Source organism: Geotrypetes seraphini, chromosome 13 (genome assembly GCF_902459505.1).
Source record: "Geotrypetes seraphini chromosome 13, aGeoSer1.1, whole genome shotgun sequence".
NCBI lineage: Eukaryota > Metazoa > Chordata > Amphibia > Gymnophiona > Dermophiidae > Geotrypetes > Geotrypetes seraphini.
The window spans coordinates 39,169,576-39,283,371 of record NC_047096.1 but is presented as its reverse complement, the minus strand read 5'-3'; the positions used below and the strand labels follow the sequence as shown (position 1 = coordinate 39,283,371).

General features: G+C 43.3%; 1 protein-coding gene across 1 annotated transcript; it reads right to left on the bottom strand.

Moving 5' to 3' along the window:
• Positions 1–17,787: 17,787 nt before the first annotated feature.
• Positions 17,788–100,600, bottom strand: LOC117347065 (galactosylgalactosylxylosylprotein 3-beta-glucuronosyltransferase 1-like). The gene is made up of 6 exons (XM_033917399.1): positions 100,485–100,600; positions 100,213–100,373; positions 49,511–49,989; positions 44,335–44,631; positions 32,326–32,437; positions 17,788–17,826 (listed from the first exon to the last, which is right to left on the bottom strand). Exons 2-5 carry the CDS (start codon positions 100,322–100,324, stop codon positions 32,351–32,353), a joined length of 975 nt encoding a protein of 324 aa, XP_033773290.1. The 5' UTR covers positions 100,325–100,373; positions 100,485–100,600; the 3' UTR covers positions 17,788–17,826; positions 32,326–32,350.
• Between the last annotated feature and the right edge of the window lie 13,196 nt (positions 100,601–113,796).

The window sequence follows — 113,796 nt, the reverse complement described above, 5'->3', positions numbered from 1 at the left end:
TGTTCGCATTTTGCTAATGTCACCCCCAACATCTTGTACTCATGTTCCTTGTTTTTATTTCCTAGATGCATCAACTTGCATTTGCTTATGTTAAAGTTCATCTGCCACTTTGTTGCCCACGTTTCCAGCTGGTTCAGAAAGAAGTGGTAAAGAAATGCTGTTTTGCACTATGGAAGTTAAAGACCATTAAAAAATATTTTGATCCTTTATCTTTCAGGTTATTGGTACAGGCATTGATAAGGCATATAAAAACCGCAGCCTACCACCCTCAAGGGAATGGATTAGTGGAGAGATTTAATCAGTCCCTTAAGCTGATGCTCAAGAAGGTAGCACGGCAGGTAGATTATAAGGTCAAGGATGCTAAGGGGAGGGAACAAATTTACCACGTGAACCTCCTCAAGCCTTGGAGAGAGTGTCAGACCTTAGCCCTCATTGCTCAACGTTGTGAGGAGGACAAATTCGGACCTCAGGTCAGAGAGTTTAATCTGACGGAGCAGGTTAATATGGGGGAGGAACTTATTCCTTTGCAGAGGAAGGGAGTAGAAGGTTTACTGGAGGAGTTTGGGGATGTTTTCTCTCCCATCCCGGGTAATACTACTCTGATAAACCATGATATTCAGACTCTTCCAGGGCAGGTAGTAAGGGTTAAGCCCTATCAGCTGTCCGAGGAGAAGAGGGTTCTAGTTCAGGAATTGGTGGAAGAGATGTTAGCCCTGGGGTCATTGAACCTTCCCAGAGTCCTTGGGCAAGCCCTATCGTGATTGTGCCCAAGGCAGATGGGTCACCCAGGTTCTGCATCGACTTCTGCCAATTGAATGCTATCTCACAGTTCGATGCTTTTCCGATGCCCAGGGTGGAGGAATTGCTGGATAAGTTGGGGCAGGCGCAGTATCTTACCACCCTGGATCTCACAAAGGGGTATTGGCAGATCCCTTTGACACCCACTGCTAGACCTAAGACTGCTTTTGGTTCCCCTTTAGGCTTGTTCCAATTTACCAAAATGCCCTTCGGCTTGCATGGTGCTGCCGCTTATTGCCAACACTTGATGGATCAGGTCCTAAGGGGGCATCAGGAGTATGCGTCCACCTATTTGGATATTGTCATTCATTCCCAAACCTGGGCTCAGGATATAGAGCAAGTACGGGCGGTCTTACAAGCATTAAGGGAGACAGGTCTAACAATCAACCCCAAGAAATGCTTCGTGGGAAAAAAAGAAGTCAAGTATCTAGGATACTTGGTAGGAGGGGGGTGGTAAAGCCCTTGGTATATAAAATCCAGTGTATTCAAGAGTACCCAGAACCAGAGTCCAAGAAGCAATTACGGGGATTCCTGGGGTTGGTGGGGTACTATCGGCGGTTTATTCCTCATTTTGCCACCCATGCTGCCTCACTGACGGAAATGCTTAAGAAGAATAGGCCTGACAAATTACGTTGGGACCCCGAGGGTAGGAAGGCATTGGGAGATCTCAAGACCTGTCTGTGCTATGAACCAGTGTTGGCATCAGTGAATTTCCAATGTCCATTTGTCTTACAGACAGATGCCTCACAAACTGGTTTAGGCGCGGTTCTGAGTCAAGAGGTAGAGGGGCTAGAACATCCAGTTCTTTATCTCAGTAGGAAGTTGTATGATAATGAAAAGCATTATGCAACGGTAGAACTGGAATGTCTAGCTGCCAAGTGGGCCATGCTGAGCCTAGAACATTATCTGGAAGGACGAGAGTTTACATTGGTCACTGACCATGCTGCATTGAGCTGGCTTAATTCTATGAGGAATAATAATGTCCTGCTCACCAGGTGGTATCTGGCCCTGCAAACTTTCCGATATAAAACCATACATAGGCCTGGCCGTCTTCATACTAATGCTGACGCTTTATCCCGGGTTGGGGAAAAGGACCCGGAGAGGACTAGGCCCATCCCTAGCAGTCAGTTAAGGGGAGGGATATGTGGTATGCAGACTATGCCTGATAGGAATGTCCCTAGAGCAGTGCTCAAGTCAAGTTCAGGCTCCACGCAATTACCCTCTTTTAAAGCACAATGTCAGTCATTGAATGAATTTCCTTCTGTGTCCTGTAGAGGGAGTGGGAGAGCAGAACTGCAGGATTCCCATCCCCCATGGAAGCCTAGAGTAATTAACAGGAAATCACTTCCTCCTGAGGGTTTGGGGTGGGGCTGCAGATTCCTTAATCTGAGAACCCAGTTCCTGGATAGTCAGAAGCAGCAGGAACTTGGAGAGGAGAGGACACAGCGCTCAGGGCTGAGAGCTCTGAATGTTAGCCAAACTCCAGAGTTTATGGAGCTAATAGAGGCTGGTGAGGACATGTCTCTTGGTCTGTTGGAAGAGCCACAGGATATGGAGCTGGGAGACAATGCTGAGACAATTGCTGAATTGCCTATTGAAGCCCAGCCCATGGAGATATGCTGTGAGAGAGGCAAGTGACTGACTTTGTTATAATGATTTTTGAAAGTTTGTTTTTCTAATTACTTGCCTGTGCTGGATACCTTTAAACCAGCTGAAGAGTTGAAGAAGTTTTCTTTTGAACTGTGTTTTGGGAACTTGTTTTCTTGCTGGAAGTTTTGTTACTTTCCCTGGGGAGGGAAAAGTGAACAGTTTCCCTAGTCCCAGACAGTGGGGGGTTTTGCCCGTGTTACGTGGTGGGATTGAGGGCCGATATTGGCAGAATAAGACCACACGGTGCACGCTGTCTGTCCAGCACTCTGATGCTGGAGAAGTCAGTGCAGTTACACTGACTTGGGTAGGATTGAGGCAACCCGGAAACTTGTGTGTTTAGAGTTTTGAATTTTTTCTTTTCTTTTGTGATATCTGCTAATGGACTATGAATCAAAGTGGACTTTAGCAACAGATTTAGTTTTTGCCTGATGGACATTAAGTCTTAGTGATGTACTGAAACATCCTGACAAAGTTTCATGTTTAATTTTTACTTTGAAGAATAAAGCTCAAGTTTGTTTTTGAAAAGAACTTTCCTGGTACAGTGGTGTCCTTAGCTAAACGCTTGGCTGTTATTTTCCTTGTGCTGCCTGCGGCAGCTCACAAGAGATTTTCTTGTACCGGTGGCCCAAGACACCTTGCCCTGAGACTGCAGGTTACAAGATACAAGACCTATTTGGATAGGACTCTCGCATTTAAAGCAAATAAGCAGCAGTCCTGGTTGGGCAATTGCATTAGTGGAGCTATGCTGTCTTATGGTGTATTAAAAAAAAAAATTAAGTCAGCACTGTTTGATAAATTTATTTCTTAAACTATGAATACTGTTGTCATGATAATCTGATATTGAGTATATTTTAGAAAATTGTTGTATTTTAATTATTTGTAATTCGTTGATTATCCAGTCTTCTTCCTTGTAAACCACCAAGAAGTCAATTGATTATGGCGAATATAGAAGAATAAAGTTTGTTATGATATGTATGTATGTATGTAAGGAAGTACAACCAGAGACTCATGAAATCACCATACAACAAAGGTAGGAAAAATGATTTTATTTTCAATTTAGTGATCAAGATATGTCAGTTTTGAATATTTATATATTTTGCACTACATTTGTCTATTTTTCTATAGTTCTTACCGAGGTGATTGCATATTTTAAAGTCATCTGCCTTGTCCTCTTTGAAAAATAAAACAAATATAAATGATAATTAACATTTTCTCGCCTTTCAGGGAGTGGTGGAGACTGAACAAGATGGCTGCCTGAAGCGCTCCACAGGACACCACAGAAAAATTTTTACCTGCTCGATGGTTAAGAGGAAGGCTAAGACCCGGATCTATTCAGCTGAACCCAGGTCGGCTCAGCATTTGTCCGGTCCAATGGATGCTTTTGTGGAGTGGGGACTACCAGTTGTAATGGCTGAAAAGTCCTTAGATGGAGGCAGGAACCAAACGGAGGATTCCATGTCCTCCCTCAAGGCAATCAGCTTCTCCCTGGAAGAACGAAGAGCTCCGGATCAACCACTTTCCCTTCCTGCGTGTGACGATGCAGGGAAAGAGGAGAGCAGTACAGCTCAGCCTGCAGACCATGGAGAGATTTGGCTCTGAGGCACAGGCATCGCAGGCTGATTCATCAACTCAACTGCAATCTGGTGAAGCCTTGAAGACGACATGGGAAACGAAGGACCCACTTCATCTCAATTTGCAGCAAGGTACTGTGAAATTATCTGATTTAGAATTAATTTTAATGATTAAACCACCAGAGATTGACCTGGATTCTATTTGGGAAGCCATTTCCTCATTATAAGTATCTTTGGGCACCCAGATTCAAACTTTAACTTCCTAATGCGCTGGAGTACTTTCTGACTCTTCTAAATTAAAGGACAGAGTGGAAAAACTGGAAGTAAATCATACAGTTCAACAGACTAAAATTGAGGCACTGCAAAATCAATGTCAACTTTAAATTAGAAATATTGGAAAATCTATCTAGAAGACAAAACCTCAGACTAATCAATTTTCTTAAAGCAATTTCTATTACACCTCTTGATATATTCAAGAGATACCGTGTTTCCCTGAAAATAAGACCTACCCCCCCAAATAAACCTAGCAGGATTTTCAGGGTAGGTCTTAATATAAGCCCTAGTCCAGGGATTTGCGGCAGTTTCCCTTCCCTCTCTCCCATCAGAACCCTGTTGCGAGCCCTACTTACCTCCATAAGCAGCATCAGGCCTGCTCTACGAGGTTTGGGAGGGAGGGTAGGGAAGCTGGGCAAGGATCCTGCTACACGAGGGATGGGAGGAAGGGAAGCTGGGCAAGGATCCTGCTGCACGAGGGATGGGAGGGAGGGATGGATAGAAGCTGTGCAAGGGTCCTGCTGCACAAGGGATAGGAGGAAAGATGCTGCACATTGTGACCAGTCAGACTCTGTGTCTGACATGTTCCCAGCTAGAAACCCCAGGAGAGGGCAGAGACAGGGCTAGGAAAGCTGTTCCCAAGCCCCGCAGAGCCCAGCAGCCTAAGTTCCCTGAGTACACTAGGGAGGACTCCGCTGAAGATGAGGTCCTATCTATTCAGAAGCTGAAGACATGGAAACTCATCTCAGCTAGGTTAGCTCCCAAACTTGTGAATATTAGGTTTAGACATACTCCTGTGAGAAAACCCTGCAGTTACCAGAACATCCTCAGAGGGAGCCCAAGAGAGCCTCAGAGCAAAGCCAGCAGCTTTCTCTTCAGAATTGGAGAGAACAAGGAAGAGAAGGGGACCTTGTTCCTGTGTTCAGCAGCCAGCCAGACCAGAGCAACTGAATAGCCTGGAACCCATGGAAGTAGAGAATGTAGCCCCTTGCCAGGAAGCTGAGGCCTCACCTCAAGGGGAAGCAATGGAGGCCAGATATTTGCAGAACAGAAAGCAATGGAAATTGGTATTGCTTGCAAGGCTAGTAACTGAAAAAAACTGTGTTTTTTTGTTGAGAAGTTTTCCAAGCTAGTCATTGCTTTAAAGTGAACTGTTTTTGAATGCTGTTTTGAAGTTTTGTATGGACAATTACTAGGGCTTGTATAACAGCCTGCAGCTTAGTGAGAAAGAGTTTTTTTTTTCTTTCTCCTTGTTGCTACCTGGACCCATAGCACTACTGTGGCCCAATACAAGGCCCCAGGCGGGGGCAGGGCTCATTAGCTATAATGTTATAAAGGACTGTTGCTGGTGCTTTCTCAGTTTGTTTTGCTGGAGAAATGTTTTGGGGTTTATTTGAACTGCATTACTTTTGGTTTGAATGCAGTAATGTACAGGGACTGAGGACTGCTCTAATGTGGGAGAAGTAGGTCAAGATCTCGGGTGGGAATATTTGAAAATTTGTGTGAAGACAAACTTGGCAGGTCTCTTGCCCCAGCTCAGGAGCACCAAGCTGAGGGCCTCCTGAACTTTTTCTGTTTTGAATTTGTGTGTGTTTGGTGGAAATTATTACACTGTGCTTGGTGAGATTAACGCTCTCTAGAGTAAGGCCAAGGCCCAGGTGAGGCTTAGTTGCAGGAAGCTGTGCTGCACTTGCCATAGCACCGGGACTGTGTATATCTTGATTTGCTGACCAGGATTTTTGCTTTGAATTTTTCCTTTTTGTTTCTTGTCTGCCATTCTGATTTTGTTTTATGGAATAAAGAACCCTGGATAGGATTTTGACTAATTACCTGGTTTCCTCTTCACTGTTTTATTTGATATTTTGCCTGAGGCAACTGTCTCTTTATCGAGCAGCACACCAGTGTAGTTTTCCTGTGGTCCACTCGGGGCGCTATCAGTCTAGTCCAGGGCCCGGTGGCCACAACATGTGGGGTGAAGGAGAGGAAGGGAGAGATGATCATGTACATATCCCGAAAATAAGACCTAGTGCCTTTTTTGGGCCTAAAATTAATATAAGACACTGTTTATTTTTGGGGAAACATGGTATTTGTCTGAAGTTTTGAAGGTTGCAGAGTCTTCTTACCCACCAATATCTAAAATCTATTATATACCATTTGATAAGAAGAAATCAGAGAAGGGTCAGCAAGATTTCTCAATGGATAGTTTGTTTTGGGTTTTTAAAAAAAATCTTTATTCATTTTGAATCCATAAGTAAGTGCAACATATAATACAATCATATTACACTATAAAAGCACTTAAATACAATTAAAATTGTAGTCTATGACCCCCCCCCATAATTATATTCAAAAAGTACACTCAAATTAAGAAATTAAAAATATGTTCCAACCCACCCTGGACATGTATGGAGAGCACTCAGGATGAGCCGAAGGTTCTCTATTTTCTGACGCTGCAAGAATGTAGTGACTGTTCTAAACGAGCAAAGTCTTGCAATACGAGTACACATCATCACAACTGAGACAATGATTCTTTTCTCTCTGACGCTGCAGTAGTGTAGTAACTGTTCTAAATGAGCGAGGTCTTCCAATACGAGTACGTATAGTATTATGTATTAAAGTTTTGGGGTTGTGGAACGAATCGTCTGAGTTTCCATTATTTCCTATGGGAAAATTTGCTTTGATATACGAATGCTTTGGATTACAAGCATGCTTCTGGAACGAATTATGCTCGCAACCAAGGTTTTACTGTATAAAGATTGTTTCCTATTTTATTTTGTAATAATTATTTGTGGTGTTATAATTTCCATTGTACAGTTATTGTATTTATGATTTGTTATGATCATAAAAACTTGAAATTTAATAGAAATAATTACAAAAAAGATAATTAACATTTTCTCTGCATACATTGTGCTTTGTGTTTTTAAAAAAAAATTTTATGGTTACCATTATGAATTAATAAGATATTGTGTGTATATGAAAAATGAATGGAAGAAATTGTAAGTAGCATTGGGACGGGGCTAGGGCGGGATTGGGGGTGGGGCTGAAATTAGTAGATGTCCCCTATTGAGGGAAAAAATAAATGGTCACCTTAGGTATGTCTAACATTTAGGTGCCCACAATTTGACCAGCAATACAGCTGGTAAGTTACCTAAGTAAGTGGGAGCCCCACCCAGGGCCGCCATCAGGGCAGTACTACCAGTCCTGCATTCAGGGTCCTGGAGCTGACAGGGGGCCCGGGCTCCCCCAGGGTCCTAGGCAGTGTTCTAAGGCAGGGGCGCCTTTAGCTCGCCAAGGCAAAGTGAGTCGATCACCCAGGACTCACTTTGTCTTGGCGATCTAATCTATCGGGCCGATCAGGCTTCCTCTTCCCGACGTCAATTCTGCCGTCGGAGAGGAAGTTCGGGCCAGCCAATCGCTGCCTGGCTGGGCGGAACTTCCTCTCCGACGGCAGAATTGACGTCGGGGAGAGGAAGACTGATCGGCCCGAAGCAGGCAGAGCATGCGTCGGCGTCGGCTTTGGGGCCTGTTATCCATTGGTGGGTTCTGTTCCCCGATGGCAGCGGCAGTGGCAGTGGCTTGGGGAACGGCAGGGAGAAAGAAAGAAAGGGGGCAGGCAGGGAAACAGAAGGAAGGCAGGGAAACAGAAGGAAAGAAGAGAAACAGAAAAAAAGAAAGAAAGGTCAGGGAGAGAGGAAGAAAAAGTTGGGGCAGGGAATGAGGTGTGGAGGAGAGAAAGCATACAGGCTGATAGAAGGGAAGAAAGATTGGATGCACTGTCAGAAGAAGAAAGTGCAACCAGAGACTCATGAAATCACCAGACAAGGTAGGAAAAATGATTTTATTTTAAATTTAGCAAAGTGGAGGCAGTATTACCACGGTTTTCAAAGGAATTTGCCCAAATAACTTAATAGTTAACTGGGTAAATTCCCAGAGATGAAAACTTCCCTTCACTTACTATGCACAGTTCTGAATTTATATCTGCTGTCTATATTTTACAATAAGGTCCCCTTTTACTAAACAGCAATAGTGGTTTTTAGCGCAGGGAGCCTATGAGCGTCAAGAGCAGCGCTGGGCATTCAGCGCAGCTCCCTGCGCTAAAAACTGCTATTGTGGTTTAATAAAAAGGATGGAGGGTATATTTGTCTATTTTTGTATGGTTGTTACTGAGGTGACAATGCATAGAGTCATCTGCCTTGACCACTTTGAAAATAACCCAGAATAGGAATGATAATTAACATTTTCTCAGTGTATAGTGTGCTTTGTGTTTTTTAATTTTATTGTTGGTAGATCATTTTTACTTGGTCATTTTAAAGTAGCTCACAAGCTCAAAAAGTTTGGGCACCTCTGAGCTAGAGCGTTGAAACTGTGTATTTCTATTTTATCCCCCCTTTCACAAAACTGTGGAGCGTTTTTTAGCGCCAGCCGTGGTGGTAGCAGCTCTGATGCTCAGAATTCTATGAGCGTCAGGGCTGTTACCACTGTGGCTAAAATCCACACTACAGTTTTGTAAAAGAGTGAGGGGTTAGTTTGTGATGACATATTCCATACTAGGCGAAGGTGTTTTCTGTGTTCTGTGTGTTCGAAAGACATGGTTTTCTGTTAGGATTGACGGTGTAGGATTGATCTGTGCTGGTCTGGCTTGTTTAGTTTTACAATGGGTGTATTGATGTACTGCTCACTGCAATATGTAAGATGCTGCCTTTTCCTAGGTACTCATGTGTGACGTGTGGTTTGTTACTAAAAATCATGTTTTTCTTACAGATGGGGGGGGATGCCAAAAAATGATGGGCCCCGGGTGTTACATATGCTACGTACGCCACTGTATGTAAAGAAACCAGAAAGCTGGCGTAGCAAAAACTTTAAGTAAATTGTTATTCTTCTAAGTTTTGAGTATTTAACCCTCCCACAATCTCACGGGCACTCATTTCAAGTTTCAAGTTTATTGAGATTTTGATTTAAACGCAATATCAAATATTTTCAATGCGTATAACAAAAATAAATTTGGGGAAATAAATAAAACCATTTGAACAATAAACATACAAACATATCCATAGATGATTAAAATTACATAAGGAGTACAAGGATAAACTACATTTGTTTAAAAATGCGTTCTCCGCGCCTGCTCATAAATTTGTTGACTGGAAGGATCCAGCAATGTGGCAAGATGCCATTCAGGACAAAGACAGAGAAAGAATTGTGCAATTTGGATTAATGATGGAAGGTGATTTAAAGCAAATGGCACAGTCTATGAGTAAAGATCTTGACGGATGTTCTGTTTATGAATATTTCCTCTATGCCAAATCACCCAATGGACATGAGAAGATTTTACGGGACTGGCTTAGGTGGAGCATTAGCAGAAAAGTATGTGTGTATTCGGCCCATGGAAGAAGGGGGGAGGGGCGTCGGGGGGTGGGGGAAGGGGTGCGTGGGGGGCCCAATAGGATTTCTCAGTAAAGGGCCCAGAAATTTCTGATGGCGGCCCTGGCCCCACCTAAGTCCCATTCTTGCTCTTTCCCTTACAGATATGCGTTATGCAAATACATGGGTATTTGCAGAATAGTGCTTAGGAGCCCTCTTGGCACATTTGCATGTAAGTGCTAGTATTCTAGACATTTACCTGTGCAATGCATGCACAAAAATGGGCAACTAGGTTATGCAATTGCTTTTACAGGTGAAACAGTGGCCATTGTTGCAGTGGATGGAGATATTTGTAAAGAGACTTTCAGTATTAAAGATAATTTACAATAGAGTCATGCAGATAATATAGTGTTATATAAGCAAAAGGATGTACTGAAGCCAGAGGATTGGGGGAGGGGGGTTCCAGCAAGAACAATGGTGGCAATTACTGAGGTCTTTTTGCTCCATATATAAGTGTAAGTTTGATTTTTATTATTGAGAAGGTTATATAAGCTTTCTAGTACACTGCTTCTCAACTCGGTCCTCAGGGCTTACCCAGCCAGTCAGGGTTTCAGGATATCTACAACAAATATGCATGAGATAGATTTTCCTGAAATTAATGAGCAACAATTTTTAAAAAATCAGAATTTATTAATGTAGAAAAACCAAGTACATCATCTTAATGTATAGACTTTTCAACATAGTCACCACTTCTCTGTACACATTTTTCCCCATCGTTCTGCAAGCTTCAAAATTCCCTTGCAGCAGAACTCCATTCTAGCTGCCTGGATGTCCTCCACCGCCTCGTAGTGTTGGCCTTGCATCTGTTCCTTCACAAAACCAAAAAGATGGTAGTCAGAGGGTGCCAGTTCGGAACTGAAGGCAGGGTGCAGAAAATCATCTCCTTCATTTTGATATCTCTGAAGAAGGTCTTGAGTGATAACTTTTCTTTGAACTTTGTAGTTTTCGGTCAACAAGCCATGGGACCAGCAGCCACAAACTTTTTGACCGTTTAAGCTTTCAATCATTTCCTATGCTGCACTGTGTCCTATTCCAAGTTTTGCTGCGATTTCAATCACAGTGACATGTCTATCTTCTTTAATGATATAATGATATCATCAACCCTTTCCTTATTGCGTTCAATGCAGGCAGTGCGAGGGTGACCGCTATGAGGCTGATCTTAGATGCTTGTGTTTCCATCTTTGAAATGTTTCACCCATCTCCTAATACTGCTAGCACCCATACACACATCCCCATATGCATGCTAAAGTCTTTGGAGAATTTCTGCAGTGGGGATTTCCTCTTTAACAAGGAATTAAATGACATGTTGACAGAATGAAACATCAGTCCTTTCATTTTGTATCTACTGCCTATAGTCACCTGATAGAAGCTAATGATGTCACAATACCTCAACACGTAGTGTAAAGTCTGTATATTAAGATAATGTACTTGTTTTTCCTACATTAATGCATTCTGATTTTTTAAAAATTGATGCTCATTAATTTCAGAATGACCTTTGTATATTCTTTGTGAATATTCTGAAAACATTATAGGCTGAGTGTGACCTGAGGACTGGGTTGCGAAGCACCAGTCTACTGTATCCAGTTCAGTGATTCTCAAACCTGGCTGGCGGACAGGAAACAGAGGGTTGGAGTAAAGGGCCATTACTCAGACTGGCAATGGGTCACGAGCGGAGTTCCACAGGGGTCGGTGCTGGGACCGCTCCTGTTCAATATATTTATTAATGACCTGGAGGCGGGAACAAATTGCGAAGTTATTAAATTTGCGGATGACACCAAACTCTACCGCAGGGTTGAAAGATCTGCAAAGGGACCTAACGAAACTAGAAGAATGGGCCAAAATGAGCTTTAATGTAGGGAAATGCAAGGTCATGCATGTAGGGAAAAAGAACCCGATGTTCAGCTACAAAATGGGAGGATCACTGCTAGGGGTAAGTAACCTTGAAAGAGACCTGGGAGTGATGGTAGACACAACTTTGAAGGCGTCGGCACAGTGCGCCACAGCCTCAAGAAAAGCAAACAAAATGTTGGGTATCATTAAGAAGGGTATCACGACCAGGACGAAGGAGGTCATCCTGCCACTATATCGTGCAATGGTGCGACCACATCTGGAGTACTGTGTCCAGTACTGGTTGCCGTACCTCAAGAAGGACATGGCGGTACTTGAGGGAGTCCAGAGAAGAGCAACTAAACTGATAAGGGGTATGGAAAACCTCTCATATACTGACAGACTGAAAAAGCTGGGGCTGTTCTCCCTGGAAAAGCGGAGACTTAGAGGAGACATGATAGAAACCTTCAAGATCCTGAAGGGTATAGAAAAGGTAGACAGGGACAGATTTTTCAGATTATGGGGAACCACAGTACAAGGGGGCACTCGGAGAAATTAAAAGGGGACAGGTTTAGAACAAATGCCAGAAAGTTTTTTTTCACCCAGAGGGTGGTGGATACATGGAACGCGCTTCCGGAGGCTGTGATAGGCCGGAGCACGTTACAAGGCTTCAAAGAAGGTTTGGATAGGTTCCTAGAGGAGAAAGGAATTGAGGGGTACAGATAGGAGTAGAGGTAGGTTATAGGGATAGTCTGGGACCACTGCTCAGGCATTGGGCCTGATGGGCCACCGCGGGAGCGGACCGCTGGGTGAGTTGGACCTCTGGTCTGTCTCAGCGGAGGCAACTTCTTATGTTCTTAAACCTGTCCTGGGGGACCACCAACCATTCAGGTTATTAGGACATCCCCAATGAATATGCATGAGAGAAGGAGGGAGAGTGTGGCACAGTGGTTAAAACTATAGGCTAAGCACCCTGAGGTTGTAGGTTCAAACCCATGCTGCTCCTTGTGACCCTGGGCAAGTCACCTAATCCCCGCATTGGTCCACAGGGGTGGAGGTATAGTCAGACATAGGAGTCTGACTGGCAGTCCAAAGATTGGCTTTGCAGAAGCATTCCCAGCTCTGAAGCAGTGACATTTCTTAAATCCAGAAAAAGAGAGCAGAGCATACTTGGTCTTCAACCCCAATTTATTAGCAACCAATCAAAAAGTCCAATGTTTTATTGTGTCCATCGGACTTTTTGATTGGTTTCTAATAAATTGGGGTTGAAGACCAGGCACTCTGCTCTCTTTTTCTAGATTTGTGTTTAGCCATGCAGAGGCAATTGTCTCTCTCCTTGACTACATTGAAATTTCTCATCCTGCTACTGTGATAGAGCTGAAAGCAGGCTGCAGCACTGATCCTGTCAGGTCACAGTGATAGATTGTGAGTCCACCAGGACAGACAGGGAAAAAATTTATTGAGTACCTGAATAAATTTATGTAAACTATTCTGAGCTCCCTGAGGAGAACTGTATAGAAAATTGAATAAATAAACAAATGTGCATATATATAATGAAGGTGACAAACATGCAAATCTCTTTCATGTATATTCATTATTAATACCCTGAAAATCCAACTGGCTGATGCAGCGGCATACCAAGGACAGGACGGGAAGGGTGGTCTGCCCCGTGTGCTTGCCATGAAAGGGAGTTCCCAGCCTTGGAGTCATGGTCTGGGAACTTCCCCCTCTCACGGCCCAGCCTCAAAGCTCTGGGTGGTCCCCTTTCTCTTTGTGCCAGTCCGATGTCACGCTGAATCACTGCTGGCCTCGGCAGTGATTCATCAACATTGCCCACAGCTCCCCTTTCTGCTTTCCATCTGCCATGGTTCACCTGGGTGAAAACAGGAAGTTGCGTCATTGGAGACAGACCACGGAAGATGGAAAGCAGGAAGGGGAGCCACGGGAAACATTGCTGAATCACTGCCAAGGCCAGCAATTTTTTCAGCATGACAGAAGGTGAGGGCGACATTGGATAAGTGCGGAGAGAAGGGTGAGAACATACTGGATTGAGGAAGAAGCCTCCTGGACTTACTGTTGTTTGTTTAAGTACAAAAGGGGTATTAATTAAGAAGTGCCAGATTGGGTGTGGGGGAGAGCTTATGGGGCCAGAAACAAAGGTCAGAGAGAGAGAGAAATGATGGGCAATGAAGGGAGAGAAATTGGACCTGAGGTGGTGTGGAGGAAAAGGGAAAGAGAAACTTGAAGGGAGAACTGTTGGGAAGAGATAGGGAGAAATGGTGGACCTGGGGGAGGGAGGCAGGTAGGCAGGTGGAGAGATGTTGGAGTAGACAGTGGGAAAGAAATAGAAATGTTGGATATGGCAATGGAAGGGAAGGTACAGAGATAGAAAATGGACGGTGAGCACTGAGAAAGAAGAAAACATCAAATGGGCAGGGGACCCTGGAGAGCGAGTTAACAGAACACAAACATAAACCAGAGCCTGGGACCAACATGATTTAAATCAGTGTTCTTCAACCTTTTGACACCTATGGACTGGCGGAAATAAAATAATTATTTTGTGGACTGGAGCCAGTCTGCAGACCGGCAGTTGAAAAACACTGGGATAAGTCATGGGCCAGACCACGCCCAGCTCCACCCAATCTCCATTCCAGACTTCGTCCCCATAATAGTACTAATTGTAACACCATTTTTTCCATTTTTCATATATACACACACAATATAATTGTATTATCAACACATAATGGTAATCATTACATTAGTGACTTTTATTCCGCCATTACCTTGCGGTTCAAGGCGGATTACATAAGAGGTTATCTGGACATTTCCAGAAGAGTTACAGAGTTGAGCGGGTTACTTTGGGGGAATGAAATGCTTCCTGCTTCCTGATTCCTGTTGGATTTCTTGAAGAGCAGGGTTTTTATTTCTTTTCTGAAAGTTTTGTAGTCTGGTGTTGTCATCAGTAGATTGGAGAGTTGGTGGTCTAGTTTCGATGCCTGCGTGGCTAGTAGGTCATCGTACATTTTTTTGCATTTAACGCCTCTGATTGGAGGGTGCGTGAGTGATGTCTGGGTTCTCCTTTGCTTGGTTGTGGTAGTTTGGATAAGGCGGTTGTTCAAGTAGGCTAGGCTGTCTCCATTTATGGCTTTAAATAGTAGACAGTAAAATTTGAATAGTATTCTTGCTTGTATTGGGAGCCAGTGTGAGTCTTATGCTGTGGTGGTGTGGTCGTATTTCACCGAATAGATCAGTCTCAGAGCTGTGTTTTGTACAGTTTGTAGTTGTTTTATCATGACCGCGGGGCAGGGCAGATAGAGGATGTTGCAGTACTCTAGAAGTCCTAAGACTAGGGATTGGACCAAGAGCTGGAATTGTTTTCTGTCGAAGAACTTTCGGATTAGCTTTAAGTTTCGCATGACCACGAATGATTTCTGTATTGTTTTGTTGATTTGTGGTTGCATGGTCCAGCATCTGTCTATCATCACTCCCAGAAGTCTTAGGGTGGGTTGAATGGGGTATGTGATTGAGTTTATTACTACGTTTGTTATGGATGGGGTTTTATTTTTTTCATGAAGTATAAATTTTGTTTTGTCTGGGTTCAGTTTTAGTTTGTGGTCTTTCATCCATGTTGCCACTGTTTCTAGCGTTCTGTGTAGTGTATCTGTCATGGTGGGTGTTGGCTGATCAAAAGGAAGGAGAATGGTGATGTCATCTGCTATAGGAGGTTAAGCGTATTTTGTCTAGGCAGGTGCCGAGGGATGCAATGTAGAGATTGAAGAGTGTTGGGGATAATGGCAATCCTTGGGGTGCACCACAGGGTTGGACCATGGTTCTGATTTTTCTTTGTGTGACTTTACTCTGTAAGTCCTGGATTGTAGGAATCCTTGAAACCATTTGTGTACCTTACCTGTGAGTCCTATTGAATCTAGTATTTGTAGTAGGATGTCATGGTCTACCAGGTCAAATGCTGCAGTGAGATCTAGTTATATAATCAGCATTTTTTTTTGCCTGTGCTGAGCTGTTGTCTAGCTGTGTCCAGGAGGGAGCCTAGTAGTGTCTCTGTGCTGTAGTTGGTTCTGAACCCAGACTGTGTAGGGTGGAGTAAGTTGTGATTTTCTAGGTAGTTGTTGAGGTTGTTTAGCTACGAAACCTTCCATTAGCTTGACATATAATAGGATTGAGGCTATGGGTCTGTAGTTGGATGATAGATCTGTTGCTACTTTTGGGTCTTTTATGATCGGGGTGATGATGATGATTTTGCTGAGGTCTTGTGGGAAAAGGCCATCTGTGAGCAGGGATTGTATCCATTGTATGAGGAGTGTGCAGAATTTTGGGCTGGAGGCTTTTATCAGGTATGGAGAACAATGGTTGAGGTTGCAGGCTGCGTGGCTGTATTTTTTAAAGAGACTGTTTAGGTCAGACTATTGTATTGTAGCAAAGTCAGACCAGGTTCTGTCTGCCTAAGCTGATTCTTTTTCTATGGGGGCATTGTGATCTCATCTAGGTGGATTGGGTTTTTTGCGAAGGTTGTCCTGGCTGTTGTAATTTCGTTTTTAAAGTATTCAGCTAAAAGGGTTGCTGAAGGGGGTGGAATGTCATTATTGGCCAGGTAGGGTTTGGTGTCTGTGAGTTCTTTTAGTAATTGGAATAGTTTTTTTTGTGTCTTGAGCTTCTATGCCTATTTGGTTGGTGTAGTGTATCCTCATTTCTTTTAGTTTTTGCTTGTATTGGTTTAATTTTCTCCATGCTGTTTTTGTGTGTTCTTAGTTACTTTTTCTCCATTTTCTTTCTAGTCGTCTGCATTGTCTTTTGAGTAGGAGTATTTAGTTGTGCCCATGTGCCTAAGGCCCCACCCACAGGAGGGGCCTAAAGCTCCCGGGCCTATTCTGATTGGCCCAGGCGCCTCAGGCCCCACCTGTGGGCGGGATTTCTGCTGCCTGGGCCAATCCTGCCCGATTCTGGACCCGGCTGGCCTGCCGGAAGGGTGGGCTTGGCACCCGTCCATCTGGACAACTAAAAGGTACGGGGAAGGGGGGTGGGGGTGTCGTGGGGTCAGCCGGGGGGGCACAGGTTGACGGGGGGGGGGCGATCAGGGGTTCTGGGTGGAGGTCATTGGGGGAGGGGGGTTGTGTCGAGGGCAGGAGGGCCTGGGATCCCTCCTGCCCATATTGTAGTGGGGGGTGGGGGGTAGGGGGTCGCCGGGGCCAGGAGGGCTTGGGCTCCCTCCTGGCCCAATACAGTCGGGGGGGGGGGGGTCGCTGGGGCCAGGAGAGCTTGGGCTCTCTCCTGGCCCGTTGAGTCAGAGGGGGGTTGCCGGGGCAAGGAGGGCTTGGGCTCCCTCCTGGCCATATCGAGTCAGGGTGGGGGCACGATCATCGGGGCAAGAGGACTTGAGCTCCCTCTTGCCCCGATGTTGTTGGTGGGGGGGGGTCACGGTTCGACATGGCAGGAGGGCTTGGGCACTCTCCTGCCTGGATCGTTGTGGGGGGGGGGATTCTATAACCGGTGTTGTTTTTGACAGACACCGGTTACAGAATCCAGGTTTTAGGCGAAGGTCTGGCTCCTCCTTCGCCTAAAAGCCCTTCTGTTGGACGTTTGGGGCTTAGGCGTTTTTTTGGTTCATTATGGCCAAAAAGTGTAGACATCATGGGAGTGTACTTGCAGACGTAGTGGTGATCTGGGTGTTTAGTAGAGGCAGGTCATAATCAAAACAAGGACGTTTGTTTTGGTTATGGACATTTTCCCTGCTTCTGCTTTGAACGTTTAAGGACTTAGGCCAAAAAGGAACTTAGACGTTTTTTTTAATTATGCCCCTCTATTTGTAGTTAAAATAACTGGTATTGGGGAGATGTGGTTTGCTGCAGCCTTCCAGTTGGTTAGGAGCAGGATGATCAGTAAGATAGTTTGTGTTTGTTTTGTGGTAATGTTTTCATTGTGAAAGATAGGAGGTAATGGGATGGTGGGTGTGAGGTTGCAGGTGATTTTCTGGGGGTTAGGATGTTGCTTTCTCTCTTGGTGGTTGATGGTGGCAGATGATTGGATTTTGGTGTGATTGTGTGTGTGAATGGAGTTGAAGAAGACCCAGGTGATCTGGAGTTGGTTAGGTCAAGTCTGATTTGCGTCGTTGTGGATCAAAGTTGGGTCGAGGAAGGAAGGACAAAATGGGAGACTTCTTCCTCTGCCTGCTGAAGCGCTGGAACAGTTTTCTCTGTCCCTCAACTAGAGCTGAAGAGGAGTCGGGTGATCCGGGGCATCTCTGTTGAGCACACTGTATGCTTCTCATTATTCATTCCTACCAGAACAAAGATAACCCCATGCAAATACAGGACCAAAAACTAAAAGTACTAATATATGCAAACAAACCCTAAGATGCAAAACTCTGCATGCAGTACAACCCCTAGAGGAAAAGAAACAAATGCATTTCTTCCTGAACAGACAGCAGATGTAAATCAATCACTAAATTAAAAAATAAAATCATTCCCCCTACTGTTGTTGTCTCCCTCCCTCCATGCTGTGCCTTGCCTTCTGGCCTGTCCCCTAGTGTTATCTTTGGGCCGGCTCCCTCTTCCTCAGTGCTGCAGTATACAAAGCCATGGGCCTCTGCGCCTTATCTGGAAGCTTTCCCTCTGACGTTGCAAAGTCAGAGAGAAGGCTTCCAGTGCAGGCGCAGGACGTGCATAGGAGCCTCTACTCACGGCTTTGTGCATGGGAAGAGAGAGCCGGCCTGAAAACAACGCCGTATCGATTGCACCGTGGACCAGCGGCTGAAGAGCACTGTCTGGGGCCCAATGCACATGCCGGCCCTGCCTATTATGCGGACTGGCACTGGTCCATGGACCGGCGGTTGAAGAACACAGATCTAAATAATAAAATGACCAACAACAAAAGGTAGAAAAAATAATGTTATTTTCTATTTTGTGATTACAAGATGTCAGATTTGAAATATGTATCCTGCCAGAGCTGGTGTTATAAAACTATGTAGATAACCACCTTAAATAAACTTTTTTCGTTAGACCTCAGCGGTGTAACTGTGTGTATAGCAGACTCCACACAAAGATTGACAACACCAACCTCTTCATCGGTCCAATATTCTTTAAAGTGCTAGTGCAAGTGATAATGCATTTAAGGCTAATGCACTTTAAAGAATATTGGACCGATGAAGAGGTTGGTGATGTCAAGTTTCAAGTTTCATTATTTTTAATATACCGACCATCAGCATGTATCTGGCCGGTTTACAAAGCTAAAAAAATAAAATAAAAGGTAAAATAATAATTATGTAAGGGGGGAAGAGTGAACATTAAAAAGACAATTAACAAATACTAACATGAACTTGAGGGTAATAAGGGGAAGGGAGAGTCAATAATTACATTATTAAAAACAAAATTTAAAAGAAAAGGGAGGGGGATATAACATCAGGAATGGGGATCGCTACTTTACAAAGAGACTATGAAGATCTTTCTAATCGAAGCAGAAGATCCAACTTAAGAATTATTGGGCTACCTGAATCATCGAAGGGCTCTGATATGGTTGCCTTTCTTTCTGCTTTCCTACCTGCTACCCTGGGTCTCATCTTCTCACCTCCACTGGAAATAGAGCATGCTCACCGCGTGCCGTCTCACCTCTCTGCACATTCATCTTCTCCCAGGCCTATTGTGGCTAAACTCCTCAGATTTCAACACACATTACAGATCCTCACAACAGCTGCAAAATCTAAATCTCAACTCCTCCACCAAGGTAGAAAGTTCTTTATAGTTCCAGACCTGGCCAAATCCACGGCCTTGAAGAGAAAAGCATTTCTTTCCCATCGACAAGAGCTTAAAGATATAGGAGCCAAATATGGTCTTATGTACCCAGCAAGGATGAAAGTGACCTACAACAACCGCACATCTTCATATACTGACCCTAATGACTGTCGTCCGCACCCTTAGGCAAGAGGCCCAGGAACGCAGGGACGATAATTATGCTCTTGTGCCCTAAGGTAGGATACACAAGAAATGTCAGGATATACACTTAGTGGTTCAGGATTTTCACCAACACAAAAACCAGAGGAGTCAAGATGAAAATCCGGACTGGATTTATTCAATTCCACCATAGGAAGGGGCCAACACCCTTGGTCCCGAATCCTTCAAATAAATCAAGGAGCTTTTCCAAACAAGAAAGAAAACAGCATAATGTTCTTAGTCACATATTGCCAAAATCATAAATCCAAACAGCTCCAAAAGAAAGGCAAAGAAAAGACTCTGTACTCTGGAGTCCTAACTTTAAAGTACTTGGCTGCACTACGCAGGAAAATACAAACAGTCTTCTTGGTTTTTCCAAAACACAAAATTTGTCCAAAAAGGAGCAGTGTCCCAGCACTGCTCTATGTCAGCCGGTAGTAAGGCTGGCCAGGTGGTGTGCTCCACGTGCTGATATATGCTACATAAAAGAGCCCGCAATCCCACCTCAAACGTGGGGCAAAAATTCCCCCACCACACTGGCAAAACAAACACAAAGCCAGAAAGTTTCAAAACAATTCAGTATCCCAAAGTTCACTGAAATAGCTGTACCTCTTAGTCAGGTCGACCGGGAACTGCTTTGGCAACGGTTATGTCCATAGGCTGTCCTTCCAGGATTGGTTCCACTCCCAATTCCATAGCCTGGGGATCCTCAGAGCAACTGGGAGACAGCACTGCATCGGCTTCTCCAAGCTCCATGCCTTCCGGCCATTCAGGGTGCTGCAGAGCTCCTAGTCCTGAGCTAGCCAGAGGGAACTGTTCCTGGGACTGGTTTCCTCTCCTACAACCCTCCTTCTCCCTTACTAACTGCTCAGACTTTAGGTTCAGGAGTTTACAGCCCCGCCCAATCTCCCCAGCTGGAACACATTTCCGGTTGGAAGCCTTGGGCAGGAGAGGGGGAGGGGAAGCCTGTAATTCTACTCCCCGGCTCCCTCTTGTGGAATGGGAAAACATGTCAGGAAAAGAACCACCTTGAGGTTTAAACTGCTGAGACAGAGGGTCATATGTTCTAGCCCCTGGCTTAGGGCTAGGATCAACCCTAGCTGGCATAGCCTGCATATCACATACCCCCCCCCTTAAATGCCTGCTAGGGGAGGGCCTATGCCTAAGTGTGTCTTTCTCTCCAATTCGTGAGAGAGCGTCTGCATTGTTGTGTAACCGCCCTGGCCTATGTATGGTCTTATAACGGAAGGTTTGCAGAGCCAGATACCATCTAGTGAGCCTAGCATTGGTGTTCCGCATACGGTTAAGCCAACTCAAAGCGGCGTGATCCGTCACCAATGTGAACTCCTGCCCCTCTAAATAGTGTTCCAGACTCTGTATGGCCCATTTGGCCGCTAAGCATTCCAGTTCTACCGTCGCGTAGTGTTTCTCATTATCATGTAACTTTCGACTTAAATATAGAACTGGATGCTCTAGCCCTTCCACCTCTTGGCTCAATACCGCTCCCAGCCCGGTTTGAGAAGCATCCGTTTGTAGTATAAACGGTCTTTTAAAGTCGACCGAAGCTAAGATGGGCTCTGAACACAGCCAGGACTTTAGCTGTTCTACGGCTACCTGACCCTCCTCCTGCCACTGCAATTTGTCAGGTTTATTCTTTCTCAACATTTCTGTCAACGGAGTAGCCTTGGTGGCAAAATGAGGAATGAAACGTCGATAATATCCTATCAATCCAAGGAACCCCCTAAGCTGTTTTTTTGTTTCCGGTATCGGATATTCCCGAATGCATTGGACCTTATCCAGTAGGGGCTTCACTACGCCCCGCCCTACCTGGTACCCCAAATATTTGACCTCTCTTTTCCCGATACTGCATTTCTTTGGATTGACTGTAAGGCCGGCCTCCCTCAGCGCCTGGAGCACCGCCCGCACTTGTTTTATATGCTCTGCCCAATCCCGGGAATGAATGATAATGTCATCCAAATAGGCGGACGCATACTGCTGGTGCCCTCTCAGCACCTGTTCCATCAGGCGCTGGCATGAAGCCGCAGCATTATGGAGTCCAAAAGGCATTCTAGTGAATTGAAACAGCCCTTGAGGGGAAGTAAAAGCTGTTTTCGCTCGGGCAGCCTTCGTTAACGGGATCTGCCAGTACCCTTTGGTGAGATCTAACGTAGTCAGGTATTGGGCTTGTCCCAGTCTATCCAACAGCTCCTCCACCCGGGGCATGGGAAAAGCGTCAAACTGTGAGATAGTATTTAGCTGGCGAAAATCGATACAAAACCGGGGTGACCCGTCAGCCTTGGGAACAATTACGATCGGGCTGGCCCAGGGACTCTGTGATGGCTCTATGACTCCCAGTGCCAGCATCTCCTCCACTAATTCCTGCACTAACATCTTCTTCTCCTCCGACAGGCGATAGGGTTTAACCCTCACTATCTTCCCGGGTGGGGTTAAGATGTCGTGGGACGTGACTGTAGTGCTGCCCGGAATGGGAGAAAATACATCCCCGAATTCCCCTACTAGTCTTTCTATGTCCCCCTGTTGAGGTGGGGAAAGATCTTCGCCCATATTGACCGCCTCCTTTACGGTAAATTCCCTTATTTGAGGCCCGAACTCATCGTCCTCATACCTCTGAGCGATGAGTGCCAGTACCTGGCGATCCTTCCATGGCTTCAACAGGTTAATGTGATAGACTTGTTCCTTGCCCTTACCATCACGGACCTTATAGTCTACTTCATTAATCTGCTGGACCACTGTACCAGGCCCTTTCCACTGGGCGAGGAACTTGTGCGGATCAGTGGGCACTAACACCAAGACTTGCTCTCCGACTCTCAAATGCCTTTCCTGCACTTTCCTATCATAGTAAGCCTTCTGCTTACCCTGACTTTTCTCAATACCGGTGCGTCCCTTCTCTACCAGATCTCTAAATTTTTGCTTCAGGTCCTTTAAATAAGAAATGATGTTGGTCTTACATTCCGAAGGGGGGTCCCATTGGTCCTTCAAAATGTCGAGTAAACCCCTAGGTTTCCGCCCGAATAGCATTTCGAAAGGGCTGACCCCCAATGAGACCTGCACTTTCTCCCGACTTGCATACAGGACCCAAGGTATCATAAGATCCCAATCGGACAGTTCAGGCCCGGAGACCTTTTTAAGCATCAACTTAAGGGTCTGATTGAACCTTTCTACTAACCCGTTCCCCTGGGGGTGGTAGGCAGCCGTCTTTATATGGCGGATACCGAACCTCTGCCAGAAGGACTCCATCTCACGGGAAACGAAGTTACTACCTTGATCCGTGAGGACCTCCTTGGGAAACCCCACCGAGCAGAATAACTCCACTAATTCCCTAGTTATGTTGTGGGACGTGGTCCTCCTCATCGGAAAGGCCCACGGGAAACGAGTCGCGACGTCAATCACCACCAATATGTATTGATGGCCCCGAGGGGTTTTTTCCAGGGGGCCTACTATATCCATAGCCCACCTTCCTAGGGGTTCCTCCACCCAGGGAATAGGAATTAGGGGCGCCCTTAAAGGTTTCTGAATCGACAGCTTTTGGCACACCGGACAGGAGGCACAGAATTGAATTAACTCCTGCCGTAGCCCCGGCCAAAAAAACCTCTGTAGTACCTGTGTCTCCGTGGCATCTACCCCCTTATGACCGGCCAAAGGGTGGTCATGGGCCATCTGCAAGATTAATGTCCTGAAACCTTGCGGGACTACTAATTGTTCGCCCCGATCCCCCTTTCCACCCTCGGACTTAACCCGGTATAGTAATCCTCGCCTCACCTTCATATTGCCACCCCCCTTATGGGTAGTCCCTACCTGTTGCCAGGCGGCTCGTAAAGTGGGGTCTGCCTTCTGTTCTACCCGAAAGGAAGGGAAAGTTTGGATCACCTCTTCGGGTATAGAGGGTACTTCTCTTTGACGAGCAGTGTGGGTGAGGGCTTGCCTTCTTTGCCACTTTTGCCGTTTTACCTGCGCCTTAGATGGCCGTGGCCCTCGGGAGTTACCGGCCTGGAAGATTTCCCCCGTGAAGGGGAATGTCTGCCCTAAATTCTCCCCTGCCGCTCTGGCCTTCTGACTCTGGGCACGAGTACTCACTAGGGCCTGTTCTGTGTTCCACACGCCAGTCCAGCCCTCCCAGTCCCGGCCTAGGATCAAGTCATAAGGAGCCCCCGGGACCACCGCCACCAGAAGAGGGTCCTCCCGGGCTTCACACCGCACCTGAATCCAGTGCGTAGCATAGTCATGAATATCCCCGTGAACACACCGGATAGAGACCTTAGGTCCCTCTAAGCTCTCCTCTCCTCTACCTTTCCGGAGGGTGTCCCAGACTTGAGTTTTTATCATGGACTGGGAAGCCCCACTATCCAGAAAAGCGACCACCGGCTGTCCCTCTACCAGTACTCCTACCCGATATCCCCTCTGGGTATGGTCAGTGAGGCCGTGGTCTCCCAAGAGACCTATCTGCCCACCTTCCTTCCCACCCGAAGTGGTAAGCGTCGGTTTTACGTTACACTGATACTGCCGATGCCCCGCCTTCCCACATCCATAACAGGTGATGGGGCTCTTCCCGGGCATTGGAGTATCCGGTACCTTCCTCAGGGACATCGGGCTACTTTCCCAGGCTTTATTTAAAGGCCTCCCTTGCTCTCCCTGGCCCCTACGTGGCCCCCTGCTTCCCTGGGCCTCTCCCCCAGGTATAGAGGTGTGTAGGGAATCCAAATAAGCCTCAGCTAGGTCAATTACCTGAGACAACGATCGCTGGCCCTGTCTCTGGATCCAGGCCTTTAAACCCTTAGGTACCGCCTCAAGAAACTGCTCCTGCAGAATTTCGGTAAGTAAGGCCTGGGCGTCCCCGAGACAGGGTTGCAGCCATCTCTCAGCTAATTTCCGTAACCTATGAAAAAGAGCCTTGGGCCTTTCTTTTTCTCCCATTATGGAACCCCTAAATTGCTGGCGATAGTGTTCCCGGGTAAAGCCTAGGTAATCCAACACATGATTTTTTATGGCTCTATAGTTACTGGCCAGCTCAGGACTAAGAGTCTGATAGGCAGCCAAGGCTGCACCAGCCAGGCATGGTATCAGCCTCGTAGCCCATTGGTGCTCCGGCCAGCCTGCTGCCACAGCCATTCGTTCAAATGCATGTAAAAAATCATCGGGAGCATCTGTAGGCCCCATTTTACATACTTGCATGGAGTGGAGGCCTTGCGTTGCCATCGAAGCTCCCATAGTTGCGGGTGCTCCCGCTGCAGTCCCTCCAATAACTCCCTGGAATAGCTGTGCCATGGTCCTTGTTTGGTCCTCCATAGACTTGACCAACTCCTCATGTCGCCGTCCAGTCTCGGCTTGGCTCGCCCGCCAGAGGTCTTGGTTGCTTTGCAACACAACTTTTAAATCTTCCGTTTGCTTCTGCCTCTCCGAAGCCAAGAGGGTGAATAGTTGTTGCAGATCCATCGTGAGGCTGAAAAAGAAGCACAAAGAAAAGAAACCCAAGTGCGGAACCCCAGAACAGACTGGCCAATGTTGCAGTTCCCCCTCACCCTTGAGCTTAGGTACTCTTACCCGCAGTTTGGGTGAGTCTGCGCCTTTGGTTGTTAGGCCTCCTTGGCCTCCAGTCGTTCTCCGCACGGCTTGTTCCTCCGGACCTCAGGTCTGGTTCTTATCGGCCACCTTCCGGCACAGGTCCAGCACAGGTAAGTTCCGGTCCCCACAGCTTCGTCCTCCGACGGCTTCCCTCTGGGTGTCCGGCTCTCCGACCCGGAAGACTCGTCCCTTCCAGCAGCCCCCCGAAGAGTCTTCTTGAATAAACAACTCTTAATGCAGGAACAACAAAACAAACTAACAAAAAAAAAAAATTCAAAACGTTTTTTTTTTTTTTTTCCAATAGTCAAAGTTCACCAATATGTCCAGCAGGAGGCAGTAAAGATCCCACTCCTGATACCAAGTTGTCGTCCGCACCCTTAGGCAAGAGGCCCAGGAACGCAGGGACGATAATTATGCTCTTGTGCCCTAAGGTAGGATACACAAGAAATGTCAGGATATACACTTAGTGGTTCAGGATTTTCACCAACACAAAAACCAGAGGAGTCAAGATGAAAATCCGGACTGGATTTATTCAATTCCACCATAGGAAGGGGCCAACACCCTTGGTCCCGAATCCTTCAAATAAATCAAGGAGCTTTTCCAAACAAGAAAGAAAACAGCATAATGTTCTTAGTCACATATTGCCAAAATCATAAATCCAAACAGCTCCAAAAGAAAGGCAAAGAAAAGACTCTGTACTCTGGAGTCCTAACTTTAAAGTACTTGGCTGCACTACGCAGGAAAATACAAACAGTCTTCTTGGTTTTTCCAAAACACAAAATTTGTCCAAAAAGGAGCAGTGTCCCAGCACTGCTCTATGTCAGCCGGTAGTAAGGCTGGCCAGGTGGTGTGCTCCACGTGCTGATATATGCTACATAAAAGAGCCCGCAATCCCACCTCAAACGTGGGGCAAAAATTCCCCCACCACACTGGCAAAACAAACACAAAGCCAGAAAGTTTCAAAACAATTCAGTATCCCAAAGTTCACTGAAATAGCTGTACCTCTTAGTCAGGTCGACCGGGAACTGCTTTGGCAACGGTTATGTCCATAGGCTGTCCTTCCAGGATTGGTTCCACTCCCAATTCCATAGCCTGGGGATCCTCAGAGCAACTGGGAGACAGCACTGCATCGGCTTCTCCAAGCTCCATGCCTTCCGGCCATTCAGGGTGCTGCAGAGCTCCTAGTCCTGAGCTAGCCAGAGGGAACTGTTCCTGGGACTGGTTTCCTCTCCTACAACCCTCCTTCTCCCTTACTAACTGCTCAGACTTTAGGTTCAGGAGTTTACAGCCCCGCCCAATCTCCCCAGCTGGAACACATTTCCGGTTGGAAGCCTTGGGCAGGAGAGGGGGAGGGGAAGCCTGTAATTCTACTCCCCGGCTCCCTCTTGTGGAATGGGAAAACATGTCAGGAAAAGAACCACCTTGAGGTTTAAACTGCTGAGACAGAGGGTCATATGTTCTAGCCCCTGGCTTAGGGCTAGGATCAACCCTAGCTGGCATAGCCTGCATATCACATGACTTAGTGGCATTTCTGGAATCTTTAAAAATGCGCTGACATGAATTGCTGCAAACATACTCACTGGTTTCTCAGTTATATTGCAAATATTAATAAGCACACCAATTTTCAATTTATTGATATAGTATGGGTGTGGGGTTCTTTGCTAGCTTTCCCATTTGTGTTATATCTTTGTACTCACAGGAGCACCCATAAAAATTTTTAACTCTATGTATGAGAATGTGATCCTTTGTGATGACATTTTTTACTCTTTCTCTTCTACCTTTACGCTCTTTCTTTTACTTTCTGACAGGAGTGTCTTCCTCAAACATTCTCTTTACTATATACACACATTGAACATGTGCAAAATATACTGCAATATATTAATGTATTTAAAAGATTATGGCTGACTTGCATATTTTTTCTTTTAATGTAAATGGACTAAATCATCCCATTAAAAGGAAAAAGATAGCTAACTATATTTTTAATAAGCACCCTGATGTGGTTTTTTTTACAAGAGACTCACCTACCTCTCGCTGCTGCCTTAAAATTTCAATTAAAGGGATACTCCTCTCACTTTTATTCTCCTGCGACCCAACGTAAGAAAAATGGAGTCTCAATATTTTTTCAAGTCTCTCCTGTAATTCACTCTTCTACGACGGACAAGGATGGAAGATGGTGCTTGGTGCACGCTGCGTTGCACTCAGTGAACTTTGTGTTCCTTAACATTTATGCTCCAGTCCTAGATCACCCAGAATTTTTTCAAGATCTTCAGGTGGCGTTAGTAGAATACAGTTCTTGCTCTTTAATACTTGGAGGCGATTTCAATCAAATTCAAGATATTTATATTGATAGATCATCTTCTTGCAAACCCTCCAAATCCAAGTCATTCACAGCCTTACACGCCCTCAAAGATGCCTTCTCCCTTGCAGATCCATGGCGTTTGTTTAATCCAAAAGGTAGAGAATACTCTCACTTTTCACCACCTCATAATACCTACTCAAGAATAGACTTCTTTCTTATATCCTCCTCTCTCATTCAAGACCTGGCAAACAATGTTATTCACCCAATTTCTCTTACAGATCATGCGGCCACCTCCCTACACCTACTTATCTCTGCCCCTCGCAAAGAATCTTCTTCTTGGAAACTAAACAATGCTTTACTCTTAGACTCAGAAATAGCTGACAAAATTCAATCTTTCACTGCTGAATTCTTCGAACTTAACTCCAAAGATCCAGAAATTTGCCCATCCATTGTCTGGGAGGCTTATAAAGTCTCCCTTAGGGGTGAACTTATCAATCTTGCCTCTTGGAAAAAGAAACAATCCATGAAAAAAGAGAAAGAATTAGAATCTTCTATCAAAGAGTTAGAACTACAACATATGTCTGCCCACTTACATGATTCACCCATTTTTCAACGTATACAAAATCTTAAATACGAATTTAACACTTTAGTTTCCAGTACTGCTAGACGAGATATTTTTATCTCAACCTCTGGACATTATATGGGAGACAACCTTATGGGACGCCCTTTGGCTAGATATCTTAAAACTAAATCCAAACGTCTTCATATCACAGCCATTCAAAACCCATTGGGACAGATGGTTAAAACCCGGTCTCTGATCTCTTCTCAGTTTGAAAACTTCTATACTACTTTATATAAATCTGATTTTTCTGCTTCAGAATCGGGGATAGACTCTTTTCTTGCTTCTTTGATTCATCCGACCTTATCGGACTCTGTGAAATTAAAACTGGACTCTCCCATTACTGTATCTGAGATAGAAGCCGCAATATCATCTATACCTACCGGCAAAGCCCCAGGTCCTGACGGGTTTACCAATGAATTTTTTAAGCAGTTTCGTAATCTCCTGGCTCCTCATCTTCTTTCTTACTATGAATTCCTCCACTCTGATCCAGACAAACAATTCAACTTCACTGAGGCCACTATAGTAGTTATTCCCAAACCTGACAGAGACCCTACCTTGGTTAAAAACTTTCGCCCCATTTCTCTTCTTAATTTAGATTACAAGATCATGGCAAAACTTCTTGCACTGAGACTCAACAAAGTGATCCCCTCTCTTATTCACAAAGATCAAACGGGGTTTATTAAACAAAGGTTTATAGGAGACAATATATGCCTTTTTCATCATATTAATGCCCATGCTAAAACACTCTCAGATCCCGTAATCGGCTTGGCCATAGATGCCGAAAAGGCCTTTGACCGAGTTGAATGGCCTTTTCTATTCCAAATTTTAAAGTGGTACAACTTTGGCCCGTTTTATACAAATTGGATTAAAACTTTATATCATCAACCCACAGCTCGCATTTTAATTAATAACTCTCTCTCCAATAAATTCTCCCTACATAGAGGTACTCGCCAGGGCTGCCCTCTGTCGCCGCTGCTATTTAACTTAGCGTTGGAACCTCTCCTCTCTGCTATCCGACAATGCCCAACAATAACAGGAATTGAAACCACTTATTGTCATATCAAATTAGCAGCATACGCTGATGATGTCCTTCTCTTTATCCGAGATCCTGTTGCTTCCCTTCCCTCACTCGTTAATATTGTCTCTCATTACTCCAAGCTTTCTGGATACTTAGTTAACTGGGAAAAATCAGAAATTTTCCCTCTTAATGATCTTATTTACCCCTCAGACCTCGCCCAATTTCCCTTCACGTGGTTACACGGAGCTGTAAAATACTTGGGAGTGTTAATACATAAAGATCCGACTCAAACTCAAGATCTAAACATATCTAAAATTAAAAGCTTAGTTCTTAACACCCTGTCTCGTTGGTCTCCACTCTTTCTTTCATGGTGGGGCAGAATAGCTTCCATCAAAATGACCCTTACTCCTCAGATAAACTATACCTTCTCAATGCTTCCCTCCTTATGCAAGAAGAAATTTTTTCACTGGTTGAATAAGAAAATATCTGACTTTGTGTGGAATAACAAAAAACCTCGTATTGCTCTCGACAAGCTGAAAGCCTCTAAAATTAATGGGGGTCTGAATGTACCTGATTTTCATTTTTATTATATCGCATCATTGGCCAAACATGGAGCCTACTGGATTACTAACCCTAGTACCCAAGACTCACCAACCTGGTTTGACCTGGAACGATTTTTATGTGCACCATTACATGTTTCATGCTTGTTGACGGTGCCAGTACCCAAACTCTTGAGAAAATACTCCTTATTGAGTGCAACGCAGCATGCCCTTCATATACTAGACACAATCGCAGAGATTTCAATTAAAGACAGTCCACTCTTGTCCATTTGGAATAACCCCAAAATCCAAATCAATAGTAAATCTCTTTCATGGAAGAGGTGGCAGCGGGCTGGTTTGTGGTCTCTCCATCAGATAACCACTCTCACTTCGTTTGTTCCCTTTGTCACAATTTGCTCTACTTACTCGTTGTCTCCTTCTGCTTACTCACAGTGGCTTTCTCTTACTGAGATGTTATCTTCTATGTCTATACGCTTTGATTATATGACATCCACTCACACTTTGTATCACTGGTCCACATTGGCTATATCAAAAGGTAAAGCGATATCTCTCTTTTATAGTATTCTAAGAGATCACTCTTTTACATTTTCCTCTCATTCCATGAAACATTGGGAATCTATGCTGACAACCTCACTTTCTGATGTTGACTGGGAACTCTTTTGGTCCTCGACAAACCGACCTCTTTTATCATCCAGAGTCTCACAATCAATGTTCTTCATTATGTGTAATGCGGTATGGACACCTTTTCGGATGTGGAAAGCTAACCTAAAACAAGACTCTATATGTTGGAATTGTATGAAAGAAGCTGGGACTCTTGATCACATGCTTTTCCATTGTGCTCAAGTTCGTTCCTTTTGGACGTGCATTTGGGACACCATAAAGTCTATTACCAATTGTTCAGAAGAAATTTCCTTTGACATTATAATTCTCCGATCTCAACACCCTTGTTTTACACAGTCTAACTGTCCTCCTAAACTCATTGATGCAATGTTTGTGACTGCCCTTATGCACATCTTGAAAAATTGGAAGTCCTCTTCATTACTAAACTATACCTTCTGGTGGAATTCTTTGAGCATGTATCATAAATTTGAATCATATGCTTATGAAAAGAAAAATATAATTCGACTTTCCAAAAATTTGATACAATGTAAATCACCCTGAAAATTCCTGGACTCATATGTTCAATCTATTTCATAGACACTCTTCTCTTCTTCTTCTCCCTCTTCCTCTTCTTTTTCTTTACCCTCATCTTTTTTCCTCATTTTTTTTTTTTTTTTCTTCCTTCAATTTCTCTTTCCTCTTATCTTTTCTTTTAATATTTTTTCATGAACAGTCCTAGTACTTTAGATCTTTTAAAACGATTCAATTCTACATTGCACAATGTATTTGTTATACTAAATGTTTTGTTTTATATTTTGATACCATGTACTTGAACTGTTTCTTATATTTTTTCAAAAAAATCAATAAAAAATATTGAACTTAAAAAAAAAAAAAAAAAAAAGGAATGGGGATCGCTTCATAAAAGCGGTTGAGATGATTTTGCTAGCTTTAGGAGAGGAGGTATTTAAAAGTTGTGGTATGCATCTTGAAATAAGAATGTTTTTTGTTTAGTCTTGAATTTGTCGAGACGATTTTCATGACGGAGTTGAGGTGGCATGGCGTTCCATAAAGTTGGAGCAACTACGGAGAAGTTAGTTTTCCTAGTGTAGTAGAATTCTTTGATGGAAGGGATGGTCAGTAAGTTCTGATCTGCTGATCTAAGGGTCCGAGAAGGGCAGAGAGGGAAAAGATGGAAGACGTGAGAGTTTGATTTTAAAGACCAGCATTAAGGTTTTATAAGTGATACAGTGCATGATGGGTAACCAGTGGGTTTCTTTCAGAAGAGGAGTAACGTGATCATATTTCCCTACTTTATGGATAAGTTTGATTGCTGTATTTTGGATGAGCTGCAAATGACGTAGTTCTTTTTGGGGAAGTCCATTATATAGGGAATTACAGCAGTCTAGATGAGAGATGACCAGTGAGTGGATGAGGGTTATGATAGCATTAGTTTCGAGAACTGAAGTTAGGGAACGGGTAAGCCGAAGTTTGTAAAAGCAGGTTTTTAAAACGGAGCTTATCTGGTCATGAAAGGTTAAATCTTTTTGTCTATAGTTACTCAATCTGTGTGTGGAGTCTGCTATACACACAGTTACACCGCTGAGGTCTAACGAAAAAAGTTTATTTAAGGTGGTTATCTACATAGTTTTACAACAGAGATAAACCTTAAATTTAAAGATTTTTGAAGCCTTTTTGAATCTTTTGTGGTGACAAGAGCTGGTGTTAGACAGCGAGATTGAACTAGGACCTAACAGAGAGAAGAAAAGTCTTTTTTGTTTATTTTGTGTACATCACAGCACCAACTTGGGGGTGGAGAGGTTGTAACCCTATGTAATGTTATATTGTAACACTGTGAATGTTAAACTGCAACCCATTCTGATCTCTCTGTGGAGGATGGGGTATAAAAATAAATAATTAAATAAAATATTTTTTTTATATTGGGGGGGGGGGGGGTTAGAAAATGATCGGCCCCGGGTGTCACATACCCTAAGTATGCCATGGGGCTGATGATCTCCCAGGACACGTCTGAGAACTACTGATCTAGTTTGCTTTGAAATCTTCTGTTGGCATTATGCCAGGTTACAAATTGAATTTCTACTCAGTAGATTTGACAGCTAACAATCATTTTTTGAGGTTTAAGTGGCAGATTTGTTGCCGTATTAATATTTTTACCTGTTCCATTCACAAGATGTCTCAGTTAGATTTCCACACTAGGATCTGTGAAGCTTTCGTTACCCTCATTCACCAATATAGGTTTCTCTGTTCTGGTGTGCCAGACTAGAATCTGAAAGCACAACAGCAAGCAACATGAGTTACAGAATCCAGATATGGTGCTGCACTTTCTTTCCCACTCATTTCTCTATCCTATAAAGAAGATATGTCATTGTATGGCATGACAATGGTCATTACAGTGGTCCTTAAGAATTACTAAGCTGAGACTTTAGCAATGGTTTTGAGTGATTACTTTGAGTCATAGCCTCATGGCCATTGAGCTAAAGTGGTTCAGAAATAAAAAATGACATGGTGTAAAGATTGCTATTTAGTGATATATATATATATATATAAAAAATAGTACCTGAGATCGAGAGGAGGTTTTCATTATAGCAAAACATTTGCAATGTTTATTTAAGGAATAAGGATCCACTGCACCAGAGAATATAACACTGTAGTCTTGTTAGAGAGGATAAAATTCAGTGCTGTGATAACAACATGGTAATTAATGATGGAACCTGTCACCTTTGAGTATGTATTTGCAGACTTCTCTAGCCCTGACTTCTACCAGGCTAACACAGAGGCCAAATAAACTATTTAACCAGAGCAAAAGGAACTTTCTTTGAGTAAGGGCAGAACAGAGATGGTTTTGGTCACCATTGGGAAGGGAAAGCTAAGGGCTCCTTTTACTAAGCTGCTCTAGCATTTTTAGCGTTCGCAGCATTTTAGCACGCGCTAAACCCGTGCTACATGGCTAGAACTAGCATGCACGGCATTTTAGCGCGCATTAATGCCCTAACGCAGCTTAGTAAAAGAAGCCCTAAGTGTTTGTTCTATATTGCATGTGGTTTATGTGCTCACAAATTAGTTTGAACAAGGTTTTGACCTATGATAATTATTCCAGTGCAATAGGTGAGACATTCTAAAACAGTGTTTCTCAACTCAGTCATGAGTATGCATGAAAGAAATTTGCATACACTGCTTCCATTATATGCATATTTCTTTCGTGCATATTCATTGTGAATATCCTGAAAACCTGACTGGCAAGGGGTATTCCAGGACTGAGTTGAGAAACACTGTTCTAGACAGTAGGGTTATTTCTCCATAGCTGCGTGCTGCTACAGAAGGAATCCACTCCGGATTTTTCACTCGCCTTTGTTGTACTTCACTGGATCTCTACCTCCACCTTCAGTTCTTTCCTTTTGCACATGTGCCTGCAGGAGTGTTTGTTCTGCTGTCCCCATTTTATTATTTTAATTTGATGTAATTTCATCCCCTTTTCGTGTAATTCAGTGCTTGGAGCAAGTTTGAAGTTCTGCCTGCTTGAAAGATCACAGACTTCGGTCTGTAGCTGACAGGCCGATCCCTGTTAGCTGGATACCTGTTAGCTAGCCTGCATAGTTTTCTCTAGAGCTCAGGGCCATCCCTGAAGTGGTCTTACGTTCTCTTAATCAGGGGTCAAGCGCAGACTGTTAGGTGCCCTTAGGAGGCACGATGGGATCTCGCAGGGTGCCGGCTGTGTCATCGCGCCTCTGCCCGTCCCGGTGCACATCCATTGGTATGCATGGGTGGAGGTGTAGTCAGACATAGGAGTCTGACTGGCAGCCTGAATATCAGCTTTGCAGAAGTATTTCCAGGTTTGTGTTAGTGAAATTTCTCATCCAGCTACTGTGAGAGAGCTGAAAGCAGGCTGCAGCACTGCTCCTGACATGCACAGCGAATACACAGCCTGGCAGCTTGTAAGAGACATCAGGGAAGATTGGAAAAGTGGGGTTTGAAGGTTTCTGGATATTCCCTGTGTTTCCCCACCTGAAATATCCTAAAATTGCAGTTTTTACAGTTTGGAAAGTATGAAAAATATTGTGATTTTGGCATAAATTTTTATATGGTGGCCATCTTGGATCTTTTTTTCTAAAGTTTCCTGCTTCTTCAAAACTGCAAATTTTGCCTGGAAACATGCTGGAATGGAGTCCTTTGGCTCTTCTAATGTGGATTCTTGCCAGGATTGCGCAATTATAGTGCTTTTAGAGCATCCATGTGTCACATGGTGCAGTGAGGGGGGCTAAAGTGTCCAACTTAGCTTCTCCCCTACTGAAGCAGGTGACCAAATGCTCAGCTAGCTGATCGGGGTGGTTGTCTTTGCTTCTGTCAGCCAGACTGTGGACCCTCCTTAGTCAAATAAATGCAAATGCAAGTCATCTAAGAGTGACTTTCTGCCCCTAGAGCAGGACACTTTTTCTATATTTATGAAATTTTTGTGGTCAGAGTTTCAGACCAAGTGTTTATCCCCCTAAACAGTCTCAATCCACCTTCGCTGCATCTCATAGTGGCGTGGTGCCTCTTGGCTTGGCTTTGCCTCAGCCTGCTGCGGCTCTTGCACTACCTGATCTTGATCTGAGGGACCCGGATGCTGATGTTTCCCTTACTGATCCCTTGTTTGCAAGTACAGTGCTTCCCAGAGATAAGTTCTGTGTGCTGGATCTGCGCATCTCTCAAGGGTCTTGGATCCAGTGGATGATTCTACTGTCTTGAACTTATTTAAGTTTGTGGCCCTGCCCCTTCTAGATGCTTCCCTCTTGGACATGATGCTCAAGACTGTTTTTCTGCTCGCCAGTACTTTGACGCGTTGTGTGTCAGAACTGCAGGTGTTGTCTTTCAGTGATCCTTTCCTCCGTATTTCGGAGGTGGGGGTTACCCTTTGGTGGCTCAGGGCCACCATCAGGGCAGTACTACCAGTCCTGCATTCAGGGGCCCGGAGCTGACAGGGGGCCCGGACTTCCCCAGGGTCCTAGGCCACAGTTCTTCAACTGCCGGTCCGTGGACTGGTGACGGTCCGCAGGAAATTTTTGCCGGTCTGCGCAGGGCTAGCAAGATCAACAGCTGAAGTCTGCGCTGGGCCAGAGAGATCTTGGGGAGCCTCCGAGAGTGGCTTTCTCCCCTCTCTGCAGCTCTCCTTCACTTACCAGCACAGCGATTCACGAAGGCAGCCTCGGGGCTTTTGATGAGTCGCAGCTGCCTCTGATGATGCAACTTCCTCTTTCCTCAGAGGCGGCGCGACCCAACAAAGGACCTGAGACTGACTTCCTGAATCGCTGCGCTGGGAAGTAAGGAGAGCTGCTGGGAAGGGAAAAAGCCACTATTGGAGTCTGGGAAGCTGCTGGGCAAGGGGAAACAGGGACAGCTACTACTGGAGAGGGAGAAGGAAAGATGCTGCAGGGAGAGGAGGAGGGAAAGGAATCTGGGAAGCTGCTGGGCAAGGGAAAAAAATGGACAGCTGCTACTGGACATGGAGGGAAGGAGAAGGAGAGATGCTGCTGGGAGGGGAGGAGGGGAAAGAGTCTGGGAAGCTGCTGGGTAAGGGAAAAAAGGGGACAGCTGCTACTGGACCTGGAGGGAAGGAGAAGGAGAGATGCTGCTGGGAGGGGAGGAGGGAAAGGAGTCTGGGAAGCTGCTGGGCAAGGGAAAAAAAGGGACAGCTGCTACTGGACCTGGAGGGAAGCTTGTGGGCAAGGGAAAAAATAGGGACAGCTGCTACTGGAGAGGGAGAAGGAGAAATGCTGCTGGGAGGGGAGGAAGGGAAGAGAGTTACTGCTGGACAGGAGGAGGAGGAGGGAAGGGAGAATGAAAAAAGGAAGGAAACAGCTGGCAGAGAGATTAGAGGAGGGGAAGGGGAGACACAGGCATGAGAAAGTAGAGAGATTGATGATAGGAAGGGGTCAGCAGAAAAATAAGCAGAAAGGGACAACGATGATAGATCTGGTGTAGGAGAGATAAAAATGAAGAGAGCAGTGAAGCTGGAATGAATCATGTAAAAAGGAGAGAGGGGGCACAAACTGGATGGCAAGGGGAGAGGGGCATAGAAAGAAGACAGATACCATATGGAAGGGAGAGAGGACAGACAGTGGATGGAAATGGCAGATGCTGGATTGAAGAGACAGAGAGGGCAGGCGCTGGAAGGAAGAGAGTGAAAAGAAGATTGAAAGCAGAAACCAGAGACGACAAAAGGTAGAAAAAAATAATTTATTTCTATTTTGTGATTAGAATATATCAGATTTGAAATATATATCCTGCTAGAGCTGGTGTTAGACATAACTGGGGACTGCAAAACCCAGGCAGTGCTTCTTTAGCTTCCAGCTGGCTTACGGCGCTCTCTGACCAGGGGGCAGTTGCGCTAGTTGCACTGCCTTAAAACTATTTCTGTCATGTGTGACTGCAGTATTCTGTTAGCATGATATTTCTGTGTAGCATTCTGTAATAATTTGGCTTGTTCAGTTTTCTTGATAGTAGAGGGGATATATGTGAAGGGGAGGGAAGACAGGGGTTTTGTTGATCCTTGCTCTGAATTATTTGTATTTATAAAATGACAATTGTACAGAATATTGTTTCTTTTTATACTTTAATAAAATACATTCAATATAAAATCACAACTGAGGCTTGTGTGGATGGGATCAGATGATTTGTGGGGACTGAGCTCGCAGAGATGGGGCAGAAACGGGGTTTTAAAATTTTAGTCCTAGTAATTTGCCGGTCCACAAAATAATTCTTTTTTTTCTGCTGGTCCACGGGTGTAAAAAGGTTGAAGAACACTGTCCTAGGCCACCATAGCACAAATTCCTATATTATGCTTCTGCTGTGCACAACAATAAACAATAAACACTGCTGTCATACTTTTTTGTCCCCTGCTGATTTCCTGATAGCACCCCCCCCCGGACAAAAGTGGATCCGTCTACCTGGCCCGCGGCCCCAGCCGGCGATATACTAGGTGCGTGCCTCTCGACTCCTGACTCCTTCACCAAGGCCCGCCCTGTCTCCACTCTGATTGGCTTGGGCTTAGGGTGCCTAGCCAATCAGGAGACACATCACTTGCATGACACTGAATCTTCGAGAGCGGGTCGGCCGGATGACATCACCACGTCTCTAGGAGGACAGGACGAGAGGAGCAGCACAAGGAGCTGCAGAACTAGTAAGGCAGTGATCAATTTAAACATGCACCTTTCTTCCTCCATCCCATAACACACACAGCCTGGTGGTGATGATTATCAGATTGATTCATGAATATATAATGATGTTATGAGTGTGCACCTCTTCCTTCCCATCCTCCTCAGCATGTCACATACAGCATGTTACTTTACACAAAGTCTGTGTAATGTAACATGCTGTATGTGACATGCTGAGGAGGATGGGAAGGAAGAGGTGCACACTCATAACATCATTATATATTCATCCATAGCTGCATGTTAATGATGTGCTCATATGCACTTATTTATCATCATAACATATACATCATTATTAACATGCAGCTGTGGATGTGTAAGGACAGGCTGAGGAGGATGGATGGGAAGGAAGGAAGGTGCACATATCAACATATCGTACATTTTTAACATGCATGATGCAGCTATAGGCAAGCTGAGGAGGATGGAATCATACAGATGTGTATGTTCAGATATGCGCTCAGATGTGTAGTTTTTTCTGATATATTTATTAAGCTTACAGTATTTATAAAAACACATTTAATACTTGTTACAAAAAGTATTGTGCAATTGTGATCTACTTCTGGCCTACAAAGGTCAAAAGAAATCCTTAACTGAGATTTTACATTCAAAAGTGAATTATAGCTACTAGCACTATTATTTATTAGTTATTTATTATGCAGATGTTTGTTAGTTTGTTATTAGTTCAGTATTAGACATATGTTAGTTTAGAATAGATAGGTATAGATTAGTTTAGTTTAGGTTAGGGCCCTGCTGAAAGAGTCTACCTTGACGTGGTTGCAGGCTTACAAATCTTTTGGTCAAAGAGTGCGGCGACAGAGAAAAGTATGTGTGTATTCGGCCCATGGAAGAAGGGGGAGTCGGGGGGGGGGAAGGGGTGTGTGGGGGGCCCAATAGGATTGCTCAGTAAGGAGCCCAGAAATTTCTGATGGCGGCCCTGTGGTGGCTCCTTCCTAACGAAGGTTGTTTTGGCTTTCCATGTCAATCAGGAAGTGTGTTTGCCTGCCTTTCAACCGATAAGTTGCAAGACACAGGACCATCTGTTGAAGAAACTGGATGTGTGCATAGTTCTGCGTTATTTGGAGGTCACCAACAAATTCTGACTCTCTGCCCATTTGTTTGTGCTGACTCATTCAGTTAAGCAGGGCACTCCCGCTTCCAAGGCCACAATTTCCAGATGGATCCATTGAGCCATTTCGTCAGCCTACATTCTTTCTTGGAAACAGTCTCCTGTTTCCATCAAGATGCATTCTACTAGGAGTGTGGCATCTTCGTAGATCTGTCTCTCCTGAAGTAATTTGCAGAAGGCGACATGGTCTTCTATTTACATGTTTGCCAAGTTCTTCAGAGTGGATGTGGTGGCAAGGCAGGACTCTGTCTTTGGATCCTTGGTATTAAGGGTCAGCACAGCAAGCTGCCCTAGCTTTTTGGGGGACTACTTTTGTACATCCCCACTGTCTAGAATGTGTCATCTATTGCACTGGAAAAAGGGATTATGTACTTATTCCGATAAGCTCTTTTCCATTAGATAGGTGAAACATTCTAGACTCCCACCCTATGCTTCCTGCACTTGCATACAGTTTTCAGTCTGTTTATGCTTCTCCAAGCTGATTCTTGGTGCCTGTCAGCCCTTTTGGGCTGGGAAGAATTTATATATATATATATATATATATACACTTCTCCCTCGTTATTCGCGGGGGATAGGGGCAGAGCCAGACCACGAATGGTGAAAAACCGTGAATATCCAGCTCTGACCCACCCCTGCCTCCCTTCCGCCTTCCCCTGGCATCTCGGCCTTACCTGGTGGTCTAGCTGGTTTTTGGGGAAGGAGCGATCCTGCCCCGTGCAGATAGCCATTAAGAAATGGCTGTGGGGAGTTCCCGTAGTCTCTCGAGAGACTACAGGAACTCCCCACAGCCATTTCCTAATGGCTATCTGCCCGGGGCAGGACAATTTGTTTAAGCCTATTGCTACAGGTGCCTCTACTTCACTTGTATTGGATGGCTCTACATGCTTGGGTAGTAACTAAAAATGGTTCTAGAGAAACAAGTGAAGTATAACAGAGGCAGAGTGAAACATTCTGAGTGGATTCCTTCTGCAGCAGCATGCGGCTATAAGGAAATAACCCTACTGTCTAGAATGTCTCACCTATCTACTGGAAAAAAGCTTACCTGGGTATGTACATAATCTCTTTTTACCCCGTTCTGGTGTTGAAAGTATTGACACAAGGGCATTTCAGTTCTGATGTTTTTCCCTTGAATATATTCTCATTTTATAGTTTCCTTTGGTTTATCACTGGGTTCATTTATATTTGTTGCCAATTTTTAACACTTTCCATGACCAATTTATGTGAATTATATGAATGTTAAAATTGAAAATGGAAGTGGCTACTCTTGGATATAAATATCCCAAACATGCATTTAATTCTAACCGTGGCTTACAGAAATTTGTTGACCCTATATTTAAAAAATCAAAACCAAGCCCCCAATAGAACAAAGGAGAAAATTGGTGGTACAACTGACATAATATTTAATTTTTGGAAGATTTATCCTAGGAAACTGCAGCATTATATTCATTTATTGCAAAGTTGTAAAAAAGAAAGACATATTCAGGACCTGCAGCTTCCAACTGAGAGATTTATTGTCTGCAGCTGACTTTGTTCCATGTGTGAAAAAAAACTACAAATTTATTTTTTAAACAATCTCATATAAAATAACTAAAGTGACCTTTTTCTAAAATGCATTAGAAATTTGCACTTAACACACTGAAATGCAAGATATTATTGTGGGGTAAGTGCATAATTAACACAGCTAACAGTTGGGGGGGGGGGGTGTTCCTTGAATGTCAACTGTAGGAGCTCTGTTAAAATGTCTATTATCACATGCTATTCTAGTTGAAATTAAAGCATAGGCATGCAGCACTTCCTGTTTGTCAGCACATTATATGAGCAATGCATTAACTTCTTCACCCATGCCCTACCTAGTTAAGTCTCCTAAAAGAAAATGCCATTAACACACTACTAAAATCTGTTGTTTCTCTATAATATCACCAAAATCTGACCCTTCCTCTCGAGCACACTATCAAAATCCTTATCCACACTTTTATTACTTCTTGCCTAGACTACTGCAACTTGCTTCTTACAGGTCTTCCACATAACCATCTCTCTCCTGCAATCCATTCAAAATTCTGCTGCATGACTTATATTCTACTAAAGTCGCTTTGCTTACATCACCCTTCTCCTGAAGTCACTTCATTGGCTCCCTATCCATTTCTGCATACAGTTCAAACTCCTTTTATTGACTTAACAAGTGCATTCACTCTGCAGCTCCTCAATATCTCCTCTCTTATTCCTCCCTATATTTTTTGGGCAAGTCTCTCTTATCTGTACCCGTCTCCTCTACTGCCAACTCCAGACTACGTTTCTGCTCTCTTGCTGCATCGTCCTCCTGGAACAGACTGCCTGAGTCAGTATATCAAGCTCTTGGCAGCATTCAAATCTATCATAAAAGCCCACTTTTTTGAGGTTGCTTTTAATTCCTAACCCCCACTCACTTGTAAAGCACCAATGCCTGAGAAACTTCCTGACCTCCTACTTGTCCTGTTTGTCTGTTTGATTAGATTATAACCTCTACTGAAAAGGGACTGTCCCTTGAATGATTTGCCGCATGCTAATGAACATTTTACCGCAAACTGTTACTGCAGTTAGGCATTAGCCGAAACCACACAGTAAATTGCATGTTAACAGCTTAACACAACACAGTTTAGTAAAAGGGCCCCTAAAATCTGTATAATAATTATATAAACATTTTGACGTCGGCCAAAAATGATTGTTAGATTAAAGCACACACTAATTTAAATGCCATCGCTGTTTCCCACTGCCCAGTTTAATTTCTGGAACACCCAAAGTATTGGTTCTAAAGTACTAGACGTTCCAAGGCAGATATGATATTCCTATTCATTGCCAACATTGCCACCTGCAGCCATAAGGGCTATTGGGGTTGTAGACCGGTGGGTATAGTGGGTTTTTTGGGGGGAGGGCTCACCATATCCTATAAGGGAGTTCTGGTGAGATGTTTATGTAGCACCCTTTTTTGTGAAGTTCACAGCTGTGCCCTGTAAGGTGCCCCACTGCTCTGTTGCCATGTCTGGGTGGCAAGTCCATCAGAATGTCCAAATGGCCTTGTTCTGTGCGTTTGAGACTTAGACAAATTTTTAGTCAAAAATGTAGTATAAAGATAGATGTACTGGCGGTCTGGATGATCAATAGCCTAGATGTCCCGACAGACAATTTTCGGGAAAAAAATATTCTAGATGTATTTTTCAAGAATGGACATTTTACCACCGCCAACTTTGGGCGTCTAGCACCATACATCTGAATCAGACGGATGTTTCGTTTCTTTTGATTATGGCCCTCCATGTTTGAAAATGCAGTGACATTAACACCAAATACCTAGTAATCTCCAAGGCTAAATTTGATTCTATTGTAGATGGATAATTTTATGCAATCAACCAAATGAAATTACGAGGGCTCTTCACAAAGTTTCTGTACTTTCATATTTTCACGGGAAATGGTTGGGGGCAGGAGAAGTGGTAAGAGGGTGTGCTGTAAAATGTCATGTGAATAGTCAGTTAGGCAAAACAGGGTGATTATGTGCGAAAAGTGTTATACAGTAATTTGCTTTTGAGATTTTTAATAAATAGTGTTTAAAAAATAAAAGGGCGGAAACTTTTTGAAGATCCCTCATGTATTAGACTGGATTTGGAGGTACATAATAGACAAAAAGGAGCCTTATTGATGAAATAGTGAAAGGGAAGGTAGAGAACAATGGGGCAAACTAGATGGGTCTTAGAATCTTTACCTGCTCATATTCTGTTTGGAAATTAAGATGGCAATATATAAGTGGATTCCTCCTTTTAGGCACTCTGATGCTGCATGGTGAGCACCTATCCCTCGACAACATCTGGGTGCCCAGATCCTTTATAGAATGCTATCATAAGCTGGCATTGGTCAACCTGATAGTCAGACCATAGGAGACAGCTGCCTTTCTCCTGTGGTTGGCAGTGAAACTGGAAATTTAGTGTTGGCACCGTATCTGGCAACTTGCACTGAATTTCCGCTTTTTTTTTTTTTTTTTTAGGCTGGCTGAAACATAGTTGACTGAGCCAATATTTATTGGTTGGCTGGCTAAGTCCTAGCAGCCAAAGATAGACCTGCCTTTTTATACAGGTCTATCTGGTTGCTGAACTTAGCCAGTGAACCAATGAATATTAGCAGTGACTGGCTAAGTCATGTGACATAGCCAGTTACCGAACAATCTGCTGAACGGGAAAGTCAGCGGGACAAAGCCGATCATCTCCCTCTGAATATTGGTGGATAGCTAGCTATGTGCTATTTGGCTAGCCAGGAACCGTTCCTGGCTAATCAAATAGTGCGGAATATCAGATGGGGTGTCCCTAAAATATCGACACCCACAGTTACACCAGCCTTAAAGCTGGGGTATTTGGGATGCAAAAATGTGGCAAGGTGTGTGTAACTGGGAGTCCTGCACATGTTCTATCCATGCCTTGCCCATGTGTAAATTTCCCTGGAGTTTTGCACTTTTTACCAAATTCTGCATAGGTCACCAAAATTTTGGCACAGATCACAAATCTGCACATAAACTAATTAGGTGATAATAATCAATTGTTGGCATTAATTGACACTTAATTGATAGTAATTCAGAGTTACACATGAATCTGCCCTATAAAATGTGCACCTACATTTCCTAGTATGGTACCCCAAAGGAGATGTGGCCATGGGAAGGGTGTTGGTGGGTTAGGAGTGTTCTTGGAAAGTAGGAGTGATTTTATAGAATACCTGGGTTTGCATCCTTTACATCCATCATTTGGGTGCAAACATTTACACAGCTTTTGGCAGGTGTAAATGCTTGTGCCTAGGGTTATCGGATGTCCAGGAAAACCTGAAGATATCTTCTTTTTAGAGGACCCAGGTGCCCAGAGGGATTTCCAAAACCCGGCAGTTTGTCTGTCTTTTGGAAATCCCCGCCCTAAATCTGCGCATGCGCAGTTGTCGACACAATGATGTCATACACATGTGAATGACTTTATCATGCCGATGTCTGCGCATGCATAGACGTAATCCTGAGCTCGGGGAGGTTCGTGGGGAGGCAGTGTGGGATGGAGGTATAATGGGGCAGAGCTGGAGGCACAATGGGGTGGGGTTGTGGGTAGAATGGGGCAGGACCCGGTGTCCTCTTTTTCTCATAGAGGAAATCTGGCAACCTTACTTGTGTTGAACTAGTATTCTGTAAAGGGCACTCTAGCAGAGAACCCTTTACAGGATACAATCTAGCTTGGATTGTAACAACATCCAATTTTGGGCAGCATTTACTGAATCTAGCTTTATAGCATTTATGCATGCCCTTACAGAATAGCCCTTAGGATAATTAGACCTGTAAGCAGTGACGTAGCAAGGGTGAGAGGCGCCCAGGGTGGTGGCGCCTCTCACCGTCCTTGTCTCCACCCCCCGCTCCTTCCACTGCTGCGTGCACACCCCATCCCTTCCCCCATATCTATAATTCACCGTCTTCATGACCCCGTCAGCTCTCCCTCTGACATCACTTCCTATGCGCGGCATCCAGAAGTGATGTCAGCGGTAGAGCCGATGCGGTTGCGCTCACGGCGGTGAACAACTAGAGATATGGGGAAAGGAAGGGGGATGCGTGACTAGGAGAAGAATGGGAAGAGGTGGCAGGGGGGGGAGGTGAGGAGGGGTTCTGGTGCCCCCTCCAACATGGTGCCTGAGGTGGACCGCCCCCCTCACTACATCACTACCTGTAAGTGCTAATTTACTCCACACGTGCACAAAGGAGCATGCACCATGCATGCCCAGTTATAGAATTGTCCGATACTACTTTATTTTCTATCTTCAATTGGAAACACTAGTGGAGATAAAGTCCAGACCCTCTTGATTAAATACCTTGGTGCAGTTGGCAGCTTTGGGCTCCAGGTCATTCAGGGTCACCAGCTGTTGAAGGAAGCTGCTTTCCTGGTAGCCACCTTCCACTCCACGAAATTTAAAGTATGCCTGAGATCGCTGGAGGATCAGCCTGAGGTTCACTGCGAAACCTGCCATGTCAATCGCAAATGGCCGGTGAGGATCAAACATAGTTTTCCAGCCATATACCTTCCCCACAGCATTCACCTTGGGTGACTCGTAAAGCAAGCCTCCTGCAAAGGCCACAGGCCACACTGACACTTTCCTGGTGGTACGCATCTGGTCACAGAGAAAAGAAAGTGAATGGTAGTATCCTGCTGAAGCGCTCCTATCCTGTAAAGGGGCCCCTTTTAGTTTATTTACTTGTGAGACAGCCTTTCTATTAACATATCAAAGCAGTGTTTATTTTAATTTAAATACAAATTAAAATAACACATTAAAGTAGTGCCAATTAAAGGCTGCTTAAGTAAGAGGTATTGCCTGAATAATAGAGTAGATTTATTATTTAATAATTTAATTCCGCTTGTTAATTGGGAAATCTTAAACCATTTGCAGCAATGAAGAAAATTATTTAAAATAGAGAAATAACATAGAAACCTAGAAAAATGAAGGCATATAAAGACCATATGGCCTCTCTAGTCTGCCTAACCATGCCATCAGAATCCTGCTTTTCTGCACTTTACCATCAGGACTTGGATGTTATTTGTTAATGTTTGCTGCTACTCAGCTTTTTAATCATCGACTCTGTTGATAAGTATAACCTTAAGTTGTCTTAGATTCATTTCTATTACTGGTTTTGGATATTTACTCTTATATTTTACTTATTGATGATTTATTTAGTAATTGACTTGGTAGTATTATAATGATTGCTAAGAATAACCCTATGATTTTATCGGGTATTTTATACCTAATTTGTTATAAAAGCTGGGCTATTACAACTGAATTTTCTAATCCCATTCCAGTACATTATACTGGGTTTAAATCTTACAGACAGGGAATCTATCTAATAGATGCATATCGATTATTACATAATTGTTCTGAAGATGGGCCTTTTCAAATATCAGTACTTACTTCTAACCGGAGTCTTCCTAAACCTCATTCTAGAAGAGATAGGAATCTGATTCATATTAGTCGACAAGATGCTATTGTAAATACTAGCTTTATTACCTTGAAAGGATCATATCTGAATATTAGATCACTTAGAAATAAAACCTCGTTAATAAAAGATTGGTTAGAAGATTCAAAATTAGATTTTCTTTTTTCTAACAGAAATATGGCTAATATCTAATGATGACCCAATCATAAATGAATATGTTCCACATAACTATAAAATCTTACCTCTATCCAGAGATAGAAAGAGAGGTGGAGGTTTAGCTATTATTCTGAAAGATTCCTTTGATTTTATAAAGGTTTGATTTTATAAAGGTTGATTCATTTTCTTCTACTTCTACTTTTGATTGGGAAATATTAACTTGTCGTTTGTCTCGTTCAGATTTGGTTGATGTTTCAATGGTAACTTTATTTTATATCCCTTCGAAGAAATGGCATATTGTAAAAGATGATTTTTATGAATTTGTCTTATCTCATTCAATTGCTGGACCATATAATTTAATACTTGGCGATTTAAACTTACATTTAGACCAAGAAAATACGTTAGGAGTGATAAATCAAAAAAAGTTTTAAGAAACTCATGTTAATTACTAGCAGAGATCAAATTAATCAGGTTGAATTTTGGGCCCATTATGATTTATTACCAACCTCAGGTCAAGAAAAGAATTTTTTATCGGATTGAAATGATTCTCAATTCTCAATATTAGATCAAATAGCACCATTCAAAACGTATTTAAAAAGAACAAGAACATCAAATAAATGGTATGGCAATGAATTATTAGAGTTAAAAAGATTAGTGAGAAAGAAGGAAAAAGTCTGGAGAAGATCAGGCAAGGTGGAAGATAAATCAATATGGAGATTAGAGATAAAACCTTGATTAGGGAGAAACAAACCAAATATTATGCTCAGAAAGTAGGAAAATCCAATACAAATAGTAAAGAGTTATTTAAATTAGTTAATAATCTCTTTAATACAGAATCTAAAACAAGATCAAGGTTAGAAAGTCCAACATCAGCAGAGGCTTTAGCTCTGTACTTTGAAGCTAAGATCCATAATTTAAGAACCCACATAGATTCAACTTTGTATGCAAATTTTGAATTATTTTCATCCCAATCAAATGAGAGAATCAGGGCTGGTATGTCCTGGTCCCAATTCAACTTTCCTCTATTGGACAATGTTTTGTAACTTATTTTCTAAGTATGCAAAAAAGAATTGCCAACTTGATGATTGTCCTCCAATTGTAATGAGAAATGCTCCGCTCACTTTAAAATCAAAACTTTTTGATTGGCTTGTATCATTATTAGTGGCTGGGTCATTTTCAAGTGAGAATGGTCAGACTTGAATCACCCCTATTATAAAGGATATGAAAGAAACTATAACTAATACATCCAATTTCAGACCAGTCGCTTCTATTCCTTATTTACAAAAGTGATTGAAGGTTTAGTAAATGTGCAATTAGTGAATTATTTAGATAAATTTGAAATTTTACGTAATTTTCAATCTGGCTTCTGCTCAGGATATTGCACTGAAATAGTTATAGCTTCAATAGTAGATCATATCCATAGCCTATTCAAATCGGGTTCAAGCGCAATTATTCTACAACTGGACTTGAGTAGTGCCTTTGACTTAGTTGACCATAATATATTACTAGTATGAAGGATTCCACTGGAATTTCAGGTAGGGTAGGGAATTGGTTTCAAGGGTTTTTGAAAAATAGGTCTTACCAGGTAAGTGCTGGACAATACTCTACCAGATGGGTAAATGAAAGTGGAGTCCCTCAGGGTTCACCACTTTCTCCAACTTTATTTAATGTTTACCTATCACCTTTATATTATTTATTACATAGTTTACAAGTAAAATTTTATGTTTGCGCAGATGACATTTCAATACTCATCTCTTTAACCAAACTCACTTCAGAAGTGTTAAATTATATAGCTTTTATTCACACACAAGTGGAAACTTTGTCATCTACATTTAGATTGAAATTAAGGGCTCCTTTTATCAAGGTGTGCTACGGGGGTTAGCGCGTCAGACATTCCATCACGCGCTAACCCCTGCGGCAAGCCAAAATACTAACGCCTCGTGAATGGAGGCATTAGCGGCTAACCTGTGCAGTTAAAGACGGTATAGACAGTTCTAATCAATAAAAAAATACTTTAGCTCCCAGGTTTTCTACATACATGCCCAGCATGGCCATGTTTTGTCAAAGGGGCTGTTTCAGGGGCAAATGGGTACCAATAGGTGTAACAGTCCAAATTTCACTAAACTGTTAAAAATAGTTTCAGAGAGAATAGTTGCTGCATTGACTGTGAGAAGGTGCAATTACTGATATATGGACTACTTCATCTTCACAAAAGAAATTTAAAACTTTAGTCAGGAAAATCTTTACTCTCGAATTAAGGGTACGCGTACCACATATTGAGAAACACCGATCTAAGAACTATATTGTCTTTCACCCAGGTTCTTGAAGCATGAAAATGTCCCATTTATCTGGTCTGGTCTAGCAGGAAGATTAAGGAGAATGTGTTTTTATCTGCTAATTTCTTTCATTGAGTCTTGCTAGACCAGTTCAGGATTCCACTAAGAAGACTAGAGCTCCTCGTTATTCCCTTCAGTATTGTAAATGTGAGGGACCATTCTACGATTATTGTTTTGACAGAGATTGAGTCAGTCAGGGGTCCCTAGTTGGATGTATGTTTTGGTTTGTTCAAATTGTTAGTTATAAGTGGTTTTTTTACTGGTATGGTTTTTTTTTTGTTTTTTTTTTAATTCTTTATTCATTTTCAAAATTACATTAAGTATTAAATATATTCATTCACATTAACAATAAATACATCACTTACAAACAATCATTGATACATTTCATAAAATCTTATCCCTTCCCCTTTCCCATCCTCCCACCCATATATTCCATTATCATATAAAACATGTAATAATAAAATTCCCCCTCACTGCACCTTAAATTGATAAAAATAAGGGAAATTATTTTAAATTAATCTGTACAATACTTTGTTAATGGTTTCCACACATCCTGAATCTTTTAAAAATAACCCCGTTGTAATGCAATAAACCTTTCCATTTTATAGATATGGCATAAAGAATTCCACCAGAAGTTGTAATTTAATCTCCTCCAATCCTTCCAATTATATGTAATTTGCTGAATGGCAACACCAGTCGTCATAAGTAGTATTTTATTGTTATTCAAAGAAATATGACTTTTTGCTCTCATTTCCATTCCAAATATCACAGTATCATAAGATAATGCCACTGGGTTATCTAATAAATTATTAATTTGGTCCCAAATTGATTTCCAAAAATTCATAATACATGGGCAATGAAACAATAAATGATCTAAAGTTCCTACTTCCAGATGACAATGCCAACATCTATTAGACAAAGAACTATCTAATTTTTGTAACCTAACAGGGGTCCACAACGCTCTATGTAACAGAAAAAACCAAGTTTGTCTCATAGATGCTGACACCGTACATTTCATCTTCCAAGACCAAATTCGTGGCCATTGAGATGCAGTAATTTCATGCTTAATCTCAATGCTCCAAATATCTTTTAAACCAGTTTTTAATTTCTTTTTATTAAATCCACTTAACACTTTGTACCACTGGGCGGCCTGGTGTCCCAAGAATTTCAGCTTTGGCATGGGATATTAACAAGTTCCAAGGCTGCACCAATTCTTATACTGTACTGATGATGACAGCAGTTTCTCTGTCCCCATCTGCTGGTGGAATGACACAATCCATTTGTCTGGGCTAGTCTAGTAGAACTTGAGGAAAAGAAATAGCAGCTATTGAGCATATATTCCTATAAGCATGATTAAATTAAGTACCCTCTGCTCTATGTTCATTATCAAATACTATGCTAGAGGAGAAGAGAGACAGTTGACATTGTACCCAATGCCATAAGAAAAGTATGCCCAAAGTAAAAGAATAATGGGACAGAAGGGAAAAATTTGGAAATGAATCTTACTAATATCTGGAAATTTAAATGCACAGGACTAGGAAACTAATTGAAAAAAAAAAAGTCTCCTCACCTCTTCAAACAGCTCCAGGCTGTAGGAGTTATCATCATCAGCAAAGTAAACAATTCCAGACTCGCTGTTGTTTTTATTAAAAGTCTCCCTCAGCCACCGGAGAGCTAGGTTCCTCTGCATTGTTCCTCGAGAAACGGGATTCGGGGGTGTTTCCACATGAAGATGGGTGTAGTTAAGTCTTGTCTCTCGCAACATTCTTGTTACAAGAGGGGTCCGTCTTTGGGAATCTTCCACTAGAATCCATTTCAAATTGGGCACATGTAACAATGTGTTGGCAAGACGTGTTAAATCTGCCTTCTGTAATGGGCGACTATACGTAGGTGTGATAGCATAGATAGTGGTTAGGTTAGCAGACCATGGAGGTGGCCTGGTGTAAAAGTATTCCGTCCTGATCACTTCCACTACGTCTCTGTCAGATGAACAATTCTTCTTCAAGTCTGAGCCCTGGCCTAGATCCCACCTTCCATCACTTCCTTCATCTATTAGAAGAAGACAACCATAGATCAGAGTCTAACAGTGTTAAACTGTTCACCTCTAAAAGCAATAAGCTTCAGTGAGCTGCTATCTTAGAAAAATCTGGATTTCAACCATTCTTGGGCAATTTTATATTAATACTGCAATCCACATGCATAGAACACTAACCTTCTAATTCTATAAATATGTACATAGAATTTAACGCTCAACATATAAAGTTGTGGTGCACAATTTATAGAATAATGCTAGTTATATGCATAACTTAATTGGTAAATTAGCTGATACTTGGCATTAATAACCAATAATTGTCTATAATTGGGGTTAATTTGCACTTATTTGCAGTTATACACGTAACTGCCCTTAGTTAGGATTCTATAAATTGAGGCCCAGATTCTATAAAAGATGCCTAAATGTAGGTGCCTAACCCGGATGTCTCAATCCTTTTTTCTGGAGCCATTTGGTAACCCTAGTGTTGGTGGAGGGAACATCTTAAGTGATGCTTTTCCAATAGGTAAACAACTGTCTACTCACGTGGAAAGCTTTGAAAATTGCACTTTTAAAGTAGCAGTTCTGTAGCTAGCTAGAAATGACTTTTCGCTAAAGAGCATATAGCACAGTATTGAAAGGGTACAAGTTGAAACAGCCTTGATTTTACTCCACTGTATTCAGGGAGATGTAGCTACCCATTTCTTTTGGAATGCAATAGAAAAGTACAGATCCACATCTCCATATAGTCAAAAGAATAAAACCACTATTGGCTTGGCTTGTTCCCCTGGATGGGGATCTCTATGGTTACCCTATTTACACATCATATTGATATTACTTTTGAATTTTGAAATTATTACAACATAATCTAAACTAAACTAAATCTTAAGTTTATATACTGCATCCTCTCCATAAAGATAGAGCTTGGCATGGTTTACAGGAATTTTAATATAAGGAAGGAAAAACATATTAAGAATTAGTGACTGGAAAGAGGGTAGCGAGATTTACATTTTTGAGAATAGCCAAGTTTTCAGATGCTTTTAGAATAATTGGAAGGAGCCCAGATTCTGCAGCAGGGCAGGAAGGTTATTCCAAAGCTCAGTGATTTTGAAGAAAAGAGATTTCCCTAATTTTCCCACATAGGTGATGCTTTTTAACGGGGGGAAAGATAGTTTAAGTTTTTGGGCGGATCTGGTAGTGTCAGGTCTCGAAGAATTCCAAGATAGTAGAATTAGGGGAGGAAGAATGCCATGCAGGATCTTGAATGTTAGGCAGGCATATTTAAAGCGAACCCTAGAAATTACTGGAAGCCAGTACAGTTTTGACAGAAGCGGGGAAACCTGATCAAATTTACTTTTTGTGAAGATCAACCTAGCCGCAGTGTTTTGGATCCGCTGAAGTCTTTGAAGACTTTTCTTGGTTAGACTTAGATAGATGGAGTTATAATAGTCCAGTTTGGAAAGAATGATTGATTGTACAAGGACAGCAAAATGTTGGTGGAAGCAGGATCTCACTTTTCTCAACATGTGAAGACTAAAAAAACATTTTTTTAACAGAGAGTTGAGATGGTCATTAAATGAAAGTGTAGAAATACTTTTGCTCATTCTTTTTGGGATTGTTGGACTATACGCTCCTTTTAGAGGACTATAGTAACTTATATCCAACGCCTTTTCCCCTGTATCCTCTCGGGCACGGTGGAGCAATTGGTCTTGGACATCCTGGGAGCTTTCCGCAGTTTGCCTAAGGGGGATTCCCTGTGGTGTCCTTGCTCGAAAATGCATCCTGCAAAATTGGACAGTCCCAGGACTACCGTCCTTTTGGGGATGGCATTCCTTGGTACATAATTTGGTCTTCCCTAGCAACAGCAGCAGATGAATCCAGAGACCAATGGGATAGCACACATCTACCAGCAGGCGGAGATAGAGAAACTGATTAACAGGTGGTCCCATTGGCTGGCACTCCTCCTGTATCTCCAGTATTCTCTATCTCCCAGCAGGAAATGGATGCTATTCAACTAGCTCCTGAATTCTGAGACTGGAACTTTATTTTCTCCTGTTGAGGTTTCTCTTCAGTGAGACTGCCATTCTGTTTCTCCTGTTGAGGTTTCTCTTCAATGAGCTGGCAATGCTATTTCTCCTGTTGAGATTTTCTCTTCAGTGAGACAGGGGTGTCCGGCTGAACTGTACCGGCTTTAGGGGTTATACCTGGGCCCCCCCAGGTTCCTGCCTCACCCTCCCTCCATTGCTAGAGGGTCTGACTGGATCTCAATTTTTTTCTTCTTTCCCTTCTGTGTAAAAAAAAAAAAAAAAGAGAGACCACAGTTGCTACATTCTGCTCTGTTACTGCTGCTCAACCAGCTTTAACTGGCTTCAACCGGCCCTAACAACAAGCTTGTGAGTATGTCTCTGGTTTTTACTGTTGGTTGAACTTCAGGTTCTGTTTGGAAGTCTTAGTAATGTGGGTTCGGTCAACGTATGTTTAAGGAATGGATATTTTATTGAGGCTAAGTTTTATGACTAGAAATCCGTGGAGGGAGCCAGGACTTCCCGCCCTTTGCATGCACGCGCTTGGTTTCCTTGTTGGTTACAGTGCGGCAGTTACATGCTCACACTTGTTCTCATTGTTGGGTTTCAGTGCAGCAGTAGTAGTCCTGTTTATTCTGAGGCTCTCTTTCATTGGTGTTTGTCACGGCCATGTGCAGCTGATTGTGCAGGTGCCAGTTTATAGCAGCGCGCATGAGATGGGACATGTTTTTTCCGGCGCTGTGGGCCGTTCTTCTGGTTATTCCCAGAGTCTGATTTTCTTTCTATGCAAGCCGCGGCAGGGTAAATTTTGCGGGGCTTGAATCTGACTATGTTTCTAGGAGCGTTGATGCAGCAGCCACGTGTCTGCAAGAATCAGGCGTGCGCTTGGGTCTCCGGCGATGGCGGGAGAGCTGCAGCTTTCCGGTAGTTTGTTTCCAGCTGACTTTGGTCAGGGCATGCCAGGGCTTCTCTCCTTTCCAGTTCAGACAAGTTGTATGTGTTTCACCAGCTTTGGGACAAGCTTGGGCAGATTTATATGTCTATGTCTGTGTTCCTGCTGTACTCCCTTGAAGGAAGCTGCTTGTTTAATCAGACTCTGGGGTTAGCACTCAAGGGGTTTACCAGAGAGACTCTGACCTGTGCTAGGTCACCCAGTCTTGGTTTGTCTCCGGACTGGGGCGACATACGACAACTCAAGGCACGGTGAGATCAGCAGTAAGATAGTGCCCTGTATTTCACACAGGTATCTCATTGTCTCTCTTGGGGTCCCTGCAGATTGAGCCTTTGTCTGTTGCTAACTGTCCTTATTTGGGCCTCTGTGCTGAGCTGCATGTGTCTAGTAGTGGCACAGGATATATATGCCTAAAGGTAGTACAAACAGTTTCTAAGTTCGGGCTGTCTCTATGGACATAATGACACTGCGCATCTTCCTGCGGCCAGGACTCTCTTTCTCTATTTCTGAGGGGGCCTGGACTTTAGATTTCCATGCTTATCACGCTGGTTTCTCCTGTCGCCATTTTCTCATGGCACATGCTAGACGGGCCCCCCAACCAGACAGGAAAGGCTGTACAGCTTCTTTTAACCAGGAGCCAGTTACCTATTCTATCAAACCCGCGGAGGATCACACGCTATGTGGCTGTTAGCCTCATCCCTGAAGCTCTCATTAGCGATGTGAGCTTTGTCTGATACCTGTAAGGATGCTGTTGTTTTCCACGGGGCGGTAGATGCAGCATCTTGATTGAGTCTAGTACGTATTCACTTTAAAGGACATATGTATTTTGCTCATGTTGCATGGAGTTAGTACTGTTTTCATGGTTCCAGTATATTCCTCTTTACATTGTGAAACTTGATTTTTCTTAGGAGAATCTTCTTGCAGATCCTACAGTTCTCATCCTGCCATTCCCTGACCTTCTGCAATTCATTCTGAGGGGATCTTGACTTCTTCCAATGACTCTTCAGGCTTTCTCATGAGGGAGAAGACGCTATAATGTCAGGTCAGGGGGCTGTGAAGATTTTTCAGGATGCTTGCAACTTTGCATCCTCCTCAGGTTTCCAATTCGTTCTTGGAGTCTCTATATTTTGTGTCCCTTTTCAGTGTTACTGGTCCTCAGGGCAGTTCTTGTAGTTCTTCGGGAACTAAGGGACGTTGTTCCACTTACTGCATGGTGCCCAAGATGGGGGCATTGGGCTGGCTGTATCCCATTCTGCTGAATTAGTTTCTCAGGGTTACACATTTCTGCAGAACAACTAGGAGAATATTTACATTTTCCCTATGGACTCCAAATCAGCACTAGGTTTGCTTGCCTCTCTTTGAGCAGTGCTTTCGGTTTTGGCACATGCCATTTCACCTACCCAAGACTTCAAGAACATTTTAGAAAATGTGGGCAGTGGTACCGTTTTGGCGCTACCAGGTGATTCACCTAATTTCTTCTTGACTGACTGCTTGATTCGGACGTCTTCCAGTCGGGCCATTTGACTGACACGAAAAGGGTGGTTTCTTTTCCTCAGTTCTTTGGACGTGAATTTTCAAATTTGCACAGCGCTGTTTTCTCCTGTATTTATAGGTATATCAGGGAGATTTTTTATTCATATAGGAGAGAAATGTGTTTCTTCCCAGAGACTAGGGCGATGGGTCACAGTCTCAGGTTTGCATTCTTCTTTGGTCACCATGACCCAGAGTATGGGATTCTGTACAGGTTATAGGATCCATGTTGCTGACTCCAGTGTATGACCAGGCAGATCAGGGCTCTGCCAAGGTCCCAGTCAAACCAAGCAAAAAAGTAAAAGTAAAATCCAGGAAAGAAAATTTCAGGATTTTCGAGGATGTTAGTTTGAGAAATAATGCCACTGACCACCAGGAGGAGCCAGATATATCTGAAGAAGTAGATAGTGAGTTTTGTCCAAACCACCACCAGGGGAGCTCTAGAGGCCTCTGGAGATCTGCTGACACACCCAGAACAGGGCACGCCCCTAGACTAGATAAGCCTGCACTGGCATTCAGACCGGGAAGCCGGTTAGGGAGGAAGTTTAAGCCTTGCCTCCCTAGGGATCCTCCTGAGCCAAACAGGGACAACAGGCCACAACCCATGGAGCTGCTCGAGGCTGAACAAGCTGAAGACTTGTCCCTCCTGAGGGACGAACCTATGGATTTTCAAGAAGCCTGTTCTGGCAGTGAATCTAATTACCCTGAGCTGATGCAGGTGGACTTGGCTTCCAGCCACAAACAGTGAGTGTGTTTGTTTTTTGGTCTGTTTTTTCTTTTTAATGAATGTGAACTTGGAGAAAGCTAGGAGTGTAATGTGGGGAGAGGTTTTGCTTCCACCTTGGGAGGGAATTTGAAAGCCTATCTTAGGGCCTTTATTTTTGCAAAACCTATTACACTCTCCTGTTCCTGGCAGACCTAGATTAGAACCTCGCCGGGTCAACGCTAACTGAACATTCAAGATAAGTTCTTTATGAACTCACGTTTTTTGAATTTATTCACATATTGAAGAATTATTTTGCTATATGGACATAACAATTTAAGCATGTTTTTTGAATAAGCATTTTCATTACCTTTTCACTTTTAATGGTGCAATGATAGATTCTACAAAAAACACTCTTTAGGGGTTTTGTACCCCACATTGAGGTTTTTTACTCCATCTTGGACTCTGAGCGCCACTGAAGTTCAAAAAGGTATTTAAAATACTGTTTGTTCCTTCACCAGTTGTTGTTAGACCTAGATTGTTGCCAGAGGCTTTCTTTTATTTTGGTTTTGATTGTGAATTGAGGAATTCTGAATGCTGAACTTGTTTGCTGATTTGCTGAAATACCTGCTTTGGAGCAGGCAGAGCAACCTCTGTATTGAACTGTGATCTAAAAGACAATTGAGAATTAAGAAGCAGAAGAAGAAAGTTTGATTTTGTTTGTGAACTGTTTTGTTTTCATGCCTTCTTGTTTTTGGCAGTTTTCTTTTCTTTCTTCTTTATTGAGGCATGGAATCTTGACTACTGTGACAAAGATTGAGGAATTACTTACCTGCTTTATTGAATGAGTAAAATTGACTTATTTTTCAAAATCTGCTTTTTTGTGTGAAGACTTGATTCTTGTGGGAAAATATTTGTGAATGATTTTGAAGGTTCAGTCCTGCAGGGTGACTCCCTTTTGGGTCACACGCTGGTGCATTGTTGGCGGCTACTTTCAGGATTGTTCCAGAGCCCTGATTTAGGCTATAAGGCAGGCCACAAGTGGGAACTTCGGCTTGCTTTCCCATTATAACGCTACAGCAGTCGCTTTTGTTCCGGTGGTTCCCGGTATCTCAGGACTCCAATTATTTGGTAGGCTCCTCATGCATCGCTCTGTATGATTTGGTGGCTCAGCGAGATTTCTCTTTTCAAAGGCATGCCTCGATCTTTGCTGGACTAGCTCATGGCCACCAAACATCCCGGGCTGTCGAGTTGGGGGTCTCGGTGCCTTCCATCCTCAGCTCCAGGAGTCTGGTCTTAAGAGGCGACTCAGTACTTGTTCATCTTCTACTCTTGAGCATGGTCAGGCTACCTTTCTGGAGCTTCAAACCATTCTTTTGGAATGCCGCTGAGGGTCCTTTCAGTCAGTATTATGATGGGGGTATTTCTCTACAGCTTGGGCAGTAGGTGATGTACTCAGTTGTCAGGTACAGTTGTTCTACTTCAATGGGTGGACCCTCATCTTTCTCTTCTGTTGGCAGATCATTTTCAGGGTAAGGAAAAGAGTTTGGATAGACTTTCTCTCCGTGAAATCTGAGCATGGCCCATTTATTGTATGTTACAGTGTACAGCACTGTGTACACTCTAGAAAGTGTTAACGTTAGTAATAGTGAAATCTTCTACATCCTGGATATTGGGAATTTTGGCTCAGGCGTTCCAGCTCTTTTTATGGACGTGAGATCTCCTGGAACTAGATCTCATGGCCTCTTCTCACAATTCAATGCTTCCTAGCTTCTTCGGTGGGCACAGGGAGTGGGAGTTAGAGGGGGTAACAGCGTGGCTTCTTTCTCACCTCTGGTTTCTCTTTTTCAGTGTTTTCCCCTGGCTGATGGTGGCTTGGATTTGCCATCTCAAGCCGCTTTCCGGGCACAGTATTTGTAGAATCTCTGGCTTGGCTGCACCATCCTTGCTATGCAGATCTGATGAGTCTTTCGACAGCCAGACTAAGTTGTTTCCTGGTATCTCCGGATTTGCTCACCTAGGGTCCGATCAACATGGATATTCGTACTACTTTGGTATTATACCTAGCTTTTGAGAAGTCATGACTGACGTGTAAGGGTTATGCAAAGCAGGTTGTTTCTTCTCTTATCCAGGCGCTACAGATGTCTTCACCTGTGGCTTCTGCTTCCTTTTGGAGGTTTTTCCTTTCTTGGATACTTCTCAACATTTGCATCCTTCCAGAGTTCCTTTTTGGCACAGGTGTATTGCCGAGGGCTTAGTGTTCAATTCCCTTCAGCTTCAAGTGCCATTCTTAGCTTGTTACAAGGGCTAGGTATATTGCTCTTCGAATACTTCTCAGCTTAATGTAGTTCAGTTCCTAAACGGAGTATGGTATATTTGTATACCTCTTAGAAAGCCCTGTCCGGAGTACAATCTTCAGGTACTTCTTCGCAGTTTACCGAAGGCTTCATTTCCTCCTTGTGCCGTTGAACATGGGGTTTCTTGTGGCCATGGCTTCGGCTCTGCAGTTTTCCGAGTTGCAGACCTTGTTCAGCGGGGATTCCTATTTCTGATTTCCAAAATCTGGGGTATCAGTTCGGACGGTACCACAATTCTTTCTAAGGAGGTGTCATCCTTTCTTTTATGACATGCTCACTTTTCCTTCCTTCTTCCTGGGAGGAGAAATGGGGAGACGTGCTTTTATTCACTGCATTTTTTGAAAGTGCGTAGCGTTCTCCGCAAGCAAGGTTTCTAATGACTTTTAGTTGTTTAGATCACCTTTTTGTATTCTTCAAGGGACGCCTCAAACATATGGCGGTGTCCAAAGCCTCCATTGCTCGATGGGTCCAGGAGGACATTCTTTATGCTTGCTTGATGGCAGGGAAGCGGTTGGCGAAAGAACTTCATGACCATTCCATCAGAGTGATGGCTACTTGGACTCGGTCCAGAGGTTTTTTCCTTGGAGGAGTTTTGTCTCGCGGCTACTTGGTCTTCCGAGAGTGCTTTCTCTCAGCATTACTGGTTGGATGTGGGGTGCATGCGGTAGATGCGTTTAGTGCGTCGGTTGTTGCGGAGGCGGCGTTTGCTTCCCACCCAGATTGAGGATTGCTTTGCTACATCCCATTGGTCTCTGGATTCATCTGCTGCTGTTGCTAGGGAAGGAAAAATTATGTTCTTACCTGTTAATTTTCTTTCCCTTAGACGCAGCAGATGAATCCAGAGCCCCACCCTTTCTGGATATTGTCTGTCGTTTTTTTCTTTTGCAACTTTCGAAGTTTGTTATTATTGAGGGTTGTATTCTGTATTATTGCCTTTTGAGATTTGTTATGGGAAAGAAGTTTTTTCCATGCTATGCCTATTGATGGTTATGGATGCTTGGGCAAGGAGCTATACTGGAGATACAGTAGGAGTGCCAGCCAATGGGACCACCTGTTAATCAGTTTCTCTATCTCCACCTGCTGGTAGATGTGTGCTATCCCATTGGTCTCTGGATTCATCTGCTGCGTCTAAGGGAAAGAAAATTAACAGGTAGGAACATAATTTTTCCTTGTGGGAGGCCTGTGAGGTGGTGGGCTGCCTGTGCAGACGTGGTCAGTTTTTGCTCATTTGGGATGCTTATCTGAATTCTCTGTCCCCGAGGGCTTAGCTTCATTTTGAATACTATTCATTAGAAAGTCTGTGAAATGTTGAACTTTAGCTCGGCACCAGATACTGCAATCCCTTCTCTTTTTTTTTTTAAATTTAGTCCAGGGGCCACAAGAGTCCGGACCCCTGGGGTGTTAGAGACCTCTGGGTCGCCTTCATTACTGCTCTCATGTGCACGTGTGTGTATGGGGGGGAGGGGTTATGCTTTGTTGGGGTGGTATTGGGTGGGTTATGTTTCTTTGCACAGTTGTGCTTTGTTGACTCTGTATAATCTGGATTCTGTTGGTTCTATTTTTCTATTAAAAAAGATTTGAGCATAAATTGCACATGCAAATTGGGCACATGCCCAAATTCTGCATAATATTTAACGCCTTTTATAGAATTTGGGTGTTAGTGTCTAGCGCACTGTATTACGCACGTTAAACCGCTAGCGTGCCTTTGTAAAAGGAGCCCTTAATGCTGTTGTATATTCCCCCTCCTATTAGGCAGACTACTATTACGCAAGTTCTGTCTCTTCTTTCTGAATTTTCAACTGCCTCCCAAATCCCACTCATATTGGGTGATTTTAACATACATTTTGACAATTCAAATAATCCTGTAACCTTAGATTTTTTTGACCCACTTACATGACCTCAACTTTATTCCGTTATTTTCTGGCCCAACCCATTCAAAGGGGCATACATTAGGTGGGTACAAAAATCATATCTATCAGTACTCACTTTTTAAAAAGCCAGACATATTACAAGTTCCATGGTCCGACCATAGTTTCATTTTTTCATCTTATACATTACAGCCTTCCTCAGCAGTCACCTTAACACCCAAGATCATTTCCTCCAGAGATTTTCACGATCTTAATGAATCCTTAACCCCAACATTATTTTCTATTAAAATTAAACATTTTGAAACTGCAGTCCCAAATGAACAACTACAAATTTGGAACACAGCATGTCGTTCTCTTCTAGATACCTTAGTACCAATTGTCACTTGAACTATCTCTATTAAAAAACAACTTAATCCATGGTTTAATTCCACTTTACTCCTCCTTAAAAACAAATGTTTAAAAACAAATGCACTCCTGGGAATGCAGATGGCGATCTAACCCCACACAACTCAACCTTTACAGATACAAGGAACACTCACAATACTATCGTCAAATATTAAAAGCAATAAAGAAAAAAATACTATATAGATAAAATTACCAAAGCAAAGAACTCATCGGCTCTCTTTTCTATCCTTAAAAAATTAACCTACATTAGGGATTACATTACATTAGGGATTTCTATTCCGCCATTACCTTGCGGTTCAAGGCGGCTTACAAAAGCTTTATAAACGGGGTTACAATGGAGGAACCGATGATAAATTAGAGTGGTAAATAGATAATTTCGGGGCAAGGATAAATACAGTTTACAGGAAGTGTGTAAATGGAGGTTACATTAGTAGCATAGTTGTTATTGCTGATGTAGTGAGGGTAGATTTTTTGTCTATTTTGGCGTTGTTAATAGTAGGTGAAGTTAGGGCTGATTTAGGAATTTCTTAAAAAGTATTGTTTTTTATTTCTTTTCTGAATGTCTTGTAGTCTGATGTGGTCATCAGCAGGTTGGAGATCTGGGTATCCAGTTTTGCGGCTTGAGTGGCTAGGAGGCCGTCGTGAAGTTTTGATCTTTTTACTTCATTGATCGGAGGAGGTATGAATGGGGAGTGCGCTTTTCTGTGTCTGAGTGTGGATGCTTGGTTGAGGCGGTTATTCAGGTAAGAAGGACTGTCTCCATTTAGGGATTTAAATAGCATGCAGTAGAATTTGAATTGTATTCTTTCTTGGATTGGTAGCCAATGTGAGTTGATATAAGCTTCTGTGATGTGGTCATATTTTCTCAATGAGAAGATGAGTCTCAAGGCTGTATTTTGGATTGTTTGAAGTTGTTTAATCATAGTAGCAGGGCATGGGAGGAAAAGGATGTTGCAGTAGTCTAGCAGTCCTAGGATTAGGGATTGTACTATAAGCTGGAATTGATTTCTTTCAAAGAATTTCTGGACTTGTCTCAGATTTCTCATGATTGTGAAGGATTTCTGGATTGTTTTGTTTATTTGCGGTTGCATGGTACAGCATCTGTCTATGGTCATTCCTAGTAGTTTTATGGTGGTTTGAATGGGATTGTTGATTGAGTTGAGTTCTAAATTGGTTGAGGTTTGGATTTTGTCATTTTCGAAGAGGATGAATTTAGTTTTGTCTGGGTTGAGTTTAAATTTGTGATCTTTCATCCAGATCATAACTGTATTAAGTGTTCGGTGTAGGATGTTTGGCATGGTGGGTTTAGGCTGATCATAAGGTATGAGGATGGTAATGTTGTCCACGTAGCTATAGGTGGTTATACCTAGATTGTTCAGATGTGTTCAGAGAGAAGCAGTGTATAGGTTGAAGAGGGTGGGGGATAGTGGGGAACCCTGTGGAACTCCGCAGGGGTTTGACCAAGGTTCTGATTTTTCGTTGTTTGATTTTACACTGTAGGTTCTGGATTTTAGGAAGCCTTCAAACCAAGAGTATACTTTATCAGAGATGCCTATTGCGTCCAAGATTTGCAGAAGGATATTGTGATCAACTAGGTCAAAGGCTGCAGTCAGGTCTAATTGTATAAGGAGCATTTTTTTCCCTGTACTGAGGTGTTGTCTGATTGTGTCCATAAGGGAGCCTAGGAGAGTTTCTGTGCTGAAATTGGTTCTGAAGCCAGATTGCGTGGGGTGGAGTAGGTTATGGTCATCTAGATAGTTAGAGAGTTGTTTGGCTACTAGGCCTTCTGTAAGTTTGACGTATAGCGGTATTGAGGCAATAGGTCTTAAGTTGGAAGGTTGGTCTGGTGGTCCTTTTGGATTGGAGTGATGATGATTTCGCTGAGTACAGTGAGGAAAATGCCATCCGTGAGCGTGGATTGAATCCAATGTAGAAGTAGTGTACGGAATTTTACACTGGAGGTAGTAAGGAGATAAGAAGGGCAGTGGTTGTAGTCACAGGAGGCGTGGCTGTATTTTTTGTAGAGATTATTGAATACGGGCCATTGTATGTTGGTGAATTGAGACCAAGTTCTGTCTGCTGCGGTTGAATCTTTTTCTGTGGGGTGAATTGTGATTACGTTTGGGTGGGAAGGGGTAAAATCGAGGGTGGCTCTGGCATTGGTAATTTTGTTCTTGAAGTGATCTGCTAGGAGGGTAGCTGATGGGGGTGGGATATTGTTTGTGGTTGTGTAGGGTTTGGTGTCTGTCAGATCTTTTAAGATTTGGAAAAGTTTTTTGGGGTCTTGGGTTTCTGTGCCTATAAGATTTGTGTAATGAGTTTTCCTCTTGTCTTTTAGTATTCGTTTGTATTGTTTGATGATGTTTTTCCAAGCAATTTTTGTTTGGTCTAGGTTTGTTTTTCTCCATTTTCTTTCTAATCTTCTACACTGTCTTTTGAGTTGGAGCAGTTCATTGTCAAACCATGGGTCTGATCTTCTGCTGGTTCTGGTTTTGGTTTGTAGTGGGGCTAGTTCATCAAGGATGTTGGTGGATATATGTTTCCAGTGAGAGATGAAGTTTTTTGGGTCTTGGTCTTGGATTGATTCATCTACTTTTGACCAGAAGGTGGTTGGTTCGATATATTTGCGTGAGGTGTATGTTATTTTTTTAGATTGAGGTATGGTTTTGTTCTTGTTCCAGTTGATTTTGAAGTTGTATGTGAAGTGGTCTGACCAAAGCGATGGGGACCAGGTTCCTTTGGGGGTTTGAATTGCTGGGGTGGATGGTTGGTGCGTCATGAATGCTGCAATGTCCAGTTGATGACCTTTTTCATGTGTTTGTGGGTTTAGGATTTGGAAGGACAGGGCATTGAGGAAGGATAGACAGTTTTTTGCTGGTGTGGAAGTTGGGTCTTCTAGGTGAAGATTTAGGTCTCCTAGGATAAGGTTGTATTCCGCAGTTAAGGAATTTTGGTAAATTAAGTTTGTTTTCAAATTCCGGTCTCACAGTGGTCCAGTTGCCTGGTGTTATATAGTAGAGCAAGCAGTTTAGTGAATTTTTTAGAGTAGTGCTTGTGAGATGGCAGGCGAGGAGGTCCATTTGCGGGGTGGATGTTTTTTCTAGTATGTTTAGGGTAAGGGAGTCCTTGATTATTATTGCTAGACCTCCTCCTCTTTTTTTCTCTCTGCAGGTCACTGATATTTTGTACCCCTGCGGACATACCTCGGTTATTCTAGGGTCTGTGTCTGAGGTTAGCCAGGTTTCTGTGAGGAAGAGACAGTCTAGGTTTTCTGTTATTATCCAGTTTTTTATATGGTCAGTTTTGGGTCCTATGACTCTGATATTTACGTATGCACAGTTTATGGAAGCGATGTCTGTTTGCTGAATGTGTTCCGTTTCAGGGTAGATGAGAGTTTTGGGAAGATGTTGAGGTTTGGTTTTGGGGTGTGCAGGTCTTCTACTCCATGTTAGGGTGATAGGGTGTTGAGTGCTTGAATGATGGTTCGAGTTTCCTGTTGTGAGGGATCTCCTGTTGAGATTTTGGATATTGGTTGCATAGGAACTTGCGGGTAAGTTGGGTAGGTTGCTTGCTATTACTTTCCAACTGGTAATGAGGAGGATTATCAGTAGGGTAGCATGAGTGTGTGATTTCGGGGATAACTTCATTTTGGTGATTGGGGATGTGGTCTTGTGCTGGCTCAGGGTGCTGGCAAGGGTGATTGTGCTCCAGGTTGTGTGGAAAATAGGTCTTGTAGTTGGATCTTTCTGGCTTTGGGAGGCGGAGCTGGCCTCCTTCGCGGCTCGAGGTCGCTGTACTGTGTTGAGACCGTTCCCAAAGTCAGTGGTTGATGGTTTTGAGGTCGCTTCGCAAAGGTGCTCGCTAAGGCGCCTTTGACGTGCGCCTTCGACGGTGCGCCGAACGGCTGCGCGCCGTTGGCTGCTGAGCGTTTTAACTGGCTTAGTGGTGGAACGTCGGGGGAAAGGGGCGGAGTGCGCTCCCACGCTTCCTTTCCTCTGCTCGGTCCAGGTGCGGCTGCCGAGGCCGGTGAGTGAAGAAAAACTGTTTAAATTAAATAAAAGTAAACTTAAAGTGCAGAAACCTTGTCCTACGCGTTGCCGCTGAGCCTTTTAACTGATTGGTTCAACATTACCTTGATAATGAGTATGGACCATGCAGGTCCATCTGCCATCATTTGCTAAGTTACTTAGAAACTTAATTCTTATAAACTTATTAGTTTACCCTTAATGACTGTGATTGCTCACCCATGCTTTCTACTGAAATGCATTCCCATTATACTGGAATAAGCAGAAAGATCTCCATTTTAATTACTTGGGGAGTGAGAGTTATATCCCTTTTTTTCACTCATTATGAGCCTTTCTCCTACCCTCACCACCTCCAGATGGTACATGCAGGTTAAGTTATGTGCCATCACCAAGAGCCTCCAAGGAAGATTCCTAGAAAGCTCTGCACATTGTAGTTATCTCACTACAAAAGAGGCAGCAATCATTCCATTCAAGAACGGACAATGGCCTTGAATTTGTCTTTTGTGCTGCAGCTGTTCTGGCGGTGGGAGAGAGCGAGCCGTTGGGGAGGTAAGGCCCGCTCAGGTCGGGGATCATGATGAACGGGTAGCCGGGATAGGGTGGGCCTTTGAACAGCCCTCCATCTTGCCTCTTCGCAGCTTCCTCTAAACTTTCTCGGGCTTTCTCGCGGAAAGAAGTTTCCGTGCGAGGCGGAGGCCGCCTCTCCGCCTCGGAGTCCGAAGAGCTATTGCAAACACAAAATGGTCATTTCCAGGGAGCAATCCCCTTTGGCTCAAAACTTAGCCAACTTTTTTCCAAACTAAAATCAAGTTAATTAGGGACAAGACCATAAATATAATCTCAAGCTCCTTAGATCCCGGAGGATCACACCTCTTCTGGAACAGTAAAAAGCAGCACGCTTTGTGCTTCCTGCTCTAATTTCGTCTTATCATCACTGAAAGAAATTGAATGCATAATTAAATCTTTGATCAAAGGAACCAGTACAGAGCCTCTTCCGCCATTTATTCTAAAACATCATTTTTCTATCTTTGGTCCCTATATTCTCAAAATCATTCATAATTGTCTTGTCTCAGCCAGTCTACCTGCGGATTGGAAACATCCTGGGCTCCTTTTACAAAGCTGCACTAGCGGTTTTAGCATGCACTAAACAGCCACGCATGCTAAAACTCTGCATACGCTAAAAATGCTATCGCAGCTTTGTAAAAGGAGCCCTCTATCTTATATCAAATTATTAAAAACCCAAAAAATAATGATATGGATTGCACAAATTATCGATCTAAAGCCAACCTCCCATTTCTAGTGAAACTAACCAAAAAAATTGTCTTTAACCAGCTTTCCAATTATGTGGACAAATCCCAAACACTACATCCCAACCAAACTTGTTTCCGTATGAAACATTCAACAGAACACTCCCTTTTAGGTCTCAACACAACCATCCACTATTTTCTAGACCAACACAAATCTGTGATTCTCATCTCACTGGACCTTGCCACAGCCTTTGACACAATAGATCACCAACTTCTGCTCCTTAGACTAGTTTCTATTGGAATTTCAAACCAGGTTCTTGATTGGTTTAAATCCTATTTTTCCGAAAGAACTTCAACTTTACATTTCAATAACTCCATATCAAAGCCTTTTAAAACTCATTTTGGCATTCCACAAGGTTCAATATTATCCCTTTTGTTATTCAATATTTACGTTGCCCCACTTTTAACTTTGTCAGTCAATCGGTTTCACTGTTTACGCATACGCCAATGATATTCAAATTTTACATGTCATTGATCCATCGAACTCAAATGATATTTCCGCTATTAACCTCAAACTTGATAATATTCATGACTGGCTAACTTCAAACATGTTCTCTTTAAGCATTACAAAAACAAGCACTGTTCTATTCCCCTGGAAAGAAGGATTACAATTAGTTTTGCTAATATCCATCAACAACATTCCACTCGAATGTACTGATTCTACAAAATTTTTAGGTGTCATTATTGACAATAAACTCACATACCGTCCTCAGATTAGTGCCCTGGTCAAAAACTGTTTCTATAAGCTCAGGATGATCCGATCATTAGTTCCTCTTTTAGACTCTAAAGGCTCTTAACATCGTAATTCATTCTCTCATCATATATAAAATTGATTATTATAATTCCCTTTACAAAGGACTGTGTTAAAAAGACATTAGGCGTCTCCAACTTATCCAAAATACAGCTATTAAAATTATTACTAACTCGAAAAGATTTGATCATGATTATTAAAGAACGCACACCGAATTACATACAAAATTGCCTCATTAACTTTCAAAACTCAAAAGACTAATGCCTCTGCCTTCCTAGACAGACTTTTAATACCATATGATCCCCCCAGAACATTAAGGTCCACCTCACAACATAGCCTCAATGTTCCTTCACTTAAAATAATTGGCATTCGTCGAGCCACAATTTTTTTCAGTCACTGCTCCATTAATCTGGAATTCCCTCCCACTTTTTATTAGAGCAGAACAAAATTTGGACAAATTCAAGTGTAGTTTAAAAAGTTTTCTGTTTAAAGATGGCTACGAATGGGTCTTGTAATTTTTCAGTCTTATTTTTGAAGCCAATCCCTATTTCTTCTTACACCTATTGTGTTATCCTTTCATATTTACTTTACTTAAAAATTGTAGTTCTCCCCTTTTTTACTTCTTATTTACATTGCCCTTTCCTAATTCAAGTCTGTCCAATTGTATGAAGATTTAGTCCTCTTTATGTTGTTTGTTCCCCCATTTTATATTTTATAATTTATATTTTAACTTTTTAATTGTACAATGCTTTGAATGTTGTTAAGCATTTAATCAAATTTTTATGAAACTATGAAACTATGAATGCCCCCTTCAAAAATCTGGTCCATCCAGATGAGATGCCAGTGAGATCTTTCCCATCCAAGCTCGTAAGCACAAAAGGCCTGCCACCTGAACTTTGAGAGATACCACCTCCAGGCCTTTCTCTATTCCAGCCTAGAGAAATGCAAGAATCACCAGGATTGGAGCTTTGAAGGGCTACACCTTATCCTTGGTGCACTAGAGCTGAAAGCCCTCCAGGCCTTAGTGTAGACTGCAACAGTAGAAGGCTTAATTGCTTGGAGAAGAGTAGAAATGACTACCTCCAAATATCCTTTGTATACTAAGACTGAGCACTCAGTAGCCATACCGTAAGACTAAATTGATCTGGGTTCTCCATGTGGATTGAACCCTGACTGAGTAGCTCTGTTTGAACCATTGGAGCCTTACTAGATCTATACACCATGTCCAGAGGCCAATCTGAGGCTACTACTTTGTTTCCCCGAAAATAAGACCTACCCCCAAAATAAGCCCTAGCAGAATTTTTGGGGTAGGTCTTAATATAAGTTCTAACCCAAAAATAAGCCCTGGTCCCGGGATTCACCAGCAGTTTCCCTTCCCTTCCCTCCCTCCCTTGTGCAGCCGAACCTCCATCCTTCCCTCCCTCCCATCCGAACCCAGTCAACTGTGAGCGATCCCTACATACGATACCTCCCTAAGCAGTGTCAGGCTGGCAGCACTCTACACAGGCTGCTTTGGCCTTGTCTGCCCCTAAATTCATTCTGCCGCATTACTGATGATATCATCAGTAACGCAGCAGAGTGAATTCACAGGTGGACAAGGCTGAAGCAGCCTGTTTAGAGTGCTGCTGGCCCAATGCTGCCTATGGAGGTATGTAGGGCTCGCTCGCGATCAGCTAGACTGACAGTGGTAAAATTGATTTATGGCCTGAGGAAGTTTGATCATGTGACGCTACCATGAATTGCATTGGCTTCTGGTGGAGGCTCGGGTAACATTAGTCGGAAATCTTTATCATAATACGCCGCCTGATAAGTGAGAGTGATATTCTTACTGATAAGCGATTTGTGATATTTCTTACTTTTACAGCCCTTGACCGAAGGAAACGTAAACAGAGCATGTGATTTCCTACCATTCTTCTGCGACAAAATATCAAACCTGTCAACAAGATATCGTGGGGCAAGTCCAAAGGCTACTTTATAATATAACATAACTTTATTCTTCTACTAGTCTAATAGCCCATTACATTAATGGGTGCTAGAATATATGCCTGTCTGTCTTTCTTTCTTTCTGTCTCTCTCCCTCCCGCTGTCTGTCTTTCTTTCTGTCTCTCTCTTTCCTCCGCTGTCCACCATCACCCCTTGCCTATTCCCCCTGTCCAGCAGCAGCCCTTCTCCCTTCATTTTACCTCCCCCCTGTCCAGCAGCACCTCTTCCCTGCTTCCCCTGTCCAGCAGTAGGCCTTCCATCCTGTTATCTCCCCCCTTGACAATCAGCACTTGTTCCCTGCTCCCCCTGCCAGCAGTAGGCCTCCCTTCCTGTTTCCTCCCCCCCTGTCTAGCAGCACCCCTTACCTGCTCCCTGTCCAGCATCCGACTTCGCCATAGCTCAACTGCCTGCACGCGCTGACAGCCGCCTCAAGACACTGCAGCCTGCACGTGCCGACAGCCGCTGTGTGTGCCTCAATCCGACAGCCACCTCAAGTCACCCTGGTATTGGCCCGCTCCCGGCATTGCTGCCACCGCTGCCATCCATGCTGGGCGGGAAGATGGCTCCATGAGGAGCCTGTGGGGCCAAAGCCGGTCAGCATGGCTGGTGATCAGGAGGAGGAGTCCTGTTGTCTTCTAGCGCGCATGCGCCCTCTTGCCGGCCACGAACCTACAGATCAGGGAACACGGAACACGCCAGTAAGAGTGCGCATGTGTGCTTAGGGTTTTATTATAGTAGATACCGCCACAATCAAACGATTTCTAGGCGATTTACACTGAAGAGAGCTGGACAATCAGTGAAGTACAAAATACAAATAGCAAGAATACTCTTCAGTGTAAACCGCCTAGAAATCATTTGATTGTGGCGGTATAGAAGAATAAAGTTATGTTATGTTATATTATAAAGTAGCCTTCGGACTTGCCCCACGATATCTTGTTGACAGGTTTGATATTTTGTCATAGAAGAATAGTAGGAAATCACATGCTGTGTTTAAGTTTCCTTCTGTCAAGGGCTGTAAACTTATGAAATATCAAGAATGCACTCTTGTTTACCAGGCGGCGTATTATGATAGAGATTTCTGATTAATGTTAGTTAGAGCTTCCAAACTGCACCAAGCGGTCTGGCTCAACAGGAACACCTGGGGGTTGCCCTGCATGCAGCAGACTGCCCATGTGGAATCTGTATTCTCTCCCAGGCAGAGCTGCCCCAAATCGGAGACCTCTAGGCACTGAAGCCTCCCAAAATGGATAAAGAAACTTACCCCAAAATTATAAAAACTGAACAGAGCAGATTAGAACATACGTTCTCAATTCGCTTAAAGAAGGAAAAGCACTATACTCCACTGGTGAAAGAGGAGGAGCTGAAGGATATGATTGACATCCTTCTGTAACGGTTCATGACCAGAAGATATTCACCTACAGTACAGACCCCTATGTTTATGTAACAGAGTATTATTATTATTAAATGATCATATCAGCTCATAACAAAACTTACATAAAAACATAAAGCAACAAAATTATTAGACTAATTGTAAACAAAGAAATCACCTCATGATACAAAAATATAATATTATCATCTGTACTACACACTGAAGCAAAAATACATACTTTATTCACAAAAGAGCAAAGTGTGAGAATGAAGAGGACCCTTTCCCATTACCAATCAATATAAGTAGTTTGCTGTACAAAGGCCATTATTCTACTTCTGATGGCAGATGCCAAAGAGTCTGTGAGGATATTTCAGCAGGAAATCTAGACAGGTTCTTTAGATGGAAGAATAAAAAATTGTACACGGTAAGGTTTCAGTTCCTCTCTGCAGTGCCACTTTCAAGTTAAAGATGCTCTGCCTTTTGGTTCTGCCCCATTATTCAGCACTTCTGGAGATGTATAATCTCTTATATGTCAGGGTTAATTGGGAGAGTCTTACGCAGTACCCCGGACCACTTTGTCTTGGATTTGCCAGAGGCTTTTGGCCATTTACTTAGGCGGCATCGAGCTTTGTGTAGGACGATAAGTTTACTGGCCAGGAAATGTATTCTTCAGTGCTAGACGGTTCCGGACCCTCCGGCATATTGGCATTGGCGGAACCAATTACATCAGTTGGTCATTTGGGAGGCGCGAGATGCCGGAGGGTCTAGGAAACAAAAGATGTTGTTTTTGAATATATGGGAGCCTTATCTGAAAGTCTTACATCCTAAGGGTCGCAGTGCAGTTTTAAGATGGGTGTCCTAATTTGTTAGTTAGTTGGGTTGGGAGAGTAATGGTGAGTACTGGTGGGGCGGGGTGGGGAGTATCATTGGGGGGGAGGCGAGGGGGGGTTTGAGGAGCGGAAATGGGGTGTATTGAAGATTCTGACAATTAGTCAAAGATAGGATAAATGGCTCAGTTGGAGGGAAGGGGTGGAGTGACATTTTTGGGGTTCATAAGAGTTCATGGCTTTGGAGTACCTTTCCACCCTCATTAATCTCACTTGCCCTATGTAGAGAAGGAAGGAGAGGAAGATTGGTTGATGTTACTCTTTTATTGTATATGCTTGTTCTATTATTGCATATGATGCATTATTATTTGTACTGTGCACCTTTGGGGTACGCTGGTGTTATATTTGCTGTGTTTGCATCAATAAAAATTGTTTGAACCTAAAGATGCTCTGAAGTTCCTGCCCATCTGCAGAGCTATGGAAGAGGAGTACGGACTGTATGCTTTAGTGAATTAAGGACTCAGGAGCAGGGCTGGATTAAAGGGTAGACCCAGTAGGCATGTGCGTCGGGCCCGATGCACTGCTATGATGACGTCACATCATCTACAGCACCAGCATGCCTTCCACAATCCTGTCACAATCGCCATAATTTTGTTTCCACTATGCTCCAGTCTAGCAGCGGCACCTCTCCCTACACCCCCCCGCCCGACTAGCAGGCTCTCTCTCTTTATTGCAATTTGCCTGACAGCTACTGTAACATTAGGAAATCGATTCCTTCCAGCAGCCTCAGTCCACTTCTGATGATGCAACTTCCTTTTTCCTTGGAGGCAGGTTCCGAGGCTGCTAGAGGGAATCGATTTGTTAACGCTATGGTAGCTTTCAGGTTTCTGGTCCTGGAACCATTATTGCTCTTTCCTGGCAGGGTGCTAGAGTTGGCTTCAATGCTGTTTGTGAGGAGTTCTGCTAATTGAAGTCCATTGGCTTGGAGGGCAATGTTGTATGGACAGATTTGCTGGTCAGAAAGCTCTTGGGATGCAACGCTAGGCACTAGGCACCTAGGCCCTGATTCTGCAAAGTGCCGTCCCGATTTTAGGCAGCTGTAGGCATCCTACAACTGTCTAATCAGCCAATTGGGATGCACGTTTTTAAAAAAAAATGCTCCCCAGGCAGGCCGCCTTTATTGAAGGCACCTCTGGGAGCCTAGGGAGGCCCGCAAGACGCCTAAGCTCGCCTAAGGGCCTTAGGCGAATCTAGGTGGCCCTACGCGTCTCCCTAGTAGAGGAAGAGACACTTAAAATGTAGGCCAGCAAAATGCCCCACCAGTATTCACCATTACTCTCCCAATCCAACTAACTAACAAATTAGGACACCCATCTTAAAACTGCACTACGACCCTTAGGATGTAAGACTTGCAGATAAGGCTCCCATATATTCAAAAACAACATCTTTTGTTTCCTAGACCCTCCGGCATCTCGCGCCTCCCGCCTCCCAAATGACCAACTGATGTAATTGGGCCTGGGCCAATCACACCTTAGAGTTAGTGGGGATGGGCGGACCCGCTATGCCTAAGGCCTGATTGGTCCATGCTTCTAGAGCCTGGGTCAATCAGGCCTTAGACTTAGCGGGGATGGGCCAGGAAGAGCGAGCCCGTCTCATTTCGACGAGGCGGGCCTGTCGGCTGGACGGCAGCAAGACCCGTCCAGCTGGCCAACATTTAAAGGTTACTTGGGGGGGGGGTTAGGGGAGTCATCGGGGGGGGGGAGGTCATTAGCATGGGGGTTCCGGAGGGGGTCCTGATTTCTGGCAGGAGGAGTTGAGCACCATCCTGCCGGCGATTGGGAGTTTGGGGGGTGGGGGCGGTTTTCCGGAAGGAGGGGTTCAGCACCCTCCTGCTGGTGATCTACAGTTTTGGGGGGCAGGTCGTAAGCATGGGTCTGGAGGGGGTCCGGCTTTCCAGCAGGAGGGGTTGAGCACCCTCCTGCCGGCGATTGGGAGTTGGGGGGGGTTCCAGCAGGAGGGGTTCGGCACCCTCCTGCCGGTGATCGGACAGGCAATCACTATACTTATGCCTTGCCGTGATAAGTGTAGCGGCCGCCTCTACTCTAACCCGATTCTCTAACCGGCGTCTGTACCATGGACGCCGGTTACAGAATCGGGGTTAGTGTAGGCCCGATTCTGTATAGGACACCTCTCCCGGGTGTCCTATACAGAACCAGGGCCCTCTAATGTTTTAGACTTCTTTTATTTTTAATTACTTTTTAATTAATTGTTTGTAGCGGGAGGTAGGGCCTTGTGCTGGGGCATTGAGGAAAGATCTTTTCTGCAGGACTCTGTGAAGGTGATAGGATGGTCGTTCTCTCCCAACCATTTCTCTGCCTATTCTTTATCTTTGGGGTTCTTTTTTAAATGGGCTATCATGGTACCAAATTTTTTTTTTTTGAGGGGGGGCATAGACATGCTGGACCTTTGTTTTGTTGTGTTCAGTGGGCGCTTTTGCTTCTCAACATTCCTTTCAACTATATTTTTCTTTCCTATCACTATTACTTTGTTAATTTACTGTATTTATTTTATATTTCTTTTTCTTTTTTATGACACTATTGCTTAGTTTCTTTTGCTCCATTTCTGTGGGATACCGGGGCATTATTAGAGGGGAACCTATTGACCTTTATTAAGGGATTATAGTTGAGGGGGGTGAGAATGGACGTGGGTAGGAAGTTTCTAGGTGGTTGGACCTAGAGGGTATAGGAGGGAGGGTAAGATGGGGAGGCATTTGATCAATAGCCAAGAGGATGGAGGGTTCATTTCTTGTGGGCTTGGGAGCTGTGCTTCCAACACTTCCTCCAACAATGGATATTGAGGGATCTCAGGGGCAAGAGGGTGCCCTTGACTGCCTGGTGAGGTGAGTTCAGCTTCCCTCGCTGCCCAGCGAGGGAAGCTGAACTCACCTCACCAGGCAGTCAAGGGGGGTGGGGTATGCTGCTGCACCCAATTGGGGAGAGAGAGGGAAGGAAGGAGAAAGAAGACCAGGGAATGGAGAGAAGATAGAGATGCAAAGACCAAGGGAGGGAAGGAAAGGAGATACCAGACTATGGAGGAGGAGGGAAGGGAAAGAGACAGATGTCAGACCAGGGGCAAGGAAGGAAAGAAAATGTCAGATAATGAAGGGGGAGAGATAGAAGAGAAGGAGAGCATAAAGATACCAGGGGGAAACTAAGGAGACAGATGCTAGACCAAAGGGAAAGGAAGGAGAGGAGATGCCAGAGCATGGAGGGGGAGGGATAGATAGGAGAGAGATGCCAGGCCATGAGATTGAGTGGGAAGGAAGGAAGGAAAGGAGAAGAGAGAGATGCCAGAGTATAGGAGAAGGGGTGGAGACAGAAAAATGGAGAGGGGGTGAAGCTGAAATGATCATAAACAAACACGGACAGACAGTTTATTGAAGGAACATAGAAAGATGGAAGATGCCATATGGAAGAGAGAGGGCAGGCAGTAGATGGAAGGGGTAGAGAGAGGAGGACAGATGCTGAATGGAAGTGTGGAAAGAGGGGGGGGACAGACATTGAATGGAAGGGTTGTGAGAGAGAGGAGCAGATACTGGAAGGAAGTGGAGAGGAGAAAGGAAAAAGGGCACATGCTGAATTGGGGAAGAGGATAGAGTGAGATACTGGAAGGGGTTAAGGAAAGAGATAGCAAGCTATATGTAGACACAATGAAAGAGGGAAATTGAGGACTGAATAGTAAGAAAGAATTTAGACAGAGGCATAAAATAAATTGAGAAGGAAGACCAGGAAAGAATAGGAGGAAGGGAGTGGAGAGAGAGATGCCAGAGCAGGGGGATGGGAGGACGAAGGATACAGATACCAGATCTGACGGGAGGAAATGAGAAGAGAGAGAGAGATGCTAAAATCTTCTGAGAGGGAGGGAAATAGGGAAGAAGACAAGTGACACACCATGGGGGGGAGTGGAGAGAAGTAGATGGGATGCCACACCAATGGGGGGAGGGAGAGATGGAGAGAGAGGCAGTTTCTGGAAGAGGCATAGAAAGAGAGCAAATGCCATATGGAAGAGGCAGAGAGAGGGCAGACAGTAGATGGAAGGAAGAGAATGATGAGAAGATGAAGAAAGCAGAATCCAGACAATAAAGGTAGAAAAAATTATATTTGTTTTATTTATTTATTTTTGCTTTAGGATAAAGTATTATTGTATTGATAATCGTTTATTAATAGAAAATGGAAATAAGGTGATCCTGTTTATTAGTCTAATTTTTAATACTTTTTTTTTTTTTTACTAATTCAGAGACCATAATTCCTTTCCTCAAGTCATGACAGGGATACTGTAACAGCAGTATAGTTTACTGACCTGAAGAAAGAGGTTTTAACCTCTGAAAGCTAAGTAAGAAATGTATTAGTCCAATAAAAAGACGGGCACAAAATTTTCTTGCCCCATGCCTCCTACCCAAGTGCAAAATATAAATGGGTGGGCTTCCCAAAGCCATGCCAGCTGAAGATCTCTTCCTCTAGGAAGGAAGGGGAGATTTGTTCAGAGATGTTTGGAGATTGCATAGAAGAAAAACTATACACTGGCACTGGTATGGTAATCTTTGTTGTTTGTTTTGAATTTTAAAATAAAAGAAATACAGTCTAACTGTTGAGTGGGAATTTTACTCATTCAGGATGTGATGTGATGTGATGTTCACTTCTCTCCCAAGGCATATAAAACTGGATAACTGTGAAGGTTCTATGAAAATATACTTTAGGGACTGATATCTAATCAAACACTTGCAGGGAAACCTGAAGTGAAAAACACCTCCTATCTCTGTTATTGCTGGTTTCAAAATCAAAAATTGTTATCTCCTTTTTTGGGTCTGCCTTGAGACATCAGGAAATATCTGGATTTTATGGCCCAAGAATTCCTTTGATCTGTTCTTAAAGAACATCCTTAAAATCCATTCTTTATCGGGTAAAAGCGCTACTGTCAACAAAAGTGTAGCTAGAGAAGCGAGAGAAGTATCAGATGTCTCCAATAAATTGGAAATCAATAATATATAAAAGCCGCTGTTGTGTTATCAATCAAATCATGTATTGTTTTGTCTTTGTTAATGTCACACTAAAAGGCTGACAATAGATGTTTTATTACACTCATTAATAATTCTTGTTCTCAATTGTATGGACCTTCAGATAGCAGTCAGGCACCACGCTACTGGTTGCTTTGCTCTTCGTCGGTCCAGCCTTTACTAATTATTCATATAAGATTCATTTTGTGATTTTTTTTTTTGTATTTTTATTTTTTACTTGGAATTTCCTATATATTTATATTAAGTGAAAGTCACGTGGCCTATAGTGATCTTGTCCTATATTCACCTCTCCCGCCATGCATGTTTCATAATGAAACTTTTCTTTAGGGTCGAGGGAAACTGCAATAAAATAATCAATATCTATGCATTACTTTCTCATAAATAAAAGACAAACTGACAACAGATAGAGCCTCTACTGTGTACGGTAATACTGCAAAAAAGAAGAAAGAACCAGCCGCTTACCATTTGAGGGAGCTAACTCGGACTTGTAACATGGCCACGGTTTGCAATTAAGGCCATAAAATACAGCTGGCCTGATGCACATCACAAACGAATGACATCATAATCATACCAGTGAGAGGCTCAGCCCCAGCAGGACCGGAGCTAGTGACCTAGGTCACTCATAGGATCGATAACCACTCGATCTCCTCATTTAATCCTATGGGAGCCAGGGATTTAAGTTTGTATATCCATTTCAGCTGCCATATCCCGTTCTGTACGGACCCGGGATTTGTGTTCATTTAAACGGGTCTTGATGGAGCGCATAGTGCGCCCAATATAGATTTGTTACCATGGACACTAGATCAAATACACCACACAAGTGGAATTACAATTTGTAGAAGCATAAGTGTAATATTTAATTCCGGTGTCCGGGTGCACCCAGCATTGACCTTTCATAGTCAGGCTGCACCATTGACAACTGCCACATCCCGTATGCGTCCCCCTATTGTGAGGCACCGTCGCAAGCTTGCTTTTGACAAGCTCCCCTATATTTCTGGTGCATTTATACGAAAATATAGGTCTCTGGGCAGTTGGGAATAGCTAACCTAGCTACGTGCCAGTGTTCGAGTATCACCTTGTTGATTTTAGGGGACAGAGGAGTGAATTTTTGGACAAAAATTAATCCCAAATCTTCCTTGTCCTCATGGTAAGTCAGTAATAACTCACGTTGTGCAAATTTTGCCCTGGTATAAGCTTGTTGTATGATCCCCCTTGAGTATCCACGTTGATAAAATCTAACTTTCATCTCATTAGCCTGAATTTTGAAATCTTCAAATGACGAACAAATCTGTCGTAAGCGCAGGAATTGACTAATCGGAAGACTGTTCTTCAAACGATCTGGATGAAAATTGTGATAGCATAATAGACTATTCCTATCAGTGATTTTCCGATACAGGGACGTTTTGAATCCTTTCACTTCCTTCTGGATGTTAATATCTAAGAATGCAATTTCCCTAGTATTAATCGTTGCAGTAAACTTGATTTTGGGCAACAGACTATTAAGCCATATTATGAAGAGATCAAGATCTTGTATAGAGGCTGTCCAAATAAAAGATATTATCAAGGAATCTTTTCCATATGATGATATTTTTGAACCCCTCAGAATTATAGATGTATTCTCTTCCATTTTCGCCATATATAAACTCGCAATAGATGGCGCTACCGAGGCACCCATAGCAATTCCATTGATCTGTTCAAAACATTCTTCATTAAACCAGAAATAACTTCTGGTCAGAACCAATTCACCTAATTTCATGAGGAAGTCAGCGGAGATTCTAGGATACAAAGTCTTTTGATTGAAAATTACCTGCATCATCCCTAGTGCTTCATCAGTTGGGATCATTGTATATAGTGATGCCACATCAAGCGTGACTAGTACAAATACAAAAAAAAAATCACAAAATGAATCTTATATGAATAATTAATAAAGACTGGACCGACAAAGAGCAAAGCAACCGGTAGCGTGGTGCCCGGCTGCTATCTGAAGGTCCATACAATTGAGAACAAGAATTATTAATAAGTGAGTATTAAAATATCTATTGTAAGCCTTTTAGTGTGACAAAACAATACATGATTCCAATAAATTGGAAACATCCAGTGGGGTCTCTTGTTGATTTTCATTTCCAGGATGTTGCTGATCTATTTTCTGTGGCAAATAATAAACTCGAACAAAGGGAGGTATAGTTTGCTCTAGTATATTCAGCACTTCTTTAAAGTACCTCTTCAGCATTTTTGTTGGAGTGACAGTAGGCTACTTTGGAAAATTTAATTTACGCAAATTATTTACTCTACTTTGATTTCCCAGAACTTCCAATTTTTTCCTTAGAAAAATATTATCTGTTACCAATGCTTCCTTAATTTTTTTTACTGAATTTACCTCTGTAGAAACTTTTAATAAATCAGTCTTAATTGTTGAAGTGTCTTGTTTTAAAGTTGAAAGTTCTTTTATCTGTATGTTCAGTCTCTCCCCTAATTCGTTTACTTGTGGTACAATTGAGTTTCCCAAATTTACTACAAGGTCCCACAGAGCATCCAGAGTAACTTCGGGTGGTTTAGTTACTGTTGTGAAAGATACAAGTGGTAAAGAGTTTCTCAGTTCCCAGGCATACCTCTTGTCTACCTCGGTCCGTCTCAGCTATAGTTGTAATTCCTTCCTCAGGCGGTCTCTCTGGGGAAACCAAAATCCCCTCGGGATCCTCCAACAAGCCCTCACCGGCCTCCTGTGGCTCAAACACTGCCTCTTTGGACATGTTAAGCTCACGCGGAGAGCTTGTTCTCTGAGGCTGCGGGGGCGGTGTTCTGATGTCGGGACTCAAGGTGGCATTAAGCCCATGGAGATCAACAACGGCGTCACTCCCCGCCAATGTCTCCAGTGGGCGATTCCCCGACAGCCCTGGTTCCCGCTGCAGGCGCCGCAAAAGTTCATCTATAGGGCCGATTGGAGGTGCTGCTGGGTGTCGGGAGGTACTACCAATGCTCCTACCCCTCCGTTTCGGCATAACTGCAGGAAATTCTCTAAAAGAGAAAAGAAGATTAGCAGCGTCTTCTCAACAGCAGTCTGTTGCGACTATCTTGTATCCCAGCAACACTTTAATTCTTGATAGGTCTATTAACTTTTGTTTTCCTTTATTATCACTCTGAATTAATCTTGGATCTCCAAATTGAGGACTTGAGATAGATTAAGCATATTTTTGTTTTCTTTGTTACTAAATAATATCGGCTTACTCTACCTTTCTGTACACGTGTATAATGCTTGATATGTATTTGTGAAAATTATAAAGAAATAAAAGAAATAAAGAAGTAAATAAAAATGTAAATAAGAAAATGGGTAAATAAATGGGGGTAGGGGCCCAGTGGCCTTGTGTGCCTAGGGGCCATCGACAAATTTATTCTGCCCTGCTCAGGAGGGCCTTACAATAAAGGATGATGAAATTGCAGGGAAATACTTTTAAAACCAATAGGACAAAATATTTTTTCACTCAGAGAATAGTTAAGATCTGGAACGCGTTGCCAGAGGTTGTGATAAAAGCGGATAGCATAGCTGGTTTTAAGAAAGGTTTGAACAAATTCCTGGATGAACAGTCTATAGTCTGTTATTAAGACATGGGGGAAGCCTCTGCTTGCCCTGGATCGGTAGCATGGGATGTTGCTACTCTTTGGGATTCTAGAATCTTGCTATTCTTTAGTATTCTGAATGGAAGATTCTGAATGGAATGTTGCTACTCCTTGGGTTTTTGCCAGGTACTAGTGACCTGGATTGGCCACCTTGAGAATGGGCTTCTGGACTTGATGGACCATTGGTCTGACCCAGTAAGGCTGTTCTTATGTAATGTCATTCTTTTAGATTATGATTATAGAGGTTGAATTGGTGCGGTAGGTTGAGTATAATGAGTGTAGGTGCATAGTCAGAACAGGATAGACTCAAATGTCATCAGCAAATGGATGAAGGATCAGGAGGTAGAGGTTGATTTGTTTGCTCCTGCATCAAAAGGTGTTCTGCTTCCTTTTATCTGTAGTAAAGAAATGTGATGGGAATATATAAGAGAAAGGATTTTGGATTTAGCTCCCACTTTTTTCAGCTGTAGGTCAAGGCAAGTTACATTTAGGTACGGTAGGAAACCCCCCAGATCCTGCTATTGATAGACTAAAGTAAATCTAGTTGAAATGCTAAGTAAAATCTTTTTCAAAAACAAATTTTGTTGAGATATAAATCATATGAACTACACTTCTCCCTCCGTATTTGCGGTTTTGGCACTCGCGGTTTCACATATTCGCGATTTTTCGTCGGATAACTCTGCCCCCTAAAATTACATCATGATTAAAGTTACTTTACTTTTGCTGTACTGTAAAAAAAGGTTTAGTGTTTACCAACATTCACTCAGCTTCCATGCTTCTTCCTACAAAATCGAAGTTTCAAAACTTTCACCCTGAAAATCGCTGCTCACATCGTGCACAGTGAAAAACACTGCTTCCCAGCATCCATAGAGTGAAATGCTGCTTCCCAGCATGCATGGAGAAAATCGCTTGCCTGCTTAAAGCTTTCTGAATCGCTGCTTGCATGCTTAGAGCTCTAAAAGCTCTTGAATCGCTGCTTGCCTACCAAAAACATTGTGAATCGTTGCTTGCCTGCCAAAAGCACTAATATATCTGGGATATTGCCTCTCCTTCAGGAACAGGTCAGGTCTCCCATCATGGCTACAAAGCGCAAAAGTTCAAGTGCTACTGAAAGTGCTCCCAAAAGGGAAAAAAAAGTGAAAACCTTACAAGAAAAGGTAGAATTATTGGATATGCTTCAGAGAGTAAAGTCCTCCTCTGCTGTTGCTCGACACTATAGCATTATTGAGTCAACCATTAAGTACATAAAAAAGAATGAAAAACAAATCTGTGAAGCTGCGAAGAGATTACATGTTGTGCGAGTTGCCAATCTCTCGCGCACGGAAGCTGGAACATTTCTGTGGGTGCAGGATTGCTACAAGAAAAGGATACTGATAGACTCTGTGATGATAAGAGGAAAGGCAGAGTCTTTGTATGAAAACTTGAAGAGCAGGGAAGGTGGAATGTCACAATCCACTGACTTTCTGGCCAGTAAAGGGTGGTTTGATAAATTCCGTCACAGGTATGGCCTGCGTAATGTTAGAGTGACAGGAGAAGCAGCATCTGCTAACCAAAAGGCAGCTTAAGAGTTCCCTGCTACCTTTAAGCAAATTATTGAAGATAAGGGATATGAACCTGAGCAGACATTCAATGCTGATGAAACTGCTCTCTTTTGGAAGAAAATGCCACAGAGGACTTTCATTAGCAAAGAGGATAAGCGAGCACCAGGTTTCAAGGCTGCAAGGGATAGATTGACCATGCTGCTTTGCGCAAATGCAGTAGGCCATATGATAAAGCCAACACTGATTTATAAAGCCGCAAACCCCTGAGCCTTGAAGAGAAAAGATAAGTTCCAGCTGCCTGTTTACTGGATGAGCAACAAGAAGGCTTGGACAACAAGAGCTCTGTTCCTAGAGTGGTTTCATCAGTGTTTTGTGCCAGAAGTAAGAAAATACCTGGCCAATAAAGGAATGGAATTCAAGTTTCTGTTGGCATTGGACATTGCCCCTGGACATCCAGACACACATGAGTTCCACATAGAGGGTGTTAAGATTGTCTACTTGCCCCCCAACACAACATCTATCATACAGCCTCTCGACCAGGGGGGTAATAAGGACTTTCAAAGCATACTACTCACGGTATTCATTAGAGAGAATTGTCCACGCTATGGATGAAGGCCACAACATTGAGAACATCATGAAAAATTGGAAGGAAGGAAAAATTATGTTCTTACCTGTTAATTTTCTTTCCCTTAGACGCAGCAGATGAATCCAGAGACCAATGGGATAGCTCACATCTACCAGCAGGCGGAGATAGAGAAACCGATTAACAGGTGGTCCTATTGGCTGGCACTCCTCCTGTCTCATCAGTATAGCTCCTTGCCCAAGCACACGTAACCAGCAATAGGCATAGCATGTAAAAAACTTCTTTCCCATAACAAATCTCAAAATGCAATAATACAGAAAACAACCTGCCATAATAACAAACTGCGAAAGTTGCAAAAGAAAAAACCGAGAGACAATATCCAGAAAGGGTGGGGCTCTGGATTCATCTGCTGCGTCTAAGGGAAAGAAAATTAACAGATAAGAACATAATTTTTCCTTCCCTAGCAACAGCAGCAGATGAATCCAGAGACCAATGGGATGTAGCAAAGCAATCCTCAATCTGGGTGGGAAGCAAACGCCGCCTCCGCAACAACCGAAGCACAAAATGCCCCTACCGCATGCGCCCCCACATCCAAGCAGAAATGGGGAGAGAAAGCATGCTCGGAAGACCAATTAGCCGCGAGACAAATCTCCTCCAAGGAAAAAACCTCTGGGCCGAGCCCAAGAAGTAGCCATCGCTCCAGCGGAATGGTCATGAAGTTCTTTCGCCAACCGCTTCCCTGCCAGCAAGCAAGCATAAAGAATGTCCTCCTGGACCCATTGAGCGATGGAGGCTTCGGCGCCATCAAACGTTTGAGGCGTCCCTTGAAGAATGCAAAAAGGAGATATAAACAACTAAAAGTCGTAAGAAACTGAGCTCACAGAGAACGCTACGTACATATCAAAAATGCAGTGAATAAAAGCACTGCTCCCAATTTCCCCTCCCAGGAAGAAGGAAGGAAAAGCGAGCATGACATAAAAGAAAGGATGACACCCCCCTAGAAAGAAACAATGGTACCATCTGAACTGATACCCCATATTTCGGAAATCAGAAATAGGAATCCCCGTTGAACAAGGCCTGCAACATAGAAAACTGCAGAGCTGAAGCCATGGCCACAAGAAACCCCATGTTCAACGGCACAGCCCTTTAGAGTCCCAAAAGACAAGGATGAAATGAAGCCTTCGGTATACTGAGAAGAAGTACGTGAAGATTGTACTCCAAACCGGGCTTTCTAAGAGGCGCATGAATATACCGGACTCTGTTTAGGACCTGAACTACATGAAGCTGAGAAGTAAGCGAAAAGCAATATACCTAGCCCTTGTAACAAGCTAAGAATGGCACTAGAAGCTGAAGGGAATTGAACGCTAAGCCCTCGGCAATACACCTGTGCCAAAAAGGAACTCTGGAGTGGTTCAAACGTTAAGAAGCACCCAAGAAAGGAAAAACCTCCAAAAGGAAGCAGAAGCCACAGGAGAAGACGTCCGTAGCACCTGGATAAGAGAAGAAACAACCTGCTTCGCATAATCCTTACACGTCAGCCAAGATTTTTCAAAAAACTAGGTCGTAATACTAAAGTAGTACAAATATCCATGTTGAACGAACCCTAGGCGAGCAAAGCCGGAGATACCAGGAAACTTCTTAGTCCGGCTGTTGAAAGACTCATCAAATCCGCAAAGTAAGGATGGCGCCGACAATCCAGAGATTCTACAAATACTGTGCCCGGAAAGCGAGCTCGAGGTGGCAAATCCAAGCCATCATCAGCCAGCGGAAAACACTGAAAAAGAGAAGGCAGAAGCGAGAAAGGAGCCATGCAGCTACCCCCTCTAACTCCCACTCCCTGGGCCCGCCGAAGAAGCTAGGAAGCTTAGAATTGAGAGACGAGGCCATGAGGTCTAGGTCAAGCAGATCTCACTTCCATAAAAAGAGCTAGAACAAATCTCAATATCCAGGATGCAGAAGATTACACTATTACTAACATGCACATTTTCCAGAGCGTACACAGCGCTGGATGGACCATTCGGGTCTTTATCTGCCGTCATCTACTATGTTACTATGTTACTATGTTACTATGGGCCATGCTCAGATTCCGCGGAGAGAAAGTCTATCCAAACTCTTATCCTGATCCATAAAAGGATCTGCCAACAGAAGACGAAGATGAGAGTCCACCCATTGAAGCAGAACAACTTCACCTGCCAATGAGTACAACACTTACTGCCCAAGCAGTAGAGAAATACCCCCATCCTAATACTGACCAAAAGGACCCTCAGCGGCAATCCGGAAGAATGATCTGAAGCTCCAGAAAGGTAGCCTGACCCTGCTCAAGAGCAGAAGAATGAACAAGTACTGAGTCGCCTCTGAAGACCAGACTCCAGGAGCTGAGGATGGAAGCCACGGAGCCCCCCAACCCGACAGCCCGGGATGGTCGGTGGTCATGAGATAGTCCAGCAAAGACCGAGGCATGCCTTGAAAAGAGAAATCGCGCGGAGCCACTAAATCATACAGAGTGATGCAGGAGGAGCATACCAAATAATTGGTGCCCTGAGATACCGGAAACCACCGGAACAAAAGCGACTGCTGTAGCGTAAGAAGGGGAAAGCAAGCCGAAGTCCCCAGTGGAGTCAGCAATATGGATCCCAGAAACTGTACAGAATCCCATACTCTTGGTCATGGTAAGCGAAGAAGAATACCAATCTGAGACCGAGACCCCACGCCCAAGTCTCCGGAAAGAAACACATGTCTCTCCTATATGAATAAAAACATCACCCCGATATACCTATAAATAGTACAGGAGAAAAGAGTGCTGTGCAAATTCAAAGATGCACGTGTAAAGAACTGAGGAAAAGATATCACCCTTTTCGTGTCAGTCAAATGGCCCGACTGGAATTCGTCCAAATCAAGCAGGCAGTCAAGAAGAAATTAGATGAATCGCCTGGTAGCGCCAAAACGGTACCACCGCCCACATCACCTAAAACGTTCGTGAAGCCTTGGGTAGGCAAAATGGCATGTGCCAAAACCGAAAGCGCCGCTCCAAGAGAGGCAGGCAAACCAAGTGCCGATTCGGAGTCCATAGAGAAAATGTAAATATACTCCCAGGTTGTCTGCAGAAATGTGTAACCCCGAGAAACTAATTCAGCAGAATGGGATCCAGCCTGCCAAATGCCCCCTATCTCTGGCACCATGCAGTAAGTGGAACAACGTCCCTTAGTTCCCGAAGAACTACAAGAACCGTCCTGAGGACCAGTAACACTGAAAAGGGAAACACAAAACATAGAGACTCCAAGAACGAACTGGAAAACCTGAGGAGAATGCAAAGATGCAAGCATCCTGAAAAATCTTCACAGCCCTCTGACCTGACATTATAGTGTCTTCTCCCTCATGAGAAAGCCTGAAGAGTCATTGGAAGAAGTCAAGATCCCCTCAGAATGAAGTGCAGAAGGTCAGGGAATGGCAGAATAAGACTGTAGGATCTGCAAGAAGATTCTCCTAGGAAAAATCAAGGTTCACAATGTAAAGAGGAATATACTGGAACCATGAAAACAGTACTAACCCCATGCAACATGAGCGAAATACGTATGTCCTTTAAAGTGAATACGTACTAGACTCAATCAAGATGCTGCATCTACCGCCCCGTGGAAAACAACAGCACAGGTATCAGACAAAGCTCACATCATTAATGAGAGCTTCAGGGATGAGGCTAACAGCCACATAGTGCGTGATCCTCCATGGGTTTGATAGAATAGGTAACTGGCTCCTGGTTAAAAGGAGCTGTACAGCCCTTTCTGTCTGGTTGGGGGGCCCGTCTAGCATGTGCCATGAGAAAATGGTGACAGGAGAAACCAGTGTGATAAGCATGGAAATCTGAAGTCCAGGCCCCCTCAGAAATAGAGAAAGAGAGTCCTGGCCGCAGGAATATGCGCAGTGTCATTATGCCCATAGAGACAGCCCGAACTTGGAAACTGCTTGTACTACCTTTAGGCATAAATATCCTGTGCCACTACTAGACACATGCAGCTCAGCACAGAGGCCCAAACAAGGACAGTTACCAATAGACAAAGGCTCAATCTGCAGGGACCCCAAGAGAGACAATGAGATACCTGTGTGAAATACAGGGCACTATCTTACTGCTGATCTCACTGTGCCGTGAGTTGCCTTATGTCGCCCCAGTCTGGAGACAAACCGAGACTGGGTGACCTAGCACAGGTCAGAGTCTCTCTGGTAAACCCCTTGAGTGCTAACCCCAGAGTCCGATTAAACAAGCAGCTTCCTTCAAGGGAGTACAGCAGGAACACAGACATAGACATATAAAGCTGCCCAAGCTTGACCCAAAGCTGGTGAAACACATACAACTTGTCTGAACCGGAAAGGAGAGAAGCCCCGGCATACCCTGACCAAAGTCAGCTGGAAACAAACTACCGGAACGCTGCAGCTCTCCCGCCATCGCCGGAGACCCATGCGCACGCCTGATTCTCGCTGACATGTGGCCGCTGCATCAACGCTCCTAGAAACATAGTCGGATTCGAGCCCCGCAAAATTTACCCTGCCGCGGCTTGCATAGAAAGAAATCAGACTCGGGGAATAACCAGAAGAACGGCCCACAGCGCCGGAAAAAACATATCCCATGTCATGCGCGCTGCTATAAACCGGCACCTGCACAATCAGCTGCACATGGCCGTGACAAACACTGATGAAAGAGAGCCTCAGAATAAACAGGACTACTGCTGCACTGAAACCCAACAATGAGAACAAGTACGAGCATGAAATCGCATCGCTACTGCTGCGCTGTAACCAAAAAGGAAACAAAGCGCGTGCATGCAAAGGGCGGGAAATCCCGGCTCCCTCCACGGATTTCTAGTCATAAAACTTAGCCTCAATAAAATATCCATACCTTAAATGTATGATGACTGAACCCACAGTACTAAGACTCCCAAACAGAACCTGAAGTTCAAACAACTGTAAAAGCCAGACATACTCACAGCTTGTTGTTAGGGCCGGTTGAAGCCAGTTTGCAGCAAAAGCATGGCAGAATGTAACAACTGTGGTCTTTTTTTTTTTTTTTTTAACAGAGAAGGGAAAGAAGAAAAAATTTGAGACCCAGTCAGACCCTCTAGCAATGGAGGGAGGGTGAGGCAGGGACAAGGGGGGGGCCCAAGTGTAACCTCTAAAGCTGGCACCGTTCAGCCGGACACCCCTGTCTCACTGAAGAGAAATCTCAACAGGAGAAACAGAATGGCAGTCTCACTGAAGAGAAACCTCAACAGGAGAAAATAAAGTTCCAGCCACAGCCAGAATTCAGGAGCTAGTTGAATAGCGACCTTTTCCTGCTGGGAGATAGAGATTACTGATGAGACAGGAGGAGTGCCAGCCAATAGGACCACCTGTTAATCAGTTTCTCTATCTCCGCCTGCTGGTAGATGTGAGCTATCCCATTGGTCTCTGGATTCATCTGCTGCTGTTGCTAGGGAATTCACTATTGCGGATGCAATCGATATTATTGAAAGAGCGGTAAAAGCTGTCAAACCAGAAACAGTGAACTTGTGCTGGAAGAATCTTTGGCCTGAATGTGTAAAAAGGGATATCAATGTAAATATCACAGAGCCTAGCCAAGAAATTATGGAAGGCATCATTGACTTGGCAAACAGGTGGGTGGGGAAGGCTTTGAAGATATGCATATGGAGGATATTCAAGACTTAATAGACACCAGATCAAATGAACTAACGGAAGATGATCTCATTGACCTGACTGCTCCTGAAGGAGAGGCAATACCAGATGAAGAGGAGGAAGGAGGAGTAGAAGAAGAGGTGCCTGAAGACAAGTTTATACTGGATAATATTGCAGAAGGCATATGCAGGTTCAATGGTGCGATTGACTTTTTCTATGACATCGACCCATCCATGGTACATGCGCTAAAGGTGAGGGAGTTAGCAGAAGCGACGATTTCGACATACAAAAATATATATATAAAGAAATGCTTAAGGAGAAGAACCAGATGGAAATCACAATGTATTTCCAAAAGATACCGAGAGGGACTGCCTCTCCATCCATTGCCTCACAATCTACCTCTTCCACCCATGAGGAGTTATCACCTTTGTCTCTTTGTCTTCCTCGTACTGAAGACCCACTTCCACTGCCTGAGGAGGCCCCTGGTGCTTACTTATCCTCTTCGTCTCCTCCTGCAGTGCTTGTACTGGACGTTGAGGATGAAGACACTGCCTAATTACTGTACTGTACAGGTATTCCAATACTGAACTTTCAGTATTGAACATTTCTTTTTTTCCTTGTTGAGAAAGCAGTACTGTACTGTATTGAACTTTTTTGTTTATCCTGAGATTACAGTATTACTTGTATTCAATAAATATTGTTACAGTATTCAATAATACAGTACTGTATCGTTATTCCACCAGCATTGTGAATATTAATAGTATTTAGTAGTAGTCCTTTCACAAAAAACCGCGAATAACATATACAATAGTTATTCGCGGTTTTTCTATATTCGCGGCTATAGCTGGAACGTATCCCCCGCGAATACGAAGGGAAGTGTATATAAAGATGGTTTAAGAAAGTGATGAAAGGACACGTAAAGCTTATCACTATGAAATGTTAGGTTTTGAGTGGTCGGTAGTGGTGTTGCTGAGGTCTTTAAAAGAGTTAGAAAGTTTATCTATAAATACTTTATACACTTGGGTCAATATCTATTCATTTCCAGGTTTATTTTTAGGCGACTAATAGAAAGAAGCTTTGACGAATGCCAGATGCGAGTACTGGTATTACTTTATATTGGGACAACTTTTTCTAGAAAAGTATCGTGTGACAGATAATTTTAAAGACCCCCTGATGCAGGCCGTGTGCTGAAACACTGATAGTGTCAGGTCTTAGTTAAATAAAGAACATCTGGTCCCAGTTCTGTAGGCCTGTGCACGTTTTTAATGTGTGTTAGGCAACGAAGATGGTCATTTTCTAACAAGCTAGAATCCGCATAGAATTGCAGGATATGCGGAATATAAAATTTTAAAATAAATAATAAATAAATAATGCCGTTAAGACGTGTTATCTGCTGCAGGGTCCATTTTATTCTTAGAGGCCGTGCAATAAATTGTGAGTGTGTGTGTTTTTAAAAAAAAATTATTATTTTATTAGAAGAAATGCAGCCATTACAACCACAAACCGGTAACAGATAAACTACTAAACAGGAAAAATACATCATCAAGAACCCATACAAATGCAATGGCGTTATCACACAGTTAGTAAGCAACACCTTAAGATTATCCAGTCAAATTAAAAGAATGCATAAATTTAGCCAGGCAAAAAATAGGCCAATCAGAGGCATTCCTGGGGCATATTTTGTTAAAATTATTCAGTGCTAGCTGAACAAATCTAGTGCTGCAAAAGCATGACTAAAGCTTTCCAACTGCTGCTCAGATACATTTCTCTGTGTCTTAATATGCAAAAATAATGGAGTCGATATTCAACTGGCAGCACTCAGCATTATGATGACTGCTACTGGCCATGTCTGGGCTCCGGCATTAAATTTCCAGTACTTAATGGCTATGGGCACTGCACAAAGATAGGCCTGAGTTTTTATGCGGTCCTATTTATGTGATGGCTTTGATTGGTTAAGTCCTGAATATTGGCCATTACTGCCCAAATACCAACTCTGCCCCCAGAATGCCGCCGAAATAGCTGGTTTTACATTAGGCGCTAACTGGACATTTTCAGCAGCCCTAACCTGATAGTTCTTCCAGCCTCTTAGCATCCAAACCTTCCATATGCCTCTCCCATCAAACTCTAATTTCCCCTCCCTCGCTCCCTGCCATTACCCAAATCCCCTCCCTCCATCCCCACCCACATTTGGTATGAGAAAGCATATCAGGAAACACTAATTCACTAAAAGAAAAAAGAAAGGCATACTACACCAATCAATAGGCATAGAAATCCAAGACAACAAAAAAACTTTTTCAAACTACTAAAAAGAACTCACAGATACCAAACTCTACCTGGCCACCAAAAGTGCCCCTCCCCCCACAGCCAATCAATTGGCTGAATTCTTCTGAAACAAAATATCAACAGCCAGAAACACCTTCACCGGGACCCCAAACCACCTCGACGAAATCTTGATACTGCCTAAAGAAAATGAGGCCTACACAGCAGACAGAAACTGGTCAGATTTCCCAGACACATAATAGCACGACTTAGACAAACTCTACAAAAAATACAGTCATGCAGCCTGCGACCTCAACCACTGTCCCCCATACCTTTTAAAAGCTGACAGCACTAGGTTCTGTACCCACCTCATGCGGTGGATTAGTTACATGCTCACAGAAGGTCAATTTCCACACAAAGTCATCAAAATCATCATAACCCCTATTCTGAAAGACCCAAAGGGAGCAATAGATCAGCCATCCAATTACAGACCTATAGCTTCAATACTGCTATACGTCAAACTAATGGAAGGCCTCGTAGCAAAACTTATCACCGAATACTTAGAAATCCCCAACATTCTTCATCCCTCACAATCAGGCTTCAGAGGCAACTACAGTACAGAAACACTACTAGTCTCTCTCCTAGACACAGCCAAACAACAATTGGTTTGAAGATAGAGTAAAAGCAATCAGAATCCTGGAACAACCCTAGCGGAGTCCCCCAAGGCTCCCCACTATCACCAACACTCTTCAACCTTTACATAGCCACATTTGGCACATGCTTAGACAAGGTATAATGTAATACAGCTACACAGACGATATCACCATCCTCTTGCCTTTCGACCAAACCACCCCCAACACTAGAAACAGTGTCAAAATGGATGAGAGACCACAAATTAAAACTGAACTAAGACAAAACCAAATTCTTACTTCTAGAAAGAAACAAAACCCCAACCATAACAAACCTAGAATATAAACTCCATCACATATCCCTTACAACCCAACCTAAAACTGCTGGGAATAATGATAGACAAAGGCTGCACCATGCAACTTCAAATCAGCGAAACGGTTCAGAAGGCATTCGCAACCATGCACAACTTTAAGACAAGTCCAAAAATACTTCAACATCGAACAATTCAAACTCATAGTATAAGCAATAATCCTAGGACTCCTGGACTACTGTAACATACTTTACCTGTCATGCCCTGCCAACATGATAAAACAATTACAAACAGTCCAAAATACAGCCCTAAGACTAATATACTCGCTCAATAAATACGACCACATTACCCCAGCTTTCCAAGACTCACACTGGCTCCCAGTACAAGCACGCATACAACACAAATTCTACTGTACCTTATTCAAAGCCCTAAATGGAAATGGACCAAGATATCTGAATAACCGCCTAATCTGGAAAAACACATCCAGACCAAGGAGAACTCAAGCACACTTTACCCACCTTTGCATGCCTTTGCATGCCTTTGCAATCAAAGGCATGCAAAGCAAAAAAAAATAAAAAAATATATATATATATATATGTGGGTCTACTAGCCACCAGGGCAGCAAAAATAGACCACCACCTCTCAAATCTGCTGACCATGACACCCAACTACAAAACATTCAGGAAAGAACTGAAAACCATACTATTCAAGAAATTTGTCAAATGATCTAACCAAACCGTATCGACCCTTCCCAGATCCCGACGCATACTATAGCTATCAATCTTATAATCTCCCTGGGAATGCCCAGGCTAATTTCTTGCTGTAAACTGCCTAGAACTGAAAGGTATTGGCGGGATAGAAGACATCAATGTAATGTAATTCCCCTCTCCATCCCATACTGGAAAACCTCTCCTGAAATGATCTCTAGTCATGTCAGTAGAAGGACTTGTGCTTTCCTCATATTGGCTCAGCATCCAGCATAGCTTTGCCAACACTAGCAGCTGCACAACTGGCATTGACTTTGCTATCATGCTGGATGCTGGGCCAGTAGGAGGTAAGCATAAGTGATCCTGCAGTTTTAAGTAGGCACGTTTGGGGGGATTCTTACAAATGGGGTGGAGGTTGAGAGGCCGAGGTAGTACTTTAGAGACAGGAGGATTTCCTGCAAACAGCAAACATCTACATAAGAACATAAGAATTGCCACTGCTGGGTCTGACCAGTGGTCCATCGTGCCCAGCAGTCCGCTCATGCGATAGCCCTCTGGTCAAAGACCAGCGCCCTGAGACTAGCCCTACCTGCGTACATTCTGGTTCAGCAGGAACTTGCTGAACTTAGTCTTGCATCCCTGGAGGGTATTTTCCCCTATGACAGACTCCGGAAGAGTGTTCCAGTTCTCTACCACTCTTTGGGTGAAGAAGAACTTCCTTACTTTCGTACGGAATCTATCCCCTTTCAATTTTAGAGAGTGCCTTCTCGTTCTCCTTACCTTGGAGAGAGTGAACAACCTGTCCTTTTCCACCGTCTATTCCCTTCAGTACCTTGAATGTTTCAATCATGTCTCCTCTCAATCTCCTCTGTTCAAGGGAGGAAAGGCCGAGTTTCTCTAATCTTTCACTGTACAGCAACTCCTCCAGTCCCGTAACCATCTTAGTCACTCTTCTCTGGATCCTTTCGAATAGTACTGTGTCCTTCTTCATGTACGGCAACAAGTGTTGGACAAAGCACTCCAGGTGAGGGCGCACCATGGCCTGGTACAGCGGCATGATAACCTTCTCTGATCTGTTCATGATCCTTTTCTTTATCATTCCTAGCATTTTTTTTGCCACCAGTGCACATTGCGCGGACGGCTTCATCGACTTGTCAATCAGAACTCCCAAGTCCATTCCTGGGAGGTCTCTCCAAGTACCACCCTGGACATCCTGTATTCGTGCATGAGATTTTTGTTACCGACATGCATCACTTTACACTTATCCACGTTGAACCTCATCTGCATATTCGATGCCCTTTCCTCGAGCCTGATTATGTCACGTTGCAGATCTTCGCAATCCCCCTGCATCTTCACTACTCTGAACAATTTCGTATTATCCGCAAATTTAATTACCTCACTTGTCATACCTATGTCCAGATCGTTTATAAAGAATTTGAAGAGCATGGATCCAAGTACCAAACCCTGCAGCACTCCGCTCGTGACGCTTATCCAGTCCGAGTATTGTCCATTTACTCCCACTCTGTTTCCTATCCACCAACCAGTTTTTTATCCACATGAGTATGTCACCCTAGATTCCATGGCTCGCAATTTTTCATAGTAGTCGTTCATAAGGGACCTTGTCGAACGCATTCTAAAAATCCAGATATACAATGTCGACCAGCTCACCCTTGCCTATCTGCCTGTTTACTCCCTCGAAGAAGTGCAACAAGTTCGTCAAGCATGATCTCTCCTTGCTGAAGCAATGCTGGCTGGTCCTCATATTGCGTCCGTGAAGGTGATCAATGATGCGGTCCTTTATCAGTGCCTCTACCATCTTTCCCGGTACTGAAGTCAGACTCACCGGTCTGTAGTTTCCCGGATCTTCTCTCGAACCTTTCTTGAAGATTGCCACTTTCCAGTCTTCCGGAATCCTTCCCCATTTGATCTACAGATTGGCTATCAGTTGAAGCAGTTCAGCTATAGTTTCTTGATTACCCTCGGATGGATGCCATCCAGTCCCGGTGATTTATCATTTTTAAGCCTATCAATCTGCCTGCATACCTCTTCTAACTGACCGTCAACCCTCAAGTTTTTTCAAGTTTATTTATTAATTTGATGAATCGCTTATCCATAATTTACTAAGCGAATTACGAGTTATAATAAACATATTAAAAAACAAACAAATAATATTAAGTAAAAAAAGATAAAAAACAGACTCATAAACAAACATAACAGAAATACGAGAGGATAAAGGGGAAAAGTTACATCGTTAATGTTTCAGAAAAAAGAGGAGAGAACCATTCAGGGAAAAACATAAGGAAGGATGACTTGGCTACACTGCATAAATTATGTTTATTTTAAAGACTAAAGGCATCGTTAAAAAGAAAGGTTTTTAGTTTATTTTTAAAATGACTGAGTTCTTTTTCATCTCTTATGTCAGTTTCCCGTCTTCGTTTCCCGTGTATAGTCTGTCAGCTTCCGGTATGTTGTGTATATCCAGAAGAGGATATACACAACATACCGGAAGCTGACAGACTATACACGGGAAACGAAGACGGGAAACTGACATAAGAGACATAAGAGGTCATAGCCTAAAACTGAATGGCAGCAGGTTCAGGACAAATGTCAGGAAGTTCTGTTTCACACAAAGAGTGGTGGGCGCTTGGAATGCTCTCCCGGAGGAGGTGGTGGCAGAAAATACAGTGCTGGGTTTCAAACGCAAGTTGGATGCAAACCTTCTTGCAGATCATATTGAGGGATACGGGAAATCCGGGTCTCCAAAAAGGAGCACCTAAATGGGCCTCCACGTGTACGGATCGCCGGACTGGATGGACCTTGGTCTGATCTGGTGAAGGCGTTTCTTATGTTCTTATGTTCTGTAAATACAGATGCAAAAATTGTGTTCAGTTTGTCAGCAATAGCTTTGTCCTCCTTTAGCACTCCCTTTATTTCATGATCATCCAACGGCCCTATCGCTTCCTCTTAATATATTGAAAGAACAGCTTGAAGTTTTTTGCCTCTGGCTATTTTTTCCTTAGTCTCTTTTGGCTCCTCTTACCGCCTTATGGCACTTGCTTTGATGTTGTTTGTGCTTTTTCCAGTTTTCATCTGTTTTTGACCTTTTTCATTCCTTAAATGAAATCTTCTAGTCTCTGATCACTTCCTTCACTGCTACAGTGAGCCATGCCAGTTCCTTGTTCTTTTTCCTCTTGGATCCTTTGTTGATACGTGGTATATATAGATTTTGTGCCTCGGTGACCGTGTCCTTAAAAAGGGAACAAGCTTCCTCTAGTGTTTTTACATTGCTTATCCTCTTCTTAATCTTCTTTCCCATCGTGAGTCTCATCCCTTCGTAATCCCCTTTTCGGAAGTTCAGTGCCATGGCCGTTGTTCTGGATTGATGTTTCACCCATGCGTCCAGGTCGAAGCGGATCATATTGTGATCACTGGTTCCCAGCGTTCCCTCTACTTCTACATCTTGCGCTGGTCCTCATAGTCCATTTAGAATTAAGTCCAGAATTGCATTTCTTCTTATATATCTTGGCAGTTCTACTGTTGCTTGTGATTTTCCACAGCCTCCCTGTATGTTTCCTCAATCAACCTCTCTAACTTCCGGACTTCTTCCTCAATCTTGAAGATTTCTGCCTCTCTGTCCTCCTCCTCCACTGCTCGAAGTGCTAATAGTTACAGGTCCTTCAGTTCCTCGCATCGAGTGCATACATAAGACCGATTCCCAGAGGGGAGGTAGTCGTACATATGGCAAACGGTGCAGAAAACTGGGTTGCTCAACATCCTGCTTCTGTTTGCTGCTTCCATTGCTGTCCGCTTGTCGGTCTGCTGTCTGAAGTGGTTTCTCCCTGCTTTTGGTTGTTTCTTGAGTGTCCTCTGTGTCTGCTGCAGTTGCCCTCTGCTCTGTTTGCTTGTGTCTCCTCTGTGTCTGCTGCGGTTGCCCTCTGCTCTGTTTCTGTGTCTTCTGTGTCTGCTGCAGTTGCCTTCTGCTCTGTTTGCTTGTGTCTCCTCTGTGTCTGCTGCGGTTGCCCTCTGCTCTGTTTCTGTGTCTTCTGTGTCTGCTGCAGTTGCCCTCTGCTCTGTTTGCTTGTGTCTCCTCTGTGTCTGCTGCGGTTGCCCTCTGCTCTGTTTCTGTGTCCTCTGTGTCTGCTGCGGTTGCCTTCTGCTCTGTTTGCTTGTGTGTTCTCTGTGTCTGCTGTGGTTGCCCTTTGATCTTCTATGCAGTAACTCGTCCCTCCTTATGGCCCTTCGCAAAGACATTTTCGCTAAGTTGAGCGCCTTTAACGCTCGCCTTCGACGCATGCCGAACAGCTGAGCGCCGTTGGCCCATCCCCTTTTAAGGGGGAGCTCTGGTAGATGACGGGGTGGGTGGAGCTCTCGCCGCTCCCCTTGCTCTCTCCTGCCTTCTGCTCCTGCTACCCTTCTCCTCTGATCCCCTGATTCAGAAAACATTGGAAGAAACAGTGACAGTAAATGAAAAATCTTTATTGCTGAAAGTCAGAGAAATGTGTGAGCATTGGAACCCATTACATCTTTCTTGGTGGGGGAGAATCCAAACTGTAGAAATGATGATTTTGCCTGTAGTTTGTTATCAAATGAGCATGGTTCCAATTTATTTTCAGGGATCCTTATATAAAAAATTGAATGGTATTCTCGGGAAATTTATTTGGCTGGGTAAAACTGCTCAAATTGCTTTAGTATCCTTAGAAAAACCAATTGTGGAGAGTGGGATAAATTTTCCCAATTTTTATAGATATCAAGCTTTTATAATGCATCAGGGTATGTATTGGATCCTTCCTAAGCTCATGGAACATCTCCCTGATTGGCTTTACTTAGAATGGCAACTCCTGTCCACATTGCAATTGTGTCACATTTTCAAGTTTCAAGTTACCAAGGATTTATAAGGACAATAGAATTTTATTATCTACATGGCAGACATTAAAATTTATTAATAACATAATACCTATTCCAACTCATCAATCCACATGTCAGTCCTTATGGTTAAACTCCAAGATTCAAATTAGCGAGTCTATGATCCTCTGGAAGCACTGGCTGCAGATAGTCATACACACATTGAATGACGGGAAGATGCTTGACTTTTCACGACTGCAACAATCATTTGGTATTTCAAAGTCTCGAGCATTTAAGTGGTTGCAGTTGAAGCAGGCCATTCAGAATGGGTTCCCTGATTGGCGCAATTTAAAAAGTCAGTATAGCTTGCCGGGCCTGTGTTTCCAGACAGATTTGCTAGGGCATCAGGCAGCCAAGTGGTATAAATTAATATCTGAGCATCTGAATAAAAAACCAAAAACTAGTCTAAGAGACATTTGGAGCATTGAGACAAAGCAGCAAATTTCTACTACTCAATGGCCACGGATTTGGACTTGGAGGATGAGACGTACAGCATCAGCCTCTGAGACAAACCTGGTTATTTTTGTTATATAGAATTTTCTGGACCCCTGTTCGGTTGCAAAGGGTAGATAGTTTTAAGACTAATAGATGCTGGCATTATCTGGATATAGGGACATTGGATCATCTGCTCTTCTTTTGTCCACTGATACTTAAATTTTGGCAATCCATTTGGAAGTTCCATTGGCATTGACATATGATGCAGTGCTGTTTGGTATGTTATTAATGCCCAAGAGTCCAATAACTTCACATAACAATAAATTATTTCTCATCATGACAGGAGTTGCCAAACAGCTTATTATAAAGAATTGGAAAAATTGGGACAGGTTAAACTATAGTTTTTGGTGGTAAACATTGTGCCAAACTTATAAGTTTGAACATATGAGTTCAATGCATTTGGAACATTATAAGAAGTTCAAGGAAATTTGGGAGCCATTAACAAAATTTTGTAAGAATTGATTATCAATTTTGCCCTTTGATTCTGCACATCCAGGATGGGTGGGTGGGGGGGGGATATGTAATTAATTTATTATTTGATTGCAAGATTGTCTATCTTGATCATTTCCATTATATTAAAGGATCCTTTTACTAAGGTGCGCTAGCGTTTTTAGTGCACGCAGGAAATTACTGCACACTGCGCGGAAAAACTAACGCCAGCTCAATGCTGGCATTAAGGTGTAGCACGCGCGGCAATGTAGAATGCGCTGTTTCACGTGTTAAAGCCCTAACGCAGCTTAGTAAAAGGAGCCCCAAGTGCTTTTACATTTTTAGGAAGGGTGGGTGGGGATGGGGAGGGGGTTATGTATTTATTGTATCATTTGAAGGAATTGAGTGCTGTCTATTGTGTTAATTGATTGATAATATGTTGCACTTTGTGCTGGTTTTAAAATGAATAAAGATTTTTTTTAAAAAAGGAGGCTTATGAGGGAGATTCTCTCCCTCATTTGTTGTTTTTTTTTTTTTTTTTTTTAATAACGGTTGCTAATGGAGGCAGAGGGAGAGGAATTGAGGATCAGGAAGACATTTACATTTTTGATACCATTAGTAAGAGAAGAGGATCACAGGCTTGGGCAATTAAAGCTAACTTGTTATTTTTGTGTGTATCTGAAGGAAATTAATCCCACTGTTCTATATGACAGCTGAATCTATCACCATCTCTTTGATTCAAACAATACATTTTATACTGAAAAATGCCCACATTATTTATAATTGGGATAACTGAATATACATAGTAACATAGCAGATGACGGCAGATAAAGACCCGAATGGTCCATCCAGTCTGCCCAATCTGATTCAATTTTAATTTTTAAAATTTTTTTCTTCTTAACTATTTCTGGGTAAGAATCTAAAGCTCTACCCGGTACTGTGCTTGGGTTCCAACTACTGAAATCTCCGTCAAAGCTCACTCCAGCCCATCTACATCATCCCAGCCATTGAAGCCCTTCCAAGCCCATCCCCCCAAACGGCCGTATACAGACACAGACCGTGCAAATCTGCCCAGTACTGGCCTTAGTTCTTCAATATTTACTATTATTTTCTGATTCTAGATCCACTGTGTTCATCCCATGCTTCTTTGAACTCTGTCACCGTTTTCCTCTCCACCACCTCTCTCGGGAGCGCATTCCAGGCATCCACCACTCTCTCGGTAAAGTAGAATTTCCTAACATTGCTCTTGGATCTACCACCCCTCAACCTCAAAATATGTCCTCTGGTCTTACCATTTTCTTTTCTCTGGAAAAGATTTTGTTCTACGTTAATACCTTTCAAGTATTTGAACGTCTAAATCATATCTCCCCTGTCCCTCCTTTCTTCTAGGGCATTCATATTCAGGGCTTCCAGTCTCTCCTCATACGTCTTCTGGCACAAACCTCCTATCATTTTCGTCGCCCTCCTCTGGACTGCTTCCAAGTCTTCTTATGTTCTTCACCAGATACAGTCTCCAAAACTGAACACAATACTCTATATCCCTTCTTCTGCTTCTTCTCCACTAGAATCTGTCTATTAACACTTAAATTCCTAGGACTGATATGTAGACCCTCCCCTGGACTGTGTCTACAGTAGTCTAGTCGAGATAGGATTAGAGATTGCACTGAAATTCAGAAAGCCTCTGTTTCAAATTATTTTCCGATATATCTTAGCTTTCTCATCACAAGGAAAGATTGCTTTATTATTGATTGTACATTGCTCTTTATGGATTGATGGTTATCAATTTCTACTCCTAAGATTTGGGATTGTAGTAAGGTAGATGCTGGTAAGGAATAGATTAGTATGTGTTAGATACCCTGGTACAGCATGACCTGTGTGGAGACAGGAAAGGTTCTCTTTGTATGATGGGAAATGATTCCAGTTGGTGTCTCAGCCTTGTACACTGCTAGCAGTGGCATAATGAGGAACTTCGCCAGGCAGCACTGGGTGTAAGAGATGGCCAACATACTATTTTTATTTGAAAGCCGCCGCGAGCAAGTGGTGACGTAAAACCCGCGCATGCGCAATCGTGTTTTCGCGACGGATCAGGGAACACATTTTTTTTAGTGCACATGCGCGGCCTACCATTTTATTATATTAGATTACACACGTAAATATGAGGAGTGCCCCTGATCTGCTTTTAACCCTCCCATTCCCACACTCCCTTTATGGAACCATGTGTAAAATTTAGACATGGATCCCATGGTTAAATTTACAGACAAATTTAAATTCAATCCAATTAATGCTATTAATTGCATGTTAAGCCAATTATCCACGCTAATTGGTTTGTTATTCAATTATGTGTGCGAATTAGATACAGCCCAAATTTGCGCATGCAACTCAAAGCACAATATATCGAACTAGTCTTTAAGCCCGTTACATTAACGGGTGCTAGAATAGATGTGTGTGTCTGTCTTTCTTTCTATCTCTCTCTTTCCTCGGCTGTCCACCACCATCTCTTCCCTGCTCCCCCTGTCCAGCAGTAGACCTTCTCCCTCCCTTTTACCTCCCTCGTGTCCAACAGCAGCCCTTCTCCCTTCCTTTTACCTCCTCCCTGTCCAGCAGCACCTCTTCCCTGCTCCCCTTGTCCAGCAGTAGGCCTACTCCCTTCCTTTTACCTCCCCCCTATCCAGCAGCACCTCTTACCTGATCCCCCTGTCCAGCATCTGCTAGCCTGGGCAGCCTCGGGGCTTTTGCTAGGCCGGCCCACTTTGCATTACCAAACTGGGCTGGCCTAGCAAATGCCCCGCAGCTGCTGCATTTTCTGGTCCGGGGGTGAGAAGAGGCGTCAGGGCAGCGCAGCAGTCAAACCCGGCAGAACAGCAGTCAAACAGCCACCGCTGTCGCAAGCCATCCCATGCACCTGAAATGGAATTCGGCACAGAGGCACACAGCACGGTGGCAGGGAACATGAAACCCTAAGCACGCATGTCTGTCTTTCTGTATGTCTCTCTCCCTGGCCCCCTGTCTTTCTTTCTGTCTGTCTGTCTCCCTGGCCCCATGTCTGTCTGTCTTTATTTCTGTCTGTCTGTATCTCTCCCTGGCCCCCTGTCTGTCTGTATCTCTCTCTGGCCCCCCTGTCTGTTAGTCTTTCTCTCTCCCTGGCCCCCTGTCTGTTTGTCTTTCTGTCTGTCTCTCTCCCTGGCCCCCATTCTGTTTTTCTTTCTTTCTGTCTCTCTCCCGGGCCCCCTGTCTGTCTTTCTTTCTCTCTCTCCCTGCCCGCTGTCTTTCTGTTTGTCTGTCTTTCGTTCTCGTGCGCTGAGATGCTTCAGCTCCAGCCCCCTTCTCCCATCTACCCTTAAATCACTCCTTTTGCCTCCTCCCCAGCCTGAACAACCACAGTCTGGATACTGAGCATCAGTATGCCTCCTTCTGTTATTTTTGTGCTCTCCTTGGTCCTGTTAGACGGAGTGAGGGCGGGAGGGATGAGTCGCCGCCTCCATGCTTTCATGCTTAAGATGCCTCCGCATGCGCAGTAGGAGTCAGGGTCGCCGAGGGAGGGCAATGGGGAAACTGCCGCTGGCTCCTTCTACTGCACATGTGTGACACGGAAGCACGGATCACAGAGGCAGGGATCACAGAGTTTGAAGTACGCATGCGTGCTAAGGGTTTTATTATGATAGATTAGGGGGAAGACGTGTTGTATGATTTTATTGGAAATGACGTCGTCGTCATGAGAAATTAGTCCATAGAGAACTGGTTGATTCCTCAGCCTTGTATAGTTATCAGCAGGGCAATGGAATATGGTGCATAGATGCTGTGGTAAGATAATGAGAAGTGGATTTGTCAGTTTATCACTCTTTTGCACTGTGATTAGCAGAAAACAGAAGTATTTTTCGGTAATGGTGTTGGACTAGGATGGCAATTAGATGGTAGGGAGTAGAACTATCAGGTTCTCACCCTTGTGTACTGGAAGCAGAGGGGCAATGGTATTCTGGTGCCAGACAATGAAGAGTAAAGTCCAAGGCAGAATGATAAACACGATAGCGAGCATGTCTCTTCTATTCAACATCTCCAGGGCAGGCTGAACCCAACGCTCCTCAAGACCTGAAAGCAGAACCCTAAAATAGAACAGAAAAGCACATGGATAATATGGAGCAGTGAGCAGGAAGAAAACAGGAAAGACAGAGCTCACACCACACAGCAGCACATTTACACCATTTACATCTTACCAGAGCTTATAACAGAAGCAGATTTTGTAGTGCAACAGCTGCACAGGATGAAGGAGAATTTTACATGAACTTAGAGATGAGCCTGCAGCTGGTGAGAATCCTGCACTAAAAAGAAGAGAAATAGCAATGAATAAGTACATGGAGACATTAAACTTTTTTCTTGCCACTTCAGTACTCTTTCTTCTCTTACGTTATGAAATGCAAGACATGAAGAAAGCACAAAGATAAGCAGTCTGGTGGAGTTATGAAGCTCAATGGTATTTGTATGGTTTTACTTAGGAGTGAATGCTTTTTGTAAGAGTGAATGTTCCTTAGTATGTTTGTTGTTTATATGGGCTAGGTCTGTACTATCTAATAATGGAGTTCTTTTTTATATTTGTTTATTTTACTTTTATTATATTCTGTAAAATGAACGAGCGGTATAACAAGATTAATAAACCATATGAGTATAACAATACATATTAATAATGACTAAAAGCACCGTGTTGCATCCATGCTTGTGCAGATGGTCTCCCAACACGGTCCCAACATGGAAACTTTTCAAAACTCAGCCAGAGTGCCGGATTTTGAAAAGCCATCCAGATGCCCGGCATGTTCTCTAAATAGATAACTTATCCGGGAAAATTTGGATGTCTGGGAACCCTAACCTGGGGTAATGTAGGGTTAAGAAACTTGCTCGGAGTTGCAATGGGAACTTAATCTAGTTCAATACAAATCTAAATCTAGTTCCCCAGGTTCTCAGCTGCTAGTATTATTTGAAAAGAAAAAATCACTCTCTAGACCTGTTCAAAGAGTAATATGGATGATATAACACAGTTCACAAAAACTTGCTCAGAATCAAGGAGGGGAAAACTGGGGCTAACCCCAGGGAAAACCACCTCACAGCCCAATCATCACATGGAGAATAAACAGAACGTTATATCATTTCATATATGCTTTTTGTTATGAAACAATCACTGACGTTCAGCACAATGTTTACTAAGATTTTTAGTCAAAGAACTGAGCAAACTTAACTTGCAGCTTGATAGGAATATGCAGTGCTACACAACATCATATTTAAGAGAGTTTGGGGGGGGGGGGGGAAACCCTTGTCTCTAGAGCAAACTGGAACAGCTTTCCTCTCTGCTGAAAGCAAGGTTTTACAACCCTCTCTCTTTCCAGAAGGGACTGGCATTCAAAGCAAACAAAACAAACAGCTTCAGGCTTGAGTCTTTCTTAGGTTTGTGCAGGGCACTAATGGCTTTATCAGATAAGGCTTTATCAGATAAGGCTTTATCAGATAATGGCTTTATCAGATAAGGAAGCAGGTTGAAGCAAATGGAGCTAGCACTAAGCACCCAGCTGGAACCTCAGCCCCTATTGCAGAGATATCGGTGCTTCAATCCCATCCCATCCCCCACTCTAGGTAACTGCCACAGCAAGTCTTCACAAACAGTTCATTTTTTAAGTTGAAAGAAAAACATTTACAGTTTCCAACCTTTTTGCTTGGCTATCAGTACCTCCATGGCTACTTTCTCTCCAACCCCTTTCTGGGGATTAGTTGCCCACTCAGGAGTGACTTCCATGGGCTGAAGTTGTTCTAATGAGGACTCCCCATTACTCTCATCAGCATCCAACAAATCTATGTCTGCTTTTTCCTGAAGGCTGGAGCTTTCCTCCCAGTCCTTCTGGCAAGCCTGCTGCCCGGGTTTGGTTTCTCTCTCCTCTCCACTCTCCTTTCACTCCCCTTTGTGTAGCGGGGCACACCCTGATAAGGCTTGCTTTTCCTCACTTGTGCTTCTTCTGGGTATTTAGTAGTGCTACCCGATTCAAGGAAAAAAAAAAATTGATTCAATTCAGCCTATTGCATTGATTTTTCGATTTGATTTTCCTGCCCAATTGGGTGTTTTTTTAAAACATCCTGGTGGGTTTATTTTATAACCTCTTCACCCCCTTTGCCTTCTCCTAACCACACTGGCGCTGTGGTGTAAACAAACAAAAAATACTTTTCCTCTCTCTGTTAAATCCTAGCTCACATTTGTGGTCTAACACCAGCTCTGGCAGGATCCACATTTCAAATCTGACATATTGTAATCACAAAACAGAAAATAAAATTATTTTTTCTACCTTTTGTTGTCAGGTCATTATTCAAATCTTGTTGCTCCCAGGCTCTGGTTGTCTTCTGATAATTTGCTTGGCAGAGTCTCCTTCTTTCTCCGTGCTAGCCATCCATCTGCCATCTCTGTCTTCCCCTTCCGTTTCCCTTCCCTCCCCCGGAGGTCTGGCATCTTTCCTTTTTTTAGTCTCCATCTACAGACCCACCTTTTCTCAACTACCCTTTCATCCAGCATCTCTCCCTCCTTCCCCACCCGCCCAGGGTCTACCGTCTCTCCCTTTTTTTTCCCACCTACCCTCCTATCCAGTATCTCTATCCCCCCTCCACACCATCCCTTGTGTCTAACTTCTCTCCCTTTCTGTTCCTTCCCTCCTTAAATCCCATTGCCCATCATTTCTCTCCCTCTCCTCTATTTTTAGACCCATTATTTCTTCACCCCAAAGTCCATAATATGCACGTCTCTTTGAACCCCCTTCCCTCCCTCCGTGTACTTCTACACCAGGGCCCATTCCCCTAAAGGTTTGTCCCCCACCCCAGAAGGCCTACATCCCACCTCTGAAGGCCTGCCTGTCCCCCCTGAAGGCTTGCACCCAAGGCCTGCCTGACCCCCTGAAGGCCTGCACCTAAGGCCTGCCTGTTCCCACTGAAGGCCTGTACAACCTCCTTCCCCCCAAAGGACTGCACACCCCTCCACTCCCCCCCCCCCCCCCGGAATACCTGCGTGTTCCCCCTGGCCTCCTGGCATCAATTTACCTAATTTCAGCAGCCTGGACCGTGGCAGAGAGAAGGCAGCTCGGAAGACCCGATGGCAGCTTGCAAAAATCGCTAGCACTGGCGATCTTATCCAGCTGCTGAAATTAGGTAAATTGATGCCGGGAGGCCAGGGGGAAGCCGGACAGAAGCACTTCCCGACCCGACTGACACTCCTCACTCGCCCTCTAAAGCAGGAGCGGCAGCAGCCGGCAAGATGCACACTTCTCTTTCTAACATTGCAGTATATTATTGCAAACTGCAAGTGATTGTATAGCATGCTATATACAATGTCAACACAATATGCAATAAAACATCGTTATAGACCGCATAGGATGTGAGAAGATATGGAAAATATAGACCAGTGTCTCACAAACTTTTCCAGCCGGCGGCACTCTAAATCCAGTGCCCAGGCCAGAAGGCACCTGGAAGTTGATGCAGTGACATCACGCGCATGCTTGATGTCATTGCGTCAATGTCCGCGCATGTGCGGAGGCCTATCTGGCTGCGACCCCACCATTACAAGGATTCAGGAGGTGTGGGGAGAAGAGGAGAGATGCCAGCCAGGAGGAGAGTCAGCTGCACCAACAGACTTCCTACAGGACATGCCTCTCGCCACGAGAGGCACATCCTGTAGGCAGACAGCCAGCATGGACGACTCTCCTCCTTGACAGTGTGTTGCGGCACGCCAGAAATCTCAGGAGGTATACTGGTATATATATAGGCAACCTATCAAAGTACGCTTGAGAATTTCTTTTAATCAAACCTGTAGCACTTAATACAACGGTGAATATGTCTTGCATCTGTCTCCCTCATTTTGTTGGTTTCCAGCTGCATTGCGCTCACCTGTGGTATTGACTCTGGTTCCAGTAACCCTAATTTTGTATGTCTTAAAAAAGTTGGTAATAGTGGAACCACACTTTCAGGCCTGGACTGAACTTATTTCAACAGGATTTTGCACCTGCCTGAGGATGCTTGCCACTTAGGAAGTGACTTTAAGAGTCACAGTGGAAACAATTTCTCTGTCTGATTAAGGAAGCACTTTGTGACTGATTCACTACAACAACTGCTAAACCACACAGGAAAGTTCACCAGCACATGTGGGGACAATTTGCAAACCAAGAGAAGACACTCTAAAATAATTAGATAAGCGAACAATTTAAAATATGGGTCAAATGCATAAATATGTGGGAAATATAAGAAAGTACTTAGAAAGCAAAAGTAGATCAAAACATGATATTGGAATGGATGAAGTGTAAACTTAAAGGTGAGAGATTGATAATTGAAGCACAGAAACAAACACAGCACAACAGACAAATGTACGCAGATTCAACAACACTGAACTGGACTTGATTATACATCGTACCACTGGTCGTGATGTGATAGTGTTAGAAGGCCTATACAGTATACAAAGTAGGGCTGCATTTCGATTAAAATTTTAAGCACGATTAATTGTGCAATTGCAGGAACATTATTTATTTATTTTTCCCACTGCAGCTCCTTGTGACTCTAGTTAACCCTCCATTGTCCAGAGTCATAAGGAAATGCAGTGGGGGAAAATAAATAATATACCTTTACTCGCATGAGTCATCATGATTACAAATTTTAATAAAAATAAGAGAATAAAAAGTAATGCAAAATGCAAGTTGAAAAATGACAAATTAAAGAATCTAAAATAGCATGCAGAATAGCAAGAAACAGCCATAGATTTTTCAGAGCCTACTTCAGCAAAGCAAGCCTAATAAGGTAACCAGGTTTATCCACTGGTATCTATCTATGGGGGTAATATTCAGCCAGTGGCACTCAGTGTTTTGTTAAACATTGGCCAGCAATGACTGAATTATTCCTGGATATTCAGTGCCAGCACCTATTTGGGAACAGCGTTGAATATCTAGACAGTCACGTCAAGAGTTACCCGAGTCAAGAGTTACCCAAGTACAGCCAGTATACAACGGCGATTCCTGGATAACTACTCAGTTAAATTAGGACAGTCTTTATGCTGTTTTAAGTTAACCAGATAGTTATCTGGTCATTGTTTACTCTTTTCAAAATTACAAGGACTAGGGGGCATGCAATGAAGCTAAAAGGGGCAGCTGAAAAGTTCTCAACCTAACTAAGAAGAGAATAATGTGGAACCATGAAACTTATGAGTTATTCCACACGTTTCTTGACACTCTTCATTTTGTTCATATCATTGAAACAAAAAGTGTCAAGAAGTGTATGGACTAACTTGTAAGCTTCATAGCTCCATATCATTCTCTTCTTGGTTGGGCTGAGAACTTTTCAGCGGCTCCTTGTACTAAATCATACATTTAAAACAAATCATAGAAAATATTTCTTCACTCAGTGTATACTTAAACTCGAGAATTTGTTGTGGTAAAAGCAGTTAGCATTGCAGGGTTTAAAAAACTATTGACTCGCTCCTAAAAGAAAAGTCCATAAACCATTTTTATGATGAACTTGGGAAAATCCGCTGCATACACCTGGAATAAGCAGCATCAAACTGGTTTTTACTCTTCCAGGATCCTTGGAAACAGGAAACTGGCTTGATGGATCTTTGGTCTGACCCAATATGGCAATGCTTAAGTTCCTATGCTTTTAACTCCTAGCCCTGGACCACCCAGCCCAAATTGGATGGTGCTAATACAGTTTGCCTAGATTTTCAGTGTCACTGTGGTTATAAGCCCTACAACAGTACTTTGGCAGTTGTGGTTGAAAGCAGCAGTTAGGATCTGCGTACTTCAAAATCCTGAGTGGTGTAGAACGGGTACAAGTGGTCAATTTTTTTATTTCATCAAAATTACAAAGACTAGGAGACACTGAATGGAGTTACAGGGAAATACTTTTAAAACCAATAGGAGGAAATATTTTTTCACTCAGAGAATAGTTAAGCTCTGAAGCATGTTGTCAGAGGTTGTAGTATGAGCAGTTAATGTAGCTAATTTTAGGAAAGATTTCTACAATTCCTGGAGGAAAGTTCATAGTCTGTTATTAAGACAGACATGGGGGAAGCCATCGCTTGCCCTGGGATTGATAGCATGCAATGTTGCTAATATTAGGATTTTGCCAGGTACTAGTGATCTGTACTGGCTACTGTGAATACGGGCTACGGGATAAGATAGACCATTGGTCTGAGCCAGTAAGGCTATTCTTATATTCTTAGTGTGATATAATTATGAGGGAAGTGCTGCTCTTCCCCAAGTGCGGGGCAATAGCATATGGTGGACTGATAGACCCATGAGCTGTTATTGCTCAGGGAGCAGGTGAGAGGCTTCAGTCTCTGGTGCTCCAGGGAAGGAGAGATGAGTGGTTCTTCCTTCCCAGTAGATTGTTCTCCTTATACCAGTTAGATTACCATCTGAGGATGTTTTTGTTGGATTACTGTCCATAAGAACATAAGAATAGCCTTACAGGGTCAGACCAATGGTCCATCAAGCTTAGTAGTCTATTTTCATGGTGGCCAATCCAGGTCACTAGTACCTGGCAAAAACCCAAAGAGTAGCAACATTTCATTCATAATCATAAAGAATAGCAAAATTCTGGAATCCCATATGTAAGCAGAGAAAATGTTAATTATCATTTATATTTTGGGGTTTATTCAAAGAGGTCAAAGAAGATGACTTTATGCAATGACACCTCAGTAACAATTATACAAAAATAGACAAATATACCACCTCCCTTTTTACAAAACAATGATAGCGTAGGGAGCTGTGCTGAATGGACTCATAGGCTCACTGCGCTAACAAACGCTATTGCAGTTTAGTAAAAGGGGACCATAGTGCAAAATATAGACAGCAGATATAAATTCTGAAAACGGACACATTTTGATCACTAAATTGAACATAAAATCATTTTTCCTACCATTGTCTGGTGATTTCATGAGCCTCTGCATGCACTTTCTTCTTCTGACTATGTATCTAATATTTCTTCCCTTCTTTTAGCCTCCTGTATGCTTCCTCTCCTCCAGACCTCATTCCCTCCAACAACTTTTTCTTCCTCTCTCCCTGCCCCCTCCCCTTTCATTCTTTCATCCTGCCCCCTTCTTTCTTTCTGTCTCCCTGTCCTCCCTTTCTGTCTCCCTGCCTGCCCCCTTTCTTTCTGTCTCATTGCCTGCCCCCTTTCTTTCTTTGTCTTTCTTTCTCCCTGCCCATCCAAGCCATTGCCATCGGGGAACAGGCCCCCAAGCCACCGCTGACAAGTTATGCGCTCTCCCTGCTTCCCGACGCCGTAAACATGACAACAGAAGCACCGGGCCCACCAGCCTTCCCCCTGACATCAATTCTGACATTGGAGAGGCAGTTACGGACCAGCCAGGCAGCGATTGGCTGGCCTGGAACTTCCTCTCTGATGTCAGAATTGATGACCGGGGAGGGAGGGAGGGGGGGAACGGGGAGGCTGGTGGGCCAGTGGCTTTTGCTGTCCTGTTTACAGTGTCCGGAAGCAGGGAGAACGCGAAAGCAACGCGAGTCTATCAAGGGCTCTACGATCAACTTGCATTGCCTTCACGATCTACTAGTCGATCGTGATAAACTTTTTGGGCACCCTTGCTATAACACAAAACACAAACCCAAAAGGGAAATGAAAATGCTCACCTGCTGCAAGTTGAAAAAGAACAAAAACTCATTTAACTACTTACAGTTTGCAAATCTTAACTGCTGCTTTCAACAACAACTTCCAAAGCACTGTTGTGGGGCTTAAAACCATGTCCAGCCCTGTCAGGAAAAAAAAAAAAAAAAAATCACGTGACAGGTGATCTGAAAGTGGAGTTGCCAGATTGGCTGGGCCATGTTTAGCTGTCCTGTCATGTGATTTTTCTCCTGACAGGGCTGGGCGTGGTTATAAGCCCTACAACAGTGCTTTGGAAATTGTGGTTGAAAGCAGCAGTTAGGATCCTGAGTGGTGTAGAACGGGTACAAGTGGATCAATTTTTAATTCCATCAAAATTACAAAGACTAGGGGACACTGAATGAAGTTACAGGGAAATACTTTTAAAACCAATAGGAGGAAATATTTTTTCACTCAGAGAATAGTTAAGCTCTGAAGCATGTTGCCAGAGGTTGTAGTAAGAGCAGTTAACAGTTGAACAGGTTTGTACAATTTCCTGGAGGTAAGTTCATAGTCTGTTATTAAGACAGACATGGGGGAAGCCACCGTTTGCCCTGGGATTGATAGCATACAATATTGCTAATATTTTGGATTTTGCCAGGTACTAGTGATCTGTATTGGCCACTGTGAAAAAGAGCCAGTAAGGCTATTCTTATATTCTCAGTGTGATATAATTATGAGGGAAGTGATGCTCATCCCGAAGTGTGGGGCAATAGCATATGGGAGACTCATAGACCCCTAAACCCAAAGAGTAGCAACATTTCATTCATAATCATAAAGAATAGCAAGATTCTGGAATCCCAAAATGATCTACGCTAAAAAAACGGTATTGTGGTTTAGTAAAAGGGCACCATAGTGGAAAATATAGACAGCAGATATAAATTCTGAAAATGGACATATTTTGATCACTAAATTGAACTTTCTTCTTCTGACTGTGCCTCTAATATTTCTTCCATTCTTTTAGCCTCCTGTATGGTTCCTCTCCTCCAGACCTCATTCCCTCCCACAACTTTTTCTTCCTCTCCCTGTCCCTTCCCTTTCTTTCTTTCTCCCTGCCCCCCTTCTTTCTTTCATTCCTTCTGTCTTTCTTTTTGTCTCCCTGTCCTCCCTTTTTTCTGTTTTCCTTCTTTCTTTTTGTCTCATTGCCTGCCCCCTTTCTTTCTCCCTGTCACCTTTCCCAAAGCCACCGCCATTGGGGAACAGGCCCAAAGCCACCGCCATTGAGTTATGAGCTCTCCCTGCTTTCCGACTCTGTAAACAAGACAACAGAAGCATTGGGCCTACCAGCCCTCCCCTGACATCAATTCTGATGTCAGAGAGGAAGTTCTGGAGAGGAGACTGAGGGGGGACATGATCGAAACATTCAAGATAATGACGGGAATAGACTTAGTAAAGACAGGTTGTTCACCGTCTCCAAGGAAGAGAGAACGAGAGGGCACTCTCTAAAGTTAAACCTTAAGGCTCTGGCAAATGTTCTAGAGCAGTGTTCTTCAACCTTTTGACACCTATGGACCAGCAGAAATAAAATAATTATTTTGTGTACTAGCACCAGTCCGCGGACCGGAAGTTGGAGAACACTGGACTAAGATGTTGGCCAGACCCCACCCCCATAACATTACTAATTGTAACTCTATTTTTTCCATTCATTTTTCAAATACACAATATAATCGAATTAACAATACATAATGGTTAGCCACACAAACTACACAAAGCACACTGTATGCTTCTCAATATTCAGTCCTACCAGAACACAGATAACACCTATGCAAATATGGGATCAAAAACTAAAAGTACTGGGTATAGCTCCCAAATATATTATTGAGCTTTTCTCTTTTGTAACCAACAGACATAAGAGAAACTCACATCTGAATTTTGTTTTTGCGCCTGTTAGAAGATGTAAACTTAAAAAACATCATCAAAATTTTTTTTCATATCAAGCAGCGTTATGGGGTAAGGTTTTAGAACAATTGTTTTTGCTTACTGACACTTATAGGGAATTTAGGAGATATCGAAAAACATATGTTTTTGAAGTATTTAGGCAGCTAATTCATAAAAATTTTATTATGCACTATTTTGATCATTTTAGTGTCTCTAATTATTGGCTTTTAACTTTTTTTTTAGTTCTATTCAACTTCTTTTATTGGTTTTTTAAACTATTGTAAACCCCATAGAACTTTATGGCCTTGCGGTATATAAACTGGTTATTATTATTATTATTATTACTATATACAATCAAAACTTAAGGTGCAAGACTCTACATGCAGTACAACCCTGGAAGAAAAGAAACAAATGTATTTCTTCCTGAACAGACAGGTATCCAACAGGATAGATTATACAGTACTGTATACACAGGGCAGCTATACAAACATCTCAAGACAAAAAGCAAATACATGGGGAACAATGATAGCCTATACATTCAAGCTACACAGGAACAGTGTGCTTGAAACACCAGGGCTCTAAACTCCTGAACCAAAGTAAAAGATCACTAAACGCACTCCAAATTAATTACTTTTCACAAAATGCTAGATCTGCTTTTCACATGCTATTACCTTCTTCAGGAAAATGATAAATTGATCGCTGGCTGAATTACTGCCGTTGTCTTTCTGTTATCACATGGAAAGTTTAGGAATTACGAGGCATATTGTCAGAAATATCGGACACTATATGAAAAAGAAAAAGATTTTTATGTGAAGAGTGATTATAGAAAGAAATAGAAGTGGAGAGTCGAAAAGGGACCCACCAAAAAGAGCTGAGATAGTATCTCTTTTCTATTGTCAACCAGTGGTGTAGCCAGAAGGCAATTGTTGTGTGGGCCAACAGAAATTTTGGATGATCACACATTTCCTCTCCCTATACCCCCCTCCCCCAGTGCCTCACTTCCCCCTGCGGGGGCCCCCCAAAACCCTTAAAAACCAAGGAGTAGATATTCAAAGCAATTACCATTTGTGTGGGGCTACCTGGAGATACGCAGTGCTGCTGAATATCCCTGCTAAGCATCCAGCCCCTAACTGACTAGGGGTAACCGCATAAAGGGCCCCTTTTACAAAGCTGTGGTAGTGAGTCCAGACACCGCAAATGCGACTCAGCCCATAGGAATTGAATGGGCTGCGTCGCATTTGCTACACGGGAATCGCTACTGCGGCTTTGTAAAAGAAGCCCAAAGTTAGGACAGTGAAACAACTGTTCCAACTTTATGTGGCGAGTTAACCAGCCACCGGTCAGTATAAAACAGGAGTAACAAACCAAATATCAGAAAACTTATTTAGATAGGATGGAAGACCTGAAACAACAAGGCCTAACATCCATCAAAGAGATAAAATGAGAGCGCCTAATGAATAAGGTCTCAAATTTGACATGATTGGTCATCTATTGTCCGACAATAATCTATTCCAGAGTATGGGTGTCAAAAATACAAACAAACAAAAAATGATTGATTGACAAGTGCACTCAAACCTCACTGCAGCAGGAGTGTTGAAACGACCTTAGTGGATGGGAACAGACTTATGTAATAATGGGTGAGATTAAGTAAAATGAATGGCACAATGTGTTTGTAAAAGGATTTTAAGCTGAATTTTATAAGATACTAGCTGATGCCCCGGCATTGCACGGGTATTTAATTATAGCAATAACACTGTAAATGGATTCAAATAAAGATACTTTATAGTGGTGAATGAAATTATTTTTTTACAGCTTAATAAAAAGTACAATATTCAAATTATAATGTGAAATATTTGACAAAATGAATACAATACAACTAACGCAAAACGTGATTATAAACAACATTTTTAGTTTCACCTCCTGGAGCAAGAACATATAAATTCTTGGGTGAACCCACCCTTGAGCAAGCAACATAGAGTTGTGGGCCACGAGACCCCCAGAACATATCACCCCAGGTAGTGAGGGATCTGCATACCAAGTTTCGTTCAAATCGGTCAAGCCGTTTTTGAATTACTGTGAGAATGGCAGCTTTTTACATTTTTTCCATTGACATGAATGGGTGAAATCAGATTTTCTGTTTGTAGCTCCGCCCACGTGTGCAGGTGGGCCGCGAGACCCCCAGAACATATCACCCCAGGTAGTGAGGGATCTGCATACCAAGTTTCGTTCAAATCGGTCAAGCCGTTTTTGAATTACTGTGAGAATGGCAGCTTTTTACATTTTTTTCCATTGACATGAATGGGTGAAATCTGATTTACTGTTTGTAGCTCCGCCCATGTGTGCAGGTGGGCCGCGAGATCCCCAGAACATATCACCCCAGGTAGTGAGGGATCTGCATACCAAGTTTCGTTCAAATCGGTCAAGCCGTTTTTGAATTACTGTGAGAATGGCAGCTTTTTACATTTTTTCCATTGACATGAATGGGTGAAATCTGATTTTCTGTTTGTTGCTCCGCCCACGTGTGCAGGTGGGACGCGAGACCCCCAGAACATATCACCCCAGGTAGTGAGGGATCTGCATACCAAGTTTCGTTCAAATCGGTCAAGCCGTTTTTGAATTACAGGGAGAAAGGCAGCTTTTTATATTTTTTCCATTGACATGAATGGGTGAAATCTGATTTTCTGTTTGTAGCTCCGCCCATGTGTGCAGGTGGGCCGCGAGACCCCCAGAACATATCACCCCAGGTAGTGAGGGATCTACATACCAAGTTTCGTTCAAATCGGTCAAGCCGTTTTTTAATTACTGTGAGAATGGCAGCTTTTTACATTTTTTCCATTGACATGAATGGGTGAAATCTGAATTTATGTTTGTAGCTCCGCCCACGTGTGCAGGTGGGCCGCGAGACCCCCAGAACATATCATCCCAGGTAGTGAGGGATCTGCATACCAAGTTTCGTTCAAATCGGTCAAGCCGTTTTTGCGTGATCGCGGCACATACACACACACACACATACATGCATACATACACACATACATACCTCCGATTTTATATATATAGATAAGGAGCCAATGTTATTCAGTTAGGAAAGGAGACGTATGATCCTACTTCTTGGCCATTGATAGAAACTTGACTGTTATGTTCCGTGTTGTTTGTAGATGTTTGAGCGGTAAGCTTGCTAAACCAGCCAAGCGAGAATTTTTTTATTATTATTTATTTACTAGTCTTATAGCCCACAGTTCTTCAACCGCCGGTCCGCGGACCGGTATCGGTCCGCAGGAAATTTTTGCCGGTCCGCGCAGGACCAGCAAGATTAACTCATTTGAACTTCCTGCCGGTCCGCGCAGGACCGGCAAGATCAGCATCGGAAGCGTGCGCTGGGCCGGAGAGATCTTGGGGAGCCTCCAACAGTGGCTTTCTCCCCTCTCTGCAGCTCTCCTTTACTTCCCAGCGCAGCGATTCACGAAGGCAGCCTCGGGGCTTTTGCTGAGTCGCGGCTGCCTCTGATGATGCAACTTCCTCTTTCCTCAGAGGCGGCGCGACCCAACAAAGGACCCGAGGCTGCCTTCGTGAATCGCTGCACTGGGAAGTAAGAAGAGCTGCTGGGAGGGGAGAAAACCACTATCAGTCTGGGAAGCTGCTGGGCAGGGGAAAAAAGGGACAGCTGCTACTGGAAAGGGAGAAGGAGAGATGCTTCTAGGAGGGGAGGAGGGAAAGGAATCTGGGAAGCTGCTGGGCCAGGAAAAAAAAGGGACAGCTGCTACTGGAGAGGGAGAAGAAGAAGGAGAGATGCTTCTGGGAGGGGAGGAGGGAAAGGAATCTGGGAAGCTGCTGGGCAAGGAAAAAAAGGGACAGCTGCTACTGGATAGGGAGAAGAAGGAGAGATGCTTCTGGGAGGGGAGGAAGGAAAGGAATCTGGGAAGCTGCTGGGCTAGGAAAAAAGGGACAGCTGCTACTGGATAGGGAGAAGAAGGAGAGATGCTTCTG

Excerpts from the sequence above, each read along its gene's own strand:
- LOC117347065 (XM_033917399.1), bottom strand. The coding sequence starts at position 100,324 with ATGTTGAATAGAAGAGACATGCTCGCTATCGTGTTTATCATTCTGCCT. Across the intron at positions 49,990-100,212 it reads TCTGCTTCCAGTACACAAGG|ATGAAGGAAGTGATGGAAGG; the intron begins GTGAGAACCTGA and ends TTCTTCTAATAG. Across the intron at positions 32,438-44,334 it reads AAGCTGCCAACTGCACCAAG|ATTCTAGTCTGGCACACCAG; the intron begins GTATTTAATCAA and ends TTGTGCTTTCAG.